General features: G+C 34.6%; 9 protein-coding genes and 2 long non-coding RNA genes across 23 annotated transcripts; 7 read left to right on the top strand and 4 right to left on the bottom strand.

Moving 5' to 3' along the window:
• Nucleotides 1-692: 692 nt before the first annotated feature.
• Nucleotides 693-2,132, top strand: LOC109135262 (uncharacterized). The gene is made up of 2 exons (XR_002040102.3): nt 693-1,167; nt 1,955-2,132. It is a non-coding gene; the product is annotated as an uncharacterized LOC109135262 (long non-coding RNA).
• Nucleotides 2,133-12,938: 10,806 nt separating this feature from the next.
• LOC104895725 (transcription factor TGA4) lies at nt 12,939-18,146 on the top strand. Of its 2 annotated transcripts, none has more exons than XM_010682300.4 (9): nt 12,939-13,196; nt 14,617-14,853; nt 14,959-15,036; nt 15,509-15,568; nt 15,648-15,725; nt 15,823-15,883; nt 16,842-17,113; nt 17,244-17,474; nt 17,640-18,146. In XM_010682300.4, the coding sequence occupies exons 2-9, from the start codon at nt 14,695-14,697 to the stop codon at nt 17,682-17,684; spliced, it is 984 nt and encodes a 327-aa protein (XP_010680602.2). In that variant the 5' UTR covers nt 12,939-13,196; nt 14,617-14,694; the 3' UTR covers nt 17,685-18,146. The 2 variants fall into 2 exon arrangements, with proteins under 2 accessions (XP_010680602.2, XP_010680601.2); XM_010682299.4 differs by having other exon boundaries at nt 12,955-13,196; nt 17,636-18,146.
• Nucleotides 18,147-31,003: 12,857 nt separating this feature from the next.
• On the top strand, nt 31,004-36,871 carry LOC104895726 (uncharacterized). Of its 3 annotated transcripts, none has more exons than XM_010682301.4 (7): nt 31,004-31,395; nt 31,606-31,664; nt 31,959-32,157; nt 32,354-32,436; nt 33,029-34,735; nt 34,873-35,041; nt 35,942-36,871. In XM_010682301.4, the coding sequence occupies exons 3-7, from the start codon at nt 32,085-32,087 to the stop codon at nt 36,574-36,576; spliced, it is 2,667 nt and encodes an 888-aa protein (XP_010680603.2). In that variant the 5' UTR covers nt 31,004-31,395; nt 31,606-31,664; nt 31,959-32,084; the 3' UTR covers nt 36,577-36,871. The 3 variants fall into 3 exon arrangements, with proteins under 3 accessions (XP_010680603.2, XP_010680604.2, XP_048502496.1); XM_010682302.4 differs by having other exon boundaries at nt 33,032-34,735; XM_048646539.2 differs by lacking the exon at nt 31,606-31,664.
• Nucleotides 36,872-42,697: 5,826 nt separating this feature from the next.
• Nucleotides 42,698-43,313, bottom strand: LOC130591766 (uncharacterized). The gene is made up of 3 exons (XM_057395672.1): nt 43,141-43,313; nt 42,943-43,063; nt 42,698-42,865 (listed from the first exon to the last, which is right to left on the bottom strand). The coding sequence occupies exons 1-3, from the start codon at nt 43,311-43,313 to the stop codon at nt 42,698-42,700; spliced, it is 462 nt and encodes a 153-aa protein (XP_057251655.1).
• Nucleotides 43,314-47,026: 3,713 nt separating this feature from the next.
• LOC125498879 (uncharacterized) lies at nt 47,027-48,892 on the bottom strand. The gene is made up of 3 exons (XM_057395673.1): nt 48,409-48,892; nt 47,425-48,317; nt 47,027-47,359 (listed from the first exon to the last, which is right to left on the bottom strand). The coding sequence occupies exons 1-3, from the start codon at nt 48,890-48,892 to the stop codon at nt 47,027-47,029; spliced, it is 1,710 nt and encodes a 569-aa protein (XP_057251656.1).
• A 4,157-nt stretch (nt 48,893-53,049) lies between these two features.
• LOC125498390 (uncharacterized) lies at nt 53,050-56,479 on the bottom strand. Its single transcript, XR_007275381.2, has 3 exons — nt 56,272-56,479; nt 54,078-54,178; nt 53,050-53,105 (listed from the first exon to the last, which is right to left on the bottom strand). It is a non-coding gene; the product is annotated as an uncharacterized LOC125498390 (long non-coding RNA).
• Nucleotides 56,480-58,776: 2,297 nt separating this feature from the next.
• Nucleotides 58,777-63,787, top strand: LOC104895727 (WUSCHEL-related homeobox 8). Its single transcript, XM_010682303.4, has 3 exons — nt 58,777-59,263; nt 60,727-61,257; nt 63,296-63,787. The coding sequence occupies exons 1-3, from the start codon at nt 59,008-59,010 to the stop codon at nt 63,379-63,381; spliced, it is 873 nt and encodes a 290-aa protein (XP_010680605.2). The 5' UTR covers nt 58,777-59,007; the 3' UTR covers nt 63,382-63,787.
• A 778-nt stretch (nt 63,788-64,565) lies between these two features.
• On the top strand, nt 64,566-74,155 carry LOC104895728 (protein DETOXIFICATION 16). Of its 6 annotated transcripts, none has more exons than XM_010682304.4 (9): nt 64,571-65,165; nt 65,696-66,006; nt 72,206-72,750; nt 72,858-72,944; nt 73,050-73,106; nt 73,207-73,445; nt 73,530-73,648; nt 73,725-73,811; nt 73,882-74,155. In XM_010682304.4, exons 2-9 carry the CDS (start codon nt 65,728-65,730, stop codon nt 73,906-73,908), a joined length of 1,440 nt encoding a protein of 479 aa, XP_010680606.2. In that variant the 5' UTR covers nt 64,571-65,165; nt 65,696-65,727; the 3' UTR covers nt 73,909-74,155. The 6 variants fall into 6 exon arrangements, with proteins under 6 accessions (XP_057252056.1, XP_057252057.1, XP_057252055.1 ...); XM_057396075.1 differs by lacking the exon at nt 64,571-65,165 and adding exons at nt 71,283-71,340; nt 71,818-71,877 and having other exon boundaries at nt 65,866-66,006; nt 73,725-74,155; XM_057396073.1 differs by having other exon boundaries at nt 64,566-65,181; nt 73,725-74,155.
• Nucleotides 74,156-77,064: 2,909 nt separating this feature from the next.
• Nucleotides 77,065-82,224, top strand: LOC104895730 (uncharacterized). 3 transcript variants are annotated; one of them, XR_008970070.1, is made up of 7 exons: nt 77,065-77,306; nt 78,539-78,727; nt 79,166-79,250; nt 79,361-79,395; nt 79,577-79,631; nt 80,598-80,736; nt 80,996-81,110. XR_008970070.1 is itself a non-coding variant. In XM_010682308.4 (7 exons), exons 2-6 carry the CDS (start codon nt 78,548-78,550, stop codon nt 81,080-81,082), a joined length of 546 nt encoding a protein of 181 aa, XP_010680610.2. In that variant the 5' UTR covers nt 77,075-77,306; nt 78,539-78,547; the 3' UTR covers nt 81,083-81,110; nt 81,656-82,224. The 3 variants fall into 3 exon arrangements, 1 of the variants encoding a protein (XP_010680610.2); XR_007275374.2 differs by lacking the exon at nt 79,361-79,395 and adding an exon at nt 81,656-82,224 and having other exon boundaries at nt 77,073-77,306; nt 80,996-81,168; XM_010682308.4 differs by lacking the exon at nt 79,361-79,395 and adding an exon at nt 81,656-82,224 and having other exon boundaries at nt 77,075-77,306.
• A 131-nt stretch (nt 82,225-82,355) lies between these two features.
• LOC104895731 (putative F-box/LRR-repeat protein At3g18150) lies at nt 82,356-84,510 on the top strand. Its single transcript, XM_010682310.4, has 3 exons — nt 82,356-83,569; nt 83,733-83,912; nt 84,016-84,510. Exons 1-3 carry the CDS (start codon nt 82,652-82,654, stop codon nt 84,283-84,285), a joined length of 1,368 nt encoding a protein of 455 aa, XP_010680612.2. The 5' UTR covers nt 82,356-82,651; the 3' UTR covers nt 84,286-84,510.
• A 316-nt stretch (nt 84,511-84,826) lies between these two features.
• On the bottom strand, nt 84,827-100,569 carry LOC104895732 (DNA mismatch repair protein MLH3). Of its 3 annotated transcripts, none has more exons than XM_010682311.3 (26): nt 100,324-100,569; nt 98,872-99,039; nt 98,589-98,640; nt 98,451-98,498; nt 96,838-96,992; nt 96,669-96,726; nt 95,812-95,869; nt 95,609-95,701; nt 95,365-95,527; nt 94,968-94,983; nt 94,656-94,861; nt 94,410-94,479; nt 94,235-94,318; nt 92,313-94,025; nt 92,117-92,219; nt 91,944-92,029; nt 90,131-90,228; nt 89,849-90,046; nt 88,948-88,992; nt 88,771-88,824; nt 88,545-88,648; nt 87,722-87,770; nt 86,145-86,204; nt 85,961-86,033; nt 85,396-85,481; nt 84,827-85,311 (listed from the first exon to the last, which is right to left on the bottom strand). In XM_010682311.3, the coding sequence occupies exons 2-26, from the start codon at nt 98,995-98,997 to the stop codon at nt 85,132-85,134; spliced, it is 3,978 nt and encodes a 1,325-aa protein (XP_010680613.2). In that variant the 5' UTR covers nt 98,998-99,039; nt 100,324-100,569; the 3' UTR covers nt 84,827-85,131. The 3 variants fall into 3 exon arrangements, 2 of the variants coding, with proteins under 2 accessions (XP_010680613.2, XP_048502492.2); XR_007275367.2 differs by having other exon boundaries at nt 85,287-85,311; nt 85,934-86,033; XM_048646535.2 differs by lacking the exon at nt 89,849-90,046.
• Nucleotides 100,570-112,794: the final 12,225 nt, after the last annotated feature.

Genomic DNA, 112,794 nt, shown 5'->3' on the forward strand with positions numbered 1-112,794 from the left:
TTCACCAAAGATGGAATTAATTCCTTCCAAATTGTCCATGTAAGACACTAACCATATCTTTTTTTTACTATACAAGCTAACTACGACAATGAATAGCGGCTTATATTGTAGAGGTGCTCATGGGTCGGGCCATCCCAGCCCGACACGTTTTGAGTCCGGCTAGGTCCGAGCCTCCTCGAGGCTTGGCCCGACTTTGCTATGTGGGCCATGGTCCTACCACGGGCAAGAAATTTCATCTTAGGCCTGGTTCGGCACGAACCCACCTATATGGCCAGTGGGTCGGGACACTGACTGAATGACCCTTCTCTTTGTTTTTTAGTCTAAAAGTACCATGAATTCAAAAAAACAACATAAAACACAGACCAGGCCTGCAAGAGGCACGAGCTCGGCATGCATGCCTGCGGACAAAATCTAAAAATTTCAGGTGCGGCACAGCCCGTCATTGCCCAAGCCCGCGGCTGAGCCCATGAAGAGGCCACGCCCGGCCCATACCTAGGTCTATGCACATTAATGGAGAGAGAGGATAAAGAAAAGAGAGAGAAAGAGAAACAGGTATACAGAGAGATTTGTACTAGTAGAAAAACGATGATTTGCGTCTCCAATCTGCGTCGCACAAAAGGACAAACGTCGCAGAAGACTCATTATTTGCGTCACATGCAACAGGGAATCGACGCAAAAGACGACCTATGTGCGTCGTATTAACTAGCATGCGACGCAAGACAGCTATGTGCGTCGTATGGGCCAAAAATGCGACGCACAAAACAGAAGCTATGCGCGTCGCATGAAGCCCACGTGCGACGCAGATGGCCCAAGATTTTTAAAACTCGCTCCCATCCACTATTTTCCCCAAACCTTTACCTACCCTTTCACTATTTTCACAGTCGTTTCCACTCTCCTCTCTCTCACACAGATAGAATTCTCTTCAAATCCCCCCAAGTTCGCACAAAAAAACTCCAATTCACCACTACCAATTACATCAAAATTTCTCAAATCATCTCCTTACAAAATTTCCCTCAATTTCTCAAGTTCGCACACAAAACTTCAATTCACTTGCTTCGAATTTGTACAAATCGCCATTTTCGCATGAAGGTCGTCTGCTTCTTTGGAGAAATCAAGAGAGAGGATGTTTAAATATAGTTGCTTGAAGGTTGCCATTTTTGCATGAAGGTTCGAACAAGATGAAATAGTTGTATGTTTAAATATATTTAACATGTATAGATATATTTATTTGGGAAATTCTCACTGGTAACCCCCTTTTTTTCCAATTTCTCAATGGTAACCCCCTTTATTTTTTTATTGCCAATGGTAACCCTCAATTATGAGTAATTCTCAACCATGACCTTAATTAGAGTATTTTGGTATTAATTGACATTAAGTCAGATAATTTGGACTTATCTTTGGTTAAATCAGATAATTAGCACCCACACTTTGACACACTCTCTCTCCTCACCCAACATACCCACCTCCTCCCCAGCCACCCCACCCCCTGCCCAGCCACCCCAAACCCTGCCCCCACCTAAACCACCGTCCCAACCATCCCCCACTCCCTAACCTCCCCCACCCCTGAAACGCCCACCCCGACTTCCCCCACCCCCGATTTCCCCCACCCCTGAAAAACCCCACCACCGAACCCAGCCACCCCGAAACCCCCGCCCACGACTCACCCAACCACCGTACCCCTCCCCCCCACCCCGATTCCCCTTCTCCCGAAACCCACCACCACCAAACCCCCACCCTCGAAACCACCCCCACCTCAGCCACCCCCAACGAGCCTCCCCACCCCCACATCGGCCTCCCCCACCTCGATCCGACCACTCCTAGCAACCCCCACCCCTTTTCGACCCACCTCAACCACCCCCACCCCATCACCACCGCAGCCGCCCAAAAAGGGGATTTAAGATGAACACGACCAACCTCATAAAGGTCATGGTTGTTAATTTGTATGTTTGAACAGGAGGAAGAACGAAAAGTTCGAACAAAATGACGGATAATTTGGCGATTTAGATCTGAAATTTTTGGAGATTTATTTTGCATGTCCCTTGGTGTTTTTCGTTTTATGTATGTAATGAGATCTGATTTTATTATTTTGTTTTTCAATTTTTAATTTTATAGAGATTATGGCTTAACTATTTCCCTTGTGTTTTTTATTCAGATTTGCTTCTTGTATTTCATTGTTTTTAGGTATGGAACTATTGAGATTGTTAATTTCATTCAGATTTGCTTCTTGTATTTCATTCTTGCTTCTTGTATTTCATGCGAGGAACTGTTGAGATTTAATAATCTGATTCAAAGAATGAATTTGATTTTAAAATCTGATGTTTCCCTCTTTCATACCTAAAAAGATAAAAGAATGAATTTAATTTAAAAATCTCAGATGATGAATTTGATATTTCCCTCTTTCAAAAAAAATAAAAAAAGGGGGCGAAGATTGGAGGATAAGGTCAGTTTCATGGTGTTGTATCACTGATTCATGGCATTGTATCACTGATTCAACTTTCTTCCTTTTTTTTGTTTCTTATTCATGACGTTGTATCACTTATTGAACTTTTTATTTATGTTTCTTATTCATGGCGTGTTATATCACTAATTGTTGTTGTTTAATATTAGTTTAACTTTTTTTTAGAGGAAGTTCAATGTTAATTTAAGTCAAATGGGTATATAAGTTGTAAAATTAGCTACTGTTGTTAATTAGCTATTATATTGTATTGGTTTACGTTTCCTCGCATGAGCTACTGTGTTAATTAACAATTATAAAAGGTTGTTCTTCATAAAAGGCGGAGGAACAATTATCGTGGCGTTGATGTATTGCTGGCAGCATTGAATTATATTTTTTTAATAAATGACCCATTTGCGTCGCACTTAGGTTGACATCTGACACATTTTTTTTAGTTAAAATTGCTTGATTTGCGTCGCACATAGTTCAAAGTGCGATGCAAATAGGTTGGTCGTGTTCATCTTCAGTCCTGTTCAAGGGTCATTTCCGTCGCACCATATGTTATGTGCGACGCAAATGGCTAAAAGATCTGCGTCATTTCCCCGTACGACGCAGATCAATTATTGTTCATTTACATCGAGACTTATGTCCGACGCAAAAGGGGGTCCAAGGTCCGAAGCAAATCGACCTTTCTCTACTAGTATTGACTTCAAATTCCAATCCATGACAGCTGAATCTCGTCGCCGCCGCCACACAATCTCTAGTCGCAACTGTCGTCCATTTCTCTCCACCGGACACAACCTTCAACTACTACAATCACCATTGCATGCAGCCACCACCGTCCATCGTCTTCGATACAACTCCACCACCACCATTCGCAGTCTCTTTGTCGCCGAAATAAATTAGCTAGGTCAGTTTGTTTCAGAATTATCAACCCCAAATGAACCTTAATTGTTAGAATTAACTAAAAACTAATGAATTAGATATTCTATTGCATATATAGTTACAATTTTATGTAAATTTGAGAACTCCATGAATTAGTTATGGTGTGAATTTTGATGATGTAGGTAATTTTAGTTGGAAAATTTTGAAATTTTGATATTTTTGTATGCTCTTCATACATAATTGCGACTCCGAGTAGCGGTTTTACCTACTAAACTGCTATTTGGAGCGTGGGCTTACTCATATGGATTGTTATGCCATTAATGTAAGATAAACCGCTACTTAAAGTAACAGTTTTATCTAAGAATAATTTCGAAAAATATTTTATGCTCGCGTAGACAGTAGGAAAGGATATAATTTTGATGATAGCGCATATCTAAATAATTTGTAAATTAGCATTATTGAGGGAAAAAAATCTTAAAATTTGGTCAACTAATCTTATTTATTTGCTTTCTGCATGTGTGGCAACAATTTTAAAGAGTCAAGATAAATGTAGCAAAATATTCAATTTTATTGATGTGGATTTGTGAGTACGATCTCTAATATCTCTTTAATTCAATCTCCACTTGAATTCAATCAATTCATGAACTAGTTTGGTGAATTCACAAACTATTGATGACTTGACTTTCTTGAATAAGGATCGTCGAAGCTTGATCTCGTCCAAGGATAATATTGTTTCCTTCTTCAGGTAAAGAATTTGATGTAACTTGACTGACAGAGAGTGTACTTGAGAGCTTTAGGTTGTGCCTGCTCCTTTTCTCTTTGTTGGCTTTGGAGTTTGATTTCTTCTCCTCTTCTTGTGAATGAAGATGGGGACTCCATTTATAGAGCTTTACTTGACCTAAGGTTTTCAAGTATCCTGTCATTTAGGCCTCATGGACATAGACCTCTTAAGAACCCAGTAACTTTCACTTAATGAGACCTTGACCCAAATAAATTAATTTGATGATCATTTAATAATAAAAAATCAACATTTGACTTTAACGGGTCAAATAACAAGTATGTGGTATTTAAAAAAAATTCATGCCTACAATGTTTAATGTGAAAAACTAGTTATTAGGCCCGGGCAATGCCCCGGGTAAGAAAAAATTTCATTTATTAATATAATACTATATGATAATAACAATAAATACGACTTAGCATGGTGATTAAGACTTTAGTATATGTACTTGAGGTATCGGGATCGAACCCTATACTAAGCAATTTCTAAATTTTTTTTATTATAAATTACATGAACTAAAACTCCCTAGGGGTAGTACTGTCGTGGTCAACACTGCTCTTAAAATGGTATCATGCATACATAATTAATTTTAATGAACATGCAAATTTATTTATTTTTAAGAATTACAACACATATTTGTAACTTTGTGGAAACATGGATCACTAAGAGATGTTAGATGAGATGGTGATTCTTTGAAAATCATTACATAAGGTTAGGGGTTCGAGCCCAGGTTTCAGCATATTTATTTTTTAAATAATGACCGCTTGACTTTGTTGGTTAACAGACACGTGCCAAAATTCTGGTGGCCAGAGGAGGGTGCCACGCGGCGTATCGAGGTTGTTACGCATGCCTTTTAATATATTTGTATCGATATTATGTTACTATAAAGTAATATTTTAAGATAGTTTCTAGCAAATGAGGTTATATATTAGAAAAGTTCTAAAAATATTTTCAAGATAACAGTAGTAACTATAGTAAGTAATCGTTGACGACACTTAATGGTTGTAGCTTTTCTTTTATTCCTGGACTAATTCAACATGCGACATCTAGTTTTGCCAAACATGTTGTATCTTACATTTATAAATGAAAGATAATTTTTTTTTTGATTAGGAAATTAAGTCAGCCCAAGGGCTAATTAACCCCTACAAGGCTATTAGCCTGTAAAAAACACCAACACATTGGCTGATAAGGCATGCATATCATAAATGAAAGATAAATTAGTTCAATCAACATGCACTTCTTCTTCCCACCCCCTGATCTTGCTCGAAAAAACCATAGTACAATTTTACTTTTACGATCAACAAATTTGATGTGGTAGGCCCTAATATTTCAATTGGTTGTTCCAGTTTTATACTTTCAATAATAGGACTTGCTAATCTATTTTTCGATAAAATCTTTCTATCCTATTGTTAGGTTATTCTTATTCCTCTTTCTTGTATATACTTTTTCTTCTAATAGAGTTGTCTTTCTCTCAATAGGGAGAATTTTCTAAATCTTTAATTTTCAAGTTCATATTATATCTAGACAAATCGGTATATGATTCTGTAGTATATATTGATTCTGCGGATTGCAACTTATGAATTTAGAATAGTCAAGTGTACTCAAGATTATATTGCGCTAGATCGATTAGCTCCTCATAAAAGGTTGTATTAATAAGTAGAGATGTGGTAAAGATATGTAGAAGTGTTTCATCTCAATTTTATGGATTTCAGTTTTATTTGAATAAAAACTTTATTTTTGCCGTCTCGTACTTTTCTTAACTTTTTATATATAGTATATTTCGTATGACTTTCAGTTAAAAAATTAATTAATCTTTGTTTCAAAATAAAAAAGGTTACATGTACATGGTACAATATATTCTTTCTTTGTATATTTATGCACTATAATCATATTGCACATGATTGTGTAGCCCTTAGCTTCTCATCAAGTTCTCATCCCTTCTTGGAAATTGAGGTTAGTTAGTTGTCAACTATGATGTTTTGGTCGCTATTAAGTAATGAAAAGGTATTGGGTCAGACGCGTCCGATCATATTGGTCGGACGACTTTCAGTTGGTTTCAATTTTTTTCAGTTGGTTTCAAAAAAATTTCAGTTGGTTGCAATTTTTGTTCAGTTGGTTTCAATTTTTTTTCAATTGGTTTCAATTTTTGTTTAGTTGGTCCATTATTTCTTTCAGTTGGTACATATATTACGAAACAAAGTCCAACTGAAACAAAACAATAACTAATTGAAACAAAACAATAACCAATTGAAACAAAAAAATAACCAACTGAAAATGAAAAATAGGAAAAAGAATGGAGACTGAGATTAAAATTTTCATGAAGATCTGGTTATTCGCAATTGGTTCAGCTTGTTACTCCTTGAATTTATCCAGAATATTCTACATAAGAAATAGAAATTCATAAATATATAAGAATTAAAGAAAAAGAAAGTGAAAAACAAACAAATAGAAATTTATAAATAAATAAGAATTAAAGAAAGAGAAAGTGAAAAACAAACAAACCAGTTTCATTGATGAAAACAGAGCAATCATAGCAGATTTTTTGGATGAGAGTATGAGACGAAGAAGAGAGACTTCGTAAGAACGGAGACCAGGATTGATGTCAGTTGATCGAATATCGTCAATAAGAATGGGAGTTGATGAAAGAGTTGACAGAAGAAGACGAGCCCTTAGGTTGAACTCTAATATATTCGAGGAGCGGTCATGAACTGACAAATGATGATGATGCGTGAAGGAGATTGTTTTTTTTTTTTCATTTGGGCCAGCTCGTCTGACAATTTGTATTTGGTCAGACGGTCTGACCCAATACTTTCACTTAAGTAATATACTTCTTCTTGGATTTTTTTATTAAGTGACATAGAGAGAAAAGACATACTTCTTATTAAACTTAATCACTTGATTAAACTTAACTTTATTCACCACCAAACCCTCACATTCATTTTAATCCACCACTACCACCATTTTAATCCACTACTACCACCGCCTACCACTTCCGACCACCTATACATTAGCATCCACCACGACCACCATTGTCGCAGTTTCCACTCCAAGTACACATTTGCCCTTGATTCCGCTCCTCCCTAAGATTCACCTCATGACTCGACTCTCTCTCTAATTACACCGTACGTAGTGGTGTGGACGCCGATGCAGACATAGTAGGGCATGCACAAGGTTATGCGGTAAGAAGGAGAGATAGGGGGAAGGTTGAATTGAGTTGATGAGAGGGGGAGGCTGGGTTTAGGTTGGGTGGGTGAGTGATTGATTAAATAAATTTAGAAATAAAATAAAATAATTAATCAATGTGAATGGGTGAAATTAAAAAGGAAAGTTTTCTCAGGGGCAACTATAAAACTATGAGTTTCTCCAATATTAAACTACAATAGCTAATCATGGGACAAATCGTCCATAAGAATATAGGTAATGTACTATATCAAGTTTTATTCTCTATTTAAAGTAATACAATGTATCTTATTTTGACTGAATGGAACAAGTACATATTCCAATGATGAAATAGGTTCCCAGCTTCATCCAGATTTAATAAGATGATATTAATATATATCCTTAAAAAAGAGGTACCAGCATATATACTAGCCTGGCATGGGGTTAGTTATAACTTATAGCTTAATAGATACTTAGATAGAGTCACTAGAAAGAATAGTCTATGTACTAAGTGGTGGCGTTATTCTTTGGAATAACTTTCATGATTTAATGTTACAAACAAATAGAAACTTGATTCCCAAGATACATTTGAAATTAAAAAGAAAGAAACTCCACTTTTTAGTGGTGATTCGATTCAGACAAATAGTATAAAAGAGGATCAATAAAGATTAGAATTTATTTATATAAAAACATGTGTAGCGTAGCCCAAAAACATACAAAAGTAACCCACTAATGACTAACATAAATTCTAATTAAAGGCTAATCCGAAATCGTACATTTAATTTCGAAACAAATGACCCCTCGTAGCTTCACTGGCTATAAGCAGGCAGTAAGAAGTACTAGTAACCCTTTAAAAAATGAGTGCATGATGATTCATTTGATCTTTTAGAGAGATAGAAGAATATTTTTTATTAGAAAAGGTACTTGGTCCGAAAACTAACTCTGCTAGGCTATCAGCCTGCAAGGTAGGACAATTTAGAGGTTGGATACAAGGCTAAACAGTTCAGAATTAAATGCCCAACATATTATTGGGATGAGGATTCGAACCAGGACCGACTTTTACCATGTTCAAAATAGAATAAGTTGAAGTAGTAAAAATAAATGTTTATCTACTTATTTGGATTACTCTTTTTTTCATAATATGATTATATGAAGTGAAAAATTATGAATAGATGAGTTATTACATTATTGAATATTTCAAATTCAAATTTGCACAGAACCTCTATACAGTTCTAGACGGGCCTGATTCGAATCCTAGACAATGCCCTAAAACTCAGGGTGGTACTCCACCGAGCTACCACCTCCCTATCAAAGAGATGAAAAAACATATATATAAAAAAAACTTAACCTAAAAAACACCAATTATTAATACCCACGAAAAAATATTTAAAGACAAATTATAATGACGCTTCTATGCACTCAAAAGACATGACATCCACAAGTTTTGCCCCTTTGATCCCACTATCCGTTACCCCATATTCACACCACTAGTAGCAGGAGAAGAAGAATGAGAACAATCAAAACACTAAACGCATCTTAATACGTGTTTATCACGCACCTATCTTTGTTTAATCATCAATGTTTATCTGTTTGATATTATTAATGCTTTTGCTTTTTTTTTATGTATGTTAAGTGTTTGTCCATATTTTTCGGAGTCAGCTATTTATTATTGTCTAATTAGAACATGACACGACCTATCTTAATCTTGTCTTACTTTTAAAAAAATTAAATCATGGTCTTTTTGTATGTTGTACTATAGTTTTCCATTTATAACTTACATAATCTATTTACACCTGCTTGTTAACGTTATCTAAAACTTCGTATATGATTCAAATTTTTTACAACCAATTATTAACCTAAAGAATAACATAGAGTGGAGAAAAACTTACTAGCCGATTTACATGAAAAAAAATGGATTGAAACTAGCAATTTTTTTAAAATTACCATTAATTCATTGATTTAAAGTCATACGACATCTACAATAGAAGCCAAAATTAAACAAATACATATCAAAATGAAATAAATACAATTCTAATATGATAAAACCATGATGGTTGAGTAGATCTAACACTTCTGAAAACCCTTGTCTTTCACATCGCTGTCTGATGCAGCCTTCTGCAAGGGGTCTGTCGGTCTTTTGTAGTTTTGAAGTAGAGCCACTCAAGTGATTGTAAACGAAGTCTTGACATCTGTTGCAACTCCGCACAAATTTCGATCAACAAATCAACATCTTCAATTACACAAAACCCCAAAAAGAATTTTCTAAATTCTCACATGGAAAGAGATAAAACCTAATATATGGGTAGAAAAACTCTCCATCAGAGAGACACTGAAATTTATTGGAAACATAAACATAAAAAACTAGTAATAAAACGAGAAAAAGGGCTTACCACCGCCCAAAAGGGTGATGGTAGCCTCTAGATTGAAAATTAGGGTTTTGTGGGAGAGGAGAGAAAAGCGAGAAAAAGAAGGAGTTAGGAGAGAGAGGATGTATAACATGATTGAAACTAGTATATGATAAGGAGATAATAAATAGAGGTAATAATGAAATTTAAAAAGATATACTACTTGAGAGTTCTTTACAAAATGGTACTTTGACATATATAATTACTCTCAAAATCCATTCTAGGTTCTTTTTACTTCCAAACTTTCTGAGAAAATTTCAACTTTCATATACTCTCTCCGTTTCTTAAAAATCTTCCCTCTTTCTGTTTAAGTGCGTTTTCAAAAGATTTTCCCTTTTTTACTTTATTCCTTATTTGGAATTTTTTTTCCCTTTTTACCCTCTCATGTCCCTATCATATGGTCCACCATTACATTATTAATTCAATTTTACTCCCTTTCTCTCTCCTACTTTAACCCTTTTTCATTTGTTTATTTATTTAACCCCTTCTCTCTCCTACTTTAGCCACCCCACACCCCACGCAAATGGATCCTCATTGGTATCTGTAGGAACAGTAACAAGGAAGATCGTTAGGAAACAAAGGAAGTAATTCCTTATGATATTCACAGTATTTCCAATAAATTCATATAAGTTTCGATAAATTACGATAAATTCACCAGGTACTCTTGTACTTTTCAAAATTCATCAGGTACCCAAAGTTTTATGATAATACATCCAAATGCCCCTTAATGACAAAGATGGTTAACTCTGTTAGTTATTGACCATAATTAACCCCTCTAACTCTAACCCCCGGCCCTAATCTAATGTCCAACCCTAACCACTCAACCACCAACCCTCATCCCACCCCACCTCCACCCACACAGACCCCCACGCACCCCACAACCCGCAACCCCCATCCCTCCCCCAATCCACCCCAATTCTCCCCCACCCTGCCCTTCGAACCCCACAACCCTCACCCTACCCCTGCAGCCAACCGCTCCCCCACCCACTCAAATTTTGCAGCCCCTGCCCCTCACCCCTTCGAATTCCGACACCACTTTTTGTTTTTGAGATGTTCGTCTTGTGCTGGCTGGGGAGCTCTTTGATTTTTGCCGATATTCTCATCTCTCCTCTTGTTCGATGCCGAAAATTGAAGGGAGGAGGGGTGGGGCTTGCGAAATTCGAACGGGATAGGGGATTGCGAAAATCGAAGGGGATGAGGGGAGGGTAGGGGCCTGGGTTGGCCATAAAGTGGGGAAGGGGATGAGTGGGGGCGGGTGATGTGGGCTCGGTGGGGCTACAGGGGTGGGGATGCAGGTGGAGTGGGGTTTCGGGAGGTGGTGGGGGTTGGGTGGTTAGGGCATTAGGATTAATGTTAGGGCATTAAGGTTAAGGGTTCGAAATTAATAGGTTAATTAGGGTTTAAAAATAAAAAATTAGGGTTAAAGGAGTTTACAACCATTAGTCATGAAGCGCATTTGAATTTAATACCATAAAACTTGAAGGTATCAGGTGAATTTTGAAAAGTACGAAGGTATCTGGTGAATTTTTAGAAAACTCATGAATAATTGGTGAAAAAATCGAATAACCTTTAATAAATTCCAATAATCTTATACTAGTTCAAATAAATTAAATTAAATTCAAATTACTTTAAATAAATCAAAACAATAAATGAAATAAACATATTCATTTAACATCTCACTTGAATCATCCACAGGTCAATTTTGTCAAAAGTTACAAAATCATTGTTAATACTTCTATCAATGCTACTTTACCTCTAGTCCTTTACACTATAGGATAAAACAACACAAAAGCCTAAAATATTTATTAATTATCCAATCAGTAAAAATAAGTTAGCAAAATCTAAGATCATCACTTTATTTTACTTTAGTACTATCTTCTAAGTTCTAACACGAAACTCACTACTACCAAATCTACCATAAAACCTAACTTGTTTACGTGGAAACCCAACCACAAAAGTCCTCCACCAAAGCGCTTAAACTCGCGCGTGAATAACTGTCTTATCCACCCGCTAAAACGTCAACGATATTCCACCTTCAGTGGGGACATCTAAAATACGCTTAGTGCGCGTAGGATAACAACTCAATTCTACTACTCACCTGTTATTTTTTTAATTTGTTTCATAAAACAATGTTACTGAGTACTGAGTTGGTGCGCATGATTACAACAAAAAAAAGAAAAAAGAAAGTGGGAAAATGATGTCATCAACAATATCAACAGCAAACTTTAGAGAGAGAAAAAATAGGACGTTCATTTGCTTACTTAATCAATCAACAGTCCACTTATGAATACCTTTGAATTAAATTTCCATTTTGTCCCCAAATCATTACTAAATACAGCTGCTTTTTTTGTTTGATTTTATTACAACACTCATTTTTTAACATATTTTTTTAGTCTTTCAATATCAAGTTTTTAATACCCTAATTATTAAAAAATTGATATTTTAAAAGTACGTCACCAAGAATCCTTGGGTCCAATAGTATGACTTCCTACCTCGAATCTTGATGAAATCAAATTTCAATATGGTTGGGAGAAGGGGGGATTGGGGCGTGTTGGGCCTCTGGGTGAGTGGCCCTGTGCGAGGACAGCTTAGAGGAAATTCATCTTAAATTTTAAGAATACGTCGTCGTTTTTATGAACCGAGGGAATTTGAACTGGACGAGAAAAATCGAAATAATACAGAAAGTGATTGAATTGAATTGAGAAATATTGAAATGCAGAGTTCAATTAAATTGAATTTAAGTGAACTGTGAGAAAAACTGCAATGCAGAGAGTATCTGAACTGAAAATAAGTCGAAAAAACAGACCTATATATCGACATGAATCATAAAATATCTCACATGACTATAATTTTTCGTACCTAGTAATCACAATTAATAGTCAAACATGTTGGCATCAAAAAAAAAAAAGTCAAACATATATTTGTGCATAATATCAAAATTCAATAATTTAACCATCAAAAAAGAAACAGTAAGAATACGTCGCAATATAATACTTTCTCATTTTCTCTAATTTCTTTTGAAGGGTCTTTCTAATATAGATGCAACTTATCATTCTCGAAAGTTTTAACATAAATACAACATTATATTATTTGGCGTTAAATATCTTTATTCATAGCATGAATAACTTTTTTTTAATTTCTCTCTATTTTCATCATCTTTATGATTCTTGTACCATCTCTCGTATTTTAGAACTTTAGAAGTATATATAAAAAATTTACGATTATTATATGTTATCACTACTCACCCAATAACATCACAACATCCCACCAATGTCTTAATTTTTTCGTCTACGACAAACTTTATATTATTCTAAACTATATAATAAAAACAAAAAAATTTAAAAAATTATGATGGTATCTTTTAAGCTAACCTTGCGTTCTTCTCCTTCTTATTATTAAATCCTCTCACTTGTCAACCTGAAAAAATGGATTCCTTTTCTGGGCTTCTTTCGGAGATTCTCCCGCATTTTTTCATCCAACTTGAATTAATTTCTCGTTTTATTCCTTGATGTTCATCCATTAATTCAAGTTTCAGGTAATTAATAAAAATTACATCTTTTGATTTTTGTTTAAAGTTGATATTTATTTTCTACTAATAACTTGTTCTTTTCGTATGATTTGATATGGTATTTTGTAGCTAGTTATAGACTTCAATTTTTGTACTTTCTTTTGTTTTTCTGCTTTTAGTTATTGTATACTAGAATTAGAAATACTGATACTATAAGTGTTGTGATTCTTTTTTTGCTGTTTTTAGCTTGATTGTTGTCTAAATGATTACTTTTTTTGTGTTTTTGTTATGAATATGTAACTTATTTTTTTGGTAGTTAAGGGTTAAAACTGTGTACATCTTTTTAACCGCCTTCGTCAACGATGACGAAGGCGGTCTTTATGGTTATGGTTATGGTTATGGTTATGGTTATGGTTATGATTATGATTATGGTTATGGTTATTGAAATTTACTTGTTGTAGATTTGGATCATATGAGATGAAAGAGTTGAAGATCATATTGAGATTAATCATTGATTATGTTTTAGGGTCCATATTATTCTTTCATGTAGCATAGCAAGTTGTTTTATTATTTGAGACACAACCTTTGATTTTCTTTTTTATTGACTTATAGTATGATTTGTAGCTCTTAAATCCTCCATTAAATATTGCACCAATTGTTTATATACGAGTGTCGATTATTAGACTTCAGAGTTTGATTGGATTATGTGAAGTGGGAAAGATTGTACAAGGTTTAGTGATCTTATATCTATGAGATAATCTTGATAGTATTTTTAAAAAATTCATGGAGTTTGGTTCACAAAGGGCTGATTAAAAATAGACAAATAGACGTAATTGTTGTTATAAAAATGGTATTGGAGATTATAGTTGTTCTGTTAGGTGCCTAAGTGGGCAGTGGCAATGCAAGACTTGCTGGGAAATTTTCGGGATGGACTCTAACGACTCGTACAACTGATTATAAATGGTGGTAACTGGTAACGGTAATGAAATCGCATATATTTATGTCAAAAGGGTCTCATGTCAATGTGATTGTTAAAAAAATCTTCGTCTCCAAAAAATGTTTTTTTTTTCATAGACTTCAATACCTTATCTAAAGTGGTAATGTATGGTAATGGAACTTTTATAATAAAAAGAGGTGTTTTCTTTGGGATGGACAAGCATTTATTATTGCCTAAAATGAGCCATAGATGTTTCCGAACAACAAAGGACTTAAAAGTATGGCCTTATAGGGTTAAAGCTTTGATCTTTGCAGTTTGTTGCTTTGTTACTTGGTATGTATTGGTTTTGCCCCTATCATATTGGATGTTTGTGGGAACTCTTCTACTGAATGATTTCTATGTTGTCATGGAGAAAGTTGTTTGAATTTATTCTACATGCTGCCATGATTTCTTTAATTAGACTCTTTTATTCTCATATTTCCCTTGAGCTGACTCTTGATGTAATTTCAGGTAATGCAAACTCTTCAGGTTGATGAAGTTGAATATAGTAGCTAGAGAAGTCGATTGTCAATATACCTTTACAGAAACATGAACTCGTCATCAACCCAATTTGTCATGTCAAGAAGGATGAATATATACGAGCCTCTCCATCAGATTAGTTCGTGGGTTGACAGTTTCGGAGATGAAGGCTATCCAAATGTGTCTCCATCTACTGTTGTAGAAATGAATGAAAGACTAGACAACCTGGTACAACTTATCAAACATTATGATTTTTGTACAACCTGGTTAATTAATTGCATAATGTTTTCCTCACACTCTGTTCTAATTCTTTTGCTTAAATTCAACATGTAGTCAGAAGACACTTCATCGCATGGAGCACAGGTACCTTCAAATAAATATGATCAGGAAGCATCTAAACCTGTAGAGAAGGTAAATCCCTATTAAGTAGTGTCATGTCTTGTTAACTACTGTTTTCTTATCCTTGTTTGATCTAGTAGATCCGTGATAGCATTATTGCGATTATGTCTTTCTCTGTTGAACCAAAATCATCTCAGTGCACACACTCTTTTCATACAATGTCTTAAGAAAATCTAAACTCCTGTTTGAATCATGTGGCCAAAAGTCTTCGTCAAAACTCAAGTTTGTTCTAACAAATTTGTTTTGGGACAATGTGTATACAATCTATTGCATGCATCAATATTAGGACTTAGGGTGATCATGAGAATTATAATTATGATTCTTTTATTTGCAGAATGGTGCATGATATAGGCTGTTTGATACAATGTAAATGTGAGCGAGTAGATATGCATGAGTGCCCCATCAAAAAGACCCCATAATTGCTTCTTTCTAGTGTTCACCATCGATTGTGTGAATTTTTCTTTGTTTGTCTTCCTTTTTTAAGGTACAAAGACGTCTTGCACAAAATCGTGAGGCTGCTCGCAAAAGTCGCTTGCGGAAAAAGGTGAGAAAAGAACTATCAGATGATACATAGTGAGTTGTGGTACCTTGTTTCAGCTGATTTACTTGGAACCTTCTTATAGGCCTATATTCAGCAATTGGAGTTGGGCCGTTCAAAATTGATGCAGATGGAGCAAGAGCTTGAACGAGTACGACAACAGGTATGCTGAAAGTTTATATTGTGCTGTTATTTTAAACAACTTCCCAACCAATGTGAATATATGATGATAAGCTTAAAAAATCTTGCTGGTGTACCAGGGTATGTATGTTGGTGGCGGGATAGATCCTCTTCCTTTCTCCGCGAGTTCTGTAAATTCAGGTTTGTCTTCAATATTTGCTTCTAGCATTTTTTATCTACACATTTGCTTCGATATCCATTGGTTTAAGAAATACTCCTACTTAGTAATGTTTGATTCGAAAAACTAGTCACTAAAATCTTATAATTTGAAACTAAATCTTCCAATATCTTCTGATATTTTCAACACTGTGAAAGTGGATACTGTTGCATAGAGGCAAAATGTATCAGCTATCTTTCTGCAGAATAAGATAAAGCATTCAGAATTTGCAACAGGAATACAGGATAGCTGAGCACATAGCTTTTATGGTTTGCATGTAGTATGATTCTGAGAGAGACCCGGAAGATGTCCTTCTATGTTCTAGAAAATGTGTACTTAGTATCATGTCTATGAAAGTGCAGAGTACAAATAGTTTCATTATACTGACATATATGTTACATACACCTATGTACATCATATAATTAAATAAGGAAGAAAATATGGCGAATTATCTGGGACCGAAAATATTTCTATGTGTTCATCTCCTATCCTAGTTCATTTCCTGTCCATTTTTAAGAATCATAACATCAGTAATAAAAAACCATACGACATTACAAGACATTAGATAGGTAAAACACATAGATCTAAAGCGTGAACACACATCTTGCAAAGAAAACCATAAACTAAGATTAGATCCACAGTTTCAATCTTGGTGAGTAATGTTTGATGACTATGCATATTTCTTTAAGTGGAGGCCTTCATTTCGTGCTATAGTTGTTTGAATTAAAGAATCTTTAGATCTTTCCAATTGCAGATTCCCAAAAAATGACATGATCCTCGATCATCATAACATGCTGCATATCTTTCTACCTTTGAACCTCATAACATGTGCACAAAAATGAGTTTTGCTTGTATTGTTATTATAAGATGCTGATTATCTTTTTCATTCTACTTCGGTTTATTGAACATTAAATTTATGCACTCTTCAAAATTTTGTTGTAGGAATTGTTGCATTTGAGATGGAGTACGGACATTGGGTTGAAGAGCAAAATAAACTGATTTGCGAGCTGAGGAATGCCTTAAATACACATATAACCGACGTTGAGCTTCGGATTCTCGTAGATAGCGGCATGAAGCACTATTTTGATCTATTCCAGTTGAAGGCCGGTGCAGCAAAGGCGGACGTATTTTATCTCATAACTGGCATGTGGCAAACATCAACTGAGCGCTTTTTCTTGTGGATAGGAGGATTCCGTCCATCAGAACTACTAAAGGTGATGCATTTTCTTCACATGCTCCAATAGTTGTAAAAGTCCAACGGCATGAAAGGTGCAATGCTGATTGCTGTGGTTGGTGTTCCTCAAGTTTGACTTTTTTGCTATTCGAAACTTATGATGTCAACAGGTACTTGGGCCACAGCTTGACCCCTTAACAGATCAACAAGTCATGGATGTCTATAACCTTAAGCAGTCCTGCGAGCAAGCAGAAGTGGCACTGTCACAGGGGATAGAAAAACTCCAGCAAACTTTGGCAGACACCATAGCAACAGATCACTTAGGTGATGGGCTTTACACTTCAGAAATGGCTAATAATGCTATTGAGAAACTTGAAGCACTTGTAAGCTTTGCAAACCAGGTAATCACTCCATTCATCCATCACTTTATCCATATTTTAGCGATTATTTCTTTGATTCCCTTCATCAAACTTGAAGTACTCTATCCATGTGAAGTCATAATTTCCAAGAGACTGCTCTGTCTTCTATTCACCCTTATAACCCTTTTGACTTTCTCCACCAGGCAGATCATCTTAGAAGGGAGACACTGCGGCAAATGCACCGGATCCTAACTGTACGCCAAGCAGCTCGAGGCTTGTTAGCTCTAGGAGAGTACTTCCAGCGTCTAAGGGCTTTGAGTTCCCTGTGGAGTAGTCGTCCTCGTCCGCCTGCTTAAAGTGTCAGAACGGAAAGTTAGCTGACAAAGTCAGTACCAATTTTTCAGCTCAAGGTGCCATTGCAGCAATATTATTGCTGTTCATGTACAGGTTGTCCTCATTCTTGAAGCACCAGCCACCACAGGAAATTTGTATATAAAACAGCAGCAGCAATGCAGATTGTTTCCATACTGTTATGGACTTGAAAGTAATATTTCTGAAAATTGGGTTGCTCAACTGAGTGTGATATATGTGTATGTATATGTGAATGATGTAGGCAATTCTTGTGTACGTCATGTATCAATTTTGTAAATCATAATCTTAGTGTGATCCAATAAAAATATGGAGGCATGTGGTAGGGAGATAGGAATTCATACATGTGCTGCCTTGGTTACCTAAAGTTTGGTTTTGGCAAGTTTTTGATGCGAAACTGTAAACATGCTATTGATTGTAGACATGCCAATATATTTAGAACAACTGAAAAAGCGGTGGCAGGCAGCGACATTGCATCAGCAATTTGGCGGCCTACTGCTCCTCAACCGCCTCCATATGTCCTCCTCGATCGGGCCATGCCTCCTATAGTCCTATCATGGTACCCAAGTCTGGTTAGGCCTAGTCCTTGTGCCCCAAGCAATCGAGCGTAGGCCTCCATAATGACTACTTGGGTAGACCTCTTGTATCAATCAAGTGTCAACTGATCTCCCAGATGCCTTTAGTGCTATAAATTCGCAAACTCAACCTCCTGATGACTCGTAGTACATGGATTTTGGTGTTATGGTGTATTATCTATCCTCCTTCATGGTGTTGCAACTTACAATCTGGTAAAGCTCCAGACGTCATTTCTAATTCTTGCAATGCTCTAAATTCTAATGCTTTTTATAGTTTTATTGGAAATGACTCGTGTTAATTGTATAGGCACGTTGAACGTATATCTTTCGGAATTTTTTCCTTGGATAATGCAAAAGTGGGTTTTAATTCTCAAAATATGCCCAAAAATATTAAAATTCCCTGCGTACCGTCCACGTAGGACGGCACGCGAGAATTTTTTTTTTTAGTAAAACCGCTACTCCGAGTAGCGGTTTATAAGTGTCGAGAACTTTTTTTTTTTACAACTTAGGTAAAACCGCTACTCGGAGTAGCGGTTTATAAATTTTTTTTTTTTTTTAAAAAAAAAAAAAAAAAAAAATTTTTTTTTATAAACCGCTACTCGGAGTAGCGGTTTATTATGAAAACTGATATCTGCTTACCATATTTTTGCGCAGGTAAACCGCTACTCAGAGTAGCGGTTTTTATTTATAAACCGCTACTAGAGTAGCGGTTTATATTTGTAAACCGCTACTCCAAGTAGCGGTTTTTATTTGTAAACCGCTACTCCGAGTAGCGGTTTATTTTAAAATTAAACCGCTACTCTGAGTAGCGGTTTCTGTGGGTTAAAACAAAAAAAAAAAAATTTTCTCGCGTGCCGTCCTACGTGGAAGGTACGCAGGGAATTTTGATTTTTTTGGGCATATTTTGGGAATTAAAACCCACTTTTGCATTATTCAAAGAAAAAATTCATATCTTTCGTGCATATTATCATGGCATGCAAATAAGATTTTCTTACCCTCATAGGCTCATACTTCCTAAAATGGCAAGGCAAACGTTTCATAACTAAAAGGTAGACCATACTATTTCACATACAAAAAAAAAAGTTTGTCATTTTTATGTTTCTAAACTTTCTCACCGTTCATATGTCATGACTCATTACTAAGAAAAATAAAGTGAATCATTCCTTCTCTTCTACCATTTTACTATATCCCACTATATGTTCCTTTTCATATATCGATTATAATATCGGTTTTATATTTAAGCATGCAATAATGATCTTATTAATTATTAATTTCAATTATTAATCAAAAAATAATATTGGATATTCTTAATTGATGAATTTATATAATTTATTAACAAATAAATATGTTTGCATATCATCACATTAATTTGTAACTTAATGGTGTATTGTGTGTCGTGTGTAGATTGGTCGGTACACTTGGTATATTAATTGTAGTTTAATTTGATCGGTACACTTGCCAATGTAGAACTTTTGGCAATCAATATAACTGATTTATCTATTAGTAAAACTTATGAAAAGTTGGTATATTAGAAAATGTACATTGAAATAAATATTAGAACATCTTGTATAGTTACATTTGTTTTATATATACCCTTTGTTTCTAAAAGACTTTAACACGTTCTTTTTTCAGCATGTCTATGTAAAACTTTGAGTATTAATATATGTAGTTATGTATTTGTAAAAAGTATAAGAATTAGATATTTATAAAATAAATTTATGACGAATCTAAAATAAGACCCCACATAACTATAAAAGATGATTGAAGTGATATTTGTGAATAGTAAAAATACCAAATTGTAACAATCTTTATAAAACGGAGGTAAAGTAGTTAAAATTATGGCCGAAGTGAAGCATGCGAATAGTATAAAAGTCAAAATCGTTGCAATTAAAATGGGATGAAAGTAGTAGTAATAGGAAAGTCTATCTATATATCTCAAAAGGCTAAGTTATGATTATTGGTAAATTATATCATTTTCTAATTTGTATATTTTCATATATAAATGTTGAAACGAAAAGATTAAAAATACGTATACTCTGTTAACATCGTGCGTCAAGTTACCATTAGTTTGCTAGTGGGGACTCTCATGAATTAGTCATGGATTATAATAATTTGGGATGCTAAATTTTTTTGTCATGTACGTTTGTCGATCTATTATGACTTGATCTTATGACCAGATAAGTTATATATAGGAAGATATGATCCAATCTTTATATTTTATTTAGTGTTTTTGAAGTAGACGGAAGGGTTTGGGGGTGACGAACATGGAAAAATAGGACATGGAGAGAGGAATGACCGAATGACGATTAACGTTTTTCTTTAAGCATGAGTGAGATGCATTTGGTGGCCGGATTTGATCATGGCTCATAACGAATTATACTACTATTAAGCAAAGAACTCACATGAAACTAAATCCGGCCATGTATATGTGTATATGTATGTGGAGATGGGTAAAGAGGCATGTGTGTGCGCGCGCGCACATGTGCATGTGTGTGTGTGCGCGCGCGTGTGCATGTGTGTGGGGGTGTGATGTAGCAAGAGAGAACACAAAGCATCGAACAACACAGCCACCCGCATGATATGGCGTGTAGAAGATCCTGCGCCCGCAGCCTAATGTGGCTAGAGAGCTTTGGTAATCTGCCAGCCCGCAGGTCCTGCACCGAGCTCGCAGGATTTGGTGCACCCAACCAACGTGACATATACTAGGCCGCAGGATTAGGCCTGTGCCCGCAGTTTTTATCCCCCGAGATGTTTTTTCTCTTGTGTTCGGTTTTCCTAGGTCTTTTAGGATTATGTTTGCTACTCTATTATAAATATGTTTGAGGTTGTTATTGTTTATGGGATGCCATATGTGAGAAGAGAGAGAATTATTCTTCAATCTAGAGAGACTAGAGAACCTAGAGAGAGGTTAGAGATTCGAGAGAGATTAAATTTTTTTCCTTGTATCATCATCTCATATTAAAAGCCGTCCTAGTGCAGTGTTCGTGGTTTTCGCCCGATTCAAAGGGTTTTCACGTTAAATATTTGTGCGTTTTTTATTGCTTTGTTTCTTAATTCCTCCGTATATTATACTTCATTGTTCGATTTGTTAGCGCTTACAATACATATTCCTAACAATATATGTATATGTATATGCATGCATATGCATCATGTTTTTAGAGTGGAGGGGTTGGGGTGACAAAGTTGGATGATGGACCCCTTTGGCGGCGTTATGACTTGGTTTTAGCCGTGAGTAGCAATGATGCAAGTGATCTTGCATTTGCTCTCTTTTATTATTCCGATCCATCTCTAATACTCCCCACAAATTCTTCCATATAATCGCTCATTTTCATTTGCATCTCAAAGTGCTTGTGCACATGACTCTTGCCACTTTATATCATGTCATATAGCTAGTCTTTAACGACGTAAACCCCACTACATATATTATTGCATTAATGCATTTGAGTTGTTTCCAAGTACAAAGAAATTAGGTAAGAGTGTTCTCTCGTTACCTAGCTAGCAGCCTTTTTGATTGGGACCCTAATCTTTTTACATTTTCTAGATTGGAATATATTAGGTTATGTTTAGTTCATCTGAAATTTTCTGATCTGAACTTATCTGATATGATCTGAATTTATTTTTTCTGATCTAATTTACAAGATGTTATTTTTTATATAATATATTATTACTATTATATTATTACTTTGTAATCATTATTATGCAATACATTATAAGATCTTATTTATAGTATTACTATCATTATCATTTTACTTCTATCACAACTGTTACATAAATTTTATTAATAATAATAATTATTATCATTATTATAATAACAGCAACAATAATTATAATCATAATAATAATAATTATTACTAAAAATAATTATATAACCCAAGCCATTAATTTATAAGAGCATTTATAAAATGTTTCACACTTTCCCTTAAAAAAAAAATTCACACTTGAGAAGTCAGCAGACTTAACTTTTTTTTGCCATATAAAATAAAATAAGATATACAAACAACTATGACTTGCGCAAGAAAGAAATGGATAACGTGCAACTTCAAATAGCTAGAGAGATTTGGAATTCGATAGGAAGAGGTATATCGGATCTAAATTTATAATTTGTATCTCGCACTTAGCTTATTTTGAAAAGTAATCCGAACTTAGTAGTTTCGTTGTCATGAATTTGAGCTATCATATTTTATATATTTTTTATTTTTGCGCCAATCTTATGTTCTTAACACGTACGTGGCTTTTAATTTTCCATTATTTAATAACTACAAAATAACTTAAAATAATAATAACAATGACATTTATAATGATAACAACGAGATTAATAATAATTATCAATATTAATAATTAATAAGTACAACAGCAACAATAATAATCCTTTTGTAATAAATAATAGTATTAATAGTAATAATGAGTTTTTAAATATAATGATATGATCTGAACTTATTTTGTTTCTTAGGTAGGTCCCACAATCACCTTTTCCTTTCTTTTTATATATACTAGCAATTTACGCACACGATGCGTGCCTCATTTAAAAAAAAAAAAAAATTCTACCTTTTTTTGGGCATTAGCAAGGGTAAAATTTGATTCATGATCCCAAAATTATAACCGGAAAGTATAAACTCATTTCAGTTTTTTTTCCTTGTCTAACTTCTAAATTTTGTTTTCACACATTGATATTTAAAATTTCATCATTTAAAATTTTGTCCTTTTCTAAATTTTAACACTTTGAGCTTCAATTATATTTGAAATGAAATTTTAAATTTTTCATACACAATTTGATATTGTAATTTTATTTAGAAAAACAAAAATCGTTACTTTTCGCAAATTAATGTACTTTTTTTTTCCTGAATATGGATTTTTGCAAAAGTTGCTCGCAAAAAGTTTGATATTGTTTTGTTTTTCAAAATTTATTTCTGAACATGGATTTTTTCCAAAAGTTTTAGGCAAAAATTTTAATATTGGCATTTTTTTAAGAAAACTTAATTTATTTTATATGAAAATGAATTAAATTTAAGCCTGATTGTATAAAAGCCCTTTTGAACTCATTGCTATCATCTCCATTTTTTTTAACTACATAACAGTCGACTAAGTTGCTATTATTTATTTCACTAATGTGAAATAATTTTGAAGGTTAAAAAAATTATGTACCTTTTTGGAAGTTTGCGAATTGCCGATGGATGAATGTGTGATATCGCCGTCAAAATCTTATGTTTTTCTCATATTTGTGTTTATAGGTAACTTTTGTGAGTATGTAATTGTGAATAGTGATTTGTAAGCATATTTTTCTCAGATTTGTATTTATAGGTAACTTTTATGAGTATATATGTAATTGTGAATGGTTCTTGAGAATAGTGATTTGTAAGCAAATTTTTGTAAATGTTTTTGTAAGTATTGATGTTCTAGGTTATTAGTTTTAGTTTATATGTTAATTTTAAGTTTTAATAAAGTTTCCTGATTATTTGAATGATTTGCGTGATTTTTATAATGTGATTTTCTCAATTGTATGAGTGATTTGTAAAGTTTCTTCTTTTAAGTGATTTGTTAGTGAGTGTTGCAAATTAATTTTCGTTAGTTTTCTTTGAGTATCAATTTTGATTTTGACATTTCTTTTGTAATTTAGAAATGGAAGGGGGGCAAAATAGGCATTTCAAAAGAGGACACTATTGCTCCCCCTTCCCTTATGTACTAGAGATTATCGCTTATTGAAAAGCTATTTGTTGTGTGAGATCCAACATTTTGGCTAAGCCAATTTGCTCTATAAAGCCAATTTGCTTAGCAAAGCAAAACTCCATTTTGTGCTCCAATTAATGATTAAGCAATTAGCTAAGTATTTTGCAAAATTGCTAGCAAGTCCTTTTTTTCACGTTCTAGCTAGACCTATCTTTTATATATTCAATTCATTGTACATACCATATGAAATTAATCAATAAAAAAGTTCTGTTTCAACTAAAAAAAATTACTGCTATATAGTATATATGTTGTTTTATGATCTTTCAACTTTTCTTTTTCGTTTGTATTTTAGAAACTTGTCACTTCTACTTTCTTTTTTGGTATATATATCTATTAATCATATTCATATCTATATATATTGTGTTGCTAAGACGAACAAACTATTCGAAAATGAATGGTGGAGAAATTACAAATTTATCAACGAAAGATGTATTTTGATAAAAAATTATTAAAAGAAATGGTCTAATTTTAATATAAAAGTAGACTGTCACTAAATGAATTAAACTAATTAACGAAAGAAATTAACCTAGTCACTATTAAGCTTGATCTCTTTTGAATATTGGGCTTATCATTGTCTAATTTTAATTTAAAAGTAGGCAGTCTCCTTACAAGACAAACTTATTATTGATATGTGAATACATAGTGGTAATTTATTGTAGATAATAGATATGCACTAGTACTTCCTTTTTATAGCTGAAGTTATCAATATTAACTATGGTGTTAATCATCAATTTGATTCATTAGTAACTACGTTTGTGTTTTAATTGACCTTAACCATTATTGTAGACCATAGTGTACTTAAGTATGCATGTGAGTAAAGCGCTTTAGTCCAAATGATGATTGTGAAATATAGCTCATACTTTTGACAAGTATGACAACTAATCATGACCAACACATATCATTCATCAAGATTCAAGAGGTGGTACGTACCTTGCTTGGGCTACACAACATTGTCCTGGGCCTGGCTATATGGTAGACTAGTACTAAAATGTTTTGTCGTTTTAGATTCAATTATTTTATAGATATGGGGATTAAAGAGCTGTTTTCATCTAAAATTTCATGCATGCCATAAGGGAGGGGGAGAGGGGTGTTTTCTACCATCTATCTTATCAACCTTGGATAAAATTTTCATGCTGTAATAAGCTCCCGCTCTTTCTTTTAAATTGAGAGAAATCAAATTGGGAGAACTGAATATAAGAGATAAATTGAACTGAACTAAAGTGACGTAAATTACAAGAAATTAAAGTGAATTAGAAAATAAGTCTAAAAGAACAAGACCTAAGTTGATCAACAAAATTGTAAGAAAGTTCATTTACAAGATTGTTTCATTGACGCATAGATATCAAAAAGGTCTTATATAAGATTTCCTTTGTTTAGAATTAGTCCTGCATTAAAAAGGTCTTGCACTTTGCTTGTCTTTGGTAAATTACATTTTAGGAAAAACATAGTTATATGATATCTTGTTAGATTCGTCTTAATGTATATTTTATTATATCAATTTTTTTATAACTTTTACTGATTGACAATTAAAGATATCAATGCTTGAAACCATGCATCGTCACCCATGGAAATTTAAAATGGTACAACTATTTTACACAAAGGAATAATAAAATGAATAATGATGAAACTTAATATACACCTATTTCAACCCACCGATTACTTACTATACACCAATCTCAACCCACCGATTACTTGCTATACACCTATCTCGACCCATCGATTACTTACTATACACCTATCTCGACCCACCGATTGACTACTTGTGCTAACTACTAACTACTAACTACTAACTATATTTTTTTAAGTACTACTATTTATAGTAATTCTTTATGTAGTAGATCTTGAGAGAGATCTGTTATGAGATGATACTGGTAGTCCAGTCCACGGCACACACACGCTAAGAAAGTAGTGGCACACTGGCACGTCGTCCATAATATTCTTCGTCCATTTTTAATAATAAGGTTCGCCAATTGGATGTTCATCGTGCGCCAAAGCAACTGTGCATGAGCTGTATTAAGCTTAATATTGTTTAATCATACTATCCTTCTTACGCTCTTACATTATCAATATTACTAATTTCCTTGCTTTAAATTCTCTCTATTATTAAGTCAATATATAATTATTGGCCTACATTTTCGTCAAACAGACATTATTTCTGGTTTTGTTGAATACAAGTTCTGAAATTACTGTGGTCAATGGTCAAAGTATATATATCTGTACAAGTATTAATATCATCATATAATCACATGCACCATTCTAATTTTGATGCGCATCCTCATCACATCTTTATAACAATGGGTTGTAAAAAAAACCATTTTTACTTTTTGTGCAAGAAAATGCCTCTCTTTTCACTAGATAAGCTATCAAACTTATACTAATCCCTCCGTCCCAAAATATAGTTCCCATTTCCATATTTGGTGTCCCAAAATATAGTTCTCATTTTCATATTTAGTTCCACATTTTTCCGTAATTTATCTAGAAAAACCGCATCCCATCATTTATTTGCTTCTTGAATTTTGTTTTTTCCTTTATTTATTCAACCAAAATATTACAACTTATGCTCTTTCACCAATTATACTCCATTCTCTCTCTTAAAATCATCTTTTCCCATACAACATTTATTTGAATAAACAAAAAACCTTTACTATCCCTAATTCCCTACTTGCATAAATTATCGTGAAAAAAGGGAAATGGGAACTATATTTTGGGACGGAGGGAGTAGCTACTAGCTAGTACGTACTACGATATGGCTATCTAGTACTCTATGAAATACTTCATACTTCCTCTGAAGAAAATAAATGTTACACTTTTTAAGAGTGCGTTCTCTTCAACTTAAAAAATTAAGTTTCAGGTCAGATAAATTCAGGTAAGTTCAGACAAGTTTAGATAAGTTATAATCAGGTCCAATCAGGGCAATAAGTTCCAATCAGGTTTAATAAGGTCCAATAAGTTTCAATCAGGTGCAATAAGTTCCAATCAGGTCTAATAAGGTCCAATAGGCAATAGGTTCTAATCAGGTGCAATAAGTTTCAATCAGGTCCAATAAGGTACAAATAGTCAATATTCAATAAATATTTGTATTATTATCTATTATTTTATTATTCATATTACTATTAGCTGATTATGTTATTATTAGAATTTTAATTAAAGTAGCACAATGTATAGTATTATACTTATATTATTGTCTATTATTTGATTATTCACATTACTATTAGCTGATTATATTATTATTAAAAAAATATTATAATCATGGTCAAAAAAGGTTAACAATAATAATCATTATAATTACAATATTTTGCTCCTTTATAATTAAAATATTTTTTTCTCCCTCCTTTATAATAGTAGTAATACATAATGTGTAATTGGGTACTTAATACAAGTGAGAGATGAAAGTAGAGTGGGAGATAAGGAGTTAATGCATTCTACTACCTTCAAGTAAATGAAAGTGGGGGTGAGAATTAATGAGTTCTACTACTTTAGTCATAAAATTTTCATATGTGCCAATTTCTCACTTGTTAGCAATAAATGTTAATCAACTTTTGATTTTCTACTAGTGCTTTATGAAATCAAAACAAGACTATTAGATATATTAGTGGTGAAAATTATGTATAGGCAAATATATAAATAGTAATTTTTTTTTGTTAAATTATTTATCATAAGAGATAATTAATAATAATTTTTTTTAAACGACAAATTTTAATAATTATTACTTCATAATAAAATTTGAGGGGTAGTATTTACGTTAGGAGTAATATTTATGTTATTACTCGTCAATTTTTTTGTCTAATAAGGTCAAATAAGTTTCAATCAGGTCCAATAAGGTCTAATAAGTTTTAATCTGGTCCAATAAGGTCTAATAAGTTTCAATCAGGGCCAATAAGGTCTAATAAGTTTCAATCAGGTCAATAAGTTTCAATCAGGTTCAATTATGTCCAATAAGTTGAATCAGGTCCAAACAGGTTTAATAAGTTCAAATCAATTCAGGTTCAATAAGTTCAGTTCCGATAACTTTGTATAAGTTCAGGGCCAATAAGTTGAAGAGAACGCATCCTAAATATGATTGTAATAAAATAGACGTTATACTTTTTTTTAGGCAACAATTATCCTATCACATGAGTTTTTTTTCTTTCTCTCTATCTCTTTCCTCTTTAAAATATTGTCAAAAAAAGTGTTTTAAAAAGTATAATATCTATTTTGTTACGAAGAAAGTATAATTTTACAGATATATATTGCATTTTAACCAATATCTAGTTCAATCTTTAGAGCATGTAATTAATGAATATATATAGTTCAAAATTATGGATTATAGACATAGTAATTATTTGCATATTCTTGTCCTTTTTCTTCATGCTTTCATGTTCACTTAAACATATATGTACATTAATTTAAACATATAAGTAAAAATTGAGTACAACATAGTAATTTTCTTTTACATTCACATGTTCTATTTACTATTACTACATACTCTTTTTGTTCTTATTTGTTCTTCCTGTTTTCTCCATCAATTATCATGTTTCAAAAAAATTCTTCGTATATAAGATTTATATCATTTTATTTGGACAACAAAAAAAAAAGTAAAAAGGAAGTACTAAAAAGTAAGAGAAAAGTTCGAAAAAGAAAAAGAGAGTACAAAAAGTGCATTTAATTTGATTTCTTCCCATACATTATATGGTCTGAACAAATGGAAACATATGCAATATTCTAGGTAAATTATCTAGAACATACAGATTTATTATTCAAAATATGTTGATAAACATATGGAACATACTATCCCCTCCAAAAAAAAAAACATATGGAATATACTAAAAGTTCCACTGAAGATAGTAAACTCTTGTAAGACACATGATTTTTTATACATAAATTAGAGTGCTACTTTTTCTATAAATTTACATAAGTTTTGCTTCTACGTTCAAACTATATTCATTATTGGTTTATGTTTCAAAAAAAACTTGTATGTTTCAAATATTTTGCGTATTCAAAATTGTAGTAAGGGATCATGATAAGCATCATATAGTCCTAGGACCATGAATCCATGATATAATTGCGTATTATTTAGTTTGGTCATTTCATTACCTTCTTTTTAATTGATTTAAAAAACTTTCCCTTAAACAAACTTTTAGGAAAAATGAATTCAAATGATATAAGTCCTTCTTTGTGATAAAATCTAAAAAGAAGCTAAATATGACAGTTAAAAATTGAATGTAATGAGTGCTCCATCCGTTTTGCGAAATTCTTTTCATTTTTTGTTGAAGGGTGTTCCATAAAATTTATCAGTTCGACTAATTTTCATGTTCTTCAAGATAAATCTAGTACATGCCAAACACTCATTTATTTATTTTTTATGGCTACATGACAAACACCTTGTTAAAAGGAAATGACTATTGCAAAACATAGCTTAAGCTGGGAATTGTCACCTCACACATGAGACAAAGATTGTTTGATACATTTCCATGAAAAAAAGACATTTGTTTGATACATGGTGTAAGTCTGTGTCAATCAATGACCCTATTCACTTAACTTGAATTTTAATGTACTGAAAATGTTTTACTAAATAAACTGATTTATACAAATTAAAATTTATTTTCATTGATTTGAATTACTGAAGTATATGATGTTAGAAATTTGTTTTTACTAGATTAAAGCTACTTTTCTTACTGATTCAATAATATATTTCTCAGATGAGGTTTATTTATTTTCTTTTTGATAAAAAATGATGTTTAATACGGAAATTAAATTTTCAGATCATTATTGATTTTTCTACTTTTTTTTTCCAAATGGAAGTAAATATAGTCCCATTTTAAAAAGACGTTAATATATTACTCCACATATGTCAATTTTGCTTGCGGATGTACTCCTTTTATTTCTTTTTAATTTACTCACTTCACTTTGAGAGAGAACCAAAAAAGAAGTACAAAAGTATAAAAAGAAAACTGAAAAAGGTTGAGAGAGAAACTAAAAAGTGAGTTACAAAATTTAAATATAGATTTCATGGGTGAAAAAAGAGGAGAAAATAGATTTGACATATTACTAAAATTAGAAAAAACAACAATATATAAATTTAAAAAAAATATATCAAAAAAAGTATAATAAAAAGAAACTAACTTCAACATCAATCCTATAATCCTATCTCCTAGAAATCCAACTCTTCCTTATTTCCACCAAAGTTACATGCATCATACTACATGAAACATCTCCTTCTAGGCACACTTGAGTTGCGGCATAACTAAATAAAAAAATAGCTAAAAACTAAAAAGAATTCAAATAGAAATACAAGACATCAAATAAGAAATATAATCTCCAAACATTTAGGTCGCACTGCACAGTCACCTCTATAGATCCAATCTTACTACAAAATCTATATCAAATTCCGTCTATAACAGTCACCTCCTTTTTCCTAGTATCAAATATCGATGCCTTTATTTTATCACAAAAGGTTTCATTTTATAGTTTTCGTATTTCATTTTGACGGTCCCATATTTTCATTTATCTTATTTCCATTTTTAAACACCACTTTCTACTCTCTCTCTCTTCTCCTTTTCACATGGATTTTTGTATATCATCATTTAGTATTCCTTCAATTTCATTGATTTGGTATAAGAAATAAATATTTTTTACTTTCTCTCCTCGTCTCACATGCTCACCCATTAATGTTCTAATTCTTTTTCATTTTTTTTATAATAATAATTTAAAAAAATACAATAACTTCCAATAAAATACGAGTGAAACGAGAAATATAAAATGAAACGGAGGGAGTAAATTAGATAGTTGTCTCCAGTGGGCCAATGAATTACAACAACAAAAAAAGGAAAAGCACCAACATGAACAATGTACAATAAATCAGCTTCGAGAAATATGAAAAAACACCCCCTTGTCTCCCACTTTTGAGCTGTGTGGGTTTTTTTTTGAAGTTCAACCTGCGCTTCCTTCACTTAATTTAATAAAAACTTGTCAACTTTTCCCATCAACAGACTTTTGTACTACTACCTCTGCTTTTATATGCTTCCTTCACTCAACGAACAATATAAACCTTACTTTATCAACTCCTCTTAATAATAATAACAATATAATCATTCTTTATTATTGTCACATTATTATTATTATTATTACTTACTACTTTTCTCTCTTCATCATCATCTTCTTCTTCCTCAACATTATTATCATTATTATTGTTTCATTATCAACTATTACCTGCTTTGAATCTTCAATTTCTCTGCAATTCTTTGCGATCTCAATTTTTCTCTCTCTAAACTTTAATTTCAAGCAGAATTTCTGCTGTTGATTTTCTCTCTCAGTAGGTGCGTGTTTCGATTTTGAAATTTTTGCTCATTGCATTAACTATTTGCTTAAGATTTGTTTGTATTCATAATTTGAGTGATTAATGTTTATTAATTGTAATTGATGATCACATTCATTAATAGACATTAATGTTTGGTTTGATTGTTCGAGTTTGTTGATTATGGTGTTTAACGTTCTTATAATTCAATTTTTTTTTTCCGCATCTGCAGTTTGATGATACAGGAATTGAAAATCGTAATCATCGCGAAGTTTGAAGAGCAATTTGGAGGTATTTTTTGTTGTTTTTGATGAATTTGTTAATTTGACTTTAATTTCTTTGTGAGATGATATATATAACTGCCAAAATATAGTTAGTTGAAAAGGAAATCAAAAATATCGTACATTAAAGAAGTGCATTCATAATTTATGAGGATGTAAATTATGTAAGAAATGATAATAAATGCATTGATATGAATTAATTGTGATTATTCTTATGTGTATTTTTGCTTAGTTTTTTGATTTCTATATTAATGAAGAGCGTTGGAACTTAGTGGACCGTATTTGTTGTTGTAACATTCACCAGGTTAAGAATTGACTTCAGTGGTATGATTTGGACATCGAGGATAACTTTAGATTTCGAGGTTTTAATGGGTTGATAAATTGTTGAAGATTTTGAGCATTTCTGGTGTTTGGATAAACTGGAGACTGCATGGGGGGATTACTCCACCTTTTCGATTTTCATCAGGCTGCCATCGGAAGAAAACATAAGAAACAAGGGAGTGGTATGTGTTCAACCTCATCCTACACAAAATAGTTAATTGCATTTGTTGTTCACTGATATTGTTTGTACTTGATGCTTGTTTAATTAATGAAATTACCAATTTTTTGCGCTAACGATAAGAATGAGAATCAATAGAGATATGATCAATGTGTCTGTCGAGTAGAATTGACTGACATTGTTTGTGAATTGGCATATAGCCAATGTGGCAGCTCCTCGCAACAGTTTAGAGGTGGCAGATGAAACTTGGCGGAGCCATTATGCTGTTGGAAACCGTGAGCAGGTGACTTACTCTGATTCCCTTAAGTGTATTTTCATTTTTCTAAGGGGGACTGGTGATCCATTGGTAATCTCTGTCTTCTGCCAGTTTGGTGTTGAATGTCTTTCCTCTTCTAGCAGCAGGAATATTTAGTTTCTGGTAGGAATTTTCTATTGGAACTAAAATTAATCTTAATCACTTACATTTAACTTATAGTCTTAATATTGATGAGTTTCAAGGTAAAGCGTTAAGTGTAGGACACTGAGTCAGTTGTAAGGCTATGAGACTTATTCTGAAGATAGTTTTGTCTTCAAATTCTGCTGAGGATTGCAAGGCCCTTTTATTATTAGCAACGCCATTTTAACGAGCTTGCACTCCTTTTTGGGTGACTTCTTATTTTTTCAATGTAATGGTCTAGTTTTGCATATTTTCGATATTATAACTCGCTTGGTCTTGCTTTTTTTTTGGCCTTGCTTCCCTCCCAGTCCAAAAAAAAGGAAATTCCAGTATTATATTGCCATATGGAAATTGCATGCTAGTCACTATTATGCGCTTCATTGATTTTGTTGTCTAACTAATTCATTCCTTCATCGCTCAACACCCATATGGATAAAAGCAGGACTTGCCTAAGAGGAGCTACTATCAAACTGATGCCTCAATGAAGAAGTTGATTAGCAAAGAAATATCTAAACCACCAAAAAGCAGACAGGATGCACCAAGTATTGTTGCAAGACTGATGGGGATGGACCTATTACCCGTGGATAACAAGCCTGAAGTTCAGCCTCTTCAGGATACTAATGACGAGATCAAATTTATTGACAAAGAAGTTCAGCTAATAGAAAAGGTGTCAGCTGTCCGTCCCCCTAAAAAGTCAAAGTCATCTAGCAAAAAGATTTACCGTTCATATAAAGACACATATCTTCGCTACTGGAGCAGTGGCACTAACTTTGGAAAGCCGCGTCCTCGAGTACATCCTCAAGAGAAAGAGCTCCAGAAATTTAAGAAAGAATTTGAAGCATGGCAGGCAACCAGGTTTCTTGAATGTGCAAGGGTTGTTCAACTTGGCAACATTCCTGAACAATGGCTTGCTCAGTTGGATCTTACAAAGGAAAAGATGTCCCTCTATGAAACCTGTAGAGAAGCAACTGTTGAGAAATCTGGGGAACATAAACGAGATGTGTTAAGGTCAAGGTCTCTACGTGGAGTTAATTCTGAGCATCTTGGATACAGGAAAGATGTACTCCTAGCTAAGCACAAGGAATCATACTCTTTCAGTGGCAGAATCCCTGGTAGAGACCTTGAGCAGCTCTCTCTGAAGGATTCTGATATAAACTCTGAGAAATCTTCGGCTCCGTCAAAGATAGTAGTTTTGAAGCCTGGTCCTGACAGTTTTAGTACCAATGATGAGTCTTGGGTAACTTCGACTTGCTCAATGGATGACAGGGACTGTATAGAAGATCTTCTCGAGGAAGTGAGGGAAAGATTAAGATATGAAATGCAAGGAAACACAGGCAGAAACGGTTCCATGGTTAGAGGAGGTGGGATTGAGACTCCTTTCAAAGAAAAACCAGCATATGCAAAACAAACCTATCAATCAGTTGCTAAACATGTGAAGGAAAACAACAAAAAGGACCTGGACAGGAAGTTGTTTCGATCAGAATCGGCAAGATTTTATCAAAGTGAAAGTCCGATGAGTGAGCTGGCTCCATCATCCCCTGAGTATATATCGAGAGATACGAGGAAATTCTTGTCAGAGAGGTTTAGGAATGTCCTAGATGGAGAAAAACACCAAAATCTTTGTGTCATCTCTGATGGCTCTCCCAGGGAACCCTTGTTTGATGATGCTAGGGGACGGTTAGAGAAAGCTAGGGATATTTTAAATGCTGAACGTGGAAATCACTATTGGCGTAATGGGAACTACAATTTAGATAGACAAGCTATGTCCTTCCGATGTGAGCTAAGTGATGATGGAAGTATCCAAGAACAGCCATCCCCGAGGAATCTGGTTCGATCTTTGTCAGCTCCAGTATCAGGATCGACATTTGGGAAGCTTCTTCTGGAGGACAGATATGTTTCAACTGGGGCTCAAATTAAACGAAAACATGAAGGCTTTGATAAATTGTCAATCAATGTCAAAGACCAAAGGAAGGAAGGGTTTAATTTGCGAGAGAGGGTTTCCAGTCTCAAGCATAGCCTCTCTCTTAGAAGGAGGTTGTTTAGCAGAAAGCTCGAGTCAGTGGATTTATCTGAGAGCAATGAATTTGATTCAGCAAATGATATAATGAATGGACCCACAGTTACAACACGCTTCAATAACAGGAATGTAAGTAGTAAATATTATATTCAATTGAAGCAGCTACTCTTTGATGCATTTGAATTCTGGAGCTTCAGATGGAAGTTTTGAGCACCATCCTTGTAGCCTAGCTCATCTAGTTTGCTTCATCTGTTATGTCATTGTAGGACAACTCAACTGAGCTCCCGCCTAGTCCTGCATCCATATGCAGTAGTTCTCATGAAGACTTTTGGAAGCCAATAGACCATCCCAGTCCAGCATCAGTCTCGGATGTGACCTCAGTAGAAGATCACAGTGTGGGCAATGTTTTTAAGGAGATTAGCTCTAATCTTACAGGTAGGAACTTCGAACAACCTTGTCTTTACCATTATGTTCCTGAGTTTTTAATACATGTTGCATTTTTTTCTGCTATCTAAGTGGACTATTGATACATTAGAGAACAATCTCTTGTCAGATGCATAGTTAAGTACATGCAGGTTGCAGCATTATGGTTCATGTTAATACTACCTGCAACATTTATTAACATAAATTATTGTGTTATAGCTATTTCCATCAGATAGTGGTGCTTTTAGAAGGAAAATTAATCTGGGAAACCTAATAGTGTGCTGTCAGATGTACCTTTATGCTGGTGCTATTATGATGATTTTGATTATCAAGCATTCAAGCCACTCTTGTCTTCTCATTTGAATCTGCTAATAGGACTGCTTATTGCTTGTTTTCTGCATACCGCAAGGAAGTTTATCTCTGTTCTATGAGGGTGGTTACTGCACAATCTGCACTTGACTGTTAATGAAGGCCATTAAATTTCAGGAACACTGCTGCTGAAATTTGAATTGCCTGTGTGGTTAAACTTTATCGATGAACTGTGTAATGGGCCGTTGCTGAATCAGCAAGTTGTTTTTTCATGCCACACTCCATCTGTAGACTTACGCTTTGTTTGGATAGCAGGGAATGGTAGGGGAGGGAAGGGAAAGGGTTAAGAAGGGGAGGGAAGAGTAAGCGTGCATCTTCCTTCCAAACTATCCAATTGGGAGGATTTGGTTTATTAAGAGGAAAGGAAATGAATCTTTCCAATCCCTTTCCCGTCCCCATGTTATATCCAAACAAGAAAAAATGAATCCACCCTTCCCTTCGAATCCCCCTATCCAAACAAACTATTTGAGATCATGTTATTATTATTTTATGAATCCAAATTGATCATGTGATTCATTTACCATCATGATTCTTGTGTTACAGAGTTGCGGAAGCAATTGAACCAACTTGATTATGAAGGATCAGAAATCAGTCAAATCACCACTGTTACCGAGGATCCTTCTGAACTAGAAATTGACTTGGAAGATGAAGCAGAAGTCTACATTAAGAACCTGCTTCTTATTTCGGGTTTATATGATGGATCATGGGTTAAATCTTTCTCGAGATGGGATCCATACGTGAAGCCCATGGGCAATTGGGTCTTTGAAAAGTTGGAAGAATCATATCAAAAACCAACTAATAAGTATGATGCCACGAGCTTCGAGGACAATAGTTTGGAGCATAAATTATTGTTCGATTTATCGAATGAGGCACTAACAGTTGTACTCGGGCCCCGAAGGACATTGTCTAAGTTCAGGAGGAAGACAACTGATGTTACCATGTTTCCCTGTCCTCAGGGCAGAAAACTGTTGGAACAGGTATGGCAGATGATCCAAGAGTATCTATACCCCGTAAGCAACACGTCCTTTTATTCGTTCGATGATTTGATTGCTCATGATCTGCATATTATTCCTTGGTTTAGTCTATTGGATGAAGAGATAAATGCTATGGGTAAAGAGTTGGAATCTCAGATTACAGGGGACTTATTGGAAGAAATTTTAATGGATGTGCAATTTTGACAGTGTACAGATGCCACAATTTTTACTCGTGGGATCAAATTTGTTTATATGGGTGAAACATGGTCTGAAGTTTGGTTTTGGTAAATTTACTCGTATGTCATAAAAAAGTTTGTTTGTAGATGTTCGTGAATAGGTAGGGTATTTACTATTTAACCAATGACTGTAAATTTTACTTTTCATGTATCACTAATTCTTTTCTTTTCTTCTTTTTCTGACTAGCTAATTTATTATGGAAACAAGAATTGGTGAAAGTTCTGTGTGAAGCTTAATAAAACACATTGTACACTGGTTTATCTCTCTGGTTGTTGTGCAGATACACATTTTTAGGAAAACTTAATATTTGCCTTATTAATCTGGGAATCTTTGCACTTTGTAATTTTCCAGATTGCCAAAATACTGGCGGAATTATTAATAGGTTCATCTTATTTTTCTTGAAAAGTTTATACCGCAACCTTATACTATGACCATCTCAAATAATTATACTATCTTTCATTGCCCTATCCTGCTATTTATCACCAATCAGAACCATAACATGCCTTTTTAGCATCCATTTAATTCATTAATCTTTATCGTAAAATTTGGCGGAAGTAGTAATATTTGGTCCATAGATTGCAAAGAAGAGGTCTAGTGGGTTTCTATTTGATAGTGATAGTGATAGTGATAGTGATAGTGATAGGGATGGTTAAGACTTTAGGTTAGGGTACTCGGTAGAACTCAAAAACTAATTTGAGAATAGAAGGCTTCGCCTCGGAGACATTAGACACCCTGCTCAAAGTTCACCTTGCAAGTTCATCTACCATCCTGAAAAATATTAGACGCCCCTCATTCTATTCCGCAACATCAAAACAGTAGGTGGAATATATTAATCAACAGACAAAATGTCCATAAAAATATAGGGAGATACCTCCGGACAATGACGTTCTCAATGCTGTTCAACACCAAATATATACTCAAATTTATTCTTCTGTAATTTTCATGTCCAACTACAAAACACGCTAAAACTAAGAATGTCTCATATATATATATATACAATTTACACAATTTTTGATTCCTAGAGCTGCCTGATCATAGTCGTAATGTGTGGACCCCAAATAAGATAACCCAAGACTTGAAAAGGCAGCAGAAACAATTATAAGGATTGCAATTTGCAAGACTATTGACTTAGTGAGAGAGTATATATGTGCTTAGAAAGTTGGTAAACAGGACCATCAGATTAAGTAAAATTTAAGTTGAATGGTGCTGCCGTTACATACAGGCAACTCATAACTTTTTGGGCGGCCTAGAGCCCCAGAGGTGGTTCACCTATCTGCGTATTTGACCATATTTTAGCTTCTGAAGTGTATTTTTCGCTAGACTTTGAAAATTAAAAGGGTATGGCATGATACTCGATGAGTATATACCTTTTTTTTTGTTGCAAGAAGAACAAGTCCTCTCTTCAAAAAATCTGATTGAAAACGTATTTTCTCCATCCCATCTTAATTGTCAAAATTTCATTTGTAGTAAGTCTCGAGATAATTATCAAGTTTCCATTATTAAAAAACAAAAAACATTTAATGTGTCACTAAACTCAATTTTTATTGGTCAAAAGTAATATAAAAAGTGAAAAACAGAACAATAATTAATGTCCTGTTTCTTTTTTAAATTCCCAAAGTATGACAACTAAAATGGACGGAGGGAGTATGTTTTGTGGATAATTGTTGATTAGGGATAACATAGAAAGCAAAAATAAGGTCCTTGATATTGATGTTTATTTCATTCCGTTTTAACAATGCCACTAATCGTTATAAAAGACGCCTAATTATGATCTTAAAGAGGACTTTGGACTTCACTAGGTCATATCATACGAGTATAAACTTGACATCTTGAGAACTATGCCTATAAGGCTATAAAACACCCTCAATTCTAGTTCAAGTCTATTGATAATAATAAAATGTAATATTTAGTTTTGATCATGTATCACAATAGTTGAGACTATATTTAAATACAGACCTCCATGGCTCCATTCTTAGCTCACACTTTAAGACTCATTCCTCGTCTAACTTTCCTTACTTTTCAATTGATCGTATTATTTTCTGTACATCCGTTCCTAAATTTGGACTAAAAATATCACGGTTCGAAGGGGTGATGGAAAAATAAATAAATATTTGCAACATTATAGTTGATCCCATCCTTAAACATATACCTTTATATTCGCATGGTTCATACTTTTCAATACCTATACTATAGTTGAGAGTCTTGAAAGTTGAAACCAATCTTTAAATACATACCTCGACCTAAATTTAGTTCAAATTATACTATTAATAGAACTATTAATATTGGACAAAGCTATTACATAATTAACTTTGATTTTGGATAATCGATATGCTTTATATAGGACCATAGCCATCTGGGAAAATTTCGGGGTCTTGTGCCATGCATTAAACATGTCTCGTGTGACTATAGAAATGAACTACAATCCCATATATTTTAATAATTAAATTAAATTTTTTATGAAAAATGGTTGAAAATTTTGTAAACTTTCTTAAATTCTTCAATGTTATTTTCATTTTTAGAAAGGAGACACTTTAGATATAAAAAAACATTACAAATATACCAAACATAAAACTAAAATAAGCTATGATACATGAAAAAAGTAAATAGATTAGGGATAAGTTCTAGAATAGCAAATTAAATATAGAAACCATTTTCATCTAATAAACTCATAGCAATAAAAATATATAGGTTGGGCCCTTTAAAATTTGGAGGTCCTAAGCAGTTGTTCACTTTACTCATGTGTCTGAAACCGTTTCGTATAGGACATGCTACATTGGGGAAGTCACCCTAAATGACCTTCTCCATCTACCTTGGTAGATTCCAATTGATTAAGTAGGAAATGATTTTCGTCTATGCCAAACTTAGAAAAAATAAATGTTGTGTTAATAAGTTAATGTGAAAGTATTGGGTCAGACCGTCTGACCAAATACTTACTGTCAGACGGGCTGACCCAGTGACCTCAAAACACCGTCTCCTTTGGCCCTTCACAAAGCTCAATCATCACCATTTTCTCAACTCTTTTCACCTCCCCAAACCCTAACTTTCCCACATTCTCTCTCCTCCATAACAACCCAAAAAAATGGGACTCAAAAAACGCAGCAAAAAACCCACCCTCACCGACGCCGGAGACTCGCCGCCGGTGGGCCCATTTGTTGAGTTCCAGAACAGCGAAGACAACGCATGGTACAGTGTTCAGCTCTTACTTCATGGCGAGACTTTCATCGTCACGTTCACCGAATTTTCCGACGAACAAGATCAACACTATCATGTCAAAGATTTCGACACTTACGATGAAATTTCCAATTTCCAACGAAGATTCCGGCCGTTGAGTTTGCAGTTTGAAGCGTCGGATTGTTTAATGGTGAAATTGGGTATGAGGGTTTTCTTCATGAAATTCTTAATTTCAGTCTTCATTCTTTTCCTATTTTCCATTTTCAATTGGACTTTGTTTTGTTTCAGTTGGACTTTGTTTTGTTTCAGTTGGACTTTGTTTCGTAATATGTATACCTACTGAAATAAATAATGGACCAACTGAAACAAAAAATGGACCAACTGAAAGAAATAATGGGCCAACTGAAAGAAATAATGGACAAACTGAAAAAAAATTAAGAATAACTGAAAAAAATGAAGACTACCTGAAAAAAATGAAGACTACCTGAAAAAAATGAAGACTACCTGAAACTCAAGTGAAGTGGTCCGACGGACTGATTGTGTCGGACTCGTCCGACACAATACGAACTCTAAGTTAATACCCAACATTTCACTTTGGAGGGGTCTACTTGAAGTGGGTAAGTAATCCTACACTATTAGCTTTTCTTTAGCTTTAGTAGTTGCTTTAGGACATGAAGCCATTTTAGACAACTTTAACTCTCTTTCATTTTTTTTGGAGGGGGTGGGGTAAGGGTTCCTCTAGCTTTCAAGGCATGCATGCAGCATGAAGGCTAGGATCATTGTTAAATTGAATGCAACGTTACAGTTTCCTTAATACCAACCATTAGTACGAAATAATTATTGGATTCTTTAAGTGTGAAAGATGTTAATTCATCCTTTATATTCTAGAATTGAAAATATGAAATTAATAAAGAACATGCATTGTGATACTTCTATTTACTTATATTATAGGCGTACTAATTATTAAATAGGATTCTCTGATAAATAGCTAGGACAAGGCTATGGGACACTCCCTTTTTTCAAGTTTGGGGTGCCTTCTTATATTAATCTCAATTTGATTAATTTATGAATTATTCTGAATTTGATTATAGTCTTTGTAATTTGGGTTTTAGTGATCTAGTATCTGTGTTGATAAGCCAAATATCGGTCTTTTTAAAGCTAGGTTTAAATCTTATGTTTTTAATTTTTCTCCTACCTTTTATCCACTTGTTTGCCATGATTGATTAAAACATGTTACATGAAATTTCTTTTTCACCTATAAAACTGATTAAATTTGAAAATATAGAAAGATTATCACCAAACATAATCTCTCAAATCCTGCCAATTCTTAGATACTATGGAGAGGACCTAGAGGTTAGACATTAGAGTTATGTGCTCCTAAATACTTTTTTTCATCCTTTTTACTCCTTTCACAAAATCTTAAATAAGCAAAATATACAACATATTATAAATAGGAAAAAGCTAAATGCAGTCCTAAGGGCTGCATATAAGAAGCTAAAAATGGAAAAAACAAGCATTAACTGATCATTTATTACATAGATTAATGCAAACTTTTGTCATAAATTTACAACTAAATTCCATTTTAAGCAATATATTTATGTCTTATATGCAACCCTAAGGGCTGTATATAACATAACCCTTATAAATATAGATATAGAAGGAACTTCAAGTTTTAGGTACTCCCAGAACCACCTACATAAATATAGATCAGGGCCAATTGTGGGCTATTTGTGGGATCGTGTTACTCTACATAAATGCTTTTCTTAACTAATTTGAAGTATATGTGTCACTGTGTCAGGTTATTAACAATTTAATTAAACATTAGGCTGGCATAAGGACATAAGGTGATAACTCATAAAGGACAAATGGCGACGGCGGAGGAGCACATGCTTTGTTTGTTGATCACCAACACTCCAAAACTAACCTTTAACAATAAACCTCATCATTTTAATTATCTTAAAACATTAATCAGTTTCTCTCTGCAATACAGTTTTTCTCAATTCAATTCAGTTCAGTTGCTCAATTCAAAAGAATTAGGCCTATATTGAGAAGTGATGGAGTATTAAACTATTACTGGGACTCCAACCACCATCTTAAGCTTTTGGTTGAGTTGGTCCTTTGACATGGTATCAAATGCAGCGTGACATAAAGGTCCCGGGTTCAAATCTCATCCATCCCCTCCTTCTAAGTGGAATATTTGATTTAAGTTTTTGGTTGGAGTCCCAGAAATAGTTTAATACTCTATCAAGAAGAGTTCATTCCCATTTGTTTTCTAACATTTCCTCCATTTAGTTCTTATATATATAAATATATCAATACTCAACTTTGGCTATTAATACTTTTGATAAATCAAAAAGTGAATTTATATATAATAAATTTATCAACATATATTTTGAGAAACATCCAACAATACTTTAAATATTGACAAAAAGAAAAAAAAAACACAAGTCAAAGTAAAGCATATGAAAAGTATAAGGGCATGTTCTCTTCGGCATAAAACAGTTGAACCGAACTGAATTGAAATGAATAGTGATATGTGAGATTAAAAGTATTGTCCAAAGCTGAACTGAACTGAATTGAATTGAACTGAACTGAAAATAAGTTGGGGAGTACAGACCCTAAGAGTCCTTTTTTTGATATACTAGTTGGACCACCGCGTGCTACGCACGCGGTAGCCAACATGAATTATAACAATAATTTCAATTTCGGAATAATATAGTTGCATATAATAAGTTATATCTAAATGTAAAAGTTTAATTTTTTGGACATTATTACATGTAGACCAAGATATAAACATCGAAGGAAAAAACAAATATTACATTCCTATGATATATTATTTTACATATAAAATATATTATTTTACATAGTTTACAATATGTACAAGCGTGTCTATATTATTTTATCTTACAATGGATATTCAAAAGTAATTTACACTATAGACATAGTATTCAAACGGTAGCATATGTAATTTCCTTGTTTTCCAACGTAGTTGTTTGTTATCTCCAAGCATGTATGTAGTCAATTCTATATTGAAATATTTGTCCTTCAACTTCTCAACAGTTTCTTCAATAAATATTCGGCGTTCCTACAAGAATAAATGTAATTAATATTGATTATTGGTATATTTATATAATTTGTAATATGAAATGATTATTAAGATACCTGCATCGACAGTAAAGATATCTCAATTGCTTTTTTGTCCAAAACAAACTCTGCATGATGACCAAAGAGTGTCATAGGTATCTTACCGCTGGAGTCTTCAATATCAACATGTAGGATACATCTGCAGTGAATGAAATAGAACAGATAAGTAATGGGAGATAATTTTGAAAAATAATAGAAAACAGTGTGAAAAATTACTTGGGTTCAGCTGTTGCAGCATGTGGAGTGGATGAAGTTGAACAGGTAAATTCCTCTCCAATGTTAGCGTTACATTTTTTGTTGCATACGTTGCAAGAATCATATATTAGACTATGCTTATTAGATATTTCTGTAATTTTCCTTTGATACGCACATTCTTTCCAGCCTGACATTAAAAAATTAAATCAAATAAAAAATTACTAAGAAAAATATAACTATAATAAAGAATAAGAAATATATTTATATTTAAATTACAATATAACCTGTTGTTCTGGCAGTAAACTGATTAAAACATCTGAGTGTCCATTTTGCTCTGTGTTTTCATTGCTCAGATTAGCAATCGATGTTTTTAGTTCGTATATTTTTCAGTGTTTTCGACAACCCTGTAACAAAATTATGTGTAAAATTAGATAACGTTGGTAATAATTAGTTTACGGTACTCTTTTATTTAACTTACCAGTTATGTAATGCAATGTTGTTGGTGAATCAGTGTTTATTTTGATAGTCGAAAGAGGTGAGCTGTTCCATTTCGCTCCTATAAAAACATATTAGTAGACTTATAGTTGTTTTAACAACAATAAAATATTAACAAAAATAGCTGAAAATAATAATAATAACATAATGTAACACTAATGTTATTATAATAAAAAGTAAATGTGGTACTTAAGTTTTATATAATTTAAAGGATACCATCGAAATTTTTTGCTACAACACGTGTAACTTGAATAATAGGAACGAATCGATTATTTCAGCAATCTGTTCAGCTTCATGTGTAGCAAGAGTGCTCCATACTGACAATGTTATTGGTGTTAACCTGTCATAATATATAATGTACATATATTGTTATTTAAATGAATCATTTAGAATAATTGATATTGTTGAAATTATAAACTTACGATGTATCTGTTAACTGAATATCACGTATATCATACGTCTTCCAGTTGTTTGAGAAGTCACTGTTCTTATTTCATGTACATGGATAGCAACACCAACAATATCTGCGATACAATTGAAAGATTGGCCAACATACCATAAAATTGTAGAAGCCGTAAGTAACGAATTTTAGTTTGAATAAAATTAATAGTAGATATAACTAATGACTAACCAATTCTATCGCTTTTTCCAATATAATCATTTACCGCATCAAGTGATACCCAGTAGGACGTTTCACTTATTTGATTATGTATGGATGATTGAGTTTCGGTTACTTTTGTTGTTGATTTGATGGTCATCTGATATTGTTGCTCATTTCTGATGAGATAGTCAGGCATTCGAGTGATTAGTGGATTTGTTATATCATATTCTTTTCCTTCATGAAGTGTTCTCGAAGAGATCAATATCTTGTTCAAATATTGTTGCTCTCATTTGTACACCCTAAATATAAAATTAACATTTACAATGTTATGGAAAATAATTTCGGTAATGAATATGATTGCATACAAAATAAAATAATGTAAATGTACCTCATGTTCAAATATAAGATTTTGCATCTTCACAGTTCCTGAACGAGAAGTCTTTGGAGGTTGCTTTCGGAGGACGACAATTGTAGTCGTAAAATTACGACTTTGGTCGGATAGATCAGCAAGTGCTACTCTTTCCATAGTAATGATGTTCTTGCAATGAAAACAAAAAATATATTTATATTGTGCAAGCATAGTATTCGCAAAAATTTAAATATAAAAACATGAATTGTAGTGCATTCAATGTTACAAAATATTTATAGTACTATTGAATTTAACTAAGTTTAATTTATAGGTATAGGAGACTATTTTTAAAATTTAATATGCTAAATAAGTGAAAAAGCTGTATAAATATAAAACTATATTTAATTGTTAAAAATATTACCTTTAGTAGGACACTAACACTTTAAAATAATTCCAGCATGTTGTAAAACTTCGTAGCATACAATATTTTCGTTTCTGTGTGTCGCAAGTTGTATGTCGTTCATCGGTTTAATAACAACCGAATGTCATGGCTTTTTCTTGCACGGGATAAAGCAACATAAAGTTGGCCATGAGAGAAAACTGACGCGGTAGATATATACCAACTTTGTCAAGAGTTACCTTGAGCCTTATTTATTGTCATAGCAAAACTCAGTCGGATGGGAAACTGTTTTCTCCTGAAATGAAATGGATATTTATCCACAGCGGATGGTTGTAATGGAATACGTGGTATGAAAACACGTTCGCCTTTGTGATGTCCTACAATAATTTCGGCATCAATAACATTAGGTAAAAAAGCTTTACAGAGCAGCCTGGTACCGTTGCAAAGTCCCGATGTTGGATCTAGGTTACGCAGAAGTATAATAGGACTGTTTTTTTTTAAAACTAAATGGTGGGGTGGAAAGCCATTTGGTAGCAGACTGTTTAGAAATTCAATTGGATAATCATTTGCTGAATTTCCTATCGCTTCGTCAAAACTTCTGTATTCGTATGCTTCTCCTGGCTGCCTGTGAACTAAATTCGAATTAATAATTTCGGCGTCTTCATTTGTTGGTGTTAAAATAGCTTTTGCTGCCGTAGATAATGTACGTGTGTTCATGGAATCAATATCTGGATATATTGCATCAATTAGTTGATCAACAGAGAGAGTTTCATTGTGATAAGGTATCACAAGTGACTTCGGCAGTGGTATATATCTTCCGTTTTCATAAGGTGGAGCTCCTTCACCCAATTGTAAAGGAATTCACTGAAAGCAGGATCATGAATTGCCCTCATATTTTGCTTTAGGTGAATCTTCTCAAGTATTGTCCATAATGGAGACATGACAAAGCTTGCATTGATGGCTTCTTGTAATGTACCTTTAGGTATGACCGGTAATACTTGCCTGAAATCACCTCCGAACACAACAACTTTTCCACCAAATAACAATTCGTTCGAACATATATCTCTTAATGTTTTTTCAAGGTATTCTATAGTTTGTCGTCTTGCCATAGATGCTTCATCCCAAATAATTAATCTTGACATACGAATTAACTCTGCAAGTGAACTTTGTTTTGAAATTTGGGAGTTCTGATTTTCATCAATATCTAACGGAATTTTAAATCGAGAATTAGCTGTTCTACCACCTGCAATATTTGAGGCTGCTATTCCGGATGTCGCAACAGCTAAAGCAATTATTCCTTGTGCTCTTAAATTTGCAAGCAATGTAGAGTATAAGAAATGTCTTTCCAGTCCCACCAGGACCTCAACAAAGAAAGCTCCGGGTTTATTGTGAATAATCTATCATATATTCTAGCATATGCAATTTTTTGCTCGTAGTTAAGCAAATCAACGGCACTTACCTCTTCAGCAGAGATTGGGATTCGAAGTTCTTCTTCAATTTCTTTCATCTTTTTTTCTTCATAGCTTTCTTCAACTTTCAGTCCTCCGAAGTCAAAACTATCAAAGCTTTTTCCCATTGATTCAATGAGGTAAGAAATATTTTTAAGTGTCATTTGTTGTACTTTTCGTGCATTTTTCGGGAAAGAGTAATTGTAGTCTTCTGATAATGCGGAATAGAATTTATCCCACAATGATCTCGGACTTCTCGGTTGACAATATATAAGTAAAGTAGCAAATAATCTGCGTAGAACAAATGGTGTTTGAAAATGTGTAGCTTCTTCCATACATTTTTCTATGGAATCATCAGCTTCAAGAAGTCCGTGTCGATATGCTGCTTCACGAAATGTTGAACATTTGGTTGTATTAACAATAAGCAAATCTTCAAATGATTGAGGCCCCCTGATGTGAGTGAGTAATAGGCGCAAATAGTATCGTTCTCCTTCGACAGGATTCGCATATATTACTCGTCCTATGGCAAACCCTCTTTGACGAGGACTCCAAAATCGCTCATTTTTCTTCGGATTCCAAACATAATGCTCCGGAAATTGTTCGTATAGTAGAAGTCAGAATTTCGATCCAGTCCGATTTCTTTCAAAGAAAGCAGTCAACATGGTTCTTCTTCTACTGTTATTCTCAGCTATATCTTCCAGACGTTCTTCTGATCTGTATGTCACGGTTTGCATATTTGGAAGATGTACTTGTAGGGAAACGATGTTTGGATATATATCATTGAGAAGAAATCTGAAAATTCGCCAAGCAGCTTCCGGAGGTGATATCCATCTTGCAGATTGATATGCACTAATTTCATCAGCACGATTTGTATTTGTTGCATTGGTAACAGCAAACAATACACGATCATGTCCTTTATAAATATATTTATATAAATACTTGACAGCCTTTATTGTCGAACAAATTTCCACATTTATATGGCAATCATATTTGGCTAACAAAAAGGGATTACCCATCGATTATCCAATAGTACTCCACGTATCCGAGCTTGTCTGCCATCATCACGACGCCGATAAATAGGAAAGGAATTGCGACCATTAGTTGTTATCTCCGCAAAGTTACGAGGATACTTATTCTTGCAACTATCATCTCTCATACAAACATTTTTCGGATTATCTCTGCCACAAGGACCATGCATCATATGTTTCAAAACAGCTTCATGAATATGAGGATTCAATGATCTATCAGGAATTTCAGCGCATACATAAGCATCATATTGATCCGGACTTCGAATTTTACTTTTCGAATCCAATATGATAAGAAAATGAGCATGTGGTAATCCTCGTTTTTGGAATTCAACTACATATACAAATGCCGCAACATTACCAAACAATTTTCCCTCAACAATATCTTTTTTCAACTTCGTCAATTTCGCTCTGAAGACTCGGGATATAAGATCTGGTCTATTTTGTACTTCTTCATGGGGGAGCAATTCTCTTTTAATTTCTGGCCACTGAGGATTGCACGTCATCGTAATAAAGAAGTCTGGTTTTCCATAACGTCTCACTAAAGCCATTGCATCAAGATATCTACGACGCATGTCTCGTGGACCACCTATGAAAGATGGAGGGAGAATAAAAGGGCGTCCAATATTGGACCCTTCGGTTTCTCCAAGATGTAAACTATCAATTATTCCTTGATAGAGTTCAGCACGAATAGTATCTTGATTGCACCTTATAAAATCAAGACGGGTCATCTCAATTTTAATGTACATGTCAACAATAAATTGTTGAAGTAGTCGTCCACAACGAAGCAAAAGTGACGTTTGTCCAATTCGGATTTGGAATTGATAGCAATAATATTCTCTACAAGAAACCTTTCTATTCGATGAAGAAGATTGAGCAACTGTATTGATTTAAAGAATGTTTTAGCAATCGAATGATAATAATTTTTTTAATAATAAGAACGTAATTAAAATATTTTTTAGCGGACAAACCTTGTTCTTCAGCTTCAACTAAATCATCAATAGTTTGGACTAAGACTTCATTGATAGGAAATGTTGAACATCTCTGTCGATGTTGACGACCACTGGAACTACGATATATATTTCGATGCCATCCAGTTTCACCGTAAGGGAATATAACAGGGTATTGTAGAGGATCGTAACATCCATAATAGTGACATACACGTTGGCTTGAACCTGAATATGGTCGTACGATAATATCATGAGTTAGTGGTTGTGACGAACCACCATCTTCAACCCAAATAGCGGCTACTTGGGATGCAACTGGGGCGTTATGAGTACGCTGATCATGGTTGGGGTCTGAACGAATCACTATCTGACTGGTGTCATTAATATGCTGGTCTTTTAATGAACGGAAAAACTTTGCATACGGATTTGATTCCATTACTCGCATCAAAGTCGAAATAACACTTGGCAGCAATTTAGAAGAACTTTGGACCCGGTACTCCATTTCCATCTCGGTGTCGAGAAAATATAATTGTAGATACCGTGGAGCTTGTTCATTCGGAAGTAGGTCGTTAATATAATGATACACTTGTCCTTGAACTTTAAAAGTGTATATTCCATGATCTCTTCGGGCAAGTTCTTTATCTTTTTTTACTCCAAAAGATGTAAATGAAAATAGACTGCTATATAGCATTATATATTGCCTGAAGTTTTTTGAATCATCATCTGTTGATAAAAATAATCTATAAAGATCGGGTTGTATTAAATTACTTGCTAGACGAATATCTCCTTCGTTGCAACAGAATTTCGTAGATTCGCCTTCGAGAAGCTTGGCACCACAATGTTGACATGTGGACGGAATTGGAAGGATATAAGGTTCATGTGGTGTTTTTTTAGTACCTTATAAGACGAAAACCATTTAATATGAAAATATTTAACACAATATGATATAGTATGTATTTTGAAAATATGTTTCATTAATAAAAATCACAACCTGAAGTATTAGGACGAACTTTAGATGAAGTTTTTTTGCCACGCGAGGTTGACGCTTCGTTTTCTTTATAACTCATACCTAGTGCTTTTGAAAATCTAATCATAGTACACGATACAAAATAAAAGCACATATAATATTTAGAAAATCCCTATCAAATTATCAAAGTCGAAAATAAATAAATATATAATATAGTACATGAATAAAAATTACTCTATGCAAACAACATACCTACAGAATCACCGAATGGATTATCTTTCGTTGCTAGTAGATTCGTATTCAATATCTGCAATTTCATATATTTTGTCAATTAGATAATTTTATTTGTATTGTATATTTTGAACCATAATTTAAGTCTAAAAACATAGTATATTCTTATGATTTAGAGGTATCTAGATTGGCAGATGTATGTACAATGGAAGTTTGTTCACTTTGGAATTCTGAATATTGATGTGGTACGTAATTATATAGTATGAAAGTAATAACGTTACAATATTGATCACAAAATTGCAATAATTATATATAAATTGCAAATCAAATTGAGTTTGTTATCTATCTTCAACATGTCTTTTTCTTCCTAAAGTTACATTACTACTTCTAAAGTGCTCAAAGATGCTATGGATTTTGGTGAAGACAAAGAGGTACTTCTGCTGTGGATGGAGAAACATTATTATGGATATTTTAGTACGAGATTTTATTTATATAATTATTTATAAGTTCATTATTATCACAATTTATTACCGCCTACCATATAGGTTGTTATATTTATAAATGTAGATGGAGGTGTAGCAAATTCTTTACCCATGTATTTAGAATACTTACAATATTTAATTTTTTGTTATATAATATAGGATGCTATAATACCAGATAATAAAAATTTACATCATTTTACATTGAAATTAACATATTTAAAGACTGATAATTCAATTGCAAAATTTCAAATTAAATTTTACATTGTAAAATGAAATTTGCTTTTGCATAATAAATTTTGGTGACTATAATTACAATTTATCTAAATTTAAAATAATAGTTCTTCGTTTTTTTTGTAATTTTTGTATCCGTGTGACAAAAATTATATCACTTTTTTTTTATTGAAATTAACATATTTAAAGAATAATATGTCAATTTCTAAAATAAAATTAGATTTACATTTTGTATTAAATTTGCTATTGCATAATACATTTCGGTGACTATCACTACAATTTATTTAAATTTTTAATAATAATTCTTCCTTTTTCCGTGAATTTTTGCATCCGTGATGAGTGGGTTATCTCCTTTTTCATGTTCTATACTTTTTAGAATGAAATGTTAATAAAATAAAAGAAAAACGATTATTAGATAGAAGTAATCCATTATTTAATGTTATTTTTATTACATAGTAGCATTTATTTTAGCAATTTACATTTTATTTCCTTTTAGGACAAATTAGAAATGTGTCATTATTCTAACCACCGTCTATTAGAAAAAAAACAAATTGTCTCATTTACTATACGTGATATAAAATATTACTATTGATTATATATAATTTTATTTGTAATAGTTTTCTTTGCTTTTAGAATATTAGCCTTACATGTCAAAAATTGGATAAACAGAAATAAAATATATTTTTAGTTTCTATATTTTGAGGAAAAAAAAAAAAGAAATAGCCGTTACAAATGGAAGTTGTTGAAGTAATTAATTGAAGTTGAATAATTAAAGTTCACACTCTTTAGTGACTCTACTAATTATTCCTTCACCCATTTGACCTTACTTATTTGCCCATTGTTTCCAAATGAAGCGGACTCCTTTTCATCAATGTTTGCCACTGCTTGCTTATAGAGTCCAGTCCCAAATACAATAATGTGAGTCGATTAACTTATCTCAGAATTAGCTCAATTTGAGAGTAACCCTTAATTAGTTTCCTAGTGTTTAGTTGGTATATTTTTCTTTTATTTTATTAGTATATGAGAACTTGAATATGAAAGTTTTTAAAAATTGTAAAAACCTAGTTTAAGATTAATTTAAATGTGTATAGAATAACTAATATCTGAAAAACAACCAAGATAATGAAAGCTAAACAAATCTGGTAGTGCCTAAAGCTAATGCTGACAAGGCATAACTATGATAATTATTAAGACAATAACATTCTATAGCAGCTATCTTTTTACAATATGTTATTTGTAAATCAATAAACTATAACAAATTACAGAAAGAAGGAAAGCCATTCAAAATCAAATACTTTAAGTGATTATGTGATCACTTTGGCTGTTTGAGGCTTGTTTGACATTTGTAGCTACTTTTAACGTTGTTCACCATGACAAGACTTAAATTTTTAATGACATTTCAGATAGATATCCAGCGGCAAGACATATTTTTATTTGAAAATATTTACAAATATTTAAAAATAATGTTATATCACTTCAACACATAGTGTTTCTTATTTATTTCTAATTCATATTTGAAGGTATGAACTGAGATATTTACAAAATAAAATATATATGACACATAATATTATACAAATGAACAAAAAATATAGATACAAATTAAAGCATAAAAAAATTTTACATAGCATGAAAATTATACCTTATGTCTTCTTTCTTCTTTTTATATGTCTACACTAAAGTGGTTTACGTATGAATGATCATCCGTATTTTCTTTTGTTGGATATATATTATTTTCAGTGTTTGAAAAGTTGCATACCATCTAGGTTGAGTCGTATATTTACATTTATAGACAAACTCACTAACATGGCGCCAAAATTTGCATATGATATACTTTTTTTTATCTAATAGATAGATTCTATGGAAATTTGTTTCAGCACCGCTTTGTAACTTACAACCAGAAAAATACAAAAAGGTTTAATAAATATGAGAGAGTAGAAAAAAAAAAAGAGAAAAGAACGTAATATTAATCTTATCCTACATTGCATATATAATATAATAATAAATGGAAAAATAATTCATCATATTGACTATTTTTAATGTTATTATAATAATTTATTGTTTACACTTACTAATATAATAAGTGATTGTTGTATATGTTATTATGTTAATGTAATTAAGAGGCATTTTATATAAAGAAAAAATTATTCTTAATTAAGCAAGTTCATGCAAGTAAAAAAAAAAGTTCAAATAGATAACAAATGTAATTTTGAGTTGGAGAGAATGAGAACAATAAAATAACTTTACAAATATTAATTTATAAAATTAATTTCTACTTATCTCAAAATATCAGAGAAGATAATTTTTAGTTTAACATTCTCATGCAATGGTGACAAATTTATGATATTTGTTAGCCGTATAAAACAACTATGTGACTTTTAAGAAACTTTCTTTATGGATTGCAATCTTCATCTCCATCCATATGAAATCAAAACAAATGCAATTTTATTGATATAGACAATAATATTTGTTGAAATTATTTTTTGAAATAAATATAATTGCTTTAATGTAGCTAAATCTTATCTCATAGTGTTAGATAAAATTATCTTGAGTTCAATATTTCAATACAAACAAGAGAAAATAACGATAACGTAGGCCGTATAAAAACAATCACATACATCTTTAATAACTTTATTGAACCACAAGAATCTTCAGCTGCATCTGGATCGGGTAACGATAACTTCAAGCCATATGAAGATAATAACATCTATCAAGGACTTAGTTGAATGACTAAAAAAATGAGTTGGATATAATTATAGATACTCATTCAGCTAAATGAAGTCTTCCGCTATACACGTCGCTTTGTGAATAATCTGGAAATCATATATTTCATACACGTATCAGTGTATACAAATAAACAACCGAACTATATTAAACAATGGATTGAAGATGCTAGATGGCTACAATTTGTAGTTCGTATTTTATATTTGGATAAGAACAAGTAATATGGCTTAATATAGGTTGAAGAAATAGAAAGAAAACCTCTAGTTGATGTATGTTATGGTGGGTTATATTCTCAAAACTAAGGAGAAAAACAAAGATATAAATCTATTGTGCTTGTGAATTTTGAGGAAGACAAAAAAAGGAATAATACTAAGAAGTGACTAATGAAAACACTATTCAAACAACAGAACTTTGAGTAAAAACAAAATCTAATGTATTATAAGTTAACGCAAAAAGACAAAAATCATATCTTACGGTGAATTTTGGGAACAAAATTTAATTGATAGAAGGAAGAAAACCTCATAGTAGATGTATGTTACGTTGGATTGTATTTCCAAAACTTGGGAAAAAAACAAAGATATAGATCTATCACACTTGTGAAATTTTGAAGAAGACAAAAAAAGGAATAGTACTAAGAAGTGACTAATGAAAACACCAAAAGTACATAGTGTTGTCAAATCATACACATCAAGACAACATGTGATTTTGTGTTATGTATTACATATTTGTGACACTATTTCATGCATCCATCAAGATACAAAATATAACCATCATATATAACTTACAAACAATAATTAATTTAACCCTAGGAATCTTATTTCGGTAAGATTCGGTAAGTATTTATATTGCTTAACAATCTTAAGAAGACAAATCTAATATTGTCAATAATTTTGAGCTGTAAATATTAAAACAAAATAAAGAAATCACAATTTTAACTTCCAATAATTGCAACAAGAATTCATTTATTTCACGTAATTTTCACTCTTAAACATTCACAATAGTAGTGCAAATTAATATTACATGGTCGTGCATATCAAAAGGAAAAAATTTTAACTACTCACCTCAAAGTTAATACTTTTGGTAGTCGTTCTTACTTTGTAAAGGTATACTTTCAAGTTTCCTATACTCTTACCCAAGTTATCGATACAATATTGTTTAAAACCTACAAACAATATACATCAAGACAATAAATTACACAGAATCAAATGTGGAAGATAAAAACCAAAAACCCACCAAAGGAACACAATTTTACGATAAATTTTTGAAATCACAACTCGAGTCCCATGTTAAATCTTCTCATGTGCTCTTTATTGTATATGTTCTCGGTCATTATTGCTTGGAAATGCATGATTGAGTAGGCCACATATTCAAATAGTTTCCCTCTTTCCACCTTGATGACAAGGTGGAATTGGCTGTGGGGTAATGCCAATAAAAAAAAACCAAAAATCCTCTCCTCTTATGCTAAAGGAGGTCCAAGGGCTCAACAAATAAATTTCGAGGGCTGTTCTAAAGATGCTATTGATGTCAGAAGTTAGTTTGAATAATAAAGATTGTGATTGTAAATAGCTAAAGAGTTTGTTGAAATGTAGTAGAGTGATCTTAGTAGTATAATATAAGAGAAAAAGAGAAGGGAGAAATTATCCAGATACTTGAGTAGTGCGAAAAACACTCTTGGAGAGCCTTCATCCTCTCTAACGAATGAGGATTGTGTAAGTTTTACTCATAGATTATCAATACAAATTATTATGATCCCTAGCCTAAGTTCTTCTTAGTTTCTATTTTGAGCTTTACTTTACCTGAGTGCATAGCAAAATCATTGAGAAGTTGAGAATCTTCTACAAAAACTTACTAAAGCAGACTCCACAGAAATTGATTTTCCCTCCTGAACACATTAAACCTTAATTAATCCTTAAGTGGAATGCAAAAGTGTCTTATTCGGCATTGATTATTGAAATGTTAGGCATTGAATATTAAGTTTTATTTACTTAAAGACCATTTATAAATCATCTCATTGAAGTTAGAGTTATGTTAATATGTGAATTTTAAAAAAAAACAAATATATTGTTCAGAACTTACCTAGTAATAGAAATTATGAACAACTCTTCCTGGAAAGGCACGCATTTCCATGTAAGTAGAAGTGCAATACCAAGGAAAGAAAGAAAATGACATTTATAACCACACCATCAGTCATTGGAGGTCACACTTCAGGTTGTTTGGAGATGAATAGACAAATCTCCACGACTCATGATACAGATTAAATAGGTGAAATAGTCTAGCATTCTTAGCATGGAGACACTTTGAAGGCTCGAGATTGAGAAATCAGTAGCCAAAAGGACCTAGTTGATTCAATAATTCATTTTTGGTATTCTATTCATCATGGCATTTTCCATAAAAGTCAAGAGGCCCCCCCTGCTAATTCAATTCCTGGCATGTAAAGTCATATTCGAAATCCCCATTGATGTTTCTGATAATTATAAAGAACCTGGCACTTCAATATTCCATTCTATATCACAGCACAGAAACAGTCATATGTTAAATGTATGATAACACTGTATTCTGTGACAAGCTATAACTTATAGAGCTATAAGAGAAGTAGAATGACTCTTGCCTTTCCTTTGTTTGATACATTTGATACCACCATCCCTGGTTCTTGAGAAAGTAAAGGAACTTGTTCTGGTGTTGCACTTCCATTATGCTGTTGACTTTTAATTGGAACATGTCCACCTTCAACATCAAAGGTCCCTTGAGGAGGCGGTGCTAGCATTTGGAATACATATGTATACAGGACAATTGCACCAACCTGGCAAACACCAAGGAAAATACTCAGACATCAAACATGGTAGAAAAGGAAAACAAACACTTGAGGTAACTATCACTCCAAAAGACTGAAGAAAAAGACAATTAAGCTAAAGGAAAAAATGAAGAGATAGCTTGCAGCAATAGCAATTTATACTATTATATAAGCAATTCAGTAGGATCGTTAAAAGCTTTGAAAATTTATTTGTTTTTATCCACTTAATGTGTTAGGTTATCAAATATAACTACAAGCTGCAATTATGTATACAAAATAGATGCATATATACATCAACATATGGCAAGTACCATAACATCACCATAGTCCTTCACATGGATCGAACTGACAAACAAAAATATAAAGTTGTAAGCACTGGATCTCAAATGCATAATGTCTGCTAGAGAGCAGCATCAATGAACTGGACTCGATCTCCGGCGGCGACGAAGATGATAAGAACTGACCAAGTGAGCAGCATCAATGAACTGGACTCGATCTCCGGCGACGACGAAGATGATAATAGTGGCGGAAATTACAATGACGATGAAGATGAACAGAGAGAAAGTAAGAAAGTTTGTTTTGGTTAAACTGATGAAAGAAAATTAAGAGGTTGAGGAGAGAGAATTGACGTGTCGAAACCGGGAGCCCGAAGTCATTTTTTTTTGTTTTCCATTAAGAGCAATGGCACGGACGTAATTTCTTTGAGAATTGGGTCGATGCCCCTACCCCTGGGCAGCCGAAACCCCAATCCTCTTTTTCTATAAGATATAAGATATATAAGAGTCAAATTAGAACAATTACATCATAAAACAATGAAATATTGAACCCGGTTTTTATAGATTTTTTATTTCTTATTTTCAAAGGTGATTTTTGTAAACTTTGATCATAAATTTCATCAATATAATAGAATATATAGCTCGTAATCTTATAAGATTCACCTAAGAGTATATTAAAAAATATAAACTTTCTATGTGTCTTAAAGATCGTGGTTAAAACAAATAAAAAATCTATTAACAAAACGAACGAGTAAGTACTATGAACTATGAAGGTAAGAGTGGATTGATAACTTGGATTGTGGATTTGTGGATCAGTGGATGACGGGATTCAAAGACTTTGTGATTTTTCCCTATTATTATGGGTGCTTGAGGTCATAAACTTCCCTTTCTTTCTTGGAACATATGGAGCTTTTTTCTTTGTCTATTTTGACCTCAAATACAACGTTGCGACCGTTTACTTGTTTTTGATAGAATACTAGTGCTTAGTCTATAGTTACAGCCTTACAGGCTTATGGTGAAGAAAATGCTACGATGTGCAACAACGCCTCTTTCTTAAAAATCTAGCCTTGTTCTTCATTTAAGGGTTATTAACTAGTTATTAGATTCGGACTATGCTTCGGGTAAGAAAAAATTTCATTTATTAATATAATACTTTATAATAAGCTAAGAACACTAAATATAACTTAGTCGAGCGGTTAAGACTTTAGACAACCCTTTTAGAAAAATAGAATTATGAAATGAGACTACTACAACAATTTGACACCATAAGAGAGTTTATACCCTGTTAATTGACTTAATTCTCCCTCTTTAATCTGTTTGTTAAATTCTTGAATGTGCTTATTGTTGTTTAACATAATATAGTTTGTCATGTCTAATGATACATGTGTCATAGTCTCATGATCATACCTAAATTTTGCTTAACTTACTCTCCATGTTTTATGTTTATTGTTTATGGTAGGGATAAAAAATAGGTTAATTTTGTTCAAATAAAACGTGATTCATGTAGCTATTTCGAATTAGGTCATATGTAGCTAATGAGTAATTTTGTTGTAGTTTTGACTAATCAAATCATGTTTAGATAATAAGATGCAATTATATTTAATACTTCAAGTTAATTGTTAATTCACTTATTATGATAATTTAATGTATCCTCCCAACATGCCACATTCGTATCTAGTACAATTCATGGTAGAATAATTTGAAATCTCAAATAGAAAAAATCTCATTGATTAGAAAATTTTGCTAACTAATTATAAGAGATAAGAATTGCTGGTAGAGCTGACATAGATTGGTCGATATAATGGCTGGCACGACATGTATGATCATGGCCCTGACTAACACAAGTGGCACAATGATGGGCCATGCAAAAGCATCATATTCGATACATTAGTCTAGGCATTAATTACTGAATAGAAATTACTTACATTTTAAAGAATGATCAGCCGAAATAGTTTAACCCGATTCAAAAGCACGCCGATCAGGTAGTACATAAACCCCTCGCTTTTTGAAGATTGACACAAGCGACATACAACACAACTTTTTCTAATTGGCACATACCAAATTCAGTTTGATGCCACGCACATAGAAGTTTGCTCACCAAACACACACTATTCCCAACTCTATATATCAAAATGCTAAGTCTCGAGATCAAGTGAAGTAACCAAGATCTATACTTCCAAACCTCATGTTAATTAGTTAGCCATTATATGAGTTTTTATTATTTTTAAGATAGATTAAATAAATGACACTATTGAATCGAAACCTTTTATAAACTCATTTACCCCGAATGATCACGCTAAACACTTTAATGCCTTTTTCTTTTGAAGCACAATTTCATTTCAATTAAATTCATCTAAGTACTAACATCTCACAGTTTTACTTCAGCTCGATTAAGTTTAGTTCAGTCCAAAAAAACACGGCCTAAAAATATGCGAAAGAATAGGAGGATCCTTCTTGTAAGAGTGATGATGATGCCACGTCCAATGTCTAGTGTCTAGTACAGTGTATGAGAGAGTGAAGAACAAAATCTCTCGTGAAACGGACAAAAGCTGCACCCTGACCTCGAGGGTCGTGCTAAGTTTCGCACATGCGAACACGATAGTCTCTCTCCTCCCCCGCAATCCACTCTCTTTCTCTCTTAATTCCTCTTCTAGTACTATATATAGTGTAGTAAACTAGTAATACTCTCTATACTCGCAAGTCGCAACAGTTCTTAGTATAACAAAAGTCCAAATCTTTTCCCCTTTAATTACCCCTTTAATCAATTCTACTAATCCTTCTTTTTCTCCCACCTCTCTTTGTCTTTCTTTTAAGAGAGACAAACTTAAGAAAACGAGTTTTACCCAATTTGAACTCCTACTACTACTCCTACTTCTTACTTGTACTAAAATTGTAAAAAATTGTGCAAAATTCTAAGTGAAAAAAATGATGGATCCACAGCAAATTCCACCTCCATTACAAACCCATGAGAATGGTAATTGTAATGGAAATGGGATGATTAATAATGGTGGAATTGGTGGAAATGAGAGTCATAATTTGGGGATCAATGGAGTTTTGTATGTGAAAGTGATGACTGATGAACAACTTGAAATTCTTCGCACACAAATTGCGGTTTATGCTACCATTTGTGAGCAACTTGTTGAGATGCATAAAGCCGTTACTGCACAACAAGATCTTGCTGGTTTTTTTTTTCTCTCTCCTCTTTTTATTTAATTATATTCTTGGGTTTTTATCATCTTATTTTGCCTTTTTACTTCATTTATTGAACTGGGTTTCTTTTAATTTTCCTGCTCTTTTACTGACAATTTCAGATTTTCTGTGTTTGACTTTTATTTTTCTGGGTTTTTAATTTCATTGGGTTTCAATAACCTTAGTTTGGGTTTTTTTATAATTTTTTTTTCCTGTTATTTGTCTTGTTCATTGTGAATTTCTGTTCCAACTGCAATTTATATCTATATTGTTTGCTTTATATATTTATTTAAATGTACATGGTCTTCATAATTCCTTAAATTTCTGTGCCCTTTTCTTGCATTTTTTAATTTGCTTATCTCATAAATTTGGTTATGCCCAATTTTCATTTTTTCTGAGTTCTTTAGTCTAAGATCAAACTTAAAGTTTGAAACTTTTTTTTGCTGTAATTTGTAATAATCATGTTATGTACTGACTACTGAGGGCTATAAGTCAAATTAAACTGCTTTGTGGAGCATAACATCTTAGATCTTTGTTTATGATGACTAGAAATTGATCAAATTGAAATTCTATATATCTTTCATTTTCATCTTCCATTTATATGTAAAGCCAAATAGTTTAAAAAGAAGAGAGTGTGAATTGTTATGACTTCTTTTTCTTTTTTTGGAAATCCTTGGAATGTTTTCCTTGTTCAGAGCTTTTATTCATAATGTTGCTGCATAATTTGGAAATAATGGTAGGTGTCTACTTTGTGAATTGAATGGGCACATTACTCAAAATTGGATCATCATTTATTAAGGGGTTTTGGTCTTCTTGTGCATTAAATGTGATTTGCTTGAGCTTTGAAAAGCTGGGTCCATGTGTGGAATTTCACAATTATTAGAGATTTCAAGTATATTGATTCAGAATAATTTTGCATCACATCTTATGTATCAACCTCTTTTGTGTTCTTTATGGTGTACTAAGTATTAAGTAAAGATAATTTTGAAATATCTAACTGCTAATCCAGTATTATTCATCAAAGCAGGAGTAAACTTGTATAAGATACTTGATATGCTTATCGAATCGATGTAGAATTCATGTCAAACGTAGTAGCTATACAAGAATGAGGTAGTTCACTTAATTGAGCATAATGAATCTGTTAAAGTTGCTAGTCTCTACATCATTGTATTCTTCATGAACAACCTTTATAATGCTTGTTATGTCTCTTTTGGCTTGATTTCTTTCCGATGTCTACTAATTGGTGTGTCAAGCCTTTTTTTTTTTTTTGGATCCATATGAGCCACGAAGGCAGTACAAAGTACAAAGAAGGGGAGGGTAGATTTGAACATGTGACCTATCGTTCACAAAACCTTTGACCTATGGGTCAAGACCTCAATCTTTCAGATGTCTACTGATTGGTGTGTCAAGCCTCTTGTTAGTGATACTTAATTTCTGCTCTTATCATTAATACAGGAGTTAGGCTAGGGAACTTTTACTGTGATCCATTGATCACAGCAGTGGGGCACAAAATTACTGCTAGGCAACGATGGACTCCAACACCAGTGCAGCTTCAGATCCTCGAGCGCATCTTTGATCAAGGCACGGGAACTCCAAGCAAACAGAAGATCAAAGATATAACTGCTGAATTGTCTCAGCATGGGCAAATCTCTGAAACAAATGTCTATAATTGGTTCCAAAACAGGCGTGCTAGATCAAAAAGAAAGCAGCTAAACAATAATGCTCAAAATGGTGAATCAGAAGTAGAGACAGATGTAGAATCACCCCAAGACAAAAAGACAAAGCCTGAGACTTTCCAGTCTCAGCCTAACTCTATGATGAGGGTTGAAGATCCTTGCCTCCAGAATCAGGAGATAAGCTCTAGTATGCACACAATTGATTCTCAGTGTGGTAAAAGGGATCCTGTGTTTGCTTCTGATGGCAGTTCAAAATCTACCCAAAGTCTCAGCCAACTAGCTTTCTATGAAAGCATCTTGCAGAACCCAAGTATGTAGTAACATAAGCATTATCTTCTTCGCCTAGATCCTACACTTGGGAACATGACGCTCCTAGTTGTATTTTCTCCTCATTACACTTGCATGTTCTTTTTTATTCAAATTACAAGAACATATAGGCATCACTAAAAGAACATGTAAATCTTAAAATAAAGATCATTATGCTAAGATAACATGCAAGGGCAATGGAACATGAAGGTACAATGAAAAGAGCATGCAACTAGGAGCATGAAGCACATCATCTTCCTGTGCGTATGATCTGAATTGTGTATTATTCTTACCAAGTATAAATGTTGACTCAACTATCTCCTCACTTGCTGATCCTTTATATAATTCACTGTATGCTCCTTCCTTTATGACTTTAAGAACAAGAAATGTAGGAGTGATTGAGCATGTATTATCTGTATGTTGGCTAAAGTATATTTCTGTTTTTTTTTCTGTCAAGATGATGTGATGGGTCAATTATGTTGTCTTTCTGTTGATATTTGATAGAAGTATATTGGGAAAATTTGTCAGTTTTTTGTGCCAAACAATTTAGCAGTGATCTCAGCCCACGTTTCTATGCCCTTCATGTATCTGAGTTCTTTAAGTGTGTTCAGCATTACCTACAATCATTAGAAAGAAAAGTGTTAAAGGGTTCATGTGCGGGAGGGGGGTTATACAACATCTCTAACTTTACCTGCGAATTGCAATAAGCAGTTCTGTTGGAAAGGTATTTTTACATCTTCAGTATTTCTCCAATGTCCTCCTGCCTATCATTAGACATTAACCAGGCACGAAAGGATTAGAAAGCATGTTTATCGAGTTGCAGTAATTGTGAGCACAAAACCAACACCTAAAGCTAAACTTAAGTGTAACAAAGAGATGAAATGATCAGATATTGAGCATTATCAAAAAACTTTACAATATGAACCTCTTCTCCTGATGCCATAAGTCGCACAGGGAGGCATGTTACATCAGCTTCTACACACCTTTTTCACTTTGCTTCAACTCTGCTCACTTGATCTTCTTTCTTAGTTCGAAAATTTGAGCATTACGTACAGCATGAAGGAAGTAAAGCTTTGTTCTTTCTTCTTGTTTTTATCTTGTTATACTCTGGTTTCATATTCTTGATATTTGCTTCATTTTAGGGGGGAAAAATCATGATTTAATTTATGTCAGATTTTATAAACCTTTCATCAGTGGACTAATTGTTCCAAAAGCTGTAATTCTGTTTTAATTGAATTATTAGACTCTGTTCTTTTCATCTTAAAAAGAAGTTTTAGGTGGTAAAATGAATGGATTTGAAGGCTAGTAAGTCACTATTTCTAAAAGGAGAGTCAAAGGTGTTTAGAGTTTCTTGTGCAAAGCTCTAATTTCTCATCTGGTGTTTAAGTCCATCTGAAAATCGAAACAAATGCCTATGAGCCTTTATCAGAAAGGGTGAGATAAAAATTAATTACTCTCCATGTTTTCTTTTAACTGATCCACTGGACTGATATCTTGGTTTGTTGGAACCATCTTGTTTCGAATTTTGCTACTATTTATTGTTTCTTCATTATTAAAATTTTCATTAGGGTATTAGGTAATACTCCCTCCCAAGTTCCAAATAACTAGGACACATCTTATATGTCAATAGCTCGTTTACAGCAGCTTTTGTAGAGTATTAGTCTCGATCATTAGCAACAGAGTTGAGACTGGAGATTATGTATGAGAAATGAGAACAGTTACTGGGAAATGTTTACACACATGCTCTGAAAGGAGAAAGTTACCAGTCCTTCAGTCTTCTGAACACATAAGTGAAGCAGTATTTGGCTTGAAAATGATTGAAGATTATCGGAGACTAAACCAAAAATCATTTATTGATTTCCATCTGCTTTCTCCTCTTTTCCTTGTGCTTCTGTTCCCGAGTTCTAACTTCTTGAACGTAGCAAGAATATTATACAAACTCATGGTCGTATGTTACTTTGTACACTCTTACCTCATCAGGAATTTTTCTATTTTACTGGTGACTGAAAACATCCTTAATGGGTTCTCATGTGTAAATGCAGGAATAGATGACTTGATCGGGAAGATGGAAGTACCCGGAAGCTATAACGCATACCAGCCAGATGAAGACTACAGCATGACTGGCTGACCTCTATGCATTGTTTGCTATTATCTTATTGTCCTTCTTACATGAGAAACCCATGTCTGCTATTTAAAGCCAAGCCGGGTCTCACACTGAGATTTCTGAGCTAGGTAGCAGTTATGCTCGCCAGAAAGAACCCGGAATCTTTCGAGCAATCCCCTAATAGTTCAGTTGCTTTTCAAAAGCTGGTAATAGTACAGCTAATCAAACTTGTGTGTGTTTTCTGTGAAAATGTTGATGTTTTAATGGTTTTAACTTTTATGTTCTGTCTTTGAAGTTTGATTCTTCGAAAGTGGAGGAATCATTGCCATGACATTAACCGTTGTTTTGGTTATTATTTACCTTCCACTGGCTGCAGACTTGGAGAGGGGTGTTTTTCTGCAATGGTTTTACATCGTCTGTTCATAAATCATTCCTTACTGTGCTGTTTAATTATTCTCGTGTTTCTACATCTTTTGGTGTTGTTACGCACAGGTCAGATTACAACCGGAGAACACTAATAATAAAAAAATGTACAGTATACAACCGGAGAACACTAATAATAATAAGCATGGCTTGCTTGTTGAGCATAGTTGAGGAGGTTGAGCCGTGAGGTGGTGGAGTAGTGACATCACTTCCCACCTCGTATCTTTGAAGTTTACGTGTCAGACCTTATGTGACTCATTTGAGGAATTCTTCTTATTCCTTCTCAAGCGATCCTTCTTCATCTTATCTTAACAAAAAGAGCATAGCTAAGTCGTTCACAAATTTAATAGCTTGAGATCTGAGTTTGAGCGGGCACCAGTGAAATTATAGAAAATTTATTTTCTATACTCATTTGAAGTTTTTCAGAGTCATATACTCATATCATCCTAATATTGAAGTCACTTGAAAAATTTCATATTGATCTAGACAATGCGTAAAATTTCACCTAAGATATACTCACAAGAAATACCAATTTACACTCAATCGAAATTTGATTATTTATTTGTAAAATTAACTTAAAGATAGTAATTTCAAAGGATATATAGTCATATAGTTAGATACATGCTCATCTAATCAAATATATATTCGTTTTAAAAAGATAAGTAGCCGGTTGATTATATATATACCAAGTTGGGAGTCTTGTATCATTTGTGGTTTAATCAAATCTCATTTTAATATGAGATGTTGAAGCCCCTTGAAACCAGCAATCAAGGTAGAGATAGAGAACGAAGAAATCTTTTTACCAAAAGAATAATGTAGTATCAAGAGGATACCTTGTGATTATTAGGATTAAATTAATATAAAAGATACCTTAAAATCCTTTAAAAACGAAATTCTTAAATTATTTTAAGCGCAGTGGCATTGACGAGATTCGATCAGCAAATTCACCACTCACCACCCTATATTACTTTCCTAAACTAACTAAGCTAGATAACATAGACTCAAGTAGTCAAGTAGCTTTTCTACCACTCAACAATCAACATCCCATTGGCCATTACTCTCTGGGTCTTTACTCAGTCCTCCCTTTTCCACTTGCTATATTCTTATTCTGATTTGAAACCCAATAAAAAACCAAACTCTGTAAGAAATTCGAACCCAGCATGCAATTGAACGAAGCCAAATCGAATGCAAACCCAACATGCAATTGATTTGAACAAGGTAAATTGATATCCAGCAAACCCTGTGTAAAATTGATTGGAAAATCTGAAATTTGTGTGAAATTGTTCTCAGCAACTTTCTGAAGCATATTGTATTGGAATTATTTGAACCACTTACGTGGAAATTGGAAGCAAATTTCGAGCACAAGTTAAAATCGAAATTCGAAGGTAATTCTGAAACAGTGTACGTGCAATTTAAAAGCAAATGAATTTCGTTCAATTCACACGGAAATAGTAGTATATTCATGTACATTACATCAAATAGTTGCATCTGCTTTAAGTTCAAACACATTGCACGAAATTGGCATAATTCTGGTTTAAAATTCGGCACACTTTCATGTCTGATTTGTAACCGGTATGAACGCCTTTTGTTCAGAACATGTTGTGGTTGTGTACAGTTGTACATTCAACAACAAATGTGGTATCTTGATTCTTGAGTGATAAATGTTGTATATGGAAACTGCAATCACAAATGTTGTGTATCAAAATCAGGGTATCAACAATTTCTTTTAGTTATACAGCACATATATAATTTTACAAATTCATATTAGAAATATGTTATGGACAAAATCTTCATAACTGTTATGAACTAGACACCACTTGTTGGCTAAGTTTAGGTGAAGGAGTTACATTGTTAAGACAATTGTATAAAACAATTTGATTGTTTGTCTCATAGAAGTATTTTGTATGTTTTATAGTTGAGTATTGTATTGGAGAAAGGAAGTAAAGAATGGAAGGAGAATTGGAATCAAGTGATAATACTCCACTGATTCAAAGAGAGGAAAGAGGCATGGAAGATGAAGTGAGAGAAACATTCATCAGTAAAGCCGAGGTACTCGATGAAGCAAAGAGGCAGATATGCTTGGCAGGACCACTAATTGCTGTAACCATTTTACAGTACTTAGTGCAAGTTATTTCAGTTATGTTTGTTGGTCATCTCGGCGAGCTACCTCTCTCGAGTGCCTCTCTTGCTACTTCTTTTGCTTCCGTCACCGGATTTTATGTCTTGGTAAGCTAACTTTACGACAATCATATTTTCATACTGAAAACAAACATGAAGGTAGCATTGCTAATTTTCACTTCATTTCAGTAGCTTTTCATTCATTCATTCTCTCTTGGAAAAAACTTACAATGTTTAGCTGCTCCATATATCCTAAAACCTCATTGGAGGAAGCTTCCTAGAAGCAACAAGAAAACGGCTAAAAGCCAGCTGTACACAGACAACTTTTTAGGAGCAATAAGACAAAATAGAAAACATCATTATGCTACTGATTCCTAGGCTGATCTTCCTAGTATTCTTCTTGACTACTGAGAGCACTAACTTAGTGCATATATTACTTCACATCATGACATCATACATGAGTGACATCATATATGATATGGACCCTAGTCCTTAACACTCCCCGTGAAGATGAGAGTGAGGTAGGAGATAGAACTCCCATCTTGGACAATAACAATTGGTGTTGATCAATACTGAGTACCTTGGTGAGAACATCTGCAACTTGATTTGAGCTTGAGACATAGGTAGGACAAATAGACCCAACAGCAACTTGTTCTGTAATGAAATGACAATCAATTTCGACATGTTTTGTCTTTTTATGATGAACTGGATTAGCTGTTATGGCAAGAGCAGTCTGATTAGCTCTTTCAATAGTTGTTTCACCCATAAGACTTCACACACAGCCATGGCCTTAGATCTATACTCAGCCTCAGCAGTAGATCTTGCCACTACAGTTTGTTTCTTAGATTTCCAAGTAATTGGTGACTTGCTAAGAAGAAGACAAAAACCTCAAGTTGAACTTCTGGTATTGGGGCATCCAGCCAGTCACTATCACAATAAGCTTGCAATTTGGCTGCTGAGTGTGATGCAAGTAGAAATGCCTTGATCTGGAGACCCAACTAGATATCTTAGAACCCTTTTTGCTACTTGGAAATGCACACATGTTAGGTGAATGCATGAACTGACTCAGAACATGGACAATGTAGGCAATATCTAGCTTGGTGAGGGTTAGGTAAATCAATACCTACAAGCCTCTGAAATATTTCAGGATGTGGAAAAAGCTCACTACTTAGAAGTTTTACATGAGAGTGCATAAGAAGTCTCAAAGTTCTGCACTTCTTCATGTCATATTGATGCAACAGATCACTGATGTATTTCTTTTGGGATAGAAAGATTCCGTGAGAGCTTTTGTCCACTTCAATGCCAAGAAAGTACCTAAGCTCACCTAGGTATTTCATTTTGAATTCATGATTTAACATGACTTTGGCATCCTGAATAACTTGCATATTGTCACCTGTGAGAATTAGGTCATCAACATATGCAAATATTGCAACAAATCCATTTTGATTTTGCTTAGTGAAAAGAGAGTAATCAGCTTTTGATTGATTAAAGTCATTTTTCTTGAGAATTGTGCTTAGCTTGGCAAACCACTGCTAGGGACTTCAGCAACTTACACACCTTGGTAGAAGATGGTGAAGCCTTAATATACTCCCCCTCACCTTCTGTGTTGAATATGAAACCTTCCCTTTGATACCCACCATCTTCATGTACACTGTTTCTTCTAGCTCCCCATGTAGGAAAGCATTTTTCACATCCATTTGATGTGTGAATCATCCTCGTATAGCCGCAATTGTAATAGAGCTCTCACTTATGTCAACTTGGCTACTAGTGCAAAAGTTTCACCATAGTCAATTCCTTCCTTCTGCTTATTCCCCCGACACTATTAGCCTTGTATCTTGTAATGTTTCCCTGAGGGTCATACTTAGTGGTGTATAACCATTTGTAGCCTATAGTCTGCTTTCTTGGTGGTAGCTCAGTGATGATCCAAGTCTTGTTTTCTTCAAGAGCTGTTAGCTCTTCATTCATTGCCTCCACCCAGTGTGAGTGATTAGCAGCTTCCTTGATAGATCTTCTTGGTTCAGTATGAGTTGCATCTTCATCACCATTATCACTCAACCTTCTTGGTTCATTTTTGTCATCATCTACCCACTGATATTGATTTTGTCCAATGTCTCCTTGGGGAGAGTTAGAGTGAAAGAGGTGTTGTGGATATATTTCTTCATAGAACTTTACATGTCTGGAAACAGAAGTTGTTCCATTCATAAGATTGTGTAGCCTGTAACCTTTCTGGCTAGTGGGATAACCAATAAAGATACATGGCACACCTTGAACTTGAAAATATGCAAAGCCAAGCATCCAAAGCACTTCATGTGACTGTATTCAGGGACTTTCTTGTACAATATCTCATAAGGTGTCCTGTTCTTCAGAATTACACTAGGCAATGTATTGGCTATATGAGTTACTACCAACACACAGTCACCCCAAAATTGCAAAGGTAGACCAAAATTGAACCTCAATGCTCTTGCCATCTCAAGTATATTCATGTGCTTTCTCTCAGCTTGTCCACTCTGCTGAGGAGTGTCACGACATGAGGTTTGATGAATGATCCCCAGTTTCTCAAAGAAAGACTCACTTGCTGTCATCAAATTCTAGAGCATTATTAGAGCTTATCACCTTCACTTGCTTCCCAAACCAATTCTTAGCCATCTGAACAAAGGTTTGTATGGCATCAAATGCATCATACTTTAATTTCAGTAAGTGTACCCAGGTTACTCTAGAGTAATCATCTACTAAAGTGAGAAAATATTTAAAATTTTCCTTGAAGCTTACCTTGTATGGCCCCCATGTATCAATGTGAATCAGATCAAAGAGATCTTCAGCAATCAGCTCTTGCTTCACTTTGATTGAAAGGAAGCTTGGTGAACTTAGCCAACAGACATGTGAGACAAATATCATTGCACTCATGCTTTACTTTGATTTCTTTTATCATTGCTACTCTTTTTAGAGGAGCATGTCCCAACTTGTGGTGTCACAGAGTTTCTCTACTCATTTTTGTGACTCCTCTCACAATGCTAGGAATTTGCTTACAACCATTTGCATTCATAGCTGCCTTTCCTTTCACAGAGCCCTTCTAATACCTATTACTTCATGGGAATTGCGATCTTGGATGATGCAATACCTATCATGGAACACAACTTTGCAGTTTCTTTCTTGGCATAACTTGTTCACAGACAACAAATTATGTTTGAATGATGGAATGCACAAAATATTTTTTAGCTCAAGATTGTTTTTAAGCATTACATTTCCTCTGTGTGTGTGATTCTAAATGTTTCTCCAGTGGAAAGATTTATCAAAGAGTTACCCTTACACAGACATTACTAAGCAACTCAATTCTACCAACCATGTGATCTGATGCACCTTAATCCACAATCCAATCACCATTTTTCATTGAATCAGCATAGTAACAAGAAACTGTACCTGAGTAACTCACATCCATCTTTTCATCTGTATCACACCCTTTTGAAGGTTTTGGGAGAAGCCTTAGAAGTTGCAGTTTTAGTAGTTGCACTACTTGACACAATGTCATTGTGAGTTTGGTTTCCTTGAACATTTGCAGCCACCTTTACACCACCTAGTTTCCACTTGTTCCATTTATGATTCATATTGCTCTTCCCTTTCCCTTGTACTGAGATGAGACATTTTGATTCTTGTGTTTAGGATTCTTAGTTGGAAATCCTATTACAAATCAGCTTCTAGCTACATGCCACTTCTAACACTTGGCAAAGGTGTCATCATCAGGATTTGACTCCTTTGGGGAGCATATGACTCATCCAAGCCATTGAGAAACTTGCTCTTCTTGGTGAAGATTCAATGCTTGAACAAAAGCATTAATTTCAGTGATCATGCTAGTGAGAGGTGGGAGATTGTTTAAAGCTTCAAGTTCTTCCCATGTACATCTCATGGATGTATAATACTCAATGATGTTTTTTTCTTGCTGCTTTGTTTCATACAACTCTTTATTGCGTTTGTATTTTCTGGTTTCATTTGTAAGAGAGAACCGTTGTTCAAGTTGTTTCCACATAACACTTGCATTGTTTACAAACATAATAGATTTTTTGATTTCAAGAACTAAACTTAAAATCCATCAAATTATCATGCTGTTACATGTTTCCCATGCTTCACCTTTTATCGTATCAATACTCTTCTTTTCTGATCCTATAACAAATCCTAGCTTCCTTTTAGAAGCAAGAGCAATTTCCATGGATTTCTTCCAGGATCTGTAGTTTCCAGATCCTTGAAGTTTTTCTATGACCATGAAATTTTTCCCATCAGATGGGTGTAAGTATAAAGGATTGGTTACCTCTATGGTAGTCATCTTCTTCTTTTTAGCTATTTTGAGATTAAAAAAGATGGAAACTTTGAGCCTGGAACAAGAAGACAGTCACTTAGGACTAGTCACTAACTAAACAAAAATTAATTTTTGATAAAAATGAGCAGGATGTTGATTTTCGAAACTAAGCTCTGATACCATAAAAACAAACATGAAGGTAGCATTGCTAATTTTCACTTAACTTTCAGTAGCTTTTCATTCATTCATTCTCGCTTGGAAAAAACTTACAATGTTTAGCTGCTCTATATATCCTAAAACCTCATTGGAGGAAGTTTCGTAGAGGCAACAAGAAAACGGCTAAAAGCCAGCTGTACACAGACAGCTTTTTAGGAGCAATAAGACAAAATAGAAAACATTATTATGCTACTAATTCCTAGGCTGATCTTCCTAGTATTCTTCTTGACTGCTGAGAGCACTAACTTAGTGCATATATTACTTCACATCATGACATCATACATGAGTGACATCATATATGATATGGACCCCAGTCCTTAACACATACCAATGAGACAATGCTCTACTATCTACACGAGTTGGTTAAGAAACTGCATTGTATCTTTCCTTGGTTTGATGCATTATATGATGGTTTCATTAATAGTTACTTACCCAACTACCCATGAACTTTATTAAGCTGGATGAACTCTTATTGTTTCTTTTTTATTGTGTTAAAGACGTCTATGTTTAAGACGACCCTAAGTTTACTCATGTAATAACATGTAATGGCCTTTTCCTGTATTCTGATCCTTGCTATGGTCATTTATACTTGTAAGTTATCGAAATTGTTCATTCACTTCCTTGTGTGTTTGGTTGTACCATATCAGTTATGCTAGATTTTAGTGTCCCGTTTGGTAGATGTTAATAAAGGATTATTATAGTAATAAATTCATATGTAGTTGTTTGTCAAAAGTGTCGTGTCAATGTCCATGGTCAGGCCGGCCCAGAACAGGTCCAAAATAGGACCCACAACAGGTCCAAACACAGGGCCTCCATTTTGAAGGGGCCCCAAATATTTAAACGTTACATGCAGTAAACGAGAACTTTCTCTTTGAAATAGGAAATGGCTCAGTGGTAGAGTGCGCGTGATAAAGAGATTGTGCTAACGGTGGTTGCAGGTTAGAATCCTTCTACCGTCTTTTTCCCCCCTGGCTTTATCTTTTATTATTACTGTACACTGTACTGGCCGCCGCAGTCTGTGGTATGGAATGTCTGCAACAACAAAAAGAAAAACAGGAAAGACAAAAGTTTCATTGGTCTTCTATTTTCTTTTTTTTCCTCCCTGATCTGCTTATGTTGTTGTTTTTTGGATGGAAGCTTATGTTTTATTTTCTTCTTTTCCCTTATATTTATCCTCCCTTTTCTTTAGCTCTCCTTTTATCCTTTCCACCAAGTACTAATACAAATAATAGGTAAAAATTATTATTATGCTTAGTTTACTTGTGCTTTTTATTTTCATATACTTCGAAAACCATAATGCTTTGCCTAGTTCACCTTTGTTTTATTTTCATATTAATTTTTGTCGATACCTAATTATTCGAGTTAAATAGGCGAATTTCTTAACTAATTATGTCTTTGATTTTTTTTTTATATAGGGGCCCGTTTTTTAACGTCGGCACATGGCCTCTATATTGTTTGGACCGCGCCTGTCCATGGTAATGCTTGTCCACCCCCAAATTGTGATTTTCTTCGGAACTTCTTATTACCATCCACTACCACTTTAGAGGTGATATAGAGTGGAAACAGGAATTTGTAGAGAAATTTTACGTGTCTAGGATGAAATCCCATGACCATGGTGACAATGGTGATGAGTGAGGAACTTTTGTTGCAAATGATTTTTATTTACCGCCATTTTGCACCACCTAGCAAACAAACCGCTTGGGTTTTATTTGTGGGTTGATTTACTTGTTTTTCTTCCCGTCGATAGATGTATAGATTACAGAAGCTCAATGGCTAGCTAATATTGAAATGTACTCTTATTAGCTGGGCTTGAGTAGTGCGCTGGAGACACTATGTGGAGGATCCTATGGAGCTCAAAAGTATTCCATGCTCGGGCTTTATACGCAGAGAGCCATGATAATACTTCTAGTGTCAAGCATTCCTCTGTCACTTATTTGGTATTACACTACGGATATTCTCATCTTCTGTCGGCAAGACCATGAGATAGCAAAGGGTGCAGGAATTTTCAATCAATGGATGATCCCGAGCCTTTTTGGCTATGGCCTACTTCAATGCCTCACTAGATTTTTCCAAACTCAAAATATTGTGCTCCCGATGATGATGACATCTGGTGTCACGGCTATTCTACATGTTCTAGTGTGTTGGGTTCTTATCTTTAAATTTGAACTTGGAATAATAGGTGCTGCTTTGGCAAACAACATAGCGTATTGGATTAATTTTTTCCTGTTGGCATTTTATGTTAAGTTTTCTCCTGCTTGGATGAAAACTTGGACTGGTTTCTCGCGAGAAGCATTTCATGACCTGTGGAATTTTCTTAAGCTTGCTGTTCCTTCTGCGTTTATGATTTGGTATGTTCTATGCTCTGAAATAGTATCCTTTTCCATTTACTTGTATGTTAAAGTTATTCTATTCAATTGAACTTTGGAAAAAAAATTATCCCTTGTTTGTGTTGCAGCCTTGAGTACTGGTCATTCGAAATGGTTGTTCTTCTAGCAGGTCTTCTGGCAAAGCCAAAACTCGAGACATCCGTGCTATCAATAAGGTTTGGCCTTCAGGTCTTGTATTTTGGTAGAAGTTCGTTTCTGCATAACATAAGTAAATAATAGGCGTTGAAACTAAGTTAATGAAGCACTTGCGCTTTTTGCAGTCTTAATACATGCTGGATGGTTTATATGGTGTCAGTTGGACTTGGTAGTGCTCTCAGGTAACAATTTCCAGAACTGATTCATTCTCTTCATAGTTAGCTGTAATAACTCAACTTCTTTGAAACAAGGATATAAGGCAAGTTATACTTATAATTGCAGCACAAGAGTGTCAAATGAATTGGGAGCTGGCCGTCCTAGAGCAGCTCGCTTAGCCCTCTTTGTCATGGTTATCATGTCAATTGTAGAAGGCTTGGTAGTGGCAACGGCAACTATTTTAGTACGGTTCCTTTGGGGAAGATTGTATAGCAATGACGAGGAAGTAGTCAGATATGTGGCTAAGATGATGTTTCTGCTTGCACTTTCTGATTTCTTAGATGGATTTCAGTGTGTACTTTCAGGTATTCTTATTAATATGAACACCCCCCGATCCTTCTTCGTGTTTTGTATTACTTCGTTCTAAATTGTGGGAAATATACTAATAGGAGCTGCGAGAGGCTGTGGATGGCAAAACATGTGTTCAATCATAAATCTTGGAGCTTATTATTTTGTGGCACTTCCTTGCGCTGTACTCTTTGCTTTCGTATTACATATGGGAGGCGCGGTAACATAACTTTCGAACTCACTCTTGAATCAGCTCCGTAACTGATTTTGATCTTTTCAATATTCTAAAAATGCAGGGACTTTGGATGGGAATCATATGTGGGCTGCTTGTCCAAGTTATAGTGCTTGTCACTGTAAATCTATTTACAGATTGGGATAAAGAAGTAAGAAATATTTTTGCCTCTTTTTGCTAGATATAAACTCTAGCTTTGCTGATTTCGTTGTCACTTGCAGGGAAGTAGGGCGTTGGCTAGAGTTTAGAGTCTCTGATTCATGGAAGCTTGAAGATAATGGTTTCGTCACACACAAAGATAGCAAGATAATAGTTCATTTTCATCTCAATTGTTTTAGCTTTATGCTACATTTCAAACATTCATTGCAACTTGAAGATTAGCTTAAGCAAGCTTAGAGATAGAGTAACATCAACATGATACACGGAGACATGGAGTAATTTTTGTGTAGTTCTCAACTATTTGGTTTATATGATGAAATATATTTTAGAATCAAATGTCATTGTTGGTTATACTGGAAGACAGAGAGTTCCTGGACATGAATTGGACAATGGTTATAAACAACACCTGAGGAGGAGGATCCAATAGTCACACATAATAACCTGGCTCAAAAGAAATGCCTTCACCTGATGTGCGAATGGCCTCTGATACTACGGTTTGGAGCCAAAAGAAGTGTAATGTGGAGCTTTACCAGCTTGCCTTCGAAGGCCTTATTCGCAAAATGAAGCCAAGAGTTGGTGCTTCTCTTTCTCCATTCCACTTTGTCTCAATGGCGAATCAAGCAACAGATTTTATAGCTAACCACGGGCATATTTTTTTTCATGCTGTTATATTACTTTACCTCCTGTAGTAGTTTCCTCTCTCTTATCATTTGTAAGGATGCTTTATGACGACCCTTAGTCCAAGTTATATCCCTAATCGACCTTGCTTACATTCTTCATGATTCTGAATCGGGTATGGGATTCATGTGAAACTACTTGAGGTTGTTAAAAGAACTCCTGCTTTACGCATACTGGACTTTGAATATGTATGTATTTAGTTCGCTTTTTTTGCCAATATATGTTGCTAGGTTGATCAGGAATTCGCCATAGTATTGTCAAGATAAGGTTTTATTTTTATTTTATTTTTTCTGAAAGAAGAATAAGGTTTTATGATAGCCCATGTAATGATAAACCTTTTCTATCTATACTTGTTATTTTGAGGTAATGTTATTTATTTTTTTCCTTTTCTTATTGATTTTGCAATTTGCATGCTTAAACTTTAAGAAACTTGTAATTAAAACTGACAATCTTGGTATAACCTTGTTGTTAGTATCCTTTCTCTCACATAATATTTTATGGGTGAATAATGTTTCGCTCTTGAGTCTTCATGCCCATCATTGTGGAGCAAACGAGCAACAGTTGATACTACTTCCTTACTTGCTACATTTCAATTGTGGGTACTATTCACATAATTTTTTTTTACTTTCTTTAATTTTATATGCGTAAGGAAAAATATAGCCATACGAGATCTTGATTAATTTCTCTCAATATGTACTTTATATATAATTTGTATCATTTTTTCTTGTACATAACTGAAGATATTAAAGTTAAAGTTTTATCTCAAAAAATAAAAAGAACATAATGTACCAAATGTGAAAAGACAAGACAAACATGTCATCCCTTAATATCTTGGGATGAAATTTGTCGCCCTAAATCTCATGGATGCCTAGGCTTTAGGAAGACTCTTCCTCTAAATAAAGCCTTCATGGCAAAACTAGGTTAGAAAATCCTTATCGCAAAAGTAATCTTTGGATTAAAAATCTAAATAGGAAAGTACCTCAAAAATCGAAAAAAAAATTTACTGTCCTTCAAAGCCAAATGATACTTCTACCCGAGAATAGTTCTAGCGCAAAGGGAAATCATTTGTAAGGAAATAAGATGAAAAATAGGGAAAGGAAAGAACATTTATTTCTGGTTAGACAATTGGGTTCCGCACAAATCCCTTGTTGAAATTCTTAAATGACCTTTAGATAAAGTCAACCTCGGCCTAAAACTAGAACATTTCGTTATTCCAAATAAATCTTGGAACATTGCCAAACTTCAAGAAGTCCCGTCCCATCACATTGTTTCCCAAATCAAAAGGATCCCGCTGTCCAACTCTAATCTAATAAAAGATATGAGAATTTCACGATAAAATCCAATACTTGGTTAACCCATGATTCAAATCCTAAAAAAAAAATAGCGTGGACCTGGAACATAAACACCTCACCCCCCCCCCCCCAAATAAAAATCTTTATGTTGCAAATTTGCCACAATAGCCTAGAGGTTCAGGATATTTAAATAAAAGAAATATCATAAACATCTCCCAAAATTAAAAATCATTCTACAGCAAATTTACCACAATAGCCTAGAATATCGGGACGTTTTAAATAAAAGAAATATCATCCCTTACGATACTTGTCGCCTTTGTAACAATTGTTCAAAAACGTTAGACCACCTATCCTGCCAATGTGTTAATACTAGGAAGTTTTGGAACTTCCAGAAAGTCAAAACTTGGATTCATTTCCACTCCCTTGATGCCCCTTCCACTCCATCCTTCATCTCTTAAAAAAGTCTAAGCTCCAAATATTTAGCTTTCTAATTTGGAGAATATGGATATGATGCAATATCATCTTTAACAACGAAAAGCTGGATTTACATCGTATTCAACATAAAACTTTATTCCTCCACACAGAATGGCATTTAAGAACTTCAATTAATTGTTGTCATTCCACATGTACACCATTCTCTCGCTCCATTCGTCGTTCCCCCAATCCTCACAACAATAATTCCATCTTTGTTGAGTGGAAGCTCCCTCCTCAATCTTTCTTCAAATTCAACTTTGACGGTTATGTTCGCTCCTCCTCTGCTATTGCCGTAGTCACCATCCATGATCATGTGGAGAGAACTCTCAAGGCTTGCTTCTACAACCTTGGCAGGACCCACACATACATAGAAGAAGCAATCGCTTTACAACAAGGTATTCTCCTACCCATTCAGAAAAGGTTTCAAGATATTTAATTGAGGGAGACAACCTTCTAGTCATAAGCTCTAAAGCTCCATGGAGACAATCTTCTATATCAACTTAATTCAAGGTCTATGGGGAGCTCATGACAAATTACAAACATCATTGAAGATATTTAATCCTTACTTAGTACTTTTAACAGTCGGAGCATCTACGTCTATAAAGAAGCAAACAAGAATATAGATTAAGTTGTCAATGTTAGACATTAGTTAATTCTTACTTTTTCATTGAAACGTGTAAATTTCCTATTTCAAGTTTTATTCTTATAATTTTATAAACGTGTGAAAGATTTCCTAATCCTTGGCTTTATCCTTACCATTAAAAAGATATTCCAAAGGAAGACAATAAAAACTCCAAATTTATAAGATAGTTTTTCAAAAAAAAAATAATAAAAAAAAAAAACCCCAAATTTCCCTAACTTGAAATCCTTACATGAGAAAGAAACAACTGATCTCATAGTCAGAGGACGAAAGAGAAGAAGCAGTATTTCGTGGCTCAAGAAATGCCAGTTACCAAATTCAGATGAACCCTAGAGCCTAGATACAAATTTCACTCTCAAACTCAAAGCCACTTGTCGTGAATTGCTTTTCCCAAACTGGCAAGGTATCATCTCTCTCCTTCCCCATCTGCTTCTTCTTATTTGTTGTTCTTTTCTCATGTTTTAGTGTAAGTAGTAAGTTGGTGCTAAATTTATCTCTAGTTTTGCCTCTTATTATGATTTTTGTGCTGGGTTTTTGTCAATTTTTGATGAATATATAAATTGTTGTTGATTGTAACTCAATTTTGCTTCTTCTTGTGCTGTTTTAGTTAAATACTGTTGTGGGTTTGTGATGAGTTGTGAGATTCTTCTTTATTGTTCTAATGTTGAAATACAATGGGAGTAATAAAATACTAGTTGAGTTGATTAATGAATTTGTATTTGAATGTATGTAAAATCGTGAAAAGAAAACAAGAGAAGGATTTGTGGAACTTTTTTTTTCTCAAAGGAATACCTAATAAAAATTGAGTTATTGCTCCTTTAGATGTAAAACTTGATGAGATCGTAAATCAATTCGAAATTTTGAGAACTCGTCGTGAACACTTTTTGTTTTTTTATCAAAGTACTTTGAGGTTTTATGTGGACTATGTAACATTTTGTATTTAGTAACCTTAGTTATTTTTGGTATGTGATATTATTGCAAAATTAGGCTACCCCTTACTGAAACCTAATTCACTCGCGGAGTCTTTTTGCATCCATTGAATTACTAATTCTTCTAACTTTAGATTTATTGAGATTAGATGTAATTAAGAATAAAGGCTAATATCTTGCCGAAAGGCGGGGGGCCGAGACCCGGGCAACGGGTCTTCCATCATGATAGACTAAGGGAAGTCGCTCGAGATATTGGTTGAATCCAATTCATCATTCCAGTTCATAAGGCCTTCATTCAATAGAAGTTTAGGATGGAGCTATCACTAATAGACGGATGGATTGTTTGCAACAAAGTTCTATATAGCAAGGACTCTTAAAAATATATATATCTATAGAATAGGGACTGACCAAAGGCTCAGCCGAAAGAGAAACTGAATTCAAATCTGACTTGAAGACGGTTATTAGCCGTCTGAGTAAGGGTAGTGAACAAGTCTAGTTTTAGGAAATCTTTGATCCCCCTGCTTACTAGCACATATCCTTTATTCTAATTAATTCCGTGAAGCAAGATTATTTAGGTTAAACTGTTCTTATATTGTATTCCTTAATTTTTGTCTATTATAATCTTCTTAGTCTGCTTCTATAAATTTGTAGTTGGAGGCAGTTCTTTTTAGCTGAAACAGTTTATGAAATGTTTGATGATTTACAGATTTTTGGCATGGCTGAGAAACATAATGCAAATTCAAGATACATATACTTACACGAGACTGATAAATTGCCTGCACAAGCAGTTGATATTCACCATTTAGTTACCAGGAAAAATCATCGATGGACTGTAGTTGCAAGCTTTTCAGCTTTTGTTTTCCTTTTAAATGTATTCTATCTAATGCTGAAACAGGTATGTTGGCTCAACTTTTGAGCAATTTTTCGTCTTTACATCTAAATTATCCCCTTCGTATGCCTGTCCAGCATATCTGGTTAAAAGAAAATAGACCGAGTTTACAATAACTTGTGTATCGGAAACCATATGATATAGCCATTTTCGTTTAATATAGTCCGTTTTTGTTTGATATAGTCAGTTTTTGTGTGATATAATCACCTTTTATGTAATCAGTTGTTATAAGATATAGTCAGTTTTCGTATGATATAGTCGTTTTTTTTCTAATATAATCAATTTTCGTGTGAGTAAGTCAGTTTAGGTGCACAATAAATTACTTTAAACCTGGTCCACCCAAGACATATTGCTTAGTCTATGTTGGAATTTTAACTTTATTTTCTTTATCAATATTATAATGTGTGTTCCAAGTTCTTGAATCGACGTTCGGCTGTGTTGCAGGATATATTAGTTTCTGTGCTTCTCTTGTACTTGATCACTGGCGTGGCCTTCCTCAAATTATTGCGACAGAAAATTGTTGAGAAAGGTGATTGAATTGAGAACGTACTTATTGCTGCTTATTTTTGTTTCTATGTATTCCTTTGAGTTGTGCACTATTTCCTATGCAACTAATATGTTTGCCCAAATGCTGGACAGGTTTGTTTCTGTCAAATGATATATCTACAGTCAATGTGAGTCCTCTTTGTTGCTCCAATTCTTTGGCATGCTCTCTGTTGCTCGTATAGGGTGGATGAGTCCTGAAAACACAGTCATTATGAATGTTTATTCTCAAGTTCTGGAATGACTTTTGTTGTAATTCACAGGTTTTGAAAGAATAATTATTCTTATGTCTTCCATCGCCATATGTGACAGAGTGTGTTGTTATCATCCCAGCTTTTGGAGTCCAGCTTGAAACCCATTATAGAAGGTACGTCTCCTTGATTACGGAATATGTTTAATGTAACAGTATTTTATAAGGATGAGGTACTTAATATGTCTTGAATAACATGTATTGTGATGGAGTGCATACAGGATAATGACGTGCTCAGAGAATATTAAGTGAAAATGTGTTGGATCCTCTAATTTGTTTTTTGATTGCTGGACCACATTTTGTGGCAATTGGATCTAAGACTAGCCAGACTCACAATGAGCACATGGCATTTCTGTCTAAATCTTTCATCTTTGGAATTGTTCTTGCTGCCTTGAATACAAAGTATGCTTTGCTATTTTTATTATTGCTTTTGTTACTATGTGATTCAGCTGAATTTACACATCTGGATCCCAATTCTGATGTGCCCTTTGCGTGAGAAAGGTACAAGAAAACATTGCATTCTTGAAAATCCCTCTTAACCATTCTGATACCAAAGAAAGGATAGTTTGCATCTCGTTGAATCTTCATATGCCAGTTATTTAGTTCTTGTATATTTATGAACAAACTATCTAATCATATACTTCCTCTGTTTTTTTACTTGCAACGTCTTCCCAGTTCTGGTAATTTATCTATTTACTTGCAACATTTCTTTTTTTGACTATATTCTCTCTTTCTCTCTCCTAGCACATGGTTTCTTTTTTTATATATCTCTCCTCCTTGGTTCTTGTGCAAAGGGAAACATTGCAAGTAACTAAAACTGGAGGAAGTATATGTAAGTACCAAGTAGAATGCATATTATGGATTTGCTCACATTTTAACACTCAGTTTCCTCGTGTCATAAATTTTCTTTTTACTTCCAAAAGTAAATAACAATACAAGAGTTACCTTACCTCATATTATCTGAGATGGTTAAGAAAAGGGGTGAACAAATTTTATTGCACTTTTCAGTTTCATATCAGGTTTGACCTCATGTTATTGTATTCCTTCCGTTTTTACTTTTCCTTCTCCTGTTTTTACTCATAGTGGGAGAGCTGTCCGTCACTTTGTTCCCATTGACAAGATTTTGAAGCCTGTACTGAACGAATGTGTGACGCCAGTTACATGTTATTGGAGCTTGGCATTAATTGTACGTGAAGAAGATGAATTGATGTTAGTTTTTAAGGTACGATATTGTTGGTCACTTATACACTCTTTCTACAGCTTCAGGCTTTTATTTCTTGACTCGATGTCCAGTTTTAAGCAATTTGTTGAACTAGAATGTGGATAGTATCAAAATTTATCATGAAGAACAAGACACAAGTTGCATAGACAAACTTGGTTTTCTAGTGATGACTGATGAATATCTCTAAATATAATCTGTGTATGGAGTGTATGGAGTGTAGGTCTTTCTGTGGCACTGATTGTTTCTCTTCTTTCTATAGGAAGTGCGACCCCCGCTTAAGATGTTGTTACCAATTTGGAAGGCGCTTTGTGCTGCTACTGATTCCAGCGGAAGCTTAGAGACATAATCAGACACCCAGCTAAATTTTTTGTGAGGTGGGAAACGTGAACTAATTCTGAGGCTTTCATCTGAAGCACTGAGAATTTGAGACTAGTAACTATATGCTGTAGCACCTTCTTCACCTTTTATTTCTGAGTTCTAAGTTACTGATTTAACGTTGATGAAAAAATAGCTTAGTGCCGGCTTTACTCACAGTGATGGAATAATATACTTCCCCTGTTGGTTTGCCTCAAAGTTTGAGTGAATTTGGTATGGGCCACTAAGTAGATTGGTGGGGTTAAAAAAAGTAAGATTAAATACAACTTCATTTTTATTACTTAGGACATAGAATTTGCTATGAGCGAATAAGTAGTTTGTGAACTGCTTTTGTTGCTGAATACCTTAACAGTAATGAAATTTTGAGTTTTAAGTCCTTTTCGTTCATTAATCCCGGTTTTTGGTGATCTGACATGCACGATCACAATTAGCCTTCATTTATTGCAGACGTCTTTTGAATCTATATAAACGTATCTAGGTCTTACGTGCTCATGTTTGATAATCTGACAAGTCCATCCTGCTGAATTATTTTGCCGGTTTACAGGGAATTAATTCTAGGAAGATGTGCTAACTACGCTGATCAGGAGATGTACTGCAGTAACTTCAGAGTTGAAATCCTTTTTGAAGATTATGGAAACACAAAAAGCTATAGATCTTAAGTTGCTGAATGGTCTGGTAAATCGACCCCTTGCTGATATTTTTTTGGCTTATGAAGCTGTTTTCAGCTTCATAATAAGCTATGAAAAGGAATTGTACTCGAGCGTTAGTTGCATATAAAGATGTCAAATGACATGCAGATATAAGAGATACGGGTTCCAGCTTGTTAAAATTTTTCAGTTAGTATCGCGTGGTTCAGAAAAAAGCAGTTATTGGGATGAGAATTGGGATGAGACTGCATAATTGTCCGTGGCATTGTTATGTATAAATATGGAGCACACTATATGTTCTTTGAATAAGCTGTCTATTTCTCTGAACTACGAATGGTGCTTGTGTTTCAGATGCTTGTAGTTTATAGTGTTATGGAGTTCTTAAATCTTAGTTCTTATTTTCATAGTGGCCAAGTCAGATTAAATCTAAGGTCACAAAGCAAATTTTGACTCTCATGTTTAACTACCTTTCAAGTTCTTAAATGCTTAGTTTTGCTACCCTTTAATTTATAAGTCCATAAATCAGTTATGTGGGACTCACTTATAACCTTTTTTCCATTTCCTTGGAAACTCTTTGACAATTCTATGTATAACCTTATTCTTCCTTCTTGAAACTTTCCTCAAATTTTCTTCAAAGACTCCTCAAAAATCTGAGTTAGGAGTTTGTCCACCATTTGTATATGAGACAATGTCAACATCACAACAATCAATATGGTATGAACAAGTCAAGAAAAGAATATCTACAGCACCAAAATCTTCTTCTGTACTCTTTGAAATCTTAATCACCAAACTTCCTTCCCCAGCACTCACAAAAAACTACCACTATAATTATTTCAGTGAGGACACAAATCCTTTATTCCCAATTCACTAATTTTATCAAAATCCAGCTCAAAATGACTAATAATAAAGAAGCTAAACTAGAAGAAGACAAGCTTAGTATTTTACCCGATACAATTCTTAGCCACATCCTCTCATTTCTACCTACTGATGAAGCTATCAAAACTGTCCTCCTTCGAAGATTTGGCACCTTATGGACTTACCTTCCCATTCTCAACTTTGATGACAGTTTGTTAACTCATCTATGGCCGCCAGATGAAGAAATTAACACCAACTTCTTTGAGTTTGTTCACAATGTCCTGACACTCCATCAACAGCCTACACTCGACTGCTTCAGAGTCGACATTAGTACTGTGTTATACACAGATATCAAACCTCAGAATTTAAGACATGAGCTAGACTCTTGGTTAACTTTCGCTCTAAGGAAACGGGTGAAGGTGTTAGAATTTGGTTTTGGAATGGTTGAACCTGATAACGAGCTCTATAAGTTACCTTTTATAGTGTTCCTTAGTGATTCTATATTCAAGCTCAAGTTGTTCAACATTGAAATGAAGCTCCAGAAACGAGTGCAAATGGGTTCACTCCGAGTTCTCAAACTTGTGTATGTGAGTCTGAATGATGATGTTTTCAGACAAGTTATTCGAGGTTGCCCTTTACTTGAGGAAATAGAGATTTCTAACTGTTGGGATTTAACTGAGGTGGATTCCCCAACTTTGGATGTATTGAAGCTTGATAGGGAGATGATTGCTGGGGAGGAGATTATGAAGATTAACTGCCCGGAATTGTCGTCGTTCAACTATACTGGATGTGTGAATGGTCTGGAGATTATGAACCTTTCATCTCTTGCTCATTTTGTCTTTAATCTTAGCTTTACCATTACAGAACAGGAATTCAAAGAGTTCAACCAGTTCCAATCTGTTCTAAGCAAACTTCTGCATGCCAAGAGTGTTACCTTGTCAAGTGAATTTGTCACGGTAATTAGTACTCCTTCGTCTCAAAAAGGTTTTGAACATCCTTTTTCCTGTCCTAAAATAGTCTAAACACTTTCGCTTTTTCAATAATCCCACCAAATCTTTGCTTCAATCTGGTACAAAGAGTATCGACATTCGACCACACTTTTTTCGGGTGATTTTGCAGGTATTGTTCTCTTGCATACTAAAAGATCTTTCTCATGTAATGTTTGACTGGAAACTTGTGGAGCTAAACATTCTGTTGACCCACAAGCACGTCTCTGGTCTTTTTCATTTGTTGAAGAATTTACTTCACTTGGAGAAACTTGTCTTAAATGTCACCTTCTGGCATTCAGATTATCTGAAGGTGAGATATCAACTTTTACTTGATCAATGAATTTGATCTCTCTTTACTTTTTTGCTCTGAAACTTTTTTTTTAATTTGCCTCATCTATTCGTTTTTTTTTCAGGCTGTAGAGTCAGAAATGGATGGTTGTAGCCTTGAAAAGGAAGAGTACTGTTGGAGCTCTCTCAAAACCATTGTCATCTGCAACATTTCAGAGTGTTTGTATACTGTCCTCGTTCGCTTGGTTGAGATTCTGCTCAAGAGTTCGCCTGTGTTAGATAAATTGGTGATCTACTGCAAGGACAACGATAAAACCGAACAATTGGCAGAGTTCTCTAAGAAGTTGCCCACATTCGCAAAGGCCTCCTCAACTGTAAAAGTCTTGCTAATTTGAGGAGTAAAACTGTCATATTGCTTCTTGGTTCCATAAAATACAGCATAGTCGCTCTTATCATTACCAAAGGTTGCAATAGCCATATCATATGTGGTTCAGACCGCAATTTACATCCTACATTCAAGAGATATAATGCACATCTTGCTATAAGCTATATGTTATTACATTACAAATGTGTGTCATGTTCTTTTAATCAATGTGCTTGCATATTCTTTCCATTGCACATTTGCACTTGCATGATTCTTTTAGCAAAGGTATTATTTACACTATTTTCAACACCTCAAATATATATCTACTTGAACCCAGAACATTTTGGTATAATTAAAAGAGTAACTAACCAAGACCATGTTGTGCGCAACACAAGTGAAACATAATGAATACTCACACCAATCCCTCAATCTCACAATTTCTTGGTCCAATATTAGCAGGTTTGGGTGTTCAGGAGTAGAAGGAAAGGTAAGAAAATCCTTACCCAAACACCCTCACTAGTCAATATTCAAATCAAAGACCTCTAGATTATGGCCTTGCCAAGTGAGCAGCATACTTAACTACTAATTACTATAGCTTGAAAACTTATATACAAGGTTGTCAAAGAATGATATACAGTTTATTTTCTACAAGGAAAAAAAAATAAGAAACTGCTAAAGATACAAAGAACTACAGGAGAAAACAAAATTGTGGAAAGAGAAGGAAGAAAAATAAATCCTATTTTCATCAAGCTGATGAGTATTTCACTCATAGCCTCTTGCCACTGCCCACAACTAGTCTACGCTTGGCACGGTCAAGAGCAATCTACTTCCTGCAGAAGAAAGAAAAACAAAACCTATTTACATCAAGTTGAGTATTTCACTCACAGCCTCTTGCCACATCTAGTCTACGCTTGGCTCGATCAAGATTGATCTCCTTCCTGCAGAGTCCATGCCATGTATTTTCTGAATGCTCACGCCAGGATCCGAGCTGTAAGATCGCCTTGTGTAACGCCTTCAGATTCACCAAAGGTACTGTGGTTGGTCTTCCATGAGCACACTGCATAAGAAAATCTAGCATCACAAGCCCGGGCTTCGTCTGCAGAACAATACTTAGAGTCCCACCCATGGTTATAAAACTTACTTGAAAACATAATGATGTTCGCTTCAGCTCCTCTACGATGAGGGAACATTCAGAAGGCAGGAGTTTGTCCCCAAACATAATAGCACCTTGAGTATAACAGCATATAGTAATGTTAACAAAGGAATTTTCGCAAATAAGATTGGTCCAATCAGTGTTATTGATAGAGTCGGTTAGGTCATGTAAGTATGTAACCAGACTAAAGTGGGCATGGGAAAAAATTCCTTTCTAAAATCCTTTCCCTTTGTGTACTAAAAGTCTTTCACTCTCCATTCGAGTCTTAAAGTTCGGTGTCAACAACCCTGCCGTAGTATACATTACAAATCAAAATTATTTCTCCATGATATTCTTCATTGAGGACTTAAAGCACAAGCCATAGAATGATAAAAAGTTTGAATTATACCTTGCAAAGTGGACAAAATAAATACAGTAACAAGATTTCCCATGTTTTAGGGATAGAAAAAGCAGCAAAAACATTAAAAAATCTGATCCCAAATTGGATTAATGCTGGAGAAAAAAAACATAAGAAAGTGAGAATTACATAAGGATTGAGGTCATAAATCCATACCCCTGCATGCTTTGTAGTTTAGAACTCGAACTACAGATGGTGGAATGGTGGATGACCCGTCAGTATCAGCAAGCTAATACAATTTATAACAGCATAGTAGTGGAAATTTAGCTTGGAGAAAAGTTTTGTCAAATAAAATATGGAAATTATTATCTTAAAAATTTTAGTCAGAGTATATGCTTACTTGTTCAAGATACTCCACTAAATCTGCATCATTGAAGATTACTCCCAAAATACATGGTACCTATAGCAGTCAGCAATCATATCAGAAAAAACAGCATAGAATGCCTTTAATTCTCTCCCTACCTTTCTCTACGTCTCAAGGGAAAGAAAAAAGAGGTCACAGTCAGTAAACACCAGAAGGATGACAAAACTAGTTTGCTGAGTACTACTTATAACAGCATGCTTGCCTCTTGAGGCAGTAGATGACCATTATGCACCACTACCCAGCTGCTTACCTAGGACAATCTAGAGATGATACAAAATCAAAATATATACCACTTACAAACTCGAGAGAATTTTTTTTTTGAAATATATAAAATAAAAAAGTAAATACCATCAATAGCCAACACAACATATATAAACCCTATGTACACTTTTCCATGTGTCTACCGGAAGCAACCTCTGCCAATTTTTACTAGTTTAGCATACGATACGTCTAGATCATCCAAATTCCATAACCTGCTAATGGGAATACCTATACAAGGTAGATTGTCCTTGCCTTCAACAGTCCCACATATAACTAATAAAGAACACAACCATCTATAAGATCTCATTTTAGTACTCTCAAGTCTAATTGTGTGAAACCTAGAGGAAACTGTTGCCAGCATGTTGGCCAATACCAGTGAAGTAAATACCAACTTCAGCAGTTATGTCATCAGTAGCCTGGTTAATCCCCAGCATGTAAAATATCATCCATATACAGCACATAAAATGACAATGAACATGAGGTATAGCAAATTATACACCAGGGTGATAATGTGATATTAGGCCAGGTTAACGTTGATCTGTCAGTACAAGAAAACATGAATTGAACACAAAGTAAGCCGGTTAATGTTGAGATTTTTTTTACTCTGCTGATTCAATCGGGCTAACACGATTAACCCATTTATTGATTTAATCATATAAGTTGGTTTTAGAGTTGAGTTTTCTATATATGAATAAGATATGTTACAGCCTGTTTATTTGAAACCGTTGGAAAAAATTCTATGATTTCAGTACAATAGAAAAGCAAGAATAGATACTATCGGAACTAAAATTTCAATATACTAAATTTAAGGAGTTGACCAAACCAAAATTAACATGACAGCACAAAGAGGAGAAGTACAAAGTGGAATAGATTTATGCAAAGAAAACTAATCAGGTTACACGGATCAATGCGACTAAATAATTAATTAAACAAGTCAGGTAAGTGTCAATTGTCTTAACCCATCTAATTAATTTGGTTGGCGTTGGTGCCAAAAGATTCTCGACCTCTTTGTGTTTGGTATGAACCTGACATGACATAACCCTTTTACAAGCTCCAAATGTACGTAAACAATATATTGGTAATGGCAACCAAGCAGGCATGATCCAGCACTCCTGACCCAAAAGAACTATAAGATAAAACAGATAATAGCATGATATACTGCATTATATGATAAAAGGACACACGTTATTACTCGAATGCATTGTCTTAAAATAGATGCCAACAATAACAAAAATAAAAACACTGTCATTAAATTAGATGTCAACCAATAGCAGAGGAAATAGTATGATTACCGCAGTCAGCGTGAGATGAGATGGCCGCTCATTTAGAAGATTTAGATTCCTACAAAAAGGCATGATCAAGCAAAGAAAAAAGATTAAGGTGAGAATAACATTGACAGCGTTATTTAGAGTGTTTGGTAAGAGCATAATGGGAAACTATACAGAAAAAAATTTCTAACTAGATTCACTTAAAGTAAAATAGTAGATCAAAAGGGCTTCTAAGGGTGTTTGCTAAATTGTTCCAGGGTTCCGTTGGTGGTCTGCGTAACTCACCAGAAGCAAGTGGTAACTAACATAATTGGAGGGATGGGAATAATGGGATGGGTGGACAAGGCTGGGAAGAGGCGGACAATTCTAGAGAGAACAGTGCTGATAATGGGATCGGATGTCACGTAATACCAAGTTGCACTAGGGGAATGACATGTCAGTCAGCTGCATCTGTTTCCTTCTTTCACATGAGAATGTATCTCACCTTTAAAGAGACAAACATTGTGGCCACTGACAAGGAAACCATCAATGACACTTTCAGCCGATGTGCATGGACACACATTCTTGTTTCATGCACATTATGTAGTGTTACATATGCCTGTACATGTGTGTCTCTGCTGCATGTGAATATGCACGTCCATGACGTGTCCTTTTGATACTGTAGCGGTCGATGGAAAAAATTATTTTAATGCTACAGCTATGAGTGTGCTCATGCAACGCTGTGCACACGCTGAAGATTGTGCGTCTCTGTGTGTGTGTGTGAGCGTGTATTTTTGTTTTCATGAATTCTTGAGTGCATACGGAAACAGAAACCGTTAAGAAGGAAACAAATGAGGAAAAACATTACTTGGCAAATGATCCAGAATCCTCAAATATGCTGCATATCCATCCCCAGTGTTTTATGTGCCCAGCATATTCGCACAGTAGCTGGTAGGCCATTTCAGGCAAAACCTACAATGCAAGCTTCAGAAATCAGCACTCGGAGAAAGTTGTAAAATTTGTCAATTACAAGAGGCCCCTATAGTCTCTCCACCATGGGCCTTCCCCCCTTTCCATCAAAATTTACATCATACCAAGTCTTTCTCTTTTTCCAGATAGCTTATTGACTTCATTTCACCAGAAAGAACCTGAACATCAACAAGTCAGCTATAAGCAGACAATATCTTAAAACTAGTTTAACCCCCCCCCCCCCCCTTTAAAAAAAAAAAAAGAACATACAACATTCTGCAATAACTGCTTAGAGTTAGTACCTGCTGACGCATTTCTTCAAGTTGAATTCTCTCATCTGCAGCATGCTGAAAAGAGTAAACACCAAGTTATAGGTCCAACCATTAGCAAGACACTGATGAGTGAAGTCAATCTCTAGTACTGTTTGTGCCTCCCAATAAAGATACAAGAAGTGTAAAATTAAACAAATCGAATTAAGACCAGTCCTTGAAGCAAGAAAAAAGAGTTACAGTCATCCACGTGCTTAAGATTACATAACTAGGTATAAACTGAATAATCAATACCCCTCATGTTCACATCAAAGGCTTGCATGGCCATTTACTAACAAGAAAGACCTTAACTAGCTCAATTTATCTAGCCTCAATAAATGCTCAAAAAAATTCTGCTAAAAATTTATGAGCACCTGTCAATGAAATGTCAATCATTCAGTGATTAAACAAACTAGGTAACCAACCACCCAACTACTAAATGTAGTAGGGGGGTCGATTAGACAACATATTTTGACAAAAATTTCTAATCTTTGTCCCCTAAATATCTAATAAATTATCTAATAGAATAAGTCCCTTATTTGTTGCGTGCATGATAAAAATAACAGTTAGTGATCCCCATTAGGCTTTATTTGACAGAACTTGCTAAAAAGTTAGTTCTAAGATGAAAACTTAGCTGTAAGTTGTTTGCTAAATAAATTGATTTATGAATTAAATATTCGGCAAAACTAGCTCCAATAGTCCCAGACTGGTGCAGGAACGTGTGCTACAAAATAAGCCACACTCCCCTAGTGTGAAACTAAATAGGTAATGCCAAAAGAAAAAAAGAACTAAGAAATCTGCCCCACTAACATGAAGTAGTAAATCAACAGCCAACGCAAGTGGCTTCATCTTTAAAAAAAACATGCAAGAGAAACAGTCAGCATTAGTAACAGACCTGGTCAAGCACCACTAAGGTTCCGCTTGCCACAACTGGAATGAACTTACTATCAATCTGCGAAAGCACCTTGGCATTCTCCAAGCCACTTCTTTTGATAGATTTCGGAACTAATGAATTACCAGCAAGATCAAGCAAACAAGATTGAATATCCAGAATTTCATTTTCATTTCTAGGTCCATTCAACCTATCTCCAGCCTGTGTCAATATTTTGAAAATAGTGCTTAGAAACTCACACATTTGCAGTACCTTTACAGCAATATATCTTCATATTAAACTTACTCTTAAGTAGTTGGCTATCTCCTTCAATCTAGAATCAGGACAGCCTTCTCGCCACTTAGTTTGTGAGCTTCCGGAATCCTGAACTTCCTTCAAGTAGCCTACATTGATCACAAAAACATTGACCTTAGCAGATTAATTAGAGACTACGGGGAAGGGTAATTTAGGCTTTATCTTAATGAGTAGCCTAGGGAATAAGCTAGGGAGTTATGCTAAGAAAATTACTCTATATATAGGGTTAATTAGAGAGAGAAAGGGGTGTTGAAAATTGTTGAGAAAAATTGGGTGAGCTTATAAAGTTCAATGGGAGAGAACAAGCCTCTCGAAAGCTTGTAACTAGCATTTTATATTGCTGTAATTTCTGTTTTTCAATCAAATACTCATTTTCTTCCTTAATTTCTGCCATTAAAGTGTCCAAGCTATGTTAGTTCATAGCAGGGCCATGGCTTCAAGATAATACTCCAACTTTTCTAGAGATTGGAGAGGCAAGAATTAAGAACTCTTTACTACAATATGCTCCACTCTTGTGGACTACAATCTATAATTACACCAAAGAATTTTTTTTGCCAGTGGTTAAAAGCCAGAAGACAAATCCCACATCTTCCTCCTTGTTGCACAAACAGGTACAAAGAATACAGTTTCAAAAGGCATTGTTTCCCAGAAAAATGTTTCAAGCTTCTAGGCCTCACCTCAAGGCTCAGCAGAGAAATTACTAGGCCCTTTCTATAAATTGACATAGCTTAAGCATCATTACTGGCAGAAAATAAGGAAGAAGAAGATTTGATTGATAAACTGAAATATAGCATAATGTAAAGATTTTTAAGCTTTTGAGAGGCTTGAATTCTCCCAAATGAACTCTTAAAAGCTCACCAAATTCTCATCAATATTCAACATGTTTTCTCTCTCTCTCTAACTATCACTATATAGGTCACAAGTCACAACTCTCCGTCTTGAGTCTTTTCACGCCGTAGTATAAAAACCCGAAATACGAGTAGGTCTCATCACAAGCCTACCCCCCAAGCTATAAGCTCTCATGAGTTCTGGGAATGATTTTCCCCTAACAAACCCCCTAGCATATTCCCCAAGTTACATATAACTAACTACAGAAAATCTCTAAAATACCCCTCCCCTCTGATACCAGTTCATCGCAGCCCTACTCTATAAGCACACGTATCAAGTTCTAGAGGAAACCTTCTGAACTGTGCTCCAATAATCTAATGGCTGAAATTAAGATTAAAAAAAGTCATATGTCTCTAACCAAAAGTTTACTTTCCACATGGATGCAGAGTGTACTGCACTATGGTTTCCTAGCTAAATCAATTAGAGCCCTTTGCAAGTATAAACCAGAAAGGAATCCTATTTCAGAAGTCTTAAAAAAACCATGCTAGTAGATCTCACCAAGTCAGAAATTAGAGGTACAGGTTTTCACTTTAATGGGACCTTTTGTTTGAGATTAAGTTCGGAGGAACAACTGTATTTGAGTTCTTTTCATAATAATTCGACATCCTCTATGTCCTTGCTTTCTAAATTCTACCCCCTTCATCCCATAATGAAGATATGCATTATTATTCAGAAACATCCCAAACCAAAAGTGGCATTTTCGTTTCAGGCAGTTACGCTATATTCATTCTAAAAATATGCTTCAATGCTTGCCTATTTGAGGTAATACATGCTATAGATTGGAAAAGCAAGGGAAAATATGTTCCAAACTTCCAATCACATAGGCATCTTAACAACCACAACAAAACTAAGGAGGAGCTTTTATTATGGACAAACAGCATATTGGAAAACTGTATCTACAAGTAATCAAATATACCACTGCTGAAAAAGGGAGACTCTGTCCTGCCATCTTGTGAGCAAGCACTGACTTGTATGGTTTTTGAGGTTTCCTTCACCATTTGTCTGGAAAAACCAGCAGAGCATAAACATTTACGTGTTCAATAATGAAACATGAGCATTCAAGTCTAACAACAGAAACAAAACACATACTCAACATAGAACAGTGACTCTTCCCCAGATCTGATCCCATCATGCCAGTGATTTACACTAGAAGATTGTGCTGGTCTATGTGGGTGCTGCGACTTGTCTCTTTCTGCACATAACCCAACATGCAATCTCGGTTTATCCACACTTACATTGCTAAACAGATCTACAGCCTACAGAAGCATCTATCCAATTGCAATACCTGAGAAAATGCAAACTCGGGGAGCTGTCTGCAAAGCAGATCTTTTAGTTGTAGAAATTATAGAACTCTTCACCGAGTGAAATCTCTTCCTGCCCCTACAAAATGGAGGAGCTGAAAGGCTCCTTCTTGGTCTCCCGGAGCTTTCTGATTCTAAATCACAGTGATTTGGCTCGAAAACTTGATATCTTTGGGGATTGGGTTTGGGACCTCGATCAGCAGTTACAGGTGAAAAACAGCACACTGATGGCTTGTACGAACTTGAGTTGCTTTGGAAATCCAGACATGGAGATGAAGTTCCATTAGCTACCATTAATTCACATCTGGCAGTAAAGAGGCTATCAGAACTGTCATAGTTCCTCCCTGGCCTTCCCATAAGAATATTGTCCTGTCCAAACTCTTGACACCCTTGCAAGTCCATTTGGATTCCTTTGTTGGGGGATATCAATGGACTCAAACAGACTGATGAGTCCCTACACCTTCTGTCCATTGAAGGTGAATATATTTCTTCAAATAAAGGATTACCACATCTTATAGAGGATATTTTATCAACATTTTGTCCATGTGGGGAAGATTCCCATACGCCTTTTTCAACACCTGAAATTTTACATGTGAAATATGGTGTTGAATTCAAACGACTTGTGAAAGTGAAATTCTTGTTGCTACACCTATCACCAAAACTCCTGCAATAAGATTTCTCTGTTTCATGATTGAAATTCTCAAAACCATCACTATTACTTGCTCCTGATCTCCTCTGGAAACCTTCATTAGGAATAATATTGTCAGAATCCCAATCAGCAAAAGGATATGCAATTGCAGATTGCTGACCACAGTTTGTGGAAGAAGAGGGGAAGAGTACTCTGCCACCTTTACTTGGAGATACTAAAGGGTACTCTTTATCAAAGGATCTTCCACGGAATGGTGATGGAACATCACATTCCTTACGAACAATGTCAATATCCTCCCTTGTATGACTTCCAATATTGAATTTAAGGAGTGGCCAAGTATTTACTATCTCATCGCAAGATTGATCCCTTTGAAAAATATCAAAGTTCTGACAAAGGCTATGAGCATCTCCACTGCCATGAAAATTGCTACAGTGTCTCTTGGCCTTGACATTATCAATCTGAAACTGGGACTCCTTATCAAAGTTCAAAGGTGTTTGAAGTGGATTCTCCCATGAGCAATTCTGCAAAGACAACTCCCCCTGATCATCATTGGCCATCATCAGGTCATTTACCGGAATGAACTCAGGACTGCAAATGCTACCGATGTCACGGCTCCCAGCATATGGATCATCTAAACTGACCTGATCCTTCCATCTTGAACTGGAGAGACAATTCTTCACATAGTCGGACTCTCTTTGTATAGTAAAGATATCACTTCTCGAAGAATCTCTACTCGCAAGTTCCTCATCAGACTCAAAAAGACCACTTCCCATACCATCTTTATCATTAAAATTGCACTTGGAGTGAGAACCATCCTCTAATACAGTAAAATTAATCCGATGAGGAGACTCCCTCTCCGTTTCTGATTCCCTAAATTTCACAGTGATGCTTTCTGAATTCATGTGCGGCCTACAATTGTTCTTCCAAAGAAACAAGTTAAAGTCATCGACTTGCATTTCCAGTGAATCTTTAGTGCATGCATGATGATCCTCGCTATTCTGGGTTCTACGTCTCTTTTTAGACATTTCACAGGTCTTCAACCACCAATCTGCATCAGAAGAAAACCTGATTAAATTATCTCAATGCATGAAACATGCATTGTTCTCTTTCCCACTGACGGGGAGATGAAAGTAGAAAGAGTAAGTTTCCTTTGTTTAGGCAAAAGATGTTACATAATGATCGATGGCTAATTTCTCAAGGAACAGCTTAAAGACTTGAAAAGATTCAACTAAAGTTCATTAAAAAGGTACAGAGAACCTTTTTCCACTGACGAAGACATTTCAACTACTTTCTCTATGCCATCTTTCCTGATATGGTCAGCTTCATGATCATGACAAATCCCTGGAGAGAAAGAAAGACATAGACATGTGATAGGCCATTCATCTTGAAAATTGAGCAAGCAACAGCAAAAGAAAATCAGCAATTTTATTACCCCTCTTTCTTTCCTCACTCCACAAGGACGTGACTGATTTTTCAATAAATGCAAGTACAGGAGCCCAATCCTACAACACCAGATTAAATCTTCAGCGGCGACAGAAGTTGAGAATTTAATTAGTCAAATTGTAACAAAAATGTTAACAAATGAAGAAAAAACAAAAGTTGCAACTAAATCAAAAATCACAGTAATATTCTAACGAGCTTGCACAAATACCAACCAGAATAAACAAGAAAATGATACCTTGAATTCTACAGATGCCCTCGAAAATTCAAGGTTCAAACCGTAGGAATAGCGAGGACAGGTAAGATTCAAACAGTACAATGGACCTGCAGGTGCTTGAGACCTCTTCTCACCTCTGTCACCTCTCAACTGGTCATAGCCCATATCCGCCAGACGATTCAAGACTTTATGAATTGGGCCTTTAACCACAAACCTTGAGTTAACATCTGCATATGTTAAGGCCAGTGATATTCAAAGGATGATATGCTCATCTGACCATCTAAATTTCCACTTGAATTTCAAGTTTATATTTGATATCAAACTTTTGGATACATATATATTGAACTGCCTGCAAAACATAAAAAGAACTGTCAGGTAAAAAAATTATTTCATGCCGGTTAGTGTATGCTTAAACAATTACAACATACTCCCTCCGTCCCTAAATAGAGTGCCCATTTCTTTTGGGAACAAGTATTAAGAAGAAATCATGTGTAGGACCTTAGTTGTATTAAATCATGATTAAATATAGAAGTTAGTATACTTTTATTAAGGAAAGAGAATGCAAGCCATGTAAGAAAGTGGGTGATATTATGAAAATTGAAAGCAAAATAATATTTTAATTGGTGGACCCATACCAAATAAGGAAATGGAAAATCTATTTGGGACAAACATAAATGGAAAAATGGGCACTCTATTTAGGGACAAAGGGAGTAGGTACAAAGAGACTGACCTTCGAAGCGAAAGAACTGGACAGAGCAGATACATATCCTGTAAGTTTCAAAGATCCTTCTGAAAAGCTCAGCTCATGTAAACTAGAGGCTTCAATACCAAAATTGCTGCACAACAGTGACAAAGGAGAAGAGCAACTACGTGTGTAAAGCATATCATCTCCGCTGCATTTAGACACCATCAGATACAATTGCGGCATATGCATATCTAACCAGAATATAATTATAGTTATACATTTGACACACCTCTCCAAATCAATGACTTTGAAGGAAACCTTTGGCTGCACAAGGGCAATCCGTACTGCACATTTTTTAACTGAGTGCAAAACTTTCTTGGCACTACAGCAAAAAATGAACCACTCACACAAGCATACAATTAAAGGAAACCCTCAGATATTACTTTTATATTATCAATTACACATTGAGATCATCATTAAAAAGAAGGATACCTGCACTGCATTTGTCTTCTCCTCACAGGTTGGTTGTAAAATAAATCACGGACAATGACTGTATATATTTAGATTGCCAAATTCCCATGTTTTGAATAAGAAAGATAAGTGAGAACTTCCACCAAAGCCTTGAAAGTATCATAAGGAAAAAATTGTGCAAGAAGACAATTTGTCATTTTGTCTACAGAGTACAGATTACAGCAAAAACTCAAAAGCACATGAGAAAAACAGTTATGTGAAGAAGAATTTTGTGCAACATTCAGATCAAATTAGAGGGTTATAAAACTGTATGAGTGGCATTTTCCTTTGCGGATCTAGTTATCAAGACATAAGTAGCAGTCTCGTGGGCCTTGATTATGTGGCAACTTACACTTAAAATTTTCTTCAGTTCTATTTCTTTTTTATTTTTTTTATTTTTTTTTTTTTTTGGGGGGGGGGGGGGGGAAGGGAATTAGTACAGTTGAGTACCTCATCCTTTCCATTTTGTCTTCATTCAGTTTAAGTCTTTGGACACCCAAAACCCTTCCCCAAAAATAAAACAAAAGATGCACTAAGCCCTGGCATTGTGATAAAAGAAGGATAACAAATAGTTTTCAAAAGAGCATCCTTCTTAGACAAATACTGTTGCTCAAAATTCCAGATCTAAAATGCAAGTCAATTGAAAAAAGCTAAAAAAAAAATGTCAAATGAAAGAAAAGAAGAAAACATTTATTTACGTTATGTTACATGACCAATTCTGCCTCGTGATATCGAGGCAGTAACATGTTGGTTAGGAGAAAGCACTGTGTCGACCCACAGAAAGAGAATACATTTAAAGAGATAGGTCCATAATATCACCATGGAAGGAAGCACATTACCAGTTGTGCCGACATCATGCCTATCATTATCAATACTGAGACAAAGACACTTGCGACCCTGAAAAAAATCCAAATGTGTTGTGACCGAGAAAACAAATGAGATGATCCCATGAATATCCAAAGTTCCAGACACTAAGAAATGGAGGATGAGACAGTAAGTCATTCTTACCTTCATAACTTTCCGATACCCATTGGGCCTCCCCTGAACTCTTGTTACAATTTCCACTAAAGAGATATCAGCAATTGAGCACAAAACTTCTCCCCGAAACCCAAAGTTTCCCACACAAGAATCTTTTTCATGAAAATGCTGAAGTTTTGATGTTGCTGCATAAAGTAACCACACATTTAATTAAGATCTCAAGGACAAAACAAAATCATAGGATAAGAATGCAAAATTCCTGGAACCTTATCTTAGATCATAACATTCTATTGTTACAATTTGGAGGAGGGTGTAATGAGACATCTAAACTTGACCTAAAATTAAAGACTCTGCCCAAAACTTCAATACTGACTAAGTTATCGACAACGTCGAACAGTTACATTCTGCTAAGACAACATAGTTTCTCTTCCTCTTCTCACTCTCTCTTCTTCACCCAGCTCAACCATCTTCCTCCAGTAAACCAAGCTACCTCAGCTGCTATGTAGATATACATGACAACAACCATAAAAAGTTGTGGCCATACACACCAGCCGGAGACATCGTCAGGCATCCATTTCAGCACCCCCAGAACATTAAGCTATACTAGTTTTGGCCATAAGGCCCTAAACAGCATCTTAGTCATGAGCTTAAGTTTAAAAATGCAGCTGCAGCAGACCTATTAAATTCAATCCTTGCAGATTCAAACTAACTCTTTTGCATAGACGATGGAATTGAATAAGATTTACCCAGATGAATTTGTATATGCTTAAACTCAGCGGCCATATAAACAAGCTTCAAATATCAAATATTTGCTTCATTCAATAAATTTAAACATCACAATATTAAGATGTTCAAACCATTACCCTTTAGGGAAGAAGTTAAACATATAAAGATTGTGAAAACAAATCCAATGTGATAGTACAATTAATTATTCTAAGTCTAGCATTGCTTCGCTAGCAGCTCATGAACATGTAGGAAATTCAATGTAACAGGTACGTATGATAGAGGATGCATGGACCTGTAGGAAATTCAATCATGCATATGCTTGGATGACGAACAATTAAATTGCTAAATTAAATGCCACAGTTGGATAAGTGTGATTCTTTGACTATAAAGTATTTGCAAAATAGATGTGCTATGCAGTTACTGTAATGTTGAGAAAGATCTTATCTATATTCATCAATTCTGAAGAAATGAACACTACTATCCATCCACCAATCACCATTGCTACAGTTGTGCCCAATATTTTCCACAAGTGGTTCTATGCAACAAATTTACTGCATAAAAGTCAGCTGAAGAGAGAATGGGAGTCATCAAACAGGGAGATCAGAGGGAGTAAAAATTGTTACTTCCTATTATTAGGTGCGGGAAAAAAGGAATCCAATCCACACAAAAAAGTCAACAGGTAGCATATGGCATGGATATTAGTTCTTCAAATAGCCAGTCAAAGACATTTTCCCCAGCATCAAAATTGTAATGATTTTACGTGAAGGAAAGATTGGAAACTTAGGCAGTCAAAATATTCAATCTTGCACAATGTCAAGAAGTTCATCATCTAGAAATTAGAGCATATAAATGTAATAGACATAACATATGAAAATGCATGGGAAGGCATGGGTTCTAACAAAGAACGTCCATATTACCATATCGTTCTCCCAGCAACACAAGTCCATCCCGGCTGATACCGAATCCTGCATAGGCAACACATACAACAAGCCATTTAGTGTTATGAGCAACTAGCTACTCTAACTTGACACAAGTCAACAGAGAATATTACAGACCATCATCTTCTACTTTAACATAGCCATTATTAACAGCGACAGAGACTGATACCTGAAACAATACAATGGTTGTTAAAATCCACATACCCAATACCATATACGTGCTAAACGATAGAACTTGAGAATGTTTCATCTTCTGCTTTAGCACAACCACTGGTTAACAGGATAACAGCCACAGACACTGAACCCTCAAACAGATGGATAATGGCTAATCAAACCTAGGGTAATCGATAATAGATAACGTTCGCATGTAACTACTCGTGTAACAAGAGGAAAAACCTACCTTTGTTGCACCAGCATCTAGGCTGTTATATATGAGCTCTTCGACAACAGTAGTCAAGCAGCTGATGATGAACCCCGAGCGCACCATACTTTGGACAGCCTCCGACAAAGGCTTGATGGTTTCCATCAAGACTACACCACAACTAACCAATCCCTTTGGCCATCCACACTGTAACTTTCACAATTACTGAATACTCATCGAGGGAAAGAAAAACTGAAGGTGCAACAAATATCTACTTTGACCACGAATTATGACCTTTATATAGATTAAAATAAAAATCATGTGGGTTCTTGTTAGTTGTTACTTGCTACTTGTTAGATTTATCTCAATATTAATATATAATTCAACGCATTAATGGTTAAAGCAAATAAGACCATGAAATTGCAAGTATTGCATGAATTACAAAAAGGATTAGTACTACGGCAGTGGCGTAACCAGGAATTATGGGATGGGTGTACGGATGAGAAAAACCAAATCAAACAAAATACAATACTTGAGTTGATTTACGACTAAAAATTCAAATCAAATCAAACTACAATGCCAATATCAATTAATGATTCAAATTACAACTAATTTAAAACGACAAAAATACATAAGTTTCAAAGAATTAAAAATTACAAGTGCATCCACTTCTCTTCCAAAAAGATTCTAAACTTTTGCTTTTCATCTCCCAAATCTAGTATAAGTAAACATATTATTAGATATTAATTCCGAAGTTCCTTTTTTCAAATTACATTTCACAACATCTAATTCCAAATTCAACTAATTTCAATTCACAACCTCTATTTCAATTTTACAATTTCTAATCTCTAATTTCAATTCAAGTAATCTCTAATTTCAATTCAAGTGATCTCAATTTCATATTTCACAATTGCACAACATTTACATTTCATTTTCATAATTTCTTATTTCAATTCAAAATATCAATTCACATCAAAATGAGAAGTATAATTTATAAATTAGCAGAAAATTAAAGCTGAATTATTTCATCTTCTAACACCCTTTTTAGATTATTTAAAAAAAAAATCCTTCTCAGATCAAATAACCAATCTTATAGTTTCAACAAATCCTATCTAGCTGTACAAGCTTGATTCTTTTCCTTCAACCCTTGTCAAATTCTCTTCTTATTTATCATTTACTACCCCGCTTTTTCCTTTTTTTTTGGTGACAATGCTATTTTTAACTCAAAAATTCATCATTCCCAGGAAAACCCATATAAGATAATTTATTGGGTCACCAAAATCTCGGACATTTCAACCTCAAACACACTATACAAGCAGCAAAAGAGGGTTTCAGTGGGTTCGACCGAAACCCCACAATCTGGATTTTAGTTTTTTTAAGGTATCATACTAGTAAATATAATTAAAAGATTCTTACTCGTATATTCAATGGTAAATTACAAAATTAAATCTTAAAACTTTAGATATATGGTAAAATTAATCCTAAACAAACCTTCAAATCTATGGAATCGTCAAAAGATTCGTCAATTTCTTTCCTCGAAAAGTAACCTGAATTGATGCTGGAAATTCGAAAAGAAAACTGGAATGAATGGGTGAAGATGAATGTAGACTGTAATCGGATGGAATTTCCCTTGTAATAGCAGGCGAGGGTTACCGCGAATTCCACGGATTGCAATTTGAATTTGGAGGGTAGGGTTACCAACTTTTTCTGTAGTACTCTAGTAGTATTAGTTTTGGACTTTCGATATGTCAATTTTAAGTAGTTTATTACAAAATCAATTTAATTTTTATCCTTAAAATAATTGATATTTGAATTATTGTAATACATATAATGATTAAAAATTTATTGAGCCACACTTAAGAGTTGATAGAGACATAGAGTCTAGGCTACCTCAACTTGATTCTTTAATATATCGAGTCGAGTTCAAGTTGGTCAACTCAATTAGCATTGCTAGTCATGAAGTAAGTGTAATTACCTCTTTTTTTTTAGTAAGTATAGAGTAAGATCGTCTTCCTATAAAATTATTGCAAGTCCGCCTCACTTTGCTCCTTGAAATGGTCACTTTGTGAATTAAAAGGGTCACTCTACGAGTTAAAGGAGTAACTTTAAGATAGATTACCTTCGTGTCTCAAAGATGTCATTAGTACCATGAGTGACCCTTTTACACAGTATGTTACCTGCATCTTACCACAAAGCATGGTAAGATGTTCTTATAATAGATTTATGTTTTTTTTAGGTTTTTTTTTAGAGGAAAACCCAGCGAGGGTTAAGTATTTATATCAGCAAAAGCAATGTTAATAACGTCCACCGGAACATCATCTTCCCAATTACGCCAACCAATCTCCACGGGTTGGAAATGGGCTAAATAGTGGGCCACTTTGTTCCCGGCTCGTTTTACAAAAGACCGAGCAATAGTATGAAAACTAGAAGACAAATGGAGAATATCCTCAATAATAAGGGAAAGATCACTAGCTCCCGACACATCCTTTTTTTAAAGCTTGAATCACAGCTAGACAATCACTTTCCACGACGAGCTTAGAAACTCCATTCGCGACATCCCCCCTCCCCCCACTTCACGCCGGCCAAGACAATTTTGGCTTCCGCAATACATACATCCCAGCAGACACCGTGATGCAGTACCGCACACCTTTTCACGAATCCATCCTCATCTCGGCACACTAGTCCCGGCCCACTTTCCCACTCACCCAACAAACCTGCATCCACGTTGATCTTGCACCAGCCTACCGAAGGCTTTAACCAAGCCGTAGGATGACAAGCAGCCAATCGCGAGCTCGTAACTCCTCCCCACTTGCCGCCTCTCACACCTCCTTTTCAACCATTCTAGCATAGGCCAAGAGAATCTCCAGGTCAGAAGTCACAACTCTCCCTTTCCATTATTATCACCTTACATCGAGCCTCCCAAATTGCACAAGACAATGTGAGCAAAGCCTCGACATCCCCCTGCTTCATTTTCTCGAAGCACATCCCCCACCATTCCACCACGCTACAACATGCCTCCGAAACCACGCTCGGCAGTGAGCTAAGCTCCCAGACCCCCCCCTTGCCAGCCCGCATTGATAGAGGGCATGTAACCCTGTGTCCTCCAACGCTTCATACAACCCACAACCCGCCTCTATGATTTGAACTCTAACATGTAAATCACTCCGTGTTGGAAGGGCCTCAAGACAATCTTGTCACGCAAACAATTTAACCGTTGGCAACAAAGTCGCCCCCAAATAACTTTCCACACATCCGAAGCCATGGCAATTACCCCTGCACCTTCCCGCCATACATCCTCCACCAACGCCTTGTACGCCGATTGAACAGAATAGACTTCATCCTTCTCAAGATCCCAGCACAATGAATTTGAAGGCAATCTACAACTCAATGGTATTCTAAGCACTCGGTCAACCTCGAAGGGAAGAATATTTGGTTGACAATAACAACATTCCAGTCCTTCCGAATTCGGTCAATAAGTGCAGCCACTTCCAACTCAACATTCGCCTCACCCCTAGGGGATAAAATTTTGCGAGTTTGTGTACCTGGGATCTAAGCATCCTTCCAACTTTAATGTTTTCACCATCTCCAACTCTCCATCTCATGCCTCTCCGCAACGCCCATCGAGCTTCCCAAATACATCGGCCATCGCCATGTATAACTCGGGCACGACCCCAACTTAGCTTCCATAAAAAAGCTATTAGTGTACCACCCCAATTTTTCAATCACAATTTATACAAATCTTAATACAATAATCTCCCTTAATCAAATAGTCTTATAATTTGAATTGAAATTTCGGCAAAATTTCCTTTGGCAATAGAATAACTCAAACATGGGAAATACTTTGAACCTGTTTACAAACTCAACAAAATATAGGATTCTCAATCTCAAAACCTAAATCGTCGACACTGTCGCGGAAACAACCTCAAGAAGAAATCAAACCCAATAAAACTAATCAGTATTACAAACTAATCTAAGAAATCTTCAATCAAAACCTCAACAAGAATAACATAACCAATACATATTTAATCCAAATATAATTTACATTTTAAAGTCTTTGAATAGAAAGTTCCTCTATGAATTTTCGTCCTCACCTTAAACCTCGCGAATCCAACAAGAAACCTGCTTTAGTATCAACTGCTCACCATTATACAAAGTATATGGGACAACACAGGTTCAACCCCAAAGGGAAAAGAACAACACACAAAAAAAACACAAATACAACACACGTCAGCGAAAGCTGAGTACCAACACTCCACCTTAAATAGTAGGAACAATCAAGGCAGCGAATATATATTCCAGGAAACAGAAGTATAACTCAAATTTCCACTACATTCTTATCTGAAGTTTCCCCTTTATAAACTTTATATGTCAATCTATATCCATTCAAAGCCAAAGGATCGGATTCGTATCTCAAAGCTACATTAATTGTACTCAATGCTCATAATCCTAAACTTCCAAAACAAGTTACATGATCATGATAAGTAAAAGAACCATGTAAACCATGTAGACCAAAATAAAGTCAAATAAAACTATGAGCATAATAAACTCAATAAACACGGCTTATAGAGTTCTCCAGAGTGGTTTTTATTGGCCTACTATTTTCAAAGATGCTCGTGTCTTTTGTCTTTCTTGTAATGTATGCCAACGAACGGGTAATATTTCAAAGAGACAGGAGATGTCATAGATGGGAATTTCGGAGATTGAACCATTTGATGTATGGGGCATTGATTTCATGGGACCTTTTCCTTCTTCTTGTGGAAACAGGTTTATATTGGTTGCTGTGGATTATGTGACTACGTGGGTTGAAGCTGTGGCTTCAATTACCAATGACTCTAAGGTAGTCATGAAGCTTTTCAAGAAGAATATTTTTCCTCGATTCGGACTCTTGAGAGTCTTGATTAGTGATGGGGGATCTCACTTTCATCAAAGAACCTTCAAAGCTTTACTGAAGAAATATGGAGCCACTCATAAAGTTGGTTTAGCTTATCATCTTCAGACTAGTGGTCAAGTTGAAGTCTTCAATCGTCAGATCAAGCGCGTCTTGGAGAAGGTAGTCAACAGGTCAATGAAGGATTGGTCCCAAAAATTGAATGACACTCTATAGGCTCTGAGACCTGCTTTTAAGACACCTATAGGAACTACCCCATATCAATTGGTCTATGGCAAATAAAGCTTGTCATTTACCAGTTGAAATGGAGTATCTCTCAGCTTGAGCAGTTAAAGAAATTAACCTGGATTTGAAGGCTGCAGGGGAGGCAAGACTTCTTCAATTGAATGAGTTAGATGAGCTTCGACTAGAAGCATATGAAAACCACAAACTTTACAAGGAGCAAACAAAGAGATTTCATGACAAGATGATTGTGAAGCGAGAGTTTCATGTTGGTGACAAAGTTCTATTATACAACTCTAGACTATGGCTCTTTCCTAGAAAGCTTAAGTCAAAATGGTATGGACCTTTTTGTTGTCACTGACGTGAAAGCACATGGTGCTATTGAAGTGGCTAATGCAGCTGGGACGAAGTTTAAAGTGAATGGACAGCGTCTGAAATTGTACCATGAGGGAGCTTTCATCGGCCAAGTAGAAGTTATGTGCCTAGACACTCCTTGATTTTGAAGTCAAAGGTACTACGGTCGTGCGGGACCATCTAAACCAGCGCTTTGCAGGAGGCAACCCGTCTTTTCTTTTTAGTTTAGATTATTTCCTTTTGATTTTCATCTTTTTGTTATTGTTTTAGAGAGGTGAGGAAGAGTGTACTGATATCTAGACGAGTTTAGTATGTGCAAGAGGCAAATCATATGACATGGGGAAATATTGACGAAAAAAAAAATGCAAGAAATAAATCCGCCCGGTCAACCGGGCGCGTAGCCATTTCAAAACAGAACGAATATTTTTTTTGGAACAAAGTAATGTAATTTTCACCCGGTCACCGAGCAAGGCCGCCCGACCGGGCGTGCAAGCGAAATTTTTGTTTTGGTGCCGGTCAACCGGGCGAAAAAATTGAGTGAAATTTAAAAACCGCCCGACCGCGCGGAATTTCCTTTACTTGCGGAAGCCCAGTGTTGCGAAAAAAAAAACAAGAAAAAATTTCGCCCAGTCGACCGGGCGGGCCAGCCCGACCGGGCGAGATCCCCGACAAACCTATTTGTGCACCCCTTTTCATCCTCTTCTTCATTCTTTCTTTTCACTCTCTCTCAATTCTTCATCCTCTCCAAACCCTCCTTTTCTCTCTCCTCCCTACCTCCATACCCACTCATTCTCCTACCTTTCTTCCCTCATCAATTTCATCTTCTCCTTCAAATTTTCTCCACCCTACTTCCTTTTCTTCATCTTTCTCACAAAAAAATCAGAAATTTCCTATCTTTTCTCCCACTCACTTCAATTCACCTTCTCACCCAACTTCACCATGTCAAGGCCAAGCAAAAGGTTGCAAAGCTCAAGAGGGGAATCAAGCAACCAAATTTCACTGGATTCAACTTTTCCTGAGTTAATTTTTAAATCTTTAGAGCAAAAACAAAAGTTTCAAAAGTCGAAATTCCGAAATATAATTCCCACTCGTTTTGTTGATTCACAATCTTTGCATACTTTGGGTATATTTGCTGATACCAAGAATTTATTTGAGAAACTGGGATTAGGAACTATGTTTGGCATGTTCTTTTGGACTTTTAGGCACCTCGCACTTGAATTTATGAGTTCCCTAGAAGTAGGGAATAAAAATTAGGTTCGTAGTTTTCGCCTCATGAAGGAGGATCGAGAACTCACACTAGGTCAATTAGTTGCTATTTTGGCTTAGCCATAACTGAGGAACATCGCCACCCTACCCACATTCGCATAAAACACACTGTGGGCAGCATTTACGAGAGAAGAGGAAGTGAACACCCAACACATGCCTGCTAACCATTTACATTTTCCCAGTCTTCGCTACTTGTAGCGAATTCTGGGATGCACACTTTTTGGGCGTGCTGAGCCCCACTCCTGTCAAAAACAAGAGATTTTTCTAATGGGGAGTTATCTGTTTCCCGAGTTCGACTATGCTTTGTGCCTGCCCTACTTATTTGTGTCCCTGTTAAAACAGACTACAACTAGTTTGCCTGCCACATTTGAGGATGGTAGTGTTAGGGGGGAACCTATTGTTTTAGGTGGCCTTATTACCGCTATCGCTGTTCATTTTGGTTATGTGCCTGACATCAACAATGCAGTCTGGCCCTGCAGAGATGGGCATCGATTATATGATCAATGCCAAGTGGATAACTACCCAATCAGCCAATAAGTTTAGGTGGTACATTGCCAAGAAGGAGTCAATCCTTCTTCCTGACCGTGCCCAAACCCGCCTTGAGCCTGGTGTAGGTTCATACCTACTTCCTTTGCGGGGTCAGGAGCCCATTGCCAGACGACCTTTGAGGACCTACCATAGGCAGTCCGCTAGGGAAGCCTCTTCCTCTGTAGACCCTATGATGGCCGCCCTTACCCGCATTGAGCAGGGACAACAGTCCCTTACTTCACAGATGGGCCGTCTTGAGCTCAGTCAGGCCACCATTCAGACCCACTTGACCACTTGGACACACGGTTGACCACCGTGGAGTCTGACATGCGCCACGCCCTCTACCCCATCTATCATGACTACTACCACCAGGGGGTTATTGCCCATGATGCCACCCATCCCTCTTGGTATACGCCACATGTACCTGACCCACTGACCATGTGGGAGGGACTTCTGGCCATGCTTTCTTTGGTGCTGCAAGTACTTCTGGTGGTAGTTTTACTGCTGATATGTCTGATGATGAGACGTGAGTCATCTTTTTCCCTCTTGCTGCAATGAGGTCATTGTTGAGTTCAGCTTGGGGGGACATTTGCTGTAAGTACACCCCTCCCTTTTTATTGCTTTTTAGTGTAGTTAGTTTAGTTAGTTTGCTTTTCATAGTTTAGTTTCATTGCTTTCTTAAAAACAAAACAAAAAAATAATAAAAAAAAAAATCAGATATTGCTGAAAAAAAATACCAAAAATATACTTTGACTGGATTGGTGTGATTGCTTCCCTGTACCCCATGATATTCTTTGAAAGTGTATTTGGGCTCTTTATCTGGATAGCTGGGGACTTGAGATTGTGATGCTGGAATGTGAACTCTAAATGCCTTGACCTTAAGTGAGTTTTGATGATAACGCGCTTATTTTGACTACATACTTGAATTGGTTAGACTGTGAGGATTCATTCTTGCCAATGGATTTATTTCTATGTCCATTCTGTTTCTTGTGCGTCAGTTCCTCATTAGCTGACTGATCTTGACTTTGACAACGTACTTATTGATATCTGATGACTTGTGGCAATTGTTGTGATAGAGGCGTGTTTTTTTCTGATTCTCGAGCCTCAGAGTGATTTTTTTCGATATACTATTATCCTCCTTATCCCCGTTGAGCTTAATGACTATTTCATGTTACTAACCCTCATTACATGTCTTTGACCCTTATTTTGATATTAATCCCAAGCCTAGCTTGGGGGAGCATCTGTCTAAGTTAGTATCTGAGATGGTTTTTATGAGTTACTTTGGATGGAGATGATTGTGTTAAGTTTCAAAATTCGAGAAAGAGAAAAGAATAAGCAAAGTGAAATACATGTGATTGTTGCATCGAAAAGATGCAAAGAAAAAGGAAAAGAAAGATTGAAAAAATGAACAAAAAGTTAAATTTTCTTTCCTTCACAATTGCTTGCAAAGAAAAAAATTCATCACACTGCTTCAAGGATGGGTTTATTGAAAATTTTGTTGATTCGTAGAATTGGGACATTGTTATTGGCTATGTTTTGGTTGATACTTCTAGTGACTTTTGCTCCCCCATTCTTGGTTTTTCCACTACATTTCCTATACATATTCTCTACCCTTACCTAAGCCCCATTACAACCCTGAAAAAGTCCTCTTGAGCTTGTGCTTACATTGTTTATTGGATTGATGTGGAGTCAGTTTGTCAAGGTTAAAGAATACGTTCGCTACTTGAGTCGACATGGTTAGGATGAGTGGCATTATTACCTTTCTAAACACATGAGAGTGTGAGTGGGAAGGGTTATTATGGTTGGGATAGTGAGTTATTAGGCACATCTTTTGCCTGCCACAAAAATATTGAGAGGAGTGACACCCTAGTGAGTGCCTTTTCGAGATTTGCATGTCATATAAGGCAGCCGCATTTGACTGCTTATTTGGGCGATTGGTAAATAGAGTAATCTGAACAGTTGAATTTGAATTGTGCCTACTTTAATTATTTATGAGCCTTATAAAAGATTTTAATCTCTATTTTCATATATAAAGGGGTGAAGCAATCATATTCTTGTTCATGTCATGGTTTTGCTTAGAGACAAGCAAAAGGTTAGCTTGGGGGATTTTGATGTGTTAATTATTTATCGATTATTTACTCCAATCCCATTAGTTTTGATAGTCGATTTGAGCTATTTTGAGCTCGTTTCTTGTGGATTTGATGCGTTTGGAGCTAGCTCTTTTCGTGTGTTGCATGTTTTGATGCAGATTAGGCACTTGATGCCTTTATGTTAGTCGCGACATGGGAGTCCAATGGTCACACAATGTCCAAGGAGTATCTGGAAGATTGCACGAGCAATTTGGTTGGATTGCACGAAAAATGGACGAGAAAACACACTCGCCCGGTCGATCGGGCTGTTTGGCCTGACCGGGTGAGCCATGAAACTTGAGCTGATGCATATTCATTTCGCCCGGGCGACCAAAGGAAGAAAAACGCTTACACGCCCGACCGAGCGGATTCGCTGCTCCGTCGTTGTTTTGCAATCACCTTCGCCCGACTGGGCGATTTCTCGGGACGGGTTTTTTCGGGTTTTTTAGCCGGTTTTGTAAAAAGTATAAATAGGTTTCTAGTATTTTCGATTAGACTATCTTATTTTCTACGTTTTTAGGGTCAAACACTTAGTTTTTCTCTCTCTAGTTTTGTATGAACTTTTACCATTGAAGATTATAGAGATCATTGATTTCGTTTCCATCATTCCGCAATCATTCGGTATTCATCTTTAGTTTGTTTGATTTAATGAGTTCTTTTACTTTGATCACGTTTATTGAGTTTATTATTATCATGAGTGAGTAGTATATTTCTAGGGCTTAGAGAGGGAAGACATGTTTATACCTCTTTGATTGTGGTTTGATGTTCTTCGACAATTGGATTGAATTAGAATAATTCCTGTTGATTTGTTCTGCTTGTTTAATTCATGTAATTGTGCAATATCATGAGTTATTGTTTAGCTAATAAGAATTAGAATCGAAAGTCGTATTCATTAGAGGCTTGTTGCAATAGGTAGATTTGATTATGTTGAGCGACCGTACTGACATATGTTAATTTAAGAGTTGTTAATGTCTGACCAAGGATTAGCGAAGTACTCTATTTATTCGAACCTCAATCCAAGTATTGTTGAACTATATTGTAGTGATTAGATTGGTATAAGCATGGTGGACCGATCAATTGCCCTAGGTTTTTAATTATTTGATAAACTTATATCATTTTGTGTTCTAATTTACTCTAATTTAGTTATTAGTTCTTCAATCGATTTTCTCTCTTGATGAAGTAGTTAAATAATTGACCATAAATCTGTAGAACTCCTCTCCTTGTGGATCGACCCATATTTGACAGTTTCTACTAAACAGACACAGTTCACTTGCGGTATATTTTAAGACCCATCAAGTTTTTGGCGCCGTTGCCATATATACATGAGTATATTGAGTAGTACTATTAATTTTTTCAAACTACTTGCGAAACTGAAATCCCTAAACCATGTAAACGAATAAAAGTATGTAGCGTGCATGTTGCAACGATGATAGCCAACTGGTAAGCATCATCATCTTCGGCATCATTCTTGAATCTTCCATCTATTTTTTAGTACACAAAATTCTTTCAACAGTACCACGTAATGAAGAATGTCGATAATTAAAAATGCTCTAACTTTCCTTTGGTGGAGGACCATTTTTAAATTAAATTCAGGAGTATGGACTCTCAAACCTTTCTCTTGATATGGACTCAAATACCCGGTAGAGAATACCCTTCTATTATAGTTACAAATAGTGGAGTGAGAATTAATGAGTTTCTACTACTTTAGGGTGCGTTTCTTACTAAAAAATTAAGTTTCAGGTCAATAGTTCAGATAAGTTCAGATAAGTTACAATAAGGTCCAGTCAGGACAATAAGTTTCAATCAGGTCTAATAAGGTCCAATAAGTTCCAATCAGGTGCAATAAGTTCCAATCAGGTGCAATAAGTTCCAATCAGTTCCAATCAGGTCTAATTAGGTTCAATAAGGTCCAAATAGTCAATGTTCAATAAACATTTGTATTATTGTCTATTATTTTATTATTCATAATTTCATATCACTATTAGCTGATTATGTTATTATTAGAATTTTAATTAAAGTACACAATGATTATATAGTATTATACTTGTATTAGTGTCTATTATTTTATTAAATATTTGTATTATTATCTATTATTTTATTATTCATATTACTATTAGCTGATTATGTTATTATTAGAATTTTTTTTATTAAAATACCATAATGTATAGTATTATACTTGTATTATTGTCTATTATTTGATTATTCATATTACTATTAGCTGATTATATTATTATTAAATAATATTATAATCATGATTAGATAATTAAGGTTAACAATAATAATTATTATAATTACAATATATTGCAATTCGTCTTTAAATAAGGAGTTAATGCATTCTACTACCTTCAAGTAAATGAAAGTGGAGTGAGAATTTTTCATATGTGCCAATTTTAACTTGTTAGCAATAAATATTAATCAACTATTGATTTTCTACTAGTGCTTTATGAAACCAAAACAAGACTATTAGATATATTAGTGGTGAAAGTTATGTATAGACAAATATATAAATAGTATTTTTTTTTGTTAAATTAATTATCATAAGAGAATTAATAATTATTTTTTAAAAGGACGAATTTTAATAATTATTACTTCATAATAAATTTTGAGGGGTAGTATTTACGTTAGGTAATATTTTTTATTAATGGTCAATTTTTTTGTCTAATAAGGTCAAATAAGTTTCAATCAGGTCCAACTAAGGTCTAATAAGTTTCAATCAGGTCCAATAATGTCTAATAAGTTTCAATCAGGGCCAATAAGGTCTAACAAGTTTCAATAAGGTCAATAAGTTCCAATCAGGTCCAATAAGTTCCAATCAGGTTCAATCAGGTCCAATAAGTTGAATCAGGTCCAATCAGGTTTAATAAGTTCCAATAAGTTCAGTTCAGGTTCAATAAGTTCAGTTCAGATAAGTTCAGAGCCAATAAGTTGAAGAGAACACACCCTTAGTCATAAATTTTTCATATGTGCCGATTTCTCACTTGTTAGCAATAAATGTTAATCAACTCTTGATTTTCTACTAGTGCTTTATAAAATCAAAACAAGACTATTAGATATATTAGTGGTGAAAGTTATGTATAGGCAAATATATAAATAGTAATTTTTTTTGTTAAATTGTTTATCATAAGAGATAATTAATAATAATAATTTTTTTAAAGGATGAATTCTAATAATTAGTACTTCATAATAAATTTTGATGGGTAGTATTTGTGTTAGGGGTATTATTTATGTTATTACTCGTCAATTTTTTTGTCTAATTAGGTCAAATAAGTTTCAATCAGGTCCAATAAGGTCTAATAAGTTTCAATCAGGTCCAATAAGGTCTAATAATTTTCAATCAGGGCCAATAAGGTCTAATACGTTCCAATCAGTCCAATAAGTTCCAATCAGGTTCAATCAAGTCCAATAACTTCCAATCAGGTTCAACCACGTTTAATAAGTTCCAATCAGTTCAGTTTAGGTTTAAGAAGTTAAGTTCAGATAAGTTAAGGGCCAATAAGTTGAAGAGAACGCACCCTTAATCCGGTTTTTAAGTTTTCGTGAACATCTTATAGGCTCAATTACAATTAAATTGCAAAATTAAGCTAGCAAATCGAATGATGTTTCCAACTTACATTTCGATCACTTTATGTAGCTCTGTGTATATCTCTAGTTTTCAACACCTTTTTAACCTTGAAACATTGTCTGACGACGTTTCTCTATGTAATATGACTTTCGTTAAATTAGATGCTTTCTTTAAATAACGATAAACAATCTCAGGGGGTGTTTGGTATCATGTTTTTTCACAAAAGAAACGGAATTAAATAACAAAATCCGTTTCTACTTGTTTGGTTAGTGTGTAAAGTAACAATTACCGTTACTTGAGGGAAACACATCCCTCCAAGTTGTTTCCACTCAAAAACCTAAGGAAACAAATAACGTTTCACTCCTCAAACAAGAGGAAAGGGAGTGGGTTATATTTGTTTCTATTCCATTAGGATACCAAACAACTAATAAGGGTAACACTTATTATTACCCTTTCCCCTCCTTATCAAAATCATTTCCATTCCGTTTACGGTATTCATACCAAACACCCCCTCAATATGAAAATCTATCATCATAGTATACATATAGATGGTGTTTGGATCCTCTGGAGTTGTAAAATAACTCTACAAGGTAGAGTTTGAGTAATATCAACCATTGAATAAAAAATCAATGGCTCATATATTTTCTTTCCAAAATCTCCCTTATTTTATCTTATCAAAATCCACCTCTAAATCTTTTCCTTCCACCAATATGAGTCCTTGATTTAAAAATGTATGGCTCGGATACAACTCTACCTCGTAGAGTTTCACAAAAACTCTAGAGGATCCGGAGGATAAAACTAATAGATTAAGACATGACACATCTTGTCTATACTTGCTTATCTAAGCTATTCAAGCATACAAAAACACTATAGATAAAATACTAATAAAACAACACATGAAAATCTAATCCAAAGCATAGGCTTTTTCATATTTTCACAACTTCCAAACAATAGTTCCATTTTATTGTCTACCACAACCAAAAGAAAATTACCGTATAAATTCTTATCTTATG

The sequence above is a fragment of the Beta vulgaris genome, chromosome 6 (genome assembly GCF_026745355.1).
Source record: "Beta vulgaris subsp. vulgaris cultivar EL10 chromosome 6, EL10.2, whole genome shotgun sequence".
Lineage (NCBI taxonomy): Eukaryota > Viridiplantae > Streptophyta > Magnoliopsida > Caryophyllales > Amaranthaceae > Beta > Beta vulgaris.

What these genes read in the sequence shown, in the direction of transcription:
- LOC104895725 (XM_010682299.4), top strand. Translation starts at nt 14,695, where the DNA reads ATGAACTCGTCATCAACCCAATTTGTCATGTCAAGAAGGATGAATATA. An exon ending in GTCCATCAGAACTACTAAAG is followed by an intron (nt 17,114 to 17,243) that starts GTGATGCATTTT and finishes TGATGTCAACAG; the next exon opens with GTACTTGGGCCACAGCTTGA. An exon ending in TTGTAAGCTTTGCAAACCAG is followed by an intron (nt 17,475 to 17,635) that starts GTAATCACTCCA and finishes TTTCTCCACCAG; the next exon opens with GCAGATCATCTTAGAAGGGA.
- LOC104895726 (XM_010682301.4), top strand. Translation starts at nt 32,085, where the DNA reads ATGGGGGGATTACTCCACCTTTTCGATTTTCATCAGGCTGCCATCGGA. An exon ending in ACATAAGAAACAAGGGAGTG is followed by an intron (nt 32,158 to 32,353) that starts GTATGTGTTCAA and finishes ATTGGCATATAG; the next exon opens with CCAATGTGGCAGCTCCTCGC. An exon ending in CTGTTGGAAACCGTGAGCAG is followed by an intron (nt 32,437 to 33,028) that starts GTGACTTACTCT and finishes TATGGATAAAAG; the next exon opens with CAGGACTTGCCTAAGAGGAG.
- LOC130591766 (XM_057395672.1), bottom strand. Translation starts at nt 43,313, where the DNA reads ATGTCAGGCTGGAAAGAATGTGCGTATCAAAGGAAAATTACAGAAATA. An exon ending in GCTGCAACAGCTGAACCCAA is followed by an intron (nt 43,064 to 43,140) that starts GTAATTTTTCAC and finishes CATTCACTGCAG; the next exon opens with ATGTATCCTACATGTTGATA. An exon ending in TATCTTTACTGTCGATGCAG is followed by an intron (nt 42,866 to 42,942) that starts GTATCTTAATAA and finishes TTATTCTTGTAG; the next exon opens with GAACGCCGAATATTTATTGA.
- LOC125498879 (XM_057395673.1), bottom strand. Translation starts at nt 48,892, where the DNA reads ATGGAAATGGAGTACCGGGTCCAAAGTTCTTCTAAATTGCTGCCAAGT. An exon ending in AGTTGAAGCTGAAGAACAAG is followed by an intron (nt 48,318 to 48,408) that starts GTTTGTCCGCTA and finishes AAATCAATACAG; the next exon opens with TTGCTCAATCTTCTTCATCG. An exon ending in TACTATTGGATAATCGATGG is followed by an intron (nt 47,360 to 47,424) that starts GTAATCCCTTTT and finishes TCGACAATAAAG; the next exon opens with GCTGTCAAGTATTTATATAA.
- LOC104895727 (XM_010682303.4), top strand. Translation starts at nt 59,008, where the DNA reads ATGATGGATCCACAGCAAATTCCACCTCCATTACAAACCCATGAGAAT. An exon ending in TGCACAACAAGATCTTGCTG is followed by an intron (nt 59,264 to 60,726) that starts GTTTTTTTTTTC and finishes TCATTAATACAG; the next exon opens with GAGTTAGGCTAGGGAACTTT. An exon ending in AAGCATCTTGCAGAACCCAA is followed by an intron (nt 61,258 to 63,295) that starts GTATGTAGTAAC and finishes GTGTAAATGCAG; the next exon opens with GAATAGATGACTTGATCGGG.
- LOC104895728 (XM_057396073.1), top strand. Translation starts at nt 65,728, where the DNA reads ATGGAAGGAGAATTGGAATCAAGTGATAATACTCCACTGATTCAAAGA. An exon ending in TCACCGGATTTTATGTCTTG is followed by an intron (nt 66,007 to 72,205) that starts GTAAGCTAACTT and finishes TACTCTTATTAG; the next exon opens with CTGGGCTTGAGTAGTGCGCT. An exon ending in ATTTCAGTGTGTACTTTCAG is followed by an intron (nt 73,446 to 73,529) that starts GTATTCTTATTA and finishes ATATACTAATAG; the next exon opens with GAGCTGCGAGAGGCTGTGGA.
- LOC104895730 (XM_010682308.4), top strand. Translation starts at nt 78,548, where the DNA reads ATGGCTGAGAAACATAATGCAAATTCAAGATACATATACTTACACGAG. An exon ending in TCTATCTAATGCTGAAACAG is followed by an intron (nt 78,728 to 79,165) that starts GTATGTTGGCTC and finishes GCTGTGTTGCAG; the next exon opens with GATATATTAGTTTCTGTGCT. An exon ending in AATTGATGTTAGTTTTTAAG is followed by an intron (nt 80,737 to 80,995) that starts GTACGATATTGT and finishes TTCTTTCTATAG; the next exon opens with GAAGTGCGACCCCCGCTTAA.
- LOC104895731 (XM_010682310.4), top strand. Translation starts at nt 82,652, where the DNA reads ATGACTAATAATAAAGAAGCTAAACTAGAAGAAGACAAGCTTAGTATT. An exon ending in TGTCAAGTGAATTTGTCACG is followed by an intron (nt 83,570 to 83,732) that starts GTAATTAGTACT and finishes GTGATTTTGCAG; the next exon opens with GTATTGTTCTCTTGCATACT. An exon ending in GGCATTCAGATTATCTGAAG is followed by an intron (nt 83,913 to 84,015) that starts GTGAGATATCAA and finishes TTTTTTTTTCAG; the next exon opens with GCTGTAGAGTCAGAAATGGA.
- LOC104895732 (XM_010682311.3), bottom strand. Translation starts at nt 98,997, where the DNA reads ATGGAAACCATCAAGCCTTTGTCGGAGGCTGTCCAAAGTATGGTGCGC. An exon ending in CTCATCTCACGCTGACTGCG is followed by an intron (nt 86,205 to 87,721) that starts GTAATCATACTA and finishes TGACTGCTATAG; the next exon opens with GTACCATGTATTTTGGGAGT. An exon ending in TAGTGGAGTATCTTGAACAA is followed by an intron (nt 86,034 to 86,144) that starts GTAAGCATATAC and finishes AAATTGTATTAG; the next exon opens with CTTGCTGATACTGACGGGTC.